This window comes from Elephas maximus, chromosome 8 (assembly GCF_024166365.1).
Source record: "Elephas maximus indicus isolate mEleMax1 chromosome 8, mEleMax1 primary haplotype, whole genome shotgun sequence".
Classification (NCBI taxonomy): Eukaryota; Metazoa; Chordata; class Mammalia; order Proboscidea; family Elephantidae; genus Elephas; species Elephas maximus.
The window spans coordinates 67,173,788-67,317,966 of NC_064826.1; the positions used below are offsets into that span (position 1 = coordinate 67,173,788).

The 144,179-nt window shown below is 38.1% G+C and overlaps 1 protein-coding gene across 1 annotated transcript; it reads left to right on the forward strand.

The window, feature by feature from the left end:
• Window positions 1–11,650: 11,650 nt before the first annotated feature.
• Window positions 11,651–53,523, forward strand: SDHAF3 (succinate dehydrogenase complex assembly factor 3). Its single transcript, XM_049893919.1, has 2 exons — window positions 11,651–11,838; window positions 49,425–53,523. The coding sequence occupies exons 1-2, from the start codon at window positions 11,665–11,667 to the stop codon at window positions 49,626–49,628; spliced, it is 378 nt and encodes a 125-aa protein (XP_049749876.1). The 5' UTR covers window positions 11,651–11,664; the 3' UTR covers window positions 49,629–53,523.
• Window positions 53,524–144,179: the final 90,656 nt, after the last annotated feature.

A 144,179-nucleotide genomic window follows, 5' to 3' on the forward strand; every position in this document is an offset into this window, starting at 1 on the left:
TCTCTGGTTTATGGGGTCCTTTCTGTCTCTTGGGCTCGTAATTACCTTGTGTCTTTGGTGTTCCTCATTCTTCCTTGTTCCAGGTGGGTAGAGACCAATTGATGCATCTTAGACGGCCACTTGCTAGCGTTTAAGACCCCAGATGCCACTCTCCAAAGTGGGATGCAGAATGTTTTCTTAATAGATTTTATTATGCCAATTGACTTAGATGTCCCCTGGAACCATGGTCCCCAAACCCCTGCCCCGCTACACTGGTCTTTGAGCCGTTCAGTTTATTCACGAAACTTCTTTGCTTTTGGTTTAGTCCAGTCGTGTTACCTCTCCTGTATTGTGTCTTTCTCTGCACCTAAAATAAAACTTATCTACTATCTAAGTAGTTGTCCTGTGCCATCTTCGTGAAGTTGTTACACTTGAGTCCATTGCTGTGGCTGTTGTGTCAGTCCATCTCACTGAGGGTGTCCTTCATTTTTGGTGACCCTCTACTAAGGAACATAGTTGAGCCTTATTTTTGTTCCTCTCTGCTCTGGATGATTTTTGCTTCCTTTTCATATGATAATCATATTTTAAAAAAGAGTAATTATTTTTTCCTTTTGCTACTCATACTGCTTCTTTTTGAGAGCAATGAAAATATTTTAAATTGGACTTTAATTCAGAGAGATTTAAAATGTTTACAAGATTCTTTAAAATTTCCACATTTTTACATATTTGAATAAGAAGGTTAAATTTTGAGAAACAAAATGTCACTTTCTGTTAATTTATGATAGGTATTATGTTTAAGGCAGGGTTTCAAACCTGTTTGTTTTGGTTTGAACCCCTGCTGAGAATTTGCATTTCTACCAAGTTCCCAGGTAATACTTATGTTGCTGGTTAGGAACCAATTCTGAGAACCACTAGTAGAGCCCCAAAACCAAACCCACTGCAGTCGAGTCTATTCCGACTGATAACAACCCTATAGGACAGAGGAGAACTGCCCCATATGGTTTCCAAGGAGTGCCTGGTGGATTCGAACTGCTGACCTTTATGGTTAGCAGCCATAGCTCTTAACCACCATCCCACCAGGGTTTCACTAGTAAAGCAGCAGTTCTCAAAATTTATTATACATAAGAATCACCTGGGAATCTTGTGATTCAGTATCTGATTCAGTATATCTGCAGTGGAAATGCAAATTTTCAGCACGGTTGAACCCCAGGGAACCAATTCAAAGCCCTAGTTTTAAGATCTCGCTTCTTAAATTGTGTTCTGTTTTCCAGAAATGTTAGTAACACCTGGCAGCTTCAGAAATACGGAAACTCAGGCTCTCGTTCAGACCAACTGAATTAGCAACTGTATTTTAACAAGACCCCCCCAGGTGAGTCATGTGCACTAAAGTTTAAGAAGTACCAGTTTAGGATAAAGGCCTTCTGAACAAATCTTCCTTCCCTCAGGTCCATCTTCTTGAGACCTACTTTGCAGGTTCTCCAATAGGAGTGATATGTGAAATATTCTGTTTGCTCAGGTTAGGTTTCTTCCTTAGGACTCTGGAGAGGTCCTTTATAATCCGATGGACTCATTTGGAGACTGCAAAGTAGAATGAAAATGAAGAATCACGGCATAAAGTTTTTAAGCCTCCCCTTTAATTATGCCTGAATTTAATTTATGATGGTTCTGGACTGTAGTTAGGTATCTTAAAAAATGGAGTTTATTTTACATTTATGAACATATTTAAATTGGTGGCGTATTAGTTTCCTAAAGCTGCCATAACAAATGAGTGCAAAGTGGGTAGTTTAAAACAATAGGCATTTATTTATTCTCTCACAGTTCTGGAGGTCAGAAGTCTGATACCAAGGTGAAGACAGACCAGGCTCCCTCCGAAGACCCTAGGGAAGAATTCTTCTTTGCCATTTTTAGCTTCTGGTGGTTGCCGACAACCTTTGGCATTTCTTGGCTTGTAGACGTATCACTCTAGTCTCTGCCTCGGTAGTCACATGGCATTCTCTTTCTGTCCCTGTGTCTTCAGGTGATCTTTTTATAAGGACAGCAGTCATTGGAGCTAGGGCCCACTCTAATCCAGTATAACTTCATCTTAACTTGATTATATCTGCAAAGACCCTACTTCCAAATAAGGTCACATTCACAGGTACAAGGGTTACGATATTAACATATTTTCGGGGGGGAAACAATTCAATGCACAGCAAGTACCTATAAATAAAATATTCCTTTAATACCATATACTTACACATGGCAGAACTGATCCTCTGTAGAATATTTATTCTGTCACAATTCTTGAGAAAGGCTATAATTCCATCATATATCCATAAAAAAAGGCTAGACCTATTTTTTAAATATAGACCCTACTTGACCTAACTTTGAAATGTATATTTCATTATTGCATATATTGTGCACATATTGCATATATTGTGACAATCTTACATTTGAAAATAATCTCTCCTGCTTAAAACAGTACTGTACTATCCAAAAGTTCTTTTGGGGTTCAACTTAATAAAAATCATTAATTTTTTTTTTTTTTTTTTACAATCTGTTCTAAAACTTGAGCCTAATTCTCAGACTTTTGTGACATTTGTTGACAGGATTTTAAAGAAATACATTAAGTATTCATTGCCAAAGTCTTATGTTATGAAGAAGGAACAAATGCTTCTTTGTTTAAACACTCTTAATGCACCCTTGAAAATAATTTTAAAGAAGTTGCCAGTTCATAAGAATGTAGTTTCCAGGATTATCCAAGACCCACTTTTTATTCGGTAGATAAATGAGCTTCCTTCTTAGTCATAATAACTGTAGAATAATAAGCAGAAACTAAACACTAATTTTCACTTTATCATTCATATTCATTCTCAGCCAGCATGAGTAGCTAGTAGCAATTCAAATGATTTCACAAACAGAAGTCAAAGACCCGAAAGTTCTGTTGCCATCATTGATGCTGAGATTGTATCAGGTACTGCAGGATTCATCTTGAATCAGTAAACTCAGTTCAGATTTATATATATATATATATATATTTTTATCACTTCAGCACTGCTCTTGTTACCCAATCTCATGTTTGTATATCATAGAGGACTCAGGTAAACTCTGGCTTAAGAATTTAGGTAGTCATAATCTGATTATATTACATCATTATTTCAGTTAATTTAAGTTTCACACATCTAAGAGTCATGTTCTAAAGTGGGAAGAAGTTAAAAAAATAAACTTATTTCTTAAAATAAGGATTAGAGTTTCTACTGGTTTTCAATTTACATTATCATCATCATCATCATCGTTAACACTTACTCAGCACTTCCTACGTGTCAGGAATTAACTAGACTAAGTGCTTTTTACGTATTAAATTAGCACAACAAGCTTTTGAGGTAGGCAACAATATTCTCATTTTAAGAGAAGGAAATGAGGCCCAGATGTCTTAAACAACTAGCCCTCGGTCACACAGTTAATAAATGGTAGAGCTGGGATCTAGCTGAAGATAATTTAGTCACCTTAAATTTGTGAGAATGAAGAACACATACTGTGAATTTACTCTACTTTGTTGGGGCGTGGGGGGGGACTGCTTTCTTTTTCAGACTATTTTTTGTATTTTTTTTATATTTTTGCTTATTTTTCTTTTTGCAGATTAAAAGTATGAGGCATTATGAAGTTGAAATCTTTATCTGAATTTATTATTTAGATTTTTTTCTTCAATATTAAGAGTGCCATGTGCAATATAATGAAAACATGGGTTAGTAATAGTTTAGCCGCAAGTCTTGCTCTTGATTAAAGTCTGACTTTATATCCAATTTTATGTACTACAGGGTACGGACTTTACCCTGAAGACAATGGGAAAGCTTTGGAAAATTTCGAATTATGGAGGATATGTAAGTGAACCCATGTTTCAAAAAGATTCATTCGACCACAGTATGTTCTGTAAATTGGTAGTAGAAGAGACTGAAGAAAGGGAGTCCAATTAGAAGACTACTGCAGTCATTTAAATGAGGAATATGGAGTCCAAGCAGGTGGGACCAATGAAACAAACAAAAAGCAACAGATTGACAAAAGAAGTCCAAATAAGGATTCCTCAATAATAAGATGTGTGAAGGGAAGGATGTCAATGATGTCTCCCAAGTTTTGAGTCTATGAGTCGGAACTGACTCGACGGCACTAGGTTTGGTTTTGGTTTTAAGTGGAAGAATGGGGAAGAAAGGTCTTCGGAGAAAAATGATGAGTTTAGTTTGGAACAGGAATTCTGAAGCAATGACAGATTATCTGGAGTTTACGAGGTGTGCTGAAAATGTAAACAGGTCAAAGGGTGACAAGCAATTTGGAAAAATCTTTCCTGGTGGTTTTCCAGCTAAGGGTCCAATGTGGGCCTCTGAAGTTATTAGAGTGGACTTGGCCAGGTGGGGGCAGCAGAGCATTGCCAATTGCTGGGGACAGCTGCCCATTACAGGGACAATGACAAGAAGATGGTGTTTGGACTAAGCCTTTGAATGTGTTCACATTTGGGGGCTCGAAGAGGAACTATATCCAACTAAGAAGACAAAGGCAATGGGACCGTAGAGGTAGGATCACCCATACAGTACAAATTTATGGAAGCTAAAGGATGGAAATGTTTCTAGAAGGTCTAGAGGGGGCAGAAGCAAGTGATTAATGACTGAAGAAAATGATTTTAGAGGAGTAGTGAAGCTAATACAACATTAAAAGAGATTAAGCGAGGAAGGGGAATGGCAATGGAGAAAGTGGGAATTTATTTAAAAAGTATACTATTTTTCCAGTTTGCCAGTGAAAGGAAGCAAAGTGATAAAATGGCAGTTTGAGGGGGAGATCAAATAGATGAAGTGACAATTTTTTTTTTTAATGTGAACTATTCTTGTGAATGTGAATTGAATGGGACAATCTCCTGAAAAGAATAATGAAAAATACCAGTTGAGAGAAAGAACAAGAGGATAGTTATGTAACCACGTCTCAAAAAATTTTAGATACAATCTAGATTACTGGTGGAAGGCCTGGGTTAGAGAACAGTGGGGTTAGAGAACAGTGGGAAAGACGAAGATGCAGATGATAGAGATTTTGCGCATGTTTATTAAGTGGCCAGTGTCGTATAATGAAACTGTGTCCTGAATGTTTATTTGTTATTGGGAAAGCATGATCATCTCCCAGAGAAACACTGTGGTATTGTGGATACGGCATGTGGAAAGTGGAAAGATTCTGGGGTAAACTCAGACAGCCCTTAAGTTATTAATCATCCCCTGCTTTATAAAAGTGGCTATAACCCAGAATTATATTTTTGTCCTTTTCACTTTACATTCTCTTCCTCAGATTTGAATTTCACTTAAATGGTTTAAAATATTGTTAGTTATATAAAAATCTTTGCCCCCTACTGTTGCAGAGATTCTTTAGTATTGAACCAGTTTTTAAGATAGTGTCTTAACATCTATCTTAATATCTTTTCCCAGAACTGAAGTGTCTCCAGGATGAAAATTTAGACTAGTTGTTCTCAATCCTGGATGCACATTGGAATAACAGAGGGCACGTCTAAGAAACATCAATCCCTTGGCCTCCACCCTAGGGGTTCTGATTCAAACGGTTTGGGGTGAAGCCTGAGAATCAGTATTTTTTTTTTTAAACTAGTTTCCCAGGTGATTATAACATACAACCAAAGTTGAGAACCACTGACTTAGTTTATTGGGGGTTGGACTGATACTACTAAGCAGCTTTTCACTGCCTCATTGAATGTAGGCTGCCCCTTCAAATGCAATGTGGCTAATACGCCTCTCGGAAAGCGGTTTTCCCTCCTGGCTTTTCTGTCTTTGTCAATGGCACACCCATAAAGAAAAACCTGGAAACCGCTTTGATTTAGCCACTTCTTTTTCTATTTCCCCATATCTCATGCATTCTTAAATTCAATGTTGTTCATTATCTCACGCCTGTATTCCCAGAGCCGCAGTCTACCTCCAGGTCATCTTCCTATAGCAATCTCTCTTTTGCTGTGTTCTTTGACTCAAGTGCAGAGAATTGAGTTAATTATATTCTTCAGTGCATGGCATGTTGCTGTCATGAGTTCATGTAAGACCTTTCCTTTGTTTCAGTGAATATATGCAATCGTTTATTCTTTCAATAGTCTGTCTTGCACATGGCTGCCAGATTATTCTTTTTTTAAGCACTGCTCTTATCATGTCCTCCCCGCTCAAAAACTTTTAGTAACTCTTCATTACATTCATTTGCAGTTCACTGGAATCTTCATTCATTCCTCACCATAAAAAACCCAGTGCCATCAAGTGGATTCCGACTCATGGTGACCCTATAGGACAGAGTAGAACTGCCTCATAGAGTTTCCAAGGAGTGCCTGGTGGATTCAAACTGCCAATCTATTGGTTAGCAGCCATAGCACTTAACCACTATGCCACAATGGTTTCCCATTTATTCCCAAACCAAAGAAAACCAAACCCAGTGCCGTCGAGTCAATTCCAACTCATAGTGACCCTATAGGACAGAGTAGAACTGCCCCATAGAGTTTCCAAGGAGCTCCTGGTGGATTAGAACTGCCAACCCTTTGGTTAGCAGCTGTAGCACTTAACCACTATACCACCAGGGTTTCCCATTCATTCCCAGCTCACTATAAAAAATGAACACTTTGTATGTCTCTTAAGGGTCCATAATCCAAACTCACCCAACTTGGGCAGTCACTTTACTTCTCTGGTCTCAATTTCATCATCTGTAAAATCAAACATTAAAAAAAATTGTTAGATTCTTTCTAGCTCCAAACAAAAATTTCTATTTTTTGAAGAACTATTTTCTACTACTGCTTAAAGTAGAGCACTACCTATTCTAATCAGCTTGGTTTCTTCACTTTTAGTGACGGAAATTCAATGTTCCTCCTCATATTTTCTCTTTTGAATAACTTTTATGTCTTCCTTTACTTGTCCACATTGTGTCCATCTTTTAAAGTTCAGCTTTAACCCACTCATCTATAATATCTTCTCAAATGAGCGCCTGAGGATATGTAGCAGGCATATGGTTTCGTGTTGTTCCCAATCCTTTAGTGTCCCCTGAGGAGAACTATCTCAATGTTGCTAAGAGGTACAAAAAGATATAATTATCATAAATCTTTGTGTGTCTAATAATACAGTTTCAAAGTACACAAAACAAAACCAGATACAAGTACCTGGAGAAACCAACAAATCCACAATCACACTGGGACATTCCAATGCTCTATGTTCTGAAACTGAAAGAGCAAACAAAACAAAACAAAATATAGAGAATTTACATAATAGAATTAAGCTTGATCTAAAAAATGAATATAAAGAACTCTGTGCATGTAAAATAGAGACAACGTACTCTCTAAAGCATACTGGGACCCTTCACAAAAGTTGTGTACTAGGCCACAAAGGCAATCTGAAGAAGTCCCCCCTCCCCTACAAGTTGATAATTCACTGACTATAATGCAGTAAAATGAAACAACAATTGCGAAAGCCAAAACCCTGTTTTTTTTACCATGTAAGTAAATTTCGGGTAAAGAGAAAATAACATGTAAATGACAAACTATTTAGAATAAAATCTACAATATGTGACCAAAGCAATAGCCAGAAATAGTTCTTTTGGTTGCTTTTTGATAATAATATGGAAACCCTGGTGGCGTAGTGGTTAAGTTGGAATCGACTCGGCGGCAGGGGGTTTGGTTTTTTTTAATCTTTTATTCTTTTTGATTTAATTTTTCACTGTATAAGACATTTTCACTGCCCAAAAGTCAATGCTTTTGCCAAAAAATGCACACTCAGAAACATCTTACTACCATCCCTGTCCTTTCCACCTTATCCCCAACTCTTACTTACTCCCATAGGTAACTTTTTCAAAAAATCTCTTTTAGGTTTATTCTTCCAGAATTTTTTTTGTATAACTAAGTAAATCTTATGTGTATTCCTATTTCCATTCTGTGTTTACACAAAAGCTTGCCTACTTTGACAGATATTTTTCTATTAACTAAGATACTGGCTTTTATGCTGAGGAATCTATTAAGTCCTATTTTATTATTTTTAAAATCAGAATTGAGTGTTGAATTTGTCTAATGTTTTCTAGCTCCTGTGGCAATGATCTTTGGTTTTTCTCCTTAGACCTACCTATTAGTACATCATTAGTATTTTCAATGTACCAATATATCTAGACTCTTGATTTTCCATCCTCATTAATCAACAATTATAAACATTTTAAAACATTCCTTATAGTTTGACCTATCTCTCCAAATGCATACCCATTTAGTCTTTCCTTGACATTTCTAGAAATTTAACTTGTTTCAGAAATTCAGGAAAATACTAAATAAACACTAATATGTTTTCCACACTAACTTTCAGAGAATAGACTCTGTGAATTGACTGGCTTTCCTCTGCTTAGTCTCATTCCTTGATCCGTATGTTAAGGTTGAAATTTTTGGTTTTCAAGATTATCTTTTATTCTTACCATTACGATAATTAAGAAAGTTTGAGACACTAAGTAAAAATGCTTGCAGAATTCCTTCCTCACATTCTTCACCTCCACTCAGTGATATATCTAACTTTGGGACTTCAAGGAAGGTGGGAAATGAGGAACCATTTCTGGGGCTGTAGGTAGCTAAAAGGGTTAGGGTCAGGCTTGTTCATCACTTCAGGCCTCCAAACTTGTGAAATTTGTTTGGGTCAAAGATGTATCTTGCCCCAGGCCTTTACTTTTTATTATTCTCAGTGATTTAGACTTTGGAATTTCAGTAGCTATTTATTCAAAATTGAGCTACTTGTGCAACAAAATTCAAGCCTACAGGAATGTTATCTGTTTCCATACCTAATGACATAAAGTAGTTCCTAAGTCTCTCCCACCAGCCTCTCCCCTCCCCAACTCTTTCTCACTTCTGCTGCCGAGGAAAATCTTTTTAAAATTATTTGTAAGTAAAACTTATGTTCAACATTTTAATATAACGTCTAGGTCCCTGGGTGGTGCAATGGTTTTTCTCCGTGGTTGGAACCCTCCCCCCGCAGGGGCACCTCAGAAGAAGGGCCTAGCAATCTGCTTCCACAAAGATTATGGCCAAGAAAACCCTATGGGGAAGTACTACTCTGTAGCACGTGGGGCTGCCATGAGAATTAACTGGATAGCCATGGGGAATATAAAGACAATGGTACAATTTGTTGTTGTTGTTAGGTGCCATTGAGTTGGTTCCGACTCACAGCAACCCCGTGTACAATAGAACGAAACACCATCCAGTCCTGGGTCATTCTCACAATCATTGCTATGTTTTAGCCTATTGTTGCAGCCACTGTGTCAAGCCATCTCCTTGAGGGTCTTTGTCTTTTTTGCTGACCCTCTACTTTACCAAGCATGATGTCTCGCCATCCTTGCTTCAGATGAGCACTCTGGCTGTACTTCTTACAACACAGATTTGTTTTTCTGGCAGTGCGTGATATATTCAATATTCTTAACCAACACCATGATTCAAAAGCATCAATTCTTCTTTGGTCTTTCTCATTCATTGTCCAGCTTTCGCATGCAGATGAGGCGACTGGAAATACCATGGTTTGAGTCAGGTGCACCTTGGTCCTCAGAGTGACATCTTTGCTTTTTATACTTTAAGGAGGTCTTTTGCCTAATACAATATGTTCTTTGATTACTGCTGCTTCCATGGGCATTGATTGTGGATTCAAGTACAACACAAAGTAGCAATTCAGCAGACTCCATGCAGGCGTGTACTTTCTCCTATCTTTGCTTTAAGTTTCTTTTCCCTTCTTCATTAACTTCTCTTTATTGCTTTTGACCCCAAGATTCTCTATCTGCTTGTCAAAAAGCTTCTTTAGTTGTCTCTTCCCCTCTCTCTGTGCACGAGGGCATGGCACCACACCAAGTATGCAATTGCTGTGTTGGTATTTACTATGGGTATACTGTGGTTTTTATATTTTGTACTCTGAAGAGCTTAGTGATATTTTTTTGACATACAGTTTTGAGGAGTTTTCCTTTTTTTCTTAAATAAAAACCTTTGCAAAGCAATTACTTCAGAGTGAATATGTGTGCTCTTTCACTTTTACAAAAAATGTTAGAGGAAATCTGGGAGAAGTCAGGACTAGACTATCATCTGCAATGTACAGAGAATTACCTAACCTAGCTCATTTGACACATTTGAAAATTCAGGCAGAGTGGTTGAGTAACTTACTAAACAGCACACAGGACAAAGAAAGACATGAAAGAAGAATAAAGGAAAGGCCTGCATAAAGCATACTGATCTGGACTAGTAGCCAGGAATATAATTTAGTTCTTATTTTCAGTTCATGGCAATTTTGCCCACAAAAGAAATACTGGTCAGCCTAAATTGTAAGGTCAGGGAAACAGAAAAAGTTTTGTCCTCAAAACATAGATCACTGCCCAGCCCATGGTAAAAAATAAAGGTCGTCTATATTTTTTTTTACAATTATTCTGTTATCGCCTAATTCCTCTCCACAAGGCCTAACCGTACCACTATGTCTTGCTTTCTCACCTATCATCTGCCATTTCTAAGCATTGATTGTCCAATGATCTCATCCCTTGCTGCTCCTTTTTGGCTGAATTAATTCTTTCATTATTATTTTTTATTAATTCATTGACAGACTTCCCCCACCCCATTTTTATAAGCGCTTTGGCTCTGAAAGAAGTATTTATTATACATGTATTTTAACCCCAAAGGAAACCAGAAAAAAGTAAACTGGAACAAGAAATTAATTTTTAATTTACAGGGATATTAACAGATGAAATATGGTTAGAAAAATATTTCCTGAAATAAAATAACTACACTGCCGTTCAATCCTTGCCATTAATGTGGTTTTTCACAATACCAAATTAAATCAATTTTTAAGAAATGTTGTGTTCTTTTAAGCAAATATTTTTCCTAAATTTAAGCAAAAGGAAAAATTCCATTCAAGTTAATAAATATTGGAGTGCTTACTATTTGCAAGGCACTGTGGTGGGCCCCACAGAGGATACAAAAACGACTAAGCCCCTGCCTTCGGTAGCTGGATGTGTGTCATCATTACCTTTCAAAAGTCTTTGCACAGAAAAAAAAAGTGTAAGGTCTGTGCGAGAACCGAACAAATGTCCACTCTTGCCCCTTCATTACCAGCAGGTATAGGAGGCACTTGGCACTCTCTATTAACATAAACAGTTAAGTGCTCCACTACTGACCAAAAAAGTTCGCGGTTCTAACCCACCCACAGGCTCCTCAGAAGAAAGGCCTTGCGATCTGCTTCTGAAAGGTCACAGCTTGAAAACTACGAACGGGCTCTACAGTAACTAACGAAAACCCAGGAAGTCTTCCTGGAGGAGCTGATTTTGACGAAGGCTTTCTCAGCTCTTACCAGGAGGAAAGGGACAGAGATAAATGGAAAAGATGATGGGTGATGCTAAGAAGTGACAATCCGCACACCAGGTCTCAGATTTGCGCTCTCTTTCCCACTGAAACAGCAATGAGGGCCGAGTGAAGAAAGCACTCGCAACCCCATGCCCTTTTAGAAAGGTGCGCCTGCGCGGCGCCGCAGCTCAAGTTTCCGGAAGGCTTGATTTTAGAGCGGACCAAACCGGATGGAGGTCGCGCGCCCTCTTCCGCCCGCTTTCCAGTTCTCCAATGCTACGCTTCTAAGTGGGGGCGGGGCCCGCACACGGGAGGAGCGCGCGGCCTCTTAGCGCAGGCGCAGTCGGTGGTTCACTCACAGTGCTATGCCTGCACGGCACGTCTCTCGTGTCAGGGCCCTGTATCGGCGCATATTGCTGTTGCACCGGGTTCTGCCCCCTGACCTCAAATCCCTGGGGGACCAGTACGTGAAGGACGAATTTAAGAGACATAAGACCGTTGGTTCTGACGAGGCTCAGCGCTTCTTGCAGGAGTGGGAGGCAAGTGACGCCCCCTTGTCTTCGACCTACAACTTGGGGGTCCCTCAGTGGTGGCCTGGTTTGTCCCTGTCAGAGATCTCCTGTTCGGGCTTGTCTTCCAGGGCCCCACGTAGGCTCATACGGAGCCGCAGCCTGCTCCGCCTGAATTAAACAGCGTAAAGCTGTTGAAACTGCACTTCCCAAAGTTACATCTTAAGCCCCCAGACTTCTCCAGTGGGTTGCTCACTGGAGCAGATCTCGGAACGTCAGCGTCTCCAATTCAGTCCAACTTTTTAAGTTCCTGCCGATAGGAGGCGCCGGAGGGTAGGGATGGGAGGTCACAAAATGGAGTAAGTCACTGAAGAGTGCTCGAAGTCGTCACACTAGCAGCTTTTTGCCCCCTGCAGTGGAGCCCTGGTGGCTGCTAACCAAAAAGGTCGGCAGTTCGAACCCACCAGCCGCTCCTTAGAAACCCTTTGGGGCATTTCTACTTTGTCCTATAGAATCCACTCGACGGCAGTGTGTTTTTGCGGGGGCTGGGGAAGGGATATTAATAGCTCTTGGTTTTCAGAGTTAGAGACTTATTTCCATAATTTATTATCCTTAGTCTCAGCGCTCTTTCTTGGGTTTTTGTAATTTTCTGACTTTATCAGTACAGAAATCAAATAAGTAAAAAATTAAAGACTGTGGCAAACTACTTGCAGCGAAGTTGAGAAGTACTGGTCAGAATTAAGTCAGGCGAAGGTTGGTTTCTCCGGATTCTCAGGTCAAGTTTTCTTGTTATATCGCTCTGCACTATTGCACTAAATCTTAAGCAGACACATACACTAAATATTTATCCTTAAAAAAAATTTTTTTTTTTGAATGAATGAAGGAAAAAGATATTCAGAGCATTTCGTGGGGCTGGGAGCCCTGCAGGATTGCCGGTAGTTCTGACGGCAAATAATCAAATGAATAGAATTGGAGATTAGAGCAGCTTCTCAAGTATTTGAAGGCATAAAGCAGCTTTGATATGAGAATAGAGGTAAATAATTCTTCAGCCTAAAAAGTTCATGGCTGAAGAGATGACTAAAGTCTGTTTTAAACAACAACAACAACAAAACCCCATAAATGTTACGGTTAGGGTGAACACAGGACTTTTTTCACTAAATTCCAGAATTCTTTATGGTAGAATCACTAAAGCATGAAAGAAAGACATTTAGGGCAATGGTGAAATGTAGAACTTTCTTCAAGTTGGTATGTTAGATGTATTAGCTTGCCTGGAGCCAGGGGAGTTGGATTTTTATTAAATTCAGACCACTTGGTTTTCATATGGTCCCTTGGTCTTGGAGCCAGAAGAACAGCATTCAGATCCAGACTCTGGCATTTATTAAATGTCACTTCACTTAATATTTTGAGTTTTATTTTCTTATCTATAAAATAATGATAACAGTATTTACAGTGTGCACTTCAAAATTAATGTATGTAAATGTGTTTAAAAGGACTTTGTAAATTGTTAATTACAATGAAGCTATAAGGTATTAAGGGTTGTTATGTGACACCTGTTAAGCCAGGCCAGTTTGTGGCAGGACAGGGAGAGTCTAGCTCTGTCTTGGAATGAAATAAGGTACTTTGAGGAATCCTAAAGTATAAGGACTTGGATACATTTTAAGAAAGAAGGGAAGAATAAGAACCCAGAATAAATTGGTAATATGTTGGAGGTCCTGGTGGCACAGCGGATAAGAGCTACGTCCAGCTATGTAGCTATAGGGCTTGGGTTTTTTTTTTTTTTTTTTTTTTTTGTAGTGTTGATGGAGAGGAGAGGGCATAAAAAAAGAACTGGTTATATCAAAAATGTGTTGATCAACCTAGTATCAGGAATTTAGCTTCTTTTTTTTCCAACTCTTTATTTTGAAATAATTTTAGACTTACAGAAGAGTTCAAATGATAGTACAGAGTCCCATATATCCTACACCCAGCTTGCCCATATGTTAACATCTTACATAATCATGATGCAATTATCAAAATTAAGAAATTAACATTGCTAAAATACGAAAAACTACAGACTCGATGCACATTTTACCAGCTGTTCCATTGATGTCTTTATTTTCTTTGAGAATCCCACACTGTATTTAGGCATCATGTCTCGTTAGTCTTCTCTAGTCTGTGATGGTTCCTCAGTTTCTCCTTTCTTTCACGACCTTGACACTTTTGAAAAGTACTGGTCAGTTATTTTGTGAACGTCCCTCAATTTTAGTTAGTTTGATGTTTTCTCGCTGTTAGGTTGATGTGATGAATTATTGCCGCTACTGCAGGGCTGATGTGCACTTCTCAGCTGTTGTGTCAGGGAGTTCACAATAACGACATGACTTGTTTGAACTGGTAATGTTAACCATGATCACTTGGTTAAGGCAGTATCTGCTAGGTTTCTCCTGATATTTAGGGGAAGGTGGAAGGAAGGTATTTCATTTTTATCTTAAGGATAAAAATATAAATACATATTTACAGAGTAAGGAGTGAATTTATATAGTTCTTTATCATAAAAGAAAAAATATTAGTTCAGGAAGAGATGCTAGAAATCTGTGGTCCTAATAGCTCTCAACATTATTTTCTCCTTACAAAACGGGCATTTGAGAGCTTGACATGACTAACACCATAACGATACTGTAAGTAACCTATCCTTTTTTTTTTTTTTTTTTTTTGCTTGATATTTTGTACACTCTCACTTTCAATGCCCTTTTTTATTACACCAGCTGCACTGGTCTCTTTCCAAAGGGGTGCAGGGCCTTCTCAGCTCTTGGAGCGTTGGTTTCCCTCCTCTTCTTTGTTCTCTTGGGAGATAGCCTTCAGCCTGCAAGAGAGCAGCTTTTGGTTTGCAACTTTCTTTCTTCTTCCTTATCTAGGTGAGAGTAAACTTAGCAGGCCAGTTCCACTTGTCAGGAGATTTTTATGTAAGTTTTTTTTTTTTCACCTGTTACAGATATAAAGGTTAGAGTGCAGACGGCCAGCATGCATATCTTTAGTTTAATAGTTTTTTGTAATGTATACTCATTCGATTGTCTGTGGGCTATGTGTTTGAAGACATTATATAATCCTTGCGAAAATGATATATAAACTCTGATGTAGAAATTGCTTTTCATGACTCCATAAAGACAGCCAGTGTTGCTGCTGGACTTCCCGTTGGTGTCACCTTCTAAGAAACTTTCTTTCTGACTTGAAGTACGTTCCATTGGTTCAATTGCTCCAGGGCACTGACCCCAGTCGGGTAACAAATCTGTTAGGGAGATTGTTCAATAACTAGTTGGTAAAATATGGACTGGAACCTCCTAATCTACCAGTAGACAACTATTAGAAATGGAATTTGGCATGGGTAGATCAGGAATCTTATTTATTATGTTGTTGCTAGGTGTCGTCAAGTCAGCTCGGATGGCATGTTAAAAAATTCTAACTATGCTCATTTAGAACAGCTGATTTAGGTAATGCTTTCCATTTTCTCTGTAACTACCCAGTTGTGGAAAGATGAACTTCTTATCACTTATTTTCTGGAAAGCCTGAGGAGAAGTGTTGATGGTTAGATAGCAAATAAATGGTGCTGGTGTGAGGATGTGAGACAAAGGATAAAAAACAGTGTGCTCTCAGGAGCTGCTTTGAAAAGACTCTTGTCTCTTCACACTTTTTTTCTCTTTTCCTGTGCCTGCTTTCTGTTTTCTTTGTGTCAGTTGCCTCCTTGCCTGCTTCCAACTGTTTTTCTTAAGTAGATGCTTTGTTCTGTGTCTGTTGGGGGGATTTTTATAAGTGAAATTCTGTTTCTGGACAAAAGTAAAAAGGCTTAAACATGCTACAGATAGTTATTAGTCACTTACTAATTGCTAGCCAATGTGCTAGGCATTGTAGGGGACAAAAATGAATAATAAATGTATTTTACTTTCACAGTGCACAAAGTTTAGAAGAGTAGAATAGATAATTGTAGTACAAAAAGGTATCTATTAAGTGCTTTGGGGGCAAGGAAGGAATGGGGGAAGTTGAAGGCCATGTAGAATGGCTGAGCTGAGTCTTCAAGAACAAGTCAAAGTTAACCATGTTTACGAAAGAACTTTCTAGGAAGAGATAATAACATGTATAGAGTATCAAGTAAGAAACAGTATAAGCAGTCCTTGGGTTAAGAACTTCTGCTTACTTACAACTCATAGTTATGAACCATCCCCTGTAAAAACCAAAAACCAAACCCAGTGCCGTCGAGTCGATTCCAACTCATAGCGACCCTATAGGACAGAGTAGAACTGCCCCATAGAGTTTCCAAGGAGCACCTGGTGGATTCAAACTGCTGATCCTTTGGTTAGCAGCCATAGCACTTAACCAGTACGCCACCAGCGTTTCACCATCCCCCGTAAAACCTGTTAAAAACTTAACAATGGTTCATAATAACAAATGAGCGCTACTTTGGAACATCAAAACATTATTATTATGATAGTATTATGTTAAAGATGTAGTGTGTCTGGAACTGTTTCTTTAATGATTTTTATGCATAGAAAGTTATACTGTATATACTAAGACAAATGTTTGACTAACTGACATTAGATATGAACTGTACATAACTGTTCCAGCTTATGTACAAATTCGACTTAAGGTTTAGGAATGAAACTCATTTGTAATCCAGGGACTGCCTGTATCACGTTTTTCAAGAAGTGCAGTGATGGGTTTGGAATTTTGTGTCATACATGGGAGATTGGGAAGAGATATAGTTAAGGAGGTAGGCGAGAGACGGGATGTTGTGCTAATGATTTTGACTTTGTATTTTGAATCACTGAAAGATTTTCAGCAATGGTGGAAATGACCTAAATTGTATTCTGGAAATATCACTTTAGCAGCAATATAGTGGAAAGACTGAAGAAAGAGACAGACTAAAGGTAAGGAGAACAGTCTGAAGATTGCCGTAGTAATCTCAAATATGTATGTGCCTGAACCAAAACACGGGAATTAAGAATGGAGAAAGGATAGTATAGATTTATGAGATGTCCTTTCTAAGAGAGGATGGACTTGACTTGGTGATTGATACAGGATTAGTGAGGGAGGAGTGTAAGTAGGATGTATGACTCCCAGGTTTTAGAACATGGTACCACTAAGCAGAATAGGGTATGTAGGAGGAACAGGTGGGGAATTAGTTCAGTTTGGTATATTTTAATTTAAAAATTCTGATGGGACCATCAAGTAGAGATATGCTGAGGCATGTCTTGTTCTGACACTCAGGAGATAGATTGTGGCTAGAGATAGAGATTTAGAATTTGTCATCTGTCGGTGGTGGTCACTTTAGTGGATGTCACTTTGAGGACTAAGATGCGCCTGACCCAAGCCATGGTATTTTCAATTGCCTCATATCCATGCGAAAGCTGAACAATGAATAAGGAAGACTGAAGTAAAATTGATGCCTTTGAATTATGATGTTGGCAAAGAATGCCATGGACTGCCAGAAGAATGAAAAAATATGACTTGGAAGAAGTACAGCCAGAATGCTCCTTAAAAGCAAGGATGGCGAGACTTTGTCTCACGTACTTTGGATGTGTTACTAGGAGGGACCAGTCCCTGGAGAAGGGCATCATGCTTGGTAAAGTAGAGGATCAGTGAAAAAGAGGAAAACCCTAGCGGGATGGATTGACACAGTGACTGCAACAATGAGCTCAAACATAGCAGTGATTGTGAAGATGGTGCAGGACCGGGCAGTTTTCCATCTGTTGTACATAGATTTGCTATGAGTCAGAAATGATTTGATGGCACCTAACAGCAGCAACAACAGGTGGTGGTCCAAAGGTGTGGACGAAATTGCCCAGGTTAGGTATATCATAGGGCAAGGTGGTCAAAGATAGAACACTAACATTTAGAAGTTAAGAGAATAAAGATAGTACTCAATGACTCTTTCTTTTTTTCTTTAATTGTTCCTAGCTATTTCTGCAAAAGAACATACTTTTTTCTGTCTTGATTATGTTTAATTCTTTAGACTTGTGTGATAGGCTAGGTATCGTACTGTAACATTTGCTTTTTGTTTTATTTGTTTTAGAAAAGAGGTAATGCTTCAGATTTCATGAAGCCATCCATTTGTAATTCACATGGGATATCTTTTTCTTATTTCTGACCTTGAAATAGATAATCAGATAAAAATATATGATTAAGTTGCACGTTACCTATATTTAGAGTTTCCTTAACTTAGTATAATTAGGGTTGGATCGGTATTTTGCTGGTTTTTATAATTGCATGCCTCTCTTACTTAATTTGGGGACTGCATTTTGTTGCTTTTGAACACCCTGATTTGTAGTTTGTACTTCAGCTTGTGGAAGAAAAGAAATGAATTACCTCTCTGTTCAGCAGATGAATTATATGTGTATGTGGGGGATTCATCTACCAAGTATGAGTGGGTCATTTGGTTACCTCTCGGTTGTACTGTTTATTCTGCATGTTACTGAATGTAACATTTTTGTGGTGGTTTATTGAATTAAAAAAAATTCGTTGCGGTCGAGTTGATTCCAACTCACAGTGACCCTATGGGACAAAGTAGAACTGCCCCATAGGGTTTCCAAGGAGCAGCTGGTGGATTCAAATTGCCAACCTTTTGGTTAGCAGCAGAGCTCGTAACCCCTGGGACACCAGGGCTCCAGTTTATTGACTGTATGGTTTATTGAAAGGTAATGTGTCACAGATACATGTTTTCTGCATCAGGCCTTATTGATTTTTTTTTTTTTTTTAATGTGTCACAGATACATGTTTTCTGCATCAGGCCTTACCTTTTGAAAAATTGTAGCCATATTGTGGCTCTTAACTAATATAAAAAGGGGTGAAGGAGAAGATATGTAACAGTGTATCCTTGCAACATGAAATGGTCAGTTCTTTCCATGTCTGAAGCTTTGCCTTCTTAGTGAAACTTTAAAGATATTGTTACTATTTAGGAATATCTAACTTTTATTGTCATCATGAGATGTCCTGTAGCAATGCTTGCTTATGTTATAAAGTAACTAATCGTGTCTTAGATTTTGAAATTTGGTTAATATTGCATATATTATTTTTTGACTTTTAGTAGTATGCCACCTGAACATAGAAGTATGTTCCTTTTATTTAAGTTAATTAAAATAATGGTAATAGGATGATAATATGCTCTCGTCATGGTTTGAGAACATCTGTATGTGAATATATGTGTGTGTGTATTCATAATATTCAATCTTAAAACTGTGAAGTAAGTTTTTGCATGAAATTTAAGAAGATAAAGGATTGTATATGTATAATTTATTTTATTTACTATCTTATGAAAGTAAATGTACTTTATGGTTGCTTTTATAAGAACAATAAGTACATGTGAAATTTTACATAGGGAATATTAGAATTGACTGAAAGGGAGTCTCAGACTGCTTCATTAACTCTTTAATTTTTTTCAGAGTTTTTTTTTTTCTTTTCCCTAGTTGATGCACTTAAACTCTTTTTAAACAAAATAATGTACCCAAAAAACCAAAACCAAACCCATTGCTGTCAAGTCGATTCTGACTCATAGTGACTCTATACAACAGAGTAGAACTGCACCATAGAGTTTCCAAGGAGTGCTTAGTGGATTCCAACTGCTGACCTTTTAGTTAGCAGCGATAGCTCTTAACCACTATGCCACCAGGGTTTCTGGGTAGTATATAAAGTGGTGCACATGGTTAAAAAAATTAATTAGTAAAGGAGGGCTTATAATAAAGAGCAGTATATTCTTTTTTGTTCCCTAATTTATCTATTCTCTGAGGACATTTTTCTTTTCATGTTTCAAATGTCTTGTGAATTTTGATTATTGGCCCATATTTAAATAAGGCAGTAAGAAACTGATTGAGAGCTTTGTATACAGATGGGCTGGTTGGTCAGAAAATTACTTTTAGGGTGACAGAGTTTCAATTAATCGCCCCTGTATTCAATTCACACCCCTGCTTTCCTTACCCACCGGTATTTGAGTTCATTTGAGTTCCCTTGGTTCCGGCAGTTTGGCTGTCTCTTCAGCCGTATTTGCCTGTCTGTGTATTCTAAACTGGCTTCTTCTGTTCACCCTGCTTCATTGGTTACACTCTTACATGCTTTTCATCTTCAGAAATTTGTTGATATCTCCAGGCTGCTGATGGGTCCCTTTATATCCTTTAGTCACTGTGGTGTATTCCTCAAAAAAAAAAAAAAAAATTCCTTTATAGCAGTTTAATATTAGGGCTTGGGATGCGAGAGGATATAAGCTTCTGTGATTTCTCTAGTCTGCCACCTTGAACTGAAAACCCTCAGTCTTTTTATAGATGAAGAAACTAGAGGCTAAAATGACTTGTTTGGAATCACATAGCTAGACAGGATAAAAACCTTGTGCTCTTACTTCATGGAAGGCTATTTAAGATTTTGAAAATTAATGTTTTTAAAAAACAAACTTTTTTTGAACATTTTATTGTGCTTTAGCTGACAGTTTACATTCAATAATTCATACACAAATCATTCTGTGACATTGGTTGCAGTCCTCGCAATGTGTTGGTACTCTCCTGATTTCCACCCTGGGTTCCCCGTTTCCATTTATCTGGTTTCCCTGCCTTTCTCTGCCTTCTCATCTTTGCTTTTGGGCAGATGTTGACTATTTGGTCTCATACAGTTGGTTGTTCTAAGGAGCATATTCCTCTTGGGTGCTATTTATTTTATAGGCTAGTCTATTATTTGGCTGAAAGGTGGCCTCCAGGAGTGGAAGAGAATCTAGCTTATAGGTTTGTGCATTCTAGGGTTGTGATTGTAATGTCTGGCAATTGATCTTGTAGCTCTGGAGTTGGACTTTAACATCATAACTCAGAAATGCTGAGATTCTTGACTAGAGACTCACACTAACTAAATTTATGTAATACTGAAGTGTAAACCAGAATGCCAGTTTCTGAGGTTGGGAGACGTGGAGTTGGTGAAGAGGGGCTCCTTTTCCAGGGGTCAGAATATTTACATCCACTTCCAGGGAACCATCTTTCAGCTATGTCTCAAAATTCATAACTGTTTAGACTTTTAGAAAGGTAATAAAGAATATGCACTGAATTTTAAGAAACATTCCAGTGGAATCTGGGGTGGTACCCTGTTATCAAATAGGATAATATTTCTGCAGTAAAACATTTGCTTATTCACATTAAGTGGAGTTGATAAAGTCTTCATATTCTTTTAGGTGAGTATTTGGTACCAGATGAGTTCTGGAAGAGCTTTTGTTTTTCAGAACATCTTTGACTTAAGAATTGCAAAAAAGGCCTTGGGAACCTCTATTAAGCTATCTGGGAAAATAAACTAGTGTTTAGAATATTGCCTAGTAAACATGGAATTAAAATAATGTGAAGTGGGTAGACATGAGACCCTCCCCCCCTTTTTTTTTTACCAGGCCTCACTGTGTCTACAGTAGAAAATATCCCTTTAGTAATCTGTTTGATGAGTCCTACAACTTTACTAAGGAGCCCTGATGGTGCAGCGGTTAAGTGCTGGCCTACTAACTGAAACGTTTGAACCCAGCCCATGGCTCCATGGCTCCGTAGGGGAAAGAAAAGACCTGGTGATCTGCTCCTATAAAGATTACAACCTAGAAAACCCTATGGGGCAGTTTGACTCTGTCACATGGGGTCGCTATGAGTTGGAATCAACTCGAAGGCACCTAACAACAACATAGCTTCACTGCTCTTTCCCCCCCTCCCCCAGATGGTGCTGAACACATATTGGCAAATTCTGTATTTTTATGTTAACCATCTTTTTTTCTGTTGAGGCATAATAATATCATTTAAATAACTGTATTAAGTAAATTTATTATAAATGTGTTAATAGATTAAGCTTTTTAAAGTTAAGCTACCTAATTTATTCTTCTGGGCCTGAGAGATTTCAGGTTCTCCCATTGTGTGTTGATTTAATTAGCATAGTCCCTGAGGTGGGATCACATTTATCTTATTTACAAGTTTTTGTTTTTCTGTATTCTTTAATTACTATAACTTGAAGCATTTCTAAAATAATTGCGTTTTTATTTCTAAGCTCTAAACCACTGAAATATATAGGCTTTATTTGAATAGAGTTAAAAAAAAATCACATAGTTTATTTTCCTTCAAAAACCATTTCATCATTATAAACATAACAAAAAAGAAAGAAAGAAACAAACAGAATATTGCCAATTGTGTTTAAGTACCAAAGATTTCTGAACTTTGAGGCAGTGGCTCTTCACTTGGGTAATGAAGAGGTTTACAGTTTGTTAAAAAAATTACCCCACTTAATTAAAATAGTCCATATACTTCTCATACCAGCTGACCTCCCAACTTTCCAAAAGCTAAGAATAGCAGCATATGTCATCACAAATGCGTGTATACAAAACACCTACAACAACAACCACCTGAGCAAAATGGATGCCTGTTGCAGCATCAGTAGGTCTAGCTTCACAGCACATATCCTGAAGCATATCCTTCCAAAAGGCATCATGTTCACAGCATTACACTTTCAACTGTGGGCCTCAAGAATTCGTCTATGCTGTTTGTTCATTTTATAAGCTATATCGTTGTTAGTTGCTATGATTCCAACTCATAGCAACCCTATGTGTACAGAGTAGAACTGCTCCATAGGGTTTTAGAGGCTGTGACCTTTTGGAAGCAGATCACCAGGCCTGTCTTCCCAGGCACCTCTGGGTGGGTTCAAACTGCCAGCCTTTAGGCTAGTAGTCAAGTACTTAACCATTTGGGCCAAGGATATGTACAATTGATAACTCAGGATTTCTTTCTTAAAAAGATACGTAAATGAAACATACCCTACTTCGTCAATGTCTTCATGTACAATTCAGCAATATTGGTTACATTCTTCAAGTCGTGCCACCTTTCTTGACAACCTTTTCCAGACTGTTTCACCATCATAAATACAAACTCACTGCCCCCCGAAGCTTCTCATCTAACGTTTTGAGTTGCTGCTGTCAGTTTGATCACATACAGATAATTCTTTAAAAGAGCATAATGCTTAATGCTGCAGACATTCTTTTCTAACTAGTCTAGACTCTTATTTGGTTCAAAGATGACTTCAGGAGATAGTTTTGATTCAAGATTTAAAGATTTGCTCAGGGTAATAGTTTTGGGGGTCTTCCAGCCTCAGTGGCTCTAGAAAGTATGAATTCCATGAGAATTTTAAATGCTGTCACATTTTCCCCCCTTTTGATCAGGATTCTTCTACAGAAGTCTTGATCTAAATGTTCAGTAACGGTAGCAGGGCACCGTCCAGTTCATCAGTCTCACGGCAAAGGAGGCAGTTATTCATAGAGGTGATTGGACACATATTCTGTTTCCCCACTGATTTCTGACCCTCCCTCTTCCTTTGGTGCTCACGTGTTGTACCTTGGATGGCCCCTCATAAACTTTTAAGACCTCAGGCACTGCACAACAAACTAGGGATAACTCAGGATTTCAAACCAATAACCGTAGTTAGCACCACTTTTAAAAAATTTCTTGAACATTTTCAGATGCACAGAATGAGAAGAATTTTTTATTTTTAAAATGTTTGGAAATATATACAATTTTAATACAGTTTCATAGTGTTGGCCAGTTCATGTAAATTACTTAAAATTTCTATAGCACTTTTAGAAACTGTAATATGATATTACTCTAATTTTATAATTAAGCCTAATGAGGACAGAACAACTTCTCAAAGGAGAGGTGCATTATGGTGATGTCCCTACTTTGTAAAATTCACATGGAGCAAGATACATAGTTTTATTTCTTCATTATACCCCCTTCCAAGATACCCACTTTCCTCCCCCTCCTTTTCTCAGGCAACTTTGGTTGTCTCCTCTGCACCATCAACTTTTCCTCAGTTGGTTACTGCTTTTCATACTTCTCCTTCCACTTCATTGCCTTATATCATAAGGCTGCCTTTTGCCCTCACTGAGATCACTTCACATTCTCATGTAGCCTTTTGTTCTTCAGTGGAGATGACATTGTTTGTGAATTTGATCTTCAGGAGGAACCCTCAACAGAGCAGGAAGAAGCCACCAGTAGTGGCCTTTTGGGGGCAATAGACTCTTTCTTCTTGCCTCCCTTATGCCTCCCTTAGCTGGTCCAAAACGCTTCATTTCTAGATCCTCAGATTTGGATTTCTTTTTTCCAAACGTTTTCTTCTGCTTCTCAGAGCACTTCTTTGAAAACTGCAGTGTTGATGGAGATCTCTGGATTTTTCTTCTTTTGCACTTCCTGGCTGTCCTGCACAGAGAAGGCAAAGACAACCCTTTGCCCACTGGCTTCTTGGGGTTGCCTTTAGTCATATTGACTCTATCGTTTACTAGTCTCGGAATGTATTTTTAAAGAAGAAATTGGTAGGTTTATGATTATATGGGTAGTTATAAAAGTATATATTTAGGAATTATTTTAATAAACATTTCTATGTCATTTTCTGTTTTATAATCCATTAATTTCACTTGCTAGATTTTTCAGGCTATTGAGACAAAGACTGTGATAAAAAGAGTTTTGAAGCTTGATACTCTTATAGCTAATTTAATACTACGAGCATATTTCTGGAAAGTTGTTTATATATTGATTTTTTTCCCGAAATTTGACTATATTCTAAGTATACGGAACATACTGGGCTAAGTAGCGTTCCCTCAAAATTCATGCCCACCCGGAATGTGACCTTATTTGGAAATAGAGTGTTTGTAGATATAATCAAGATGAGTTTATACTGGTTTAGGATGAGTCCTAATCTAAGGACTGCTGCCCTCACAAGAGAGAAATTTGGACAAACAGAGAGGAGAATGCTATGTGAAGACAGATACACAGGGAGAAGGCCACGTGACAACAGAAGCAGAAATTGTAGTTATGCTGCCACAGGCCAAGGAATACTGAAGATTGTGGGCAACCACCAGGAGCTAGAATTCTCCCTCTGAGCTTCCAAGAAGGAACCAACCCTGCTGACTCTTCTGTGAGACTTCTGGCCTCCAGAACCATAAGAGAATAATTTTCTGTTGTTCTAAGCCACCAGGTTTGTAGTAATTGTTTTTACAGTAGCCCTAGGAAACCAATGCATAGGCAAACTTACTGTTTAACGTCATTCTTTTTGAATCCTTTTGTAAAGTGAATATCAGTCCATAATTTCTTTGTGTAAACCTGAATTTGTATACATCAAATTTGTTTTAAATAGGATATGTCTACAAATATTGATACAGATGTCTAAAAAGAAAATTTATTTTCTGTTTGAGGTGAAGAATAAATTTAGATTTGACACTTTTGCTTATTAGTAAGACATACTAGATTATTTAAGCTTCGTTCTTTTCAAGTAGATGATATCAAAATGTGCTCTACACCCTAAATTAAGAGTTCTTATGTTAAGATTAAACAACAGTATATTTTTAAACTATTTTCTTAAATAGTAACAGGGCTAGTGTGAAGTTATGCAAAGTTTAAAAAGTTCTTTTCTCGTTTTACCTTTTTTAAAAACTAAGTTTTACCTATCTTTGTGTACTTTAAAGATTCTGGGACAGTATTTTACTTACAATATTTGTTTGTTTTTTTTTTTAAAGTGATTTTTGTTCCAGACAAAGACCAAACATGCTAATGTCCACAGCTGGGGAAAAAGTTAACCAGATGTGTGAGTTGTAGTCTTTATAATTATTAATAGGTTAAGCAAATGCTTTCACTTAATTATGGGAATTCTTAAATACCATTTATATATGAGAATTCAGTGTTATATTTCACAGTGTATTAGGCTTATTTTAAGCACTTCATGTCTTTACCTAGATACACTGTTAAGTCACTAGATATATGACTGTATGTATAGCTGGTTGAGTTTTTAACTGTTCTTTTGCTGTGTGGCTCTTAATCAGCTTTTGGTCTTTATACAAATTTTATTAAGCATTTGTGGTTCCTGATTATTTAGGACAAGCTAAGGATAGCTTAATGTCCTTGTTGCTTTTTCTGTATAACATAGTGCTTTAAGTGCCTAAGATAATGGAGAGGTAAGAAGAGAATATTTAAGGAATTTAAGATCATGAACTAAAAGAGACCTAGGATAGCCATAACGGCTAAGAATCTTGGAAACAAAGTAGAAGTTGAGTGTCTGCCGTGTAATTTCCTTACGTACAAATGAACACCATCTTCTCTCAGGGAAAAGAGAGTCACACAGGGAGCAAATGTGCATGGTCTCTTTCACTAAGTTCTTCTAAGAATACTTACCTTTTTTACAACTGGATTCATCCTTTTAAATGTTGGGAGATACTGGCGTAACTGAATCCATTAGTTAGTGATTTTTTTTGTGCAAGTGTAATTTCAAAAATTTCCACATGATGGCAGAAGATCCTTATAGCTGGACTTCGTGAAATTCAGAAACATATTTCAATTTTGTCTGTAATTGTAGTTGTCTTAATATTCTCATTAATAATTTTCATGTTTGTATTGTCAGATATAGATATGTTATTGCCATTTTAAGTATTTTAAAATGTATTCACTAATTTAAAGTGGAATTTTTTTTGTTTCCTATGCATAATTTTAATCCATTTTTGAAGACTGCATGGATTTTTCCTGAATAATGTTTTAAATAATCATTTTTGTGAATGTCTGGTTTTTTTTTTTTTTTGTAAGTCAAGTTAGGAGAAATCGAGTGCAGTTGTTTACTATTTATAGATAAACATATGAAACCCAATATGTTAAAATTTATTTAAAAGTTAAGGAAATAATTCAACAAAAATTCTTTTGTGTTAACTTGCCTAGAATTTGAATGGCTGTTTTGTATTCTGATTCCTTTCTCTTTTCTCAGTCACTGTCAGGTCTCTCTGAAAATTTTCCTGTCAATTTAAGAAACGTATTTTTTTTTTTTATTCATTCAGCGGAGCCCTAGTGGTGTGGTGGTTAAGAGCTCAGCTGCTAACCAAAAGGTCGGTAGTTCAAATCCACCAGTTGCTCCTTGAAAACTCTATGGAGCAGACCTATTCTGTCTTATAGGGTTGAAATGAGTCAGAATTGACTCCACAGTAACGGGTTTGGTTTTGATTTTTTTATTCCCTAAATATTTATAAAATGCCCACCATGTTTAAGAATCAGCCTTAGAGACTGATGTTTCACAGTGGTAAAGAAAAAAAAAAACAAAAACAGATATAATCTTTGTTTTCTGAAGTTCATGACCTTACAAGGTAGATAGCCATCAGACACATAATTGTTTGAATTAATGTTTGTGGCTGTCATTAAACAAAATGATTTTTTTAAGTAAAATTTTGAAGAATATATAGCTTTATACAAGGAGCCCTGGTGGCGCAATCGTTAAGCGGTTGGCTGCTAACCAAAAGGTCGGTAGTTCGAACCTATCAGAGCTCTGTGGGAGAAAAGACCTAGAGGTCTGCTCCTGTAAAGATTTCAGCCTCAGAAACCCTATGGGGCAGTTCTTCTCTGTCCTATTGGGTTGCTATGAGTTGGAATCGACTTAATGGCATACAACAACAGCTTTATACAGTAAATTAACTATAAAATTGTGAAATTATGAATTTCATGAATGATGGCCTGAGAAAAATCAAAATAAATACTTGGAAATTCTGTGAAAAATCCAGCCAGTTTTTTTTTTTTTTTAAACACTGGATGATAGATTATCTGTGTGTGTTGTGTGTGGGGGCGGGGAGGGGGGAACGATAATACATGACATTTGGCCAGTAATATTCTGACCCTTTTCAGTGTGCAGATGTTTTATCTTTTCCATTATTAGTTTGACCATATAATTTGTCAAAACTGGGACACTTTTGGGAGTGAAACAGTAAAATTAATTAAAACCATATACATTTACAGAAACACACATATATATTTGAATTGTGCATTCATTGACTTTTATAAATCGAGTTATATCAATAGAACTATCAAATAGTTCTTTATGAAAACTTTTCAGAAATAAGGTTTCAAAATATAAAAACATGTATCTATGTACTTGAAGGCAAAAAGACTCCTTCGTATTGACTGTATGAGCAGTATAAAAAGAACATAAATGATAATTATTCTTGGGATATATTCATGTACTTTTTTTTTTTTTAGCTGTTAGTAATACTGTGTTACTGATTTTTTTCTTGAAGAATATAGTTTTTGCAATCTTTTTTCCAAGTTGTATTTTATGACTAACAAATTTGAATTGTTGACACTTTCAATTGAACAAAATCATCTTTCTATAGGTTTTGAGATATGAAGGAAGCTCAGAGCACAATCTATTCAGTGGAGATTGTCAAATTACTATGTTTATATTAAAATGTATAAATATGTAAGTGCAAATATTTTAATAGATAGTATCTTTTTATCTCCATTTAGAGTAGCTTTCTTTGACATATATCTTTGTAAGGCAAATGCCTCCCCCCCCGAAGTCTTTTTGGGCACAGTTATGAATTATGTATGTATTACAATGAATTCCAAGTACATTTCTTCTTTAAAGGTCTCTAAATTTAATAAGAACATTGCTTTTTTACTTTGACGCTCTGTCCCACCAAAATTTGTATTATCACATAAAAAGCAATTTTATATTCAGTAATGAACTTTTTTTATAAAGCTGGATTTACAGTAACAGTCACAATAATATCAGATATTTTACCTTAAAGAGAGTGAATAACTTTACTTTGAGTCCATAAATTGGATGAAGAAATAGAGTTATTTGGGAATTAATTTAACAGATTTTCTGTTGGAAGCATTGATACCACTGCTATAAAACTGACGTTTAACTTTTTGCAAAATGGTTCTTTTGCTAATAGTTTAACAGCTATCAATTTTTTATGTGCATAAGATAATCTAGAATAAAAATGAGTGACTTTAATTTAGGCTGTTAGTCATTTGATCTAAGTGAGAAAAATCATGCTTCTCGATGTAATGTATGTTCTGTAGCTATACATGTTAAAGTATCTCCAGGTGCAGACTTACTAAAAAAAAAAATCAAAATGACTTTTAAAGCAAACCCTGATGTTTCATCAGTAGACTTACGTCTTCTGGTTTTCATGTGGCCAGTGATACTGCAGTAGTTTCCATGTTACATGTTTATTGTCAAGCTTTTTGACATACTTAATTTTTCATTCAGTATGCACTTTTTCTTTTAGCTTGTTGGTATCAAATGAATTTATTACCAAATAAAAGTATTACTGAACTAAAACTACATGCTAATATATATATTTATACCATACATTAAATGACAAAACCTTTGTAACCTTTGCAAACTCTCTGTATATTCTGTGGCTCAGCCTCTATTTCTCTTAGATACTTCACATGCACCTAACCTATCATTTTCCATGTTTTCTTCTGAGCCTGCTGAATGGCAGCATCATACATTTTATACGTGAGGCACAGACCAGACCACAGCTAGTTGGTAGGCTAAGTAGCTGGTAGGGACAGTAGAGTCAAATATATATTTGACTTTTCTACTCTAGTCAAGTGTCTGAGTGCAGTTGGTTTGTCATCCAGGCCTTGTATGCTGTCTTTGGAAGGAACCTGTTAGTTACATTGTCTCAGGAAAGGAATGGGACAAGAGACTTGACAGCAACTGGTTTTATGGTTGCAGATGATCAGTCTCTAATTGTGGTAATTTGTATCAGTGTTCATTTTGAGTTAGTTGTTTATGGACAGGGAGATTACAGGGAGGGAGTTTCTGTCATCTTGTCATCCTTGCGGCTGCATTATACTGGTGTGTTGTAATGGTTATAGCTACCACATATTAAAAAAAAAAAAAAGAACGAAATAATCTTAATGAAATTAATGATGTATCCTTTAGCAAATGTTTATTGTACACTTACCAGTTCCAGGCTTTGTTTAATATATGGTTTTGGGCCCAAAGAAACTTCAAGGTATAGAGGAAGAGATAAGAAAACTATAGCTCTGATGCAGGGCACTAATATTTGTTGAGTGTCATGAATGGCTATACGCCTCGTAAATATTTAAAGATTTGAAAATGGAAGTTCAGAGTAATATGTTGAAAAATGTGTATTGTTAGAAAGGTCTTGTATGGGCAATTGCTTGGTGACTTATTTTGAAGATCTTTCACTTTTTGTGAAATACCTTTTTTAGCATTTTCATCATAATTTTTTAACAAAATTTCCATAACTGAAATACCATCCCTGCATCTGAAAATGGTTCTCTTTGTGTGTGTGTACATGTGGAGGAATTCAAGCTGTTTCATAGCTGGCCAAAGTTAAAAGCTCAGACCCTATTAAATGTTATTTAAACATTTTTTTGTTGGACATGTAATGCTGATTTCTGGTAACTAATTTCATTGATTTTAAAAAAAAATTTTATTGTTCTTTAAGTGAAAGTTTACAAATAAGTCAATCTCTCAAACAAAACCTTATATACACCTTGCTGTTTACTCCTAGTTGCTCTCCCCCTAATGAGACAGCACACTCCTTTTCTCCATCCTGTATTTCTCTGTCCATTCAGCCAGCTTCTGTCCCCCTCGGTCTTCATATCTCCCCTCCAGACAGGAGCTACACACATAGTCTCATGTGTCTGCTTGATCCAAGAAGCTCACCCCTCACCAGTATCATTTTCTGTCTTATAGTCCAGTTCAATCCCTGCCTGAAGAGTTGGCTTTGGGAATGGTTCCTGTTTTGGACTAATAGAAGGTCTGGGGACCATGACCTCTGGGGTCCTTCTAGTCCCAGTCAGAACATTAAGTCTGGTCTTTTTATGAAATTTGAGGTATGTGTCCCACTGCTTTCCTGCTTCTTCAGGGATTCTCTGTTGTGTTCCCTGTCATGGCAGTCATCCGTTGTACCTGGGCACCATCTAGTTCTTTTGGTCTCAGGCTGATGTAGTCTCTGATTTATGTGGCCCATTCTGACTCTTGGGCTCATACTTACCTTGTGTCTTTGGTGTTCGTCATTCTCCTTTGCTCCATGTGGGTTAAGACCAATTGATGCATCTTAGATGGCCACTTGCTAGTGTTTTAAGACCCCAGATGCCACTCTCCAAAATGCGATGCAGAATGTTTTCTTAATAGATTTTATTATGCCAGTTGACCTAGATGTCCCCTGAAACCATGGTCCCAAAACTCCCGTCCCTTCTACGCTGGCTTTTGAAGCATTTGGTTTATTCAGGAAACTTCTTTGCTTTTGGTTTAGTCCAGTTGTGCTGACCTCTCCTGTATTGTGTATTGTCCTTCCCTTCACCTAAATTAGTTGTTGTCTACTATCTAATTAGTGAATCCCCCTCTTCCTCCCTCCCTCCGTCCCTCCCTCCCCCCCCATAACCATCAAAGAATATTTTCTTCTCTGTGTAAACTTTCTTGAGTTCTTATAATAGTGGTCTCATACAATATTTGTCCTTTTGCATCATGCCTTCCAGGTTCCTCCATGTTATGAGATGTTTCACAGATTCATCATTGTTCTTTAAGATGCATAGCATTCCGTTGTGTGAATATACCATAATTTATTTATCCATTCATCCATTGATGGGCACCTTGGTTTCATCCATCTTTTTGCTATTGTAAACAGTGCTGCAATGAACATGAGTGTGTATATATCTGTTTGTGTGATGGCAGTTACTTCTCTAGGATATATTCCAAGGAGTGGGATTGCTGGATCGTATGGTGGTTCTATTTCTGGCTTTTTAAGGAAGTGTCAAATCGATTTCCAAAGTGCTTGTACCATTTTACATTCCCACCAGCAGTGTATAAGTGTTCCAGTCTCTCCACAACCTCTCCAACATTTATTATTTTGTGTTTTTTGGATTAATGCCAGCCTTGTTGGAGTGAGATGGTATCTCATTGTAGTTTTGATTTGCATTTCTCTAATGGCTAATGATCGTGAGAATTTCTTCATGTATCTGTTTTTTTTTTTTTTTTATCTGTTAGCTACCTGAATGTCTTCTTTAGTGAAGTGCCTATTCATATCCTTTGTCCATTTTTTAAATTCAGTTATTTGTCTTTTTGTTGTTGAGTTTTTGCAGTGACATGTAGATTTTAGAGATCAGACGCTGATCAGAAATGCCATAGCTAAAACTTTTTCCCAGTCTGTAGGTAATCTTTTTACTCTTTTGGTGAAGTCTTTGGATGAGCATAGGTGTTTGGCTTTTAGGAGCTCCCAGTTATCTAATTTCCCTTTTGCCGTTTGTACAGTTCTAGTAATGTTTTGTATACTGTTTATGCCATATATTAGGGCTTCTAGCATTGTCCCTATTTTTTCTTCCATGATCTTTATCATTTTAGATTTTATATTTAGGTCTTTGATGCATTTGGAGTTGGTTTTTATGCATGGTATGAGGTATGGGTCTTGTTTCATTTTTTTGCGGATGGATATCCAGTTATTTCAGCACCGTTTGTTAAAGAGACTGTGTTTTCCCCATTTAACTGGCTTTGGGGCCTTTGTCATATATCATCTGCTCATATGTGGATTACATCTGTATTCTCAATTCCGTTCCACTGGCCTATGTATCTGTTGTTGTACCAGTATCATTGTTTTTTTTTTCCTGACTTTTGAGAGGAAACTTCTTATCAAATCCTGTTTGCATAAAATATTTCTTAATATAATGTCCACTTTATTATTATTAAAGTACTTTTTACATAACTAAGTACAATCAAGAGAAGGAAACCACAAAGTAATTGGAATAGAGAATTTTAACTTAAAGAATTATTTATATAGTATAGGATTAGAGTAGTAAGATTGTCAAGGAAGAAGTCAAGAAACTCTAAATGTAAGAAAAACAGATGAAAGGAGAAGCCACTACCCTCAAAATGGAATGCACAAAGAAGACACCTCTACAGGTGAGACCCAGACCTTGTTGGAGAGGGCACAGCTGGCTCACTGGATGGCAGAGAATTTTTTGGTCTCATGCTGGCAGAACTTATAAGAAATGTGCCATCTGGAACTTGTCAGAAAAGCTATATCTAGGGAAGTGTCTCACTGTAGGCACTCCGCAACAAAACCATCTGAGAGGGAGTGAATAGTGAAGCTGCTGGCTGCCAGGCACTGGGGAGGGTATGAGTGCTATAGGAGCCAGGTGCTGGAGAAAGTCTTTCCTCCTGCAGTGCCTGTCCTGTGCCTTCTGCTGACAAAGCTTAACATTGTGCCAGCTGGCAAAGGGCCCTTTTAAAATAAAAAAGTTAGTACTATGACCCAAACAAGGAGTCCTGGTGGTGTAGTGGTTAAGCGCTTGGCTGCTAACCAAAAGGTCGGCAGTTTGAACCCACCAGCTGCTCCTTGGCAGAAAGATGTGGCAGTCTGCTTCCATAAGGATTACAGCCTTGGAAACCCTGTGGTACAGTTCTATTCTGTCTTATAAGATTTGTGTGAGTCAGAATTGACTTGGTGGCATACAACAACAACAAATGACCAAAATGGTAAAAAAAAAAAAAGACTGGAAGAAAGTGTCACAAATTTTATGATAAATGGCAATTACAATTTGTTGGAGCAGAGCAAAACAGAATATTATTATGCTAATTAATAATTTATAACCTTTCCATAACCCCTGGCAGCCACTGTTCTGTTCTCCAGCTCTATAATTTTGTTATTTCAGGAAACTTATATAAATGGAATTATATAGTGTGTAACCTTTTGAGCTTTGCATTCTTACTGAGCATAACTCCCTTGAGGTTCATCCACATTGTTTTGTGTATCAACAGTTTGTTAATTTTTATTGCTCAGTAGTGTTCCATGGTATGGCTGTGGCAGTTTAATCATCCATCCATTGAAGGACGTTTGGTAAATTTCCAGTTTTGGGCTTTTATGAATAAGCTGCTGTGAACAGTTATATACAAGTTCTTATGAAAATAAGCCTTCATTTTTCTGGGGTAAATGCCCAAGAGTAAAATTACTGGGCTGTATGATAAGTCCAAAGGAGCCCTGGAGGCTCCATTGAAGAAAAACCTGGCAATCTATTTCCATAAAGATTACACCCAAGAAAACCCTATGGGACAGTTCTACGCTGTCACATGGGGTTGCCACGAGTCAGAATCGACTCAGTGGCACCCAAGAACAATTTTAACAGCATGGTAAGTCCTTTTGAAAGGAACTGTCACACTATATTTCAGAGTGGCTGTACCATTTTACATTTCAGCCTGCATGTATGATTGATCTAACATTTGTTATTGTCACTATTTTTTAGTAATTCGGATAGGTATGTAGTGATATCTCGTTGTAGTTTTAATTTGCATTTCCCTAATGGCTAATGATGGTGAACATTTTTTCATGTGCTTATTTATGATATGTATGTCTTTGGTGAAATGTCTGTTTGTGTCTCTTGCCCATTTTCTAATTGGATTTTTTTTTCCTACTGACTTTTGAGAGCTTTCCAGCCTTCCTTAATTTATGTATAAATTTGTAAATAATTTATTTATAAATTATTCCTTAATTTATTTCTTCCCGCACAGTATTCTTGTTATGATAATCCCCTTCTGTTTTCTAACAAACGAGGCTGAGCATATACTGACTTCTAAATTCTAGGTAGAATCTGGATATTTTTGTGGAAGTCCCAGCCAGTGTTAGATTACCTGTCTTTTAGATGGTAGGTTAACTGGAAGAACACTTCTAGAAGGCTGACATTTATATCCTTTTTTTTTTTTTTTAGGAATATGGAATTTGAGTGCTTTCACTCTTTTACCTTTTTTTATCTTTGTTTTTTTCATCTTACAAACACTTAGTTTCTCCAAGTTTATGAGTAATTCTTTGAAATGAGAAGATAGATGAGGCATAATACTAAAAAAGAAAAAAAAAATTAGAAGATAATATGGACCAGGATGACTGTAAGGAAACCTAGTGTATAGAATATTAACTTAAACTTAGATTAATTAGAGCTAATTATTTTATTTCTAAGGGTATTTTTAATTAAAAAAATTTAGGAATAAACCCTTTTATTCTGTCATTCATTTAAAATAATTCAACTTCTAAAGATTTGATTCTTGTAACTTTTTCAAAGATCAAAGACTACAGCTTTCAGTATTAATTACACCTCAACATAAAAAAAAAAACAAAAATTCTCACAACTGGACCAATAAGCAACATCATGATAAACAGAGGAAAAATTGAAGTTGTCGAGGATTTCACTTACTTGGATCCACAATCAACGGCCAGCAACAGTCAAGAAATCAAAAGATGCATTATGTTGGGTAAATCTGCTGTAAAAGACCTCTTTAAAGTGTTAAAAAGCAAAGATGTTACTTTGAGCACTAAGGTGTTCCTGACCCAATCTATAGTGTTTTCAGTCACCTCATATACTTGCAAAGGCTGGGCAATGACTAAAGAAGAAGAATTGATGCTTTTGAATTAAGGTGTTGGCAAAGAATATTTGAATATACGTACCATAGACTGTCAGAAAAACAAGTTAAGTCTGTCTTGGAAGAAATACAGCCAGAGTGCACCTTGGATGTGAGGACGACAAGACTTCGTCTCACATACTTTGGACATGTTATCAGCAGCGACCAGTCCCTGAAGAAGGACATCATGCTTGGTAGAGGATCAGTGAAAAAGAGGAAAACCCTCAACAAGATGGATTGACACAGTGGCTGCAACAATGGGCTCAAACAGCAGTGATTGTGAGGCTGGTGCAGGGCTGGGCAGTGTTTCGTTCTGTTACATATAGGGTTGCTCTGAGTCAGGGAACTGACTTGATGGCACCAAACAACAACACAGCTTTTTCAAAATTGTTATAAAGTTAGACAAATATCTTCAGGAATTCTTGAGAGATTCCTGTTGTTAAGAGATTTCAGTTAATAGATTTTTTATAAAGCAATACTTCCAAATATTACTACTTTTTGTATATGTAGTGGTCAATGATGTACTTTTTTGGGGGATTACATTGGTATCTATAATGTTTTTAAGGAAAACATGTACTTAACTGACTCGACGGCACTAACAACAGTTTTACATTTACTTATCTTAACATTTATGTGTTATCTATAATAGACAGTTGAATCCACATTAATTAAATAATACTAAATGCCAAATCTCTAAATAAGAGAAGTCAATTGCCCAATGCTGTAACTGCATTTTGATGCTACTGTAAGGTGAAGAGGAGCCCCGGTGGCATAGTTGTTAAGTGCTCTCGGCTCCTAACCAAAAAGTCCGGCGTTCAAATTCACCAGCTCTTCCTTGGAAGCCGTTTGGGGCAGTTCTGCTCTGTCCTGTGGGGTCACTATGAGTTGGAATCGACTTGACAGCAATGGGTTTGGTTTGCATTTGGTAAGGTGAAGAAATACATGATAGTTTTTAGGATAGCATATGGCAACATGCTCAAGGAAGTTAATATTTTATACCTATTTGACATTTTTTGTGATACAGCTTCCTAAATCCAGGTTATTTTTTGCTATATATGTTTTGGAGCATTTTGTGAAGCTATTGTTAATTTATTTGTTTAAAAATATGCATTCGAAGTTCAGGTTTAGGGGGTTTAGGGCTTTGGCTATTCCAGTTCAACTTTAAACTGTTAGCTATGGCATGCTTTTCCGTGTGTTACTTTGCCCTCCCATTATTTCAAATGACTGTTTTTATTATTCAGAGCTATTCTTTTATCGTATATTTCTCATCTGAGGCATTATCATTCAGAAGAATAATCTCATGGATTTGAATATGATTTGAATAGATTTATGTTGACGATGTTGCTCTTCATTTTTAGTTTGAAACTGGTCCATAATTATTTTTTCAGAGTTACTGTTACCAGTGTGAATGCTAGTGTTCTTTGACTCAGGCGAAACTCATAAAATACAGTCTAGGAAAGTTAAATTTGAGTATATGTAATCCCATTTACCTAGTGATTTGTATTATGAATTTAAGACTTGGTGGGGGGTGGCCAGCATATGCTACTCAAAATAATTTGTTAAAAACACACATACACACACGTGCATGTGTGCACACATAAACAGCCTGAGGCTATTTTTATGTTTTTCTTAGTATTTCAGCAATATAAAGAAAATATACTTGCTGAGAGCAAGTATAGAGAACATAGCATAAAGAAAAGTCACTCATTTTTCTTTAGACAATGTTATAGATTGAATTGTGTCCTCCCAAAATGTGTGTCAACTTGGCTAGGCCATGATTCCCAGTATTGTGTGATTGTCCTCCATTTTGTGATCTGATGCAGTTATCCTATGTGTTATAAATCCTAACCTCTATGATGTTAATGAGGCAGGATCAGAGGCAGTTATGTTAATGAAGCAGGGCACAATCTACAGGATTAGGTTGTATTTTGAGTCAGTTCCTTTGGAGATATAAAAGAAGCGAGCAGAGAGGAAAGGGATTTCCTATCACCAAAAAAAGGAGCCGAGAGTGGAGCATATCCTTTGTACCCGGGGTCCCTGTGCTGAAAAACTCCTACAACTCAGGTAACATCAATGCCAGGACCTTCCTCCAGAGCCAACAGAGAGAGAAAGCCTTCCCCTGGAGCTGGCACCCTGAATTTGGACCTCTAGCCTCTTAGACTGTGAGAGAATAAATTTCCGTTTGTTAGAGCCACCCACTTGTGGTATCTCTGTTATAGAAGCACGAGATAACTAAGGCAGACAAGTTCATCATTATTTGCTATGGAAGAACAAGTTCTATTGCAAAAGCATGCATATCTTCTAGGTTCCTTAGATTCCAGGTATGTATTAATCATGGAACTAATGCCAGCCTCTATAACAACCCAAAGTCTTAGTGGCTTAATACAATGAAAATTTACATCTTATTCTTGGAAAGAGTAGTGTAGATGTTCCTGTTCAGGTGGTTCTCCTGGAGGAATCTCCTCTAAACATTGATGCTGAAACCTAAACTCCTTCACTGCTTTAAGCATGTGGCCAACAAGGTGGCCTCAAAAGGGGAAGAAAGAGTATGGGGAGATTGCACTAGCGATCTTATGATCAGGGCTGCAAGTGATGTATATCACTTCCACTCAGTTTTTATTAGCAGAGCTGGGTCACATGGGCCCAATCTGACTGCAAGGGACACTGGGAAATACAGTTTAGCTGTTTTCTCAAGAGGAAAAAGAAACTTTTGTGAGTACTAAACATTTGCCTCTGCTATAATTTCTAGAATTTGAAGAAACTTTTAGAAATAATTTTAATCTAAAACAAAAAGAAATACAGCAAAAATGCAGACTGAACATATATGAGTGCGTTTACTTAAATACTGGTTGAATACACTTGAAAATTCTTGCAGGTTTAGTACTATCTGAGAAGGTGGCTTACTTTTATGATTTGAAGTTGAAATTTCTGTAATTATAAGATAGATACATTCTTGGTATATAAAACATTTTTGCAAGTCTTAAATGAAATTTATCTTACTGTTCTGAAGGTTTTTCATGTCTTGGAAATAGAGTTATACAATAATGCTGCTTTAAAAGGCAATAGTTATACAGCCTCAAAACTGTGGTCAGTGTGTATAGCACCTGTGTACTTTCCCGTTGAGTCTATTTTTACTTTATATGTTATCAGGATGAAGCATAAAATTTATGATTTATACTTTCACTTAATTGTAATTACCTCATTTATAAATACTTAGTCAATGTGTATGTGTGGTTTTTTTTAATTTAAATGAATACATGCTTATGACTGAGAATATGGAAAATGTGGTAGAAAAGAAAATTTAGAGAGGCAACTTGTTAACATTTTCATGTATGCCTTATGTTATTTGTATACACAGATAGCCACGGTCTGCAACTGGGATCCTTCTGAAGTATTGCTTATATCTCATTTTTTCCCTTTAACATTATAGCATGTAGATGTTTTTCATATCGTTAAATATTTGTCTATGTATGTTTTCTAATATTTCATAGTATTTCCTGTGAACTTTCTATGTTTTAACATATTTCTGAACAATTAGGCTGTTGTAGTTTTTGCTTTTAACCCTGTGGCTTTTTCTGTTTTATAAATCTTTTAGAGGTGAATTGATATGGTAAGGCTTTTGATTCATACTGCAAATTCTCTTACAAAATATTGTACCAATTTATAGCCTGCCATCAGTGTGAGAATGTGCTTTTGCCAGCCTTAATTACAGTAAAACAACATATATGTTTTAATATAAATGTATTGCTTTATATTTATAAGGTAAATATAAATTATATATATATTATTAAATATATCAAAAATTCCAATGTACTTGCCAATTTTCAGGGTGAGATACCAGATTATCGGGAAATGTTAAACATTAAATTTCAAAAGTAGTATATTTTATAAATGTAATATAGACTGAATTTTTTCCTCTTGAGAATTTCAAAATAATTTCTCTCTAGTGACTTGAATGTTGTTTCTCTTTTGAAAATCAATCCATAATTAGACTGAAAAAGGAAGAATATAATCATGGAAGCTTTAATTGCTTCCTAAGTGTATCTTGTTGAAGTAATAAGATTCTTTTAAATTGGAAAAGGAGGATGGCACACTATAGAATATGTTATTGAAAGTAGAAACACCAAAAGCCTTTATTTCCCTTAGTGTATTGATTTAGGTAATGTTAACCATTTTTATATTTACTATTGAAGTTTGGAAATTTTAAGGAAATTCTATTTAGAGTTGAATATTCAGTTTTGTGGATATGTATTCTTTAAAATATTCTTGTCCTATTATTGCATGAGGATTAGTATAAAAACTTATCTATGTGCACTGGAGATTATACACATGCCTTGGAACCTGGGCTTGTTAACAGGTCACTACGTTTTCATACTCTCTTTAATATGAGTTTACAAAACTAGAGAATGAGAAAATGAGGATTAATGCATCCTGCAGGTAGAATACTCTTTTACTCAGTAGGACAGACTCTGTCTCAGAATGGCAGGTAAATCCGGCCTACTCAGTCACTGTTTCATTCTTGCAGCCTATGGTGACTAAGATTTTTATAGTAACTGCAGTGGTTCTGTTCTCCACTTTTTTAAAACTGTAGATTAGCAGGTCGCTATGAGTTGGAATCGACTCGACAGCAATGGGTAAAGCAGATCTGACAACTTTGGAATAGATCCTACAGCCCAGTTCAGCTGAATAGATTGTATACTAAATTTAACACTGTGTGACCTGTCTTTTCATTACTATGGTAATTAAGAATTGTTTGTTAGAGAAAGTGATAATTTTTAAATTGTACACAGGAAATTTTATAGTTTTAAACTGTATGTAAGAGCCTTTTAAAGATAGGCTGCTAATGGTGTTTGAGAAGTTATTATATTTAAAAAGAATGAATATTTTGCATTTCTAACAAATTCCCAGATGATGCTGTTGCTGACTCTTTTTTGTCGTAGAGATGTAAGACAGAGATACGAAGGCAACAGGAAAACCAGAAGGAAGGCTTCACTTTAAAAAATAAAAGCAGTTTGGAAATATAAGAGTCATTAGGGAATAGAGCCATGGAAAAATTAGATCTAGTTCAGGAACTCCTGCTCTACCTGCCAGAAAGACATAAACATCAAACATTCTTTTTATGTTTTCCAAATTTTAAGTTTACAAAGTTTCAAAAGCCAGGTAGTTCCAAGCATTTATAATAAAAACATCATTGCCCTAACCCTTCACTCCTTCTTCCTGTATTTTTGCTTCCCAGAGGCAATCAATTTTAATTCCTAAGTCTTAAGTCACATATCAGATATTCATATGGTAAATAAAAAATAAACACACAAAATGCCTTTAGTGTATTCATATTACCTGAAATGAAGCAAAATAGATTTGTGAGCATCTGGTTGAAAGTACAGAAAAGGGTACATAAAGTACAGAAAAGGACGTAAAATTTCTAGCATGCAAATAAGTAGAATAAATTATTATGGTTTAATATATGTCACCTGAGAAGTATACCTATTGGTAACATGACACTAGTGTTACTTTCTATTCTTATTTGTATCCTCCTGTTAATGTGATGAATTTTAAGTTTTCGGGAGCTAAGAAATAGTATGGGTTATTATTTGATGACATTTTATGCTATAAAAATGGACAATTTATCACGAGTGGCTTGAAAATTATAAAGTCTGGTCAAAGAGAGCCAAGAAACCAAATTTATTATCATATTGTCAACATAGATACCTTTTTTCTATAATATAAAATGTTCCATATTAATGATTTGGACAACTCTGCTTTAAATCCCCAAAGTGTTTTTAAATTTAGTTATTGTGATTCAGGTAACTTTCAGTTTTCATGTTGAGGGGTATTTTTGTTCTTGCCCCTTGCAGAGGCAAAGCATTTTTAATCAGTTCTTTGGGGAAAGATAATTCAGAGATGTCAGTTCTCTGGGGAAAGTTTAAAAGCTCGAAACTTAAATCTGTTGGTTCAATGTTGCTAAATAGAATCTTAGAATAATTGAATAATTTGGGGAGAAAGGCAACAGTTTCCTTTTAGACCTAGTAGTTGTTCTTCTCTTTAGGAATTTATATTGAAGGAGTAAAAATAATGTAATTTGTTAAAGCTCTGAAAATTTATTGTCATTTTAGCTTTCTAGGAAATTGTGAGCAGGGCATCAAAATATGTGACTATCTTTGTAAGGGAATTTATAATATGATTTATGTAATTCATAAGAAAGGCTTCTTCAGACTGACTCTTATTACAGTAGGTGAAAAAATTGTCACATTTTTATGATTTAATCTGAAATTTTTTACGCTACCAAGGGAACTCGTTGTAGTTAAAATATAAAATAAATTTCAGGTTTTAATGGGACATATATATAGCTAGGTATTTTCTTGAATTGAACTCTTTATATGGTTAGTTGATGAGAACTTTAAAAAAGGTATGTTCATAAAGTATTTTAAACTATTTGGTGTAACTGTTAAAGGGGGCATATGAGAAATTTTTTCTAATTATGAATATTCTTTAAACAACTAATTATCCTTTTTAATATAGTATGAGAGTTTAGATTTTCATGTTGTGATTTCTTACAATAAAAATGTTTCCCTCTGTATATTTGAGCTTCTTAGTTTTTGTTCTAAAGAACAAAGAAGGGTAAATAGTAGATATGTTATTAAACAAAATAATGAGGACTTGAGTTTTCTTTTGTTAATCTTTATGGCAAATTTAATTCATTTTAATAGGCAAATTAATTTGGTCTCTATTGTGAGGACAGTCATAAAAAAACAGCTATAACATCTCCGATTCCAAAATTTCTCCTATAACTTTTCTCCCGGCCATTAATTAGGTAATATTCATTATAAAAGATCACAACAGTACAAAGCTGAAAGGTGTTTAGAACAAAATGTGAAATATTATATGCCCAAATTTTGTGGGCATCATTTCTATTTACATGTCTAAATATGTAAATATTCTATTACATATATAAATTTATACATATCTTAAAGCCTAAACAAATGTCATGATATTTACATAATTTTCTACGAGTTACTTTTTTCACTTTTTTGGAAGAATTTTTTATGTCAGTATATGATGTTTGACTTTATTTTTTTTTAACTGTTGCTCTGTATTCTGTAGTATAGAAGTATCAGTTACTTTAACCAATCCTTATACCTCTTTCTGTATGCCTGAGTATTTCTTTAAGATATGAGTGGGTCCAGTAGCTTTTCTGCCCTATTATTTCTGTTATTCACACTTAAGAGTCTCAACTCTGAAATCCATAGATTTATTTTCTTGATTCTTAGCTCTCTATGACTCTCCCAGCATCCTATGTTCAAATCCCATTCTGTTTTCTTCATTGCACATTCTTCCTATTGGCATCTTAAAAATTTTGACCCAGATTTATTCACAACAATCAGTCTCAATTTTTACATTACATTTGTAGAGGAATTTTATTCCATTTTGTTTCCAGCCCTCAGGGCAAGTAGCACAAATCCAGTGATTAACATTATGAGTACAAATGCTAATTTAATGGTACACAAAGTGAATTAAAGTCCACCAACAGTGTGCTGAAGTGACAGTTCTGGGAAATCCTATTCTTTTGGTGAGGAAATTGCTCTGAAACCACTTTCGTAAATTATGTTTAGATTTTTAAAAATGTGTGCGGCTTAAGACATTATTGTAATTCCGGAGTCTTTAAGATAAATTTCCAGAAACAGGAAGAAGAAAAACTGCTGCTAAGTCTAGGTTTTCTTCATTAAAGACCCTTAGTGTGTTCTCTAAGGAATACTTACTAGAGAGGAAGGGGAAGCCTAGAAAAACAGCTAATTGGGAGCAGGAGAGAATGAGGATCAAACAAGATTAATTAAGCACTATTTTTTTTTTTTTTTTTTTATGAGGGATAAAAATTTCTTACTCAGGTAATCATAGTGACCTCATTGGAATACAAAAATCTCAAGATTGTGAAAAGACACCCTCATACTAAACTAGTTTTCATTGAACCCTGATCTATAAGAAAAAAAAAAATTGAAGAGTATTTAGAAGCTGAGATGGCAAAGCACAGACAGATGAATCTGAATACAGCTTTTTTTTTCCTTTGCTGATTTGCAAAAGTTAATTTAAATTTAGCAATGAAGATGCTTGGTATTCCCTGATGCATTGAAACAAAAAGAATTGAGAACTATATGATTTTCAGTTTGATAAGTTCAAGCAGTATGAGAAGGATTCTCCCTCTAGAGTTACAGGCTTGTGGTTAGACTAGGCCAAGGTAGCTTTCTAGTACCTGGGAAGCTTTAAATTTAAAACCCATAGTTGAAATTTAGAAGCGATTGAAATAGTTTTAGTTGAATGATATTTAACACCCCCCCCCAAAAAAATGGTTAATTGTGTTTGTTTAAAATTGCTTCTAATTTTTTTTAAGTTACAAGGGGTGTGTGTGTATTTTTTTTTAGTTATGAAAAAAATTTCAGGCATACAAATGTAGAGAGAATACAATGAACCCTCATGTACCCATCATCAGTGTCAACATTTATCAACTCCTGGCCAATCTTGTTTCATTTGTACCTCCACCTACTTCTCCCCTTCCAAAACCAGACCAAACTTGTTGCTGTCAAGTTGATTGCAACTCATAGTGACGCTGTAGAACAGAGCAGAACTGGTCCTTAGGGAGTCCAAGGCTGTAATCTTTATGGAATCTGACTGCCACATCTCCCTCGGAGTGGCTGGTGTGTTTCAGTCGCCGGCCTTTTGATTAGCTACCAAACACTTAACTGCACCATCAGGGTTCCTTCTTCTCCTCCTACCTCAATTATTTTAAAACAAATCACAAATGTATAATTTTATTTACAAATGTTTTAGTGTCTGTAAAAGAGACTTTTTTTCCAGTCATGACCATAATACCAAAAAAATTACAAGCAATTCTTAATATCATCAAATATCCAATCGGTTTTTAGTTTCTTAGTTCTCTCTCTTTTTCTCTCTATTGTGTTAAAATATACATGGAGTTTCTGGGTGGTGAAAACAGTTAACGCACTCACCTGCTAACTGAAATGTTGGAAATTCAAATCTATCCACAAGGGCCACCGAAGAAAGTCCTAATGATCTACTTTTGAAAAAAATCAGCCATTGAAAACCCGATGGAGCACAGTTCTGCTCTGACACACATGTGATTATCATGAGTTGGAGTTAACTTGACAGCACCTTTTTTGTTTGTTTGTTTAAAATACAGCCAACATGAAATTTACCATTTCAACCATTTTCAAGTGTCCAATCGTGTCGTCATTCACACAGTGCTATGCAGCCATCACTATTATTTATTTCCAAAACTTTTGCATCATCCCAAACAAGTTGTGTACTCATTAAGTAATAACTAACCATTCCTTCCTCCTGCCAGCCTATGGTAACCACTGATCTACTTCTGTCTCTGTGTGTTTGTCTTTTCTAGATATTTCATACAAATGGGATCGTATAATATTTGTCCTTTTGTATCTGACTTACTTCATTTAGCATAATGTTTTCAAGGCTCATCCATGTCATAGCATGTATTCGAACTTCATTCGTTTTTATGGCTGAATAATATTCTATTACATGTATATACCAGGAGCCCTGGTAGCACAGTGGTTAAAGCACTTGGCTGCTAACTGAAAGGTTGACAGTTCGAAACCACCAGCAGCTCCACAGGAGAAAGATGTGGCACTCTGCTTCTGTAAAGATTTACAGCCTTGCAACCCCTATGGGGGCAGTTCTACTGTGTCCTGTAGGGTGTCTCTGAGTCAGAATTGACCTGAGGGCAGTGGGTTTTGGGTAGGTATATGCCACATTTTGTTTATCTACTCATCAGTTGATGGGCATTTGGGTGGTTTCCACCTTCTGGCTGTTGTGAATAATGTAACAGTAAATATTGGTATACAAATATGTTTGAGTCCCTACTTTAAATTCTTTGGGGGCTGTTTTAGACATCTAGTGCTGCCATAATAGAAATGACACAAGTGGATGGCTTTAACAAAGAGAAATTTATTTTCTCACAGTCTGGTAGGTTACATGTCCAAATTCAGGGCATCAGCTCCAGGGGGAGGCTTTCTCTCTTTGTTGGCTCTGGAGGAAGGTCCTTGTCCTCAATCTTCCCGGGGTTGAGGAGTTTCTCGGACGCAGGGACCCCGTGTCCAAAGGGTATGCTCTGTTCCTGGTGCTGCTTTTTTGGTGGTATGATGTCCCCAACTCTCTGCTTGCTTCCTTTTCCTTTTTATCTTCTTGAGAGATAAAAGGTGATGCAGGACACAGCCCAGGGAAACTTCCTCCACATTGGATCAGGGAGGTGACCTGAGTAAGGGTGGTGTTACAATCCCACCCTAATCCTTTTGAACATAAAATTACAATCACAAAATAGAGGACAACCACAGAATACTGGGAATCATGACCTAACCAAGTTGATACACACATTCTGGGGAAGACATAATTCAATCCATGACAGGGGCGTATACCCAGGAGTAGAATTGCTGGATGATATGGTAATTCTCTAACTGCCAAACTGTTCTCCATAGTGGCTGCACCTTTTTACATTCCTCCCAGCAATGTATGAGAATTTCAGTTTCTTCACATTGTTGCCAACATTTTTTTTTTTTTTGTATAATAGTCATCCTAAAAAATCCTAAAAAAAAAAAAAAAATCCCAGTGCTGTCAAGTCGTGTGTGAAATGATACGCCATTTTGGTTTTGATTTTTATGAGTCGGAATTGACTGGACAGCAATGGGGTTAATTACTAATGACACTGAGAATCTTTTCATGTGCTTATTGGCTATTTGCATATCTTCTTTGGGAAAATGTCTATTCAAGTCCTTTGTGCATTTTTTAATTAGGTTGTTTGCCTTTTTGTTGAGTTATAGGTGTTCTTTCATATTGTGGATATTAAGCTGTTATCACATATGTGATTTCCAAATATTTTTTCCCATTCTGTAGGTTGTCTTTTCACTTTTTGGGTAATGTCCTTTGATGCAGAAAAGTTTTGTTTTAATTTCATGAAGCCCAATTTATCCCATTAAGGGAATTATCCCTATGTTTTCTTCTAAGAGTTTTATGACTCTGGCTCTTGTAGTTAGGTTGTTGATTAATTTTGAGTTAATTTTTATATATGGTGTGAAGCAGTTGCTTGATTTGTGGAGGAAGCACTGTGCAGCCTCTTTGGTTCAAGAGATCAATTATGAGCGTCTTCTGACTTTAGGAAAATTCTGGGCTAACTTTGTTCGTAGATGCCAGCCTGATCAGAGCCTGAAACCAAAGGATGCTGGAGCTCATGTGCTGTATTTTTCTACTCTGAGTCTCCTTGTCCCCTTTCTCTAGGTAGATTTCTTGGAAGAGTGACCTCGTCAGAAAAATGCATATTTTATTGCTGTTTTTTCCTGTATTTGGGCATCCCCAAGTTACTGTCTTGAAGTTTATATATATATACACACACACACATATGTCTGTATATTTGCCATTCTTCTTGCCAGTTGAAAGTGCAAGAGCAAAGACTAGTAGACAACAGATGGTAGTGGTAGGGGAGGGTTTTTTTTTGTTTCCTTTTTGTGACAGTCTTTTTACCTAAAGTGTTCATTGATAATCCATCACACTATATGTGAAATGTATTTCTAGTTTCCCCAAGAAACATGAGTTATTTAAGATAGGCATTAGTTTGTTGTCTTCGTTTCATAAATTATACCCTAAAGAGAAATGCTCTCTGAGATCATACATATTTAAAACTATAAGACTTTTTAAAATTATGAAAGTTTTCAAAATACAGGAAAGAAGAAAATGGCAGTTATGTACCCACCATCAAGCTTTAACAAATGTTGATATTTTGTGGTGTTTGCTTTATTGCTTTTAAAAATAAGTGACGTATTACCGGTGCAACTGAAGCTCTATCCCAGCCTTTTCCCATTCTTCCTCCTCAGAGGTAATCCCTATCCGGAGTGTCCTTGATGTCTGTTATTTCCATGGTTGCTTTTATGTATTTTGTATACATGTGTGTATTCATAAATAATATGTATGATTTTCTGTTTTTAAAATCTATAAAAATGGTTATAGTATTCATAAACTTTTTCAAAATTTTTGGTTTATTGTTTCTTTTAGCAATTTGACTGTAATGTGCCTAAATGTGGTTTTATTTTGTATTTATCCTGCTTGGAGCTTGCTGAACTTCTCGAATCTGTATGTTTATTTTTCAGATGTTTGTTTTTCAGGTATTTTTTTTTATTCAATTCTCTTCTGGAATTCCAATTAGACATATGTTAGCTCTTTTGATATTGTCCTGTAGATCATTGAGATTTTATTCATTTGTTAATAGTTTTTGTCTTTTTTCAGATTGCCTAATTTTTGTTAACTTATTTTCAAGTTCACATTTTCTTTCTTTATCTCTGATCTACTACTAAGCCTACTCAATGAGTTTTGTTTTTTTTTTTTTTTTAATTCAAATACTGCATTTTTTGAGTTCTAAAGTTTTTACCTGAGTCTTGTAGTTTCTTATTCTCTGCTGAGATTTCTCATCTTTTCATTCGGTATGACCATATTTGCCTTTACATATTTGAGCTTATTTATAATAAACCAACCCACTGCTGTCGAGTCGATTCCTTTATAATAAAAAAATAGCTGCTTTAAAATGCTTTTTTGCTAATTCTAATGTCTGAATCATCTCAGGATTGGTCTCCATCGATTGCCTTTTCTCTTGGCTGTGGGTTACAATTTTCTGTTTCTTCATGTTTCTCATAATTTTGGATTTTTTTTCCCCAGACACTATGAATGATACATTGCAGAGACTCTTTCAGCACCAACTGGGATCTTCCTCAGACAAAAGTTGTAAAAATAGGAGTATCACCCAGTGTCCTCTTCTGTTCTCTTCTTCAAAGTGTCAACTCCTTTAATTTCTTCCTGACTTTGTTTGTCCTCACGTGCCTTTGGATTGTTATTTTTATCACACTTTGTCGAGAGTTTATAATGTTATCTGCAAGAGGGTTGGTCTGATAAAAGCTACTTCACCATTAATGGAAGCTTAACTCTCTGCATAACTTTTTTAAACCTGCTTTTTTGATTCTGTTTTGGAGATTCATCCATGTGGACACAGAGACATTTAGTTCATTTGCTGTTAGTTCTGTATAATCCTAAACCACAATGTATTTGTCCTTTCTCTTATTGAAGCATAATTAGATTGTTTCTAATTTTTTGCTTTAAAAAGCAGTGCAACAATAAACATCCTTGAGTATGCTCCTTGTACACATATTTGAAAGTTTCTCTATAGGACAGTGGTTCTCAAATAGGGGTGAGTTTGCCTTCTAGAGGTCATTTGACAATGTTTAGAAATATTTTGCATTGTCAAGACTGGGATGGGGGGTGCTACCCACATTTAGCATGAAGAGGCCAGGATGCTGCCAAACATCCTACAGTGCAAGTACAAACCCCTACTCCACTCCTACCTCCAATAAAGAATTATACGAATTATCTAAAATGTCAATAGTACCAACATTGATAAAACCTGTTCTGGGACATATACCTAGAAGTAAAGTTAGCTTAAGGTGTGTGTAATGTTTTTGTTTTGTTATTAAAAGAATTTCTATAAAATATGAAGAAAATATTTTCATTAGAAGTAAAAGGGTTGGAATGTCTGAAATTAAAATGGAAGCTTCTCTTTGGTGACACTGGTAATCCAGCAATTATAAGCAATTTAGATAAACCAGATTGAGTAGCAAGATCATTCAGAGTTAACCAAGCCATTCACTTACCCAGAGTGTGCATATAATCTTCCAGTAGATGAACTGAAATAGATTGGTACTTCCTGCCTGGTTAATTTTAGAGAGAGTCTGTTTAAAAAGTTGACACTTATGCAGACAATAATAGTTGGAATATTTTGCTGAAGATGCTGACCGAATGAGAGAAAAATTACAGCATGAAAAAGAGCTTTTCCTTGGCAGAAGTGGTGGTTAAATTTTGAAAGTTTAACGGTTTTAAAAAGTTTCTTTCTCTCTGGTGTGATGTAAATTAGATTTTTAATTGAAGACAGAGTAATGAACTTAATTCTGAGACCCACTTTTAAGCCTATAAGACTTACAGTCTCCTTTGAAAATAGATAAAAGCCATGGCCCCAGACATATGTCCATGCTTGTGTACCTACAGTTTTGCATGTGATTTGGGGTCCTTTATACATTCTCCTGAAACCCATCTGTGGGCCCATCACCAGGATCTCCAGGTTAAAAACTTTGCTAAAAGTCTATTAAAACTCCTAAAGTGCTAAAAATAAGATATATTTGTAATTATCACTAAATAGTAAAGATGCAGCTATATTGTTTATATCCTCTTTACCAAATGCAGAATCATCGGGGATGGAGAAAAATAAGTGACTTGGAATTAGAGTTCTTCAAGCCCTTCAACATTGAATAAATAAAAACAGATCTTATTTGAATTTTTTATCTACAGCCCCAATTTTTCTTTCTTTTTTTTACTAGGTATATGCAGCAGTGCTGTGGCAACAAGCTAATGAAAAGAGACAAAATTCACCTGAACAAGCATGTTTTGGAACTGCCCTCCCAGAAGAAAAACTTAATGACTTTCGAGATGAACAAATTGGACAGTTGCAGGAGCTGATGCAAGAAGCCACTAAACCCAATAGGCAATTTAGTATTACTGAGTCCACAAAACCAAAATTTTAGTCTATATAATAAAGCGTAACAAGGATTTTAAAGATCAGGCCCCCTTATTTAGCTCTCAGTGAATTAAAAAAAAAATTTTTTTCAGCTTTTAGCTTTTGAGAATATCTGCTGTTAGTTGAAATATTCTTTTGGGATGTTGTGAATGCTTTCTGCAATATATGGACAAGATCACTCGTAGACAAAACTTTACATTATTAGGATAATAGTACTTTCTGGATGGGATTTGATTTTTGCACTAAACCAGAAAGAATGGCTCCAAAATGGATAAACTTCCAGAATTTTGCTGAAAAGTGTTTATATGTAAATTTGCTTGTAGTGCCGTCCTTGTTCAGGCATTAGCTTATGACTTGTGTAGCTTCATCAGATAAGCATAGCTTGATAATGATAGATGTGGGGTTCCAGCAGGGTTATGTGTCATTCTGCATTGTCATTCTGCGCGTTACATCATTTCTGCTCTAATACCACATACATGATTATTCTTTTGAAAGTGCCTCCTCCCTGGATCATGTTTATTCACAATGAAAGATAAAGAGAGCTTTACGATTTAGTATTATGCTATCATTTGTGTAATAGATTATACAAGTGTAGTATATTTCTACAGTGCTTGTTCATAACAATTGACGCCTTAAATAATTTGTAGCTGCCCTGAGAATCTCATCTATTGCCTAATGGTTGGGCAGATAAAAACACTTCTGTAGAATTTTCTTATACTGAAGTTGATACTTAAGTTGATTTATAAACTAAAAAAATCAAACGGTAAACCCATTCACATCATAAAACATACATTGTGAATTTTTAAAAAATATAATGAGCTAAAATGATTTGTGTCTTTAGTTCCAGATATTTATGGCTGTTTAGTTATGGAAATGATCATTTTTCAGTTGCAGTTGCATTATGTCAGCTCTTTAAAAAAGGATTCGTGTTTTCTCTTTCTGGTTTCGTCTCATGGGCTTTCTCTTCGTGTATGCCTCCAGGCCCCTTAATTCTTTCTTTCATCCCTCTTTAAGTCAGTCTGTCAGTTGAGCGGTTGGTCGTTTTCTCACTGAAAGACAGGCAGCCTGTCAATTAATAATAGTCTTTGTATTATAACAGTCTCCCGGGATACAGCAGTGAATAAGATAAAGCCCCTGTCCTCAAAAAGTTTAAAATCTAGTTGTGTATTCAGAAACCCTGTTTCATTATGAACAAATACTTTATACTATCAGACTCTTTACAATACTATCTTTTTCATCTTCTTGCCTAACAGAAACCTAACAACTGTGAGGACACTGTATCCCGTGGAAGTGGGAGTTGTGGATTCTTTTACAAATTCAGTGTGGTATAGCACCCCCTTTTGTCCCTTTCAAACTATCACTAGGCAACCCTCACTTAAGATCTCTCTTTCCTTTGTCGTTTTTCTTTTTTGGTTATACTTTCCTATTCTTTCTGTTCTTTGGTACCTGGCTCACACTTCTCATCTCAAGTTAGTCATCATTTTGGTGACCTCAGTATCCATATGGTTGACTTATCCAGTAGGCAAATGATTCTTTGACATTATTCACTTAAACTCATTTAACCACCTACAAAACCCCAAACCAAATCAACTGCTGGGTCAATTCCAACTCAGTGGAACTGCCCCATAGGGTGTCCAAGGCTGTAAATCTTTACAAAAGCAGACTGCCATACCTTTCTCTTGCAGAGCGGCTGGAGGGTTTGAACAGCTGACCTTTCTGTCAGTAGCCGAGTGCTTAACCACTGTACCACCAGAGCACCTTTTAACCTATAATCATGGCTGTATTTAAACCGTCACTTTATTTATAACTATTCATTCCACATCTGAAATTATGAATTAAAATATCCCATGCTTTTGTCACTATCTCTTATTTTAACAATCCAAGTCTTAATCCTATTGTACCTAGTCATCCTTTCAATAAATACCTACTGAGAATCTTCCATATGCCAAGTGTCATTCTGGAGATTGAGGCCACAGCAGTGATCAAAGAAAGTGTACCCTCGTGGAACTCACATGCTGAAGGAAGGAGACAAAGTACATAAAATATGTAGGTATAAGTATTACGGGAAAAAATAAACGAGGAATACGGGGTAGGGCTGAGATACTCTAAAGTGCCACAGAGAATTCATAGGGTTGCTGTAGGATATTTAACAATTTTGAAGAAATCACAGCCATATTTGTTAGACATCACATAAGGAGTGTCAGGGGACAGCCCCAGCAGGGAAAGACCCTCACTGTGCGTCCTGCAGATAATCTGAAGAACAGTCACATAGCCCTTTCCAGATTCATATGTTCAGGGAAACTTACTGACATGGGCAAGCAGCTGTTTTCTCCAGTGGCGGCTGGCTGGAGTATTTTCTGCAACCACCTAGCAAGGGACCCAAGCTTATATACCATTCCAGTTGGGACCAAGGTTCATTGTTTCCTCCCACGTCCTTGGGCAGTCAGTGTTCCCAGGGACTTCACGTCCAGGCCCAGATGTTTTCTTTCTTGTTGCTAAGGCATTCTTTGGCTTTGGCCACTGGCCCCGCCATGCCCCTCTAGCCTTGTACCTTAGCCCGAGTCCATCCCGAATTCATCCCCAGCATGCTTCAGGGAAGAGCAAAGCTGGCTCCATTAGGGAGGGGATGCATATAGCTGAATAGCATTACCCTGCAGGAGCTAGAATACTCCTTAGAAGCAAGGATGGTGAAACTACGTCTCACATACTTTGGACGTGTTATCAGGAGAGATCAGTCCCTGGAGAAGGGACTTCTGCTTGGTATAGTAGAGGGTCAGCAAAAAAAAGGAAGCCCCTCAATGAGATGGATTGATGCAGTGGCGGCAACAACGGGCTCAAGGATAACAATTGTGAAGATGGTGCAGGACCAGGCAGTGTTTTGTTGTACATAGGGTTGCTATGAGTCAGAATCTACTCAATGACACCTAAAAATTACAAGTCTTTTAGGTTATAATTTTCTTCCATCCTTTTTAAAAACAATGTTGTTCTCTGCGATTCTATCCTAAGCACTTTCACTTCACACACCCATTGCTTCAAATGTCAGCTATACTCTTAAATCTGTAATACCACTCTAAATCTTTTAATTTCTGAACTTCAGATCTGTATTTGAAATTTAAGTAGACATTTCCAATTGAATTTAAAATCAAACTTACTTTTCTAAGCCTTCTTAGTGAATAAATGGTATTAATATATACTCAACTCAATTCAGAATTTTATAACTCAGCCTATATTTCACCATCTCTCTAGGGGTTTCCTAGTCATTATTCAGCAATTTTGACAACTCCATGTGGTAGATGGAAAAATGGCTATAGCTCTCCACTGCTTCCAGTACCCGTACCATTTGCAATGTAACTTTGAAACTTCCCATCAAGAATTTCACCTGTTTTCTAATTCCTCAAATCTTGGCTGGCCTTGTGACTTGATTTTCTCAAAAGAATGGCAGAAGTGGCATTATGTAAACTTAGGGTCTAGGCTTCAGAGCCCTGCATACTTCCACTTAACTTTATTAGAAACCTGCTCAGCTGCAGTGTGAACAAGCTCAGGCTGGCCTGCCAGGGGATGAGAGATGATGTGAAACAGAGGTGAACCACTCCAGCTGAAGCTATCCTAGACCAGCCAGCTCTCAGCCAGCCACAGATGCACGAGTGAGCCCAGCTGAGATCAGAAGAACTGCACAGCTGAACCCAACCCAAATTGCCATCACCAATCACAAGCTAAATAAATTATAGTTCTAACCGTTAAGTTTTGGGGTGGTTTGTCATACAGCCAGAGCTGACACACGTTACTGCCTTACTCATCTCAAATTTATTCCCTTTTTGCCACTTAACAGTGTGATATTTTAGGCTTAGCATTTTTTTTTTTCTGTGTAGTAATCTCTATGTGACTTTATCTCCAACCTTCTCCTTAATGTATTATTCTCCGTGCTGCTGCCTGTATAGCTTTACTGATACTCAAATCGGATCACTTCTTTTCCCTGCTTGAAATTTGAGATGGAGGAGGTGTTGAGACTATACTCAATACTAGTGAGAGATGGCACAACTGATATTTTACCACTGGTGGTGGTGAATAAGGGGAATCTGAAACAGCTTTTGGGGAATAAATTGGCAATATGTACTAAGAACTTTAAGAGTGATCTTACCTTTTGAACCTAATATCCCATTTGCAGATTCTATAAGGAAAAAAAATCAGAAATGTGGACAAAATTTTTCATATAAACATGTTATTAGAAATGTTATTTAAGGCAGTGAAAAATTGGGAATTGCAAAAATGCCTCAAACATTAGAAAAGTTAAATGAGTTGTAATAACATGTACAATTAAACAATTTAAATTTAGGTTTACAGAGAATTTTTAATGATGTGGGGAACTTTACTGATACTGATGAACAAGAAAAGGATACTATGAAATATGTAGCATTTACACAAAGATGTTATTTTTCCTTTTTCAGTGATGTGACAGAATATGTTAATCTGAGTAGTTTTCCCACTGAAAACTAAAAATTATGGATAGAATATGAAAACATTTTTGAGAAGCATTAAGGAGCTGGCAATATTCCAAAAGATTAGGTAATTTTAAGGCCAAGATCTAAGTGAAACTGGGAACTGAGGTAAGTAAAGGTTGAAGCTCTTTTGCCCTAGGAGTGAATTTCAGCTTTAGTTTTGATGACCCTTTGGACCACAGTAGGCAGAAGACAAAGCATAGGGCTTACCCGAAGTGGAAAGTCATCAGAGGCACTTTTTCCATAAAGCCAGGACCCTAAGGACTATACCCTCAGGGTAAAGGCAGGCTAGAAGTCATCCTCCACTACTAGTGAAAATTTGCAGGTTCAGTGCAATGGGTTTCTCTTATAAGTGGCCTTCTGGCCCTGGGTTTGTAATTCTGTTAAGATGATTTGCTAGGCCACAATCTTGCAAAGGGATTTATTACTATGTAAATAGGGTGCATAAAACATTTCTGGGGATTGGTTGATTACCATGCAAATTAGATGACTGTGGCCTACTGAGGGGTTTGGTCAGTTCATGATCTTGGTGGGAGAAGTAGGCTTATAAAAGGGCCAGTCCCACAGAGGTTCGGGGAGACCTGACTAACATCAAGAAGAGTTTGGAGCAGAGTGTATCCTTTGGACCTGGGGTCTCTACACCGAGAGCCTTCTAGACCAAGGAGCCAGAGCTATATAACACTAGAGTCGGTATGAGGCAGTGGTAAGCAGGACACCAGTGTGAGATGGCTGTGGTGGGCTTGCTGACCCACGGAGCAAGAGAGCTGAGCACCTTTGGGCAGAAGGCTTTGCTGGCAGAGTAGGGTGCCTCTGGGCATTTGTTGGCAAGGCTAAAAGAGCTGTAACACTTGCCTGAGCAGGGCAAAGACCAGGCTGACATGAGGTCCAGTGGGAGTAGGCCAGGTGGCTATAGGCCCAAGCAAAAGGCCTGCCTGTGGGAATGGCTGAGAAGCAGCTGTGAACTGTCTTGGTTGGAAGCTGTCCTGATTGATGAATTGTATCCTGTCATCTGCAAGTCGACCTTGATCTCAAGTTGTAGCCTGTTATGTAATCATGAGTACGCTCTGTGAGTTCTGTGTGGCCGTTGCAACAAATTATTTAACCCAGCAGAGAAGTAGAGAGTGCTGTGGGGAGAATAGTTAGAATCAGAAAAGGTGAAAAGGTTGGAGAGTGGAGGTGTGTTTGACCTCTACCTCATAGGAATCAGCTTTGTGCTGATGCTGATTCTCATTCCCCCTTCTGAATTTAGGTAGGCACTGATGGTAGATTACAGCCTCCAAACCAAGCCCATTGCCATTGAGTTGATTCTGACTCATACTGAACCTATAGGACGGAGTAAAATTGCCCCCTAGGGTTTCCACAGAGCAGCTGGTGGATTCAAACTGCTGACATTTTGGTTAGCAGCTGAGTTCTTAACCACGGTGCTACCAGGACTCCATAGCAGGCTAGCGCAAATTCAATTTCACTTGGGTGGTAAAACCAACAAAACTTAAGCTATGAATTTAGTGTAAAATGGCCCAAGAATCAGTTTCTGACAGATGTAAACAAATCCTCTTCGGAGGATGTTAGGTCACAATTTTCCTAAGAGAATAAACACCTCAGAAATAAAATCCACAAATGGAAGGAAGGAAATAAAGATTAGAGCAGAAAGTAATGAAAAATCAAAAGTTTATTCTTTGAAAAAGAGCCATAACAGTGATCACCCTCTGGCAGGGTTACTCAGGGAAAAACAGAAAGGCACAAATAAGAGCAACAAGCACGAATAACCGATACAGGAAAGAAAAAGAGGACATAACTGTTTGTGATATAAAATGGCTAAGGTATTGTGAACAAATTAAAGCCAGTAATTTGTAACATGTAGAAGAAATGGATATATTTCTCGAAAAACGTTGCTTACCAAAAATAGACAAGAGAATGGTTTTATAGCCATTACCGTAATTGAGTCAATAGTTTAAAATATTCTCAGAAAGAAAATTCCAGGCCTAAACAACTTCTTTGGTGAATTCTGCCAAATATTCAAGACAAATCCAGCAACATGATCTGTTCAGGTTTATATTAGGAATCCAAAGTTGTTTTTACATTATAAAATCAATTGTTATGATCCACCATATTATCAAATTAAAGGAGAATGATCATCTTATTAGATATAGAAGAAGCCTTTGTTAAATACTCAAAATCCATTCATGATAAAAATGTTCTTAACAAACTAGGTTTAAAGGACACTTCATCAATCTAATTACAGGATTTCTACCAATTATCTCTAGCAAGCATAATGATGAACCATTAAAAGCTTCCATTTTTGAGATTGGGAAAAAGCCAAGGATGTCTGTCACCACTTTAAAAAACAAAAACAAAAAACAAAACACTTATTCTCAGATAATATGATTGTATATTTAGGAAATTTAAAAGGAATCTACAAATTATTAGAATAAGAGAATTTAACAAGTTAGCTAGATACAAAAATTGATATACAAAAATAAATTGCATTTCTATATCCTAGCAACAAACAGAACACGAAAATTTATAAAAGTACCAATAAAGTAGCATCAACAAATATTAAGTACTTGGAAACCACCTTAACAAAAGATGTTAGAACTCTCTTGAGAAAATTATAAAATTTTTCTTAAAGACACTAAAGAAGACCTTAAGTAAAGTTTTATTCCATACCCCAGGTTTGGAAGACTTAATATTGTAAAGATGTTAAGTGTCCCCAGATGGTCTGTAATTTCAATGCAATCTCCACAAAAATTCCAGAGGTTTTTATTTTTAGTTGACAAGTTTATTTAAAAAATTATTCAGAAATGCAAATGTCCAGAAATAGCCAAGGCACTCTTTAAGATGAACAATGTGGTAGGACTTACTCCACCTGATATCAAGACATAGTTATTAAGACAGTTTAGCAGTTTATTATATGGACTCTTGGTTTATGACAATGGTGGTACTGCACTATGGTGGGGAATCGACGGCTTTTCAATAAGTGGTTGAGTATTTTTATAGGAAAAAAAAAAAAAAAAAAAAAAAAACCTCTTTGGCCCATAGAATTAGTTCTAGGTTTCTTAAAGATCTATATGTGAAAGACAAAACTATAACACTTTTAGAAAGTTAGGTAAAGAATATTTTCAAAATATTGGTTAGGAGAAAACTTCTTGAATAAGACAAGCTGTAACCGTAAAGGAGAAAAAAGAACAATTCTGACTACATTACTATATTACTTTTCCTCAAAAGTAGTAAAGGGTGAAAATGCAAGCCTCAGAGTGTAACAAGATAGTTGCAACACATATAATGGCAAAAAGAATCATATGTAGAACATCTAAAGAATTCCTATACATTAATGTGAAAAATGTACAACCTAATAGGAAAATGGGCCAAAAACTGGAACAAGCGATTCACAAATTGAAATAGGCCTGGGCTTCTATAGTTCTTAAAAGCTAAGAAATTCTGATGAGCTTCTGGGATTGAGTCCTACTGCCTTATTAAAAGGAAAAAAAAAATCACAGTAATAAACCTTGAATGAATTAAAGAAACTAAGAAAATAATTGTTTTATTTCAAGTAAGCATCAACCACAGGTTTCCTTTCATTTAGCATAATTTCAGGAGGTAGCATATGATCAATAATCGATAGTCCTGAAGGAAGAAGTCCAAGCTGCACCGAAGGCATTGATGGAAAACAAAGCTTCAGGAATTGATGAAATACCAATTGAGACTTTTCAACAAAAAGATGCAACACTGGAAGTGCTTACTTATCTATGCCAAGAAATTTGGAAGACAGCTACCTAGCCAATCTGCTTGAAGAGATCCAGATTTATGTCTATTTCAAAGCAAGGTGATACAACTGAGTGTGGAAATTATCAGACAATATCTTAATATCGTGCTCAAGTAAAATAGATTCAAAATAGGATGTGGAAAGAGGGATATCAGTGCTGATGTCAGATGGGTATGGTTGAAAGCAGAGAATACCAGAAAAACGTTTACCTGTGTTTTGTTGTCTAGGAAAGGCATTCGACTGTGTGGATCGTAACAAATTATGGGTAACACTGTGAAAAATTGGAATTCCCAAGCACTTAATTGTGCTCATGTCAACCTATACATAGACCAAGAGGCAGTCAGTTCTAACAGAACGGGGGGATACTGCATGGTTTAAAATCAGGAAAGGTGTGCATCAGAGTTTTATCCTTTCACCATACTTATTCAATGTATATGTTAAGCAAATAATCCAAGAAGCTGGACTGTATGAAGGGTGGTGCAGCATCAAGGTTGGAGGAAGAATCATTAATACCCTGCGATATACAGATGACACAACCTTACTTGCTGAAAGCTAAGAGAACTTGAAGTACTTACTGATGAAGATCAAAGGCTGCAGCCTTCAGTACCAATTACACCTCAACATATAGAAAACTAAAATTCTCACAGCTGGACCAATAAACAACATCATGATAAACAGAGAAAATATTGAAGTTGTCAAGGACTTCATTTTACTTAGGTCCACAATCAACAACCATAGAAACAGCAGTCAAGAAATCAAACAATGTATTGCACTGGGCAAATCTTTAAAGTGTTGAAGAGCAAAGATGTCACTTTGAGGTCTAAGGTGCATTTGATGCGAGCCATGGTATTTTCAGTTGCCTCATATGTATGCGAAAGTTGGGCATACATATGGGCAATGAGTAAGGAAGACTGAAGACAAATTGATGCATTTGAATTATGGTGTTGGTGAAGAATATTGAATATATCATGGACTGCCAGAAGAATGTATAAATCTGTCTTGGAAGAAGTACAACCAGAATGCTCCTTAGAAGCGAGGATGGCAAGACTTCGTCTTGCTTGCTTTGGGACCAGTTCCTGAAGAAGGACATCATGCTTGGTAAAGTAGAGGTCAGAGACAGAGGAAGACCCTCGATGAAATGGATTGACATAGTGGCTGCAAAAATGGGCCCAAACATAGTAACAAACGTGAGAATGGTGCAGGACCAGGCAACATATTGTTCTGTTGTACATAGAGTCACTATGAGTTGTAATCAACTCAGTGGCACCTAACAACAATGACTCTCTTAGCATAAATCAACTGTCTCCAATTTTAATTTATTCATAGCGTTTCATGAACTTATTCAATATGTAATGTAAGAACATAGCCTGTTTGAGGGAGAAAATAAGGATAGTGGTTATTTCTGGGTTTGTACTTGTTTTTTTATAAAGCTTTTTACTTTCCAGCAATTGGCACCATTTTCTGTTGATGTGCTTCAAATAAAATTTGTTTTGCAGTGAGGATTGTTTGCATTTTCCGTTTGGTCTCTAATTTATTCTTTTGGTAATGGGCCTGATACAGGACAGGCTACAGAATATAATGTCAATTAGATGCATGCAAAATTATTGAATCTGAAGGATTTGAAGAGGCCCATAAGTTTATCTAGTCTAACCACATTTTTCATATTTTCATATTCACAATTTATTTGATCAAGAAATGCATCTTGCTCTCAAGATTTGAATTTGAAACAAAAATTCACCTATTCCAACTAGTTTTGTGTTTTGGATATCTCTAAGTCTGACATTCAGAAACATGCAGAAGTGCTGGGCTCAGTTGGCAATTATTAAGAGCTTTAAGGAATATAAGTATTATTTTTGTACAAATTGTAAGATTATTTTGTGCTGCTTTAGCAAAGAAATGATAGAGTACAATATACCTGAAATAGTACGCCCTTTTCAGGTTTTCAAAACATCTCAGTGTAAAAGCTGATAGGAACTGAATGCTGAATAATTGTTGCTAAGCAACTTTAAGAATAATTGTTCCTAAGCATGTGAAGAGGATCCCTGGTGGCGCAGTGGTTAAGCATTAGGCTGCTAACTGAGAGGTTGGTGGTTCAAACCACCAGCTGCTCTGTGGAAGAAAGATGTGGCGGTCTGATTCTGTAAAGATTTACAGCCTTGGAAACCCTGTGGGACAGTCCTATTCTGCCCTGTAGGGTCGCTAGGAGTCATAATCAACTTGATGGCAGTGAGTTTGGTTTTTGGTAAGCATGCAAAAGCCAGACAATGATTAAGGAAGACTGAAGAAGAATTGATGCATTTGAATTATGGTGTTGGCAAAAAATATTGAATATACAATGGACTGCCAGAACAAACAAATCTGTCTTGGAAGAAGTACAGCAAGAATGCTCCTTAGAAGTGAGGATGGTGAGACTTCATCTCACATACTTTTGACATGTTATTAGGAGGGATCAGTCCCTAGAGAAGGACTTCATGCTTAGTAAAGTAGAGGGTCAATGAAGAAGAGGAAGACCCTTAATGAGATGGATTGACACAGTGGCTGCAACAATGGGTTCAAAAGTATCAATAATTGTGAGGATGGCGCAGGACCAGACAGTGTGTTATACGTAGGGTTGCTATGAGTTGGAACTGACTTGATGGCACCTAATAACAACAGCAACAACAAGCAACTTTAAGAGAATAGCTATCCAGGTGATAATTTCGTATCTAGTAATGCTGTCACTCACATGTAGATGACTGAAGACAGAACCAACCCAGGATACAAGAATAGTAGAATTTTAAAATTTAAAATGTATATCATAATAAACTTGTAGGACAAGCTCACTCAAAAGTAATTTGAATTTAAAATATGATTAAACAAAAAGATTATGGTAAAAACATTTGAATGAAGGAAATTTAGATTGATATTTTAAACTAACTTGTTTAAAGCAGGGAGGAAGTGTGAGTGCTCCCAGAACTTAGTTTTATGAAACATGTGAAAAATACCTTCTGCCTTCTACAGCCAGGAAACCCTGGTGGCGTAGTGGTTAAGTGCTACAGCTGCTAACCAAGAGGTCAGCAGTTTGAGTCTGCCAGGCACTCCTTGGAAACTCTATAGGGAAGTTCTACTCTGTCCTATAGAGTCGCCATGAGTCAGAATCAACCCGATGGCAGTGGGTTTGGTTTTTTGGTTTTCTAGAGTCAAAGAGACATCTCATATCATTTATGTAACTGTTGCCTCAATCTCAGTCTTATAGAGAACACAGTCCCATGAGGGCAGGAATTTTTTTTTTTTTTTTTACCACTACTTAGAACAGAGACAGCAACTCAGTAGGGACTCAAAAAATATTTGTTGAATGGTGAATAAAATAATAATAATAGCTAAAAATAATGTATTTGAACCCATTCAGGAGACAGAAATCACCATTAATTTGAACATGGAAAGTTTAATATAAAAAAGTATGAAATATAATAGGGTTGTAACTATAAAGAAAGGATCCCGGAGGCTCAGTGGTTTAGTGCTCAGCTACCAATCAAAAGGTTGGCGGTTCGAACCCACCAGCTGCTCCATGGAAGAAAGATGTGGCAGTCTTCTTCCATAAAGATTACAGCCTTGGAAACCTTGTGGGGCAGTCCTACTCTGTCCTATAGGGTCCCTATAAGGCTATGAGGTCACTATGAATTGGAATTGACTCTCCAGCATGTTTTTTTTTTTTTTTTTTGGTTTACCTATAAAGATGTAAGAGAATTGCAAAGTATACCCTAGGGTAGAAGGAGAGTACCAAAACAAGAACAAACTTGGAAAAAAGTACCCTCCCAAAGCTGGGATTCAGACTTCACTGAAGAGGGAGTGGTTGCACCCCATTGTACAGAGAAGTTTCCAGGGCTGCGCCAGCTAGAGCTAGTCTGTATTTGCCTCACACACAGGAAACAACCTTCTGGCAGGTGGGCTGAAGCTGGCAGACAAGCTTGCTGAGGGAGTCTGGTGTTGGGATCCTGCTCGCTGGATGAACATCACAGCCTAGGCTATGCAGTGTGCATGTTGAGAGGGCCTTGGGAAACAAGAGTGCGGAGTACAGGCAGGCTGAGGGTATGGGGCCACAGGGTGCACTCTTCTTGTCTGGAGGTTCACAGGAAACAATCTCTGGGTTGCAGGTGGCCTTAGGCTGGTAAGCAAGCAGGCACACAGAGGGAGTCAGGACAAGGAGAGCCTACTCATCGCCACTATACACCCACATTATGGTTTGGTGGGTCAGATAACACCCAGTTTTTTATAGGCAGCTCAGTTTGCATTGTCACTTGGTGTCTCATGGTTAGGCATTTAGTCTCTCTCAGTGTCTTGTAGGAAGCCAAAAGCTTTTTCTTAAAAAGAGGACAGTTATCTACAGAAGAGGGTGTGTGTTTGCTTCAAAACCTTAGAAGTCTGTGCTATGTGCTCCTCGTGCTTGCCAGCGGTTCCATACATTACCCCCTTTTGCCACGCACATTTTGTGTATTATTGGATCTACTGAGTGATAAGGCCCAACTGGAAGAACAGCTTGCCCCACAGTCTTAACTTGCTGCAGAGCCTTCTATTACTTTGGCTCTCACACTGAAGTGGCAGCTCTTTGGTTAACTTTGGAAATGGGTCAGAGTAGAAGCCTCATCTCATTCCTTCCCCTTTCAAACTTGAACTTCCTGGTGGAGTTACTGAACCTCTTGTAATTCTACTAAAGTGGCATGCTTTCTTTCTCAACCTTAGAATTTGCATAGAATGTTCCATCTCTCTGGAATGCCTAGTTATCTCTCTTCTGGCCCTTACTTTCCATTTTCACCTCAGCTTATCTGTTGCATGCTGAATAGTCTTTCCTGTCCGCCAAAGCCTGGGTTAGGTGTCCCTTTTTGTGCTCCCATGGTCCTCTTGACTTAGCAAAGCATTTATTACTTAATTTATCACTTGTTAAATTTCCTAAATCAGTGTTCCCCACCCCCTCCCTTTTTTTTAGTATTGCTTCCCTAAGGAACCCTTAAAATTTTTTTTTTCTGATTGCCACCCCCCCATAAATTTTAAAACCATATATATACTATTTATCTGCTTCTGTACTTTATGTATATCTGTGTTTTATATGTTAAAAGGGTACGATTTTTTTTCACCCTTCTAAAAAAAAAAACAAAAAGGCGGTAAAAAATCTCTGGCCAAGAAGTCTGGTGATGGGCTTCTAAAACTACTCTGCCCTAAGTTGTGACTTTGGATAAACCACATATCCACTTCTGCTTTCAGAAAAAGAGATTTGGACTGTATTTCTAGGCTGGGTCTGACATTATATAATGCCATAATTTTGGATAAATTTATTCCAGATTCACTGAGTTTCAGCACCATGGAGGACACATGAATAGGCTGTCTGTAATTGATGCCTTTGAATTAAAAATCCATCCCACATAGCTTTTATGCATCTTTGCTATTTCCAGGTTTGTGAAGTATTTTGCCTGTTCTTTTGCAAATGTGACTTAAGTAAAAGTTAGTTGCCTTTAATGCACATCATAATATTCAGTTTCATAAGCTTAAAGTCTCTAAGTATATTTTAAATAGTTTTGGACACATTTAATTTCTGGAAAAAATAATGACTTTTTTAAATTAAGAAAATAGTACCACATACCAAAATAATGTTGTCAGGTAACATTTCACCAACATTTTAGGCAAAAATGAAACTGCCTCAATGGCAAGGATAAAGGCCCAGTGGTGTAAAGAAGTGCCACCTAAGTCAAAATCTCTAACAGACTGTTGTAACAAACAAGCAAAAACAAAAAAACAATGGCTGAATATCAATTATGTACATATAACCATATATTTGCTGTCTTGGAATCTTTCTATCTGGATTAACTTTCCTCACAAATTTGTTTCTTAAGTCCTTTCCATAGGGATGGTAAAACTCTATTCACTTCATTACCTATTTAGAATGATATAAATTTCAGAAAGACATTGAAAGGGCATAATTATTACAATAGCAGAACTAGGAGAGATGTTTTGATTAAATTAATTTACAAATGAAAATCCTTTCACCGACAAGTGATATTCACTTTACTGTAATGTTCATTACAAAAAAATCCAAGTTGGTTAAGCATGTATTTACAACCTTAATGGGGCAAAACCCAATTGTGTCAACTCATTTAGTCCAGAGTCCAGGGATAACTAAAAAGACATTAAAAACATAAATATACAGTGGCACATTCTTTAGAATATTTCTCAGAGTCAGTTTATCTTCTTGCTTTGAGGGTGTGCTTGATTTTGGAAAAAAGTCTGCCAAATACATTGGGTGATTAAGCTGAACAGTATATATCTCTTGTTACAAAAAATGTTCCTAGTAAAGAGTGATTTCTTGTGGAGTTGAAAACCAGTTCTGCTGAGGAAGAGAACACATGGTTGGCAAACCTTGTACTCAGAATTTTGTGCTCCAATTCCGGTTTCCACAGATCTTCATGTGTCACCATAATTTCCAACTCTCTGTTTGAAAACTAGTAACCTAGGTTATAGATCTTGAATTATTTAGTTCTCGAAATGACCTCTAGCTCTTCTGGCCTTTTCCTCTTAGTTTTTCAGCAATGCTATAATAAAAAAAAAAGACCAGAGTATGCTTTACCTGAAAAGGTCTGAGAGCCTTTATTGACTGAGGAATGGAGAGATCATGGGGAAGCCAGAGGAGCCAGGGCTCAGAAGAACCATTTGAAACCTTATCAACCTCTAGGAAAAATCATTACAAAATGAGTCCCTTTATTTATTGATCTAAGTGGAATGAAAATAAATCACCAAGTCTTCCTGAGGTCACAGTTCTGCTCACTCCGTGCTTAGAAAGTGCTCAGAGATTCAGTTGTGATGGCTTCATAAAGTCTGTGACTGAGCAAATATTTCATGTTTTATGACTTTGGCTCTAGAAATGTTTTATCACAAAAATATGATCCTAATATACTAAAAAAGGCATGTTAATAATTGCATAGAATTTTGTCCCTAATGCATTAAAATAAGGACTGAAAGGGGTGTTTCAGGATTGGGTATAATAAAAAGAGTAGACTGAGTAGCAGGAAATAAGACCCATTGCCGTCGAGTCAATTCCAACTCATAGCGACCCTATAGGACAGAGTAGAACTGCACCATAGGGTTTCCAAGGAGCACGTGGTGGATTTGAACTGCCAGCCTTTTGGTTACTAGCCAAGCTTTTAACCACTGCGCCACTAGGGCTGACAAAGTTAAGTTGAGGAAAGACTAAAATGTTCAGCCTAAAAACTTGAGGGAGTAGCTTGGAAGATGATGGTGCTGAGGAGGGATCCATGGGAAGAACATTCGTTTGCCAACTTATTTCTGTGTAAGGACCGTTTAAGGTTTGCCTTGCTGACTGACAAAAAGGATGGAAAATAGGAGAGAGACCTTTAATTATTATTATGTTAGAAAAAAACTCCTTAAGGTCTCTTCTTGGAGAATAGGCTGACCTCAGAATAAAAGTCTGATTTACTTACATCACTCTTTTCTTTCGTCTCTATAAAAGTAAAATACTTTTGCCTAACTCTTGAGATGCTTGCTAACCTTATTGTACTCAGAGCATTCTCCCTATTGCAATAGACTCCTCCCCCTCTTCTTTCTGAATAATCTTTTTTTTTTATCTAGGTCCAGATTTGTTATTATTATTTATTTATTTATTTGTTTTTTAATTTTATTGTACTTTAGCTGAAAGTTTATAGTGCAAATTAATTTCTTATTCAAAAATTCATACACAAATTGTTTTGTGATGTTGTTTGCAACTTTACAATGTGTCAGCACTCTCCTTGTTTCCACCTCAGTTTCCCCACATCCATTTGTCCAGTTTTTCTCTCCCTTCTTGCCTTTTCCTCTTGCCTTTGGGCAGGAGTTGCCCATTTGGTCTGGTATACTTGATTGAATTAAGAAGAACATTAAAATTATATATTAAATATCTTCTGAAAAAGGATTTTGGCTACTAAAAGAAGTTTAATTCATTGAGCTTTTTAAATTTAATTTTAGGTGGGAATGGCAACTCTCTGGATATTTTAAATTGAGCAGGAAATTTCACCATTCATTTTGTTTTTACAATTCAGAAACCTGGGACTCTCAATTTCCTGCAAGAATAGATCACAATGCCCATAAATAGCCTAGCCTTATTACTCAGAAAGTGGTCTGCTGGCCAGCATCATCAGCATCACCTGGAGCTGATTAGAAACGCAGAAATTCAGGCTTCTACTCAGACTTCCAGAATGAGAATCTGGACTACACAAGATATTTAAGTAGTTTCTATGCACATTAAAGTTAAAAAGTACTAATATAGCAGTTAGGAACATGGGTTATGATGTTGGAGGGACTTGGTTTTGACTCCTTCCTCTCATACTCCTCCTAATGGTGGCACTAATCTCATTAAGTCTCCCCTTTCTTATTTGTAACACAAGGAGAGTGAGAATACCTATCTCAAAGGGTTGTTATGAGGATGAAATGAGATAAACTTGTAAAGCTCTTAGCGTGTGGCTTGGCAATAAAAAGAAATCAATAAATGCTAAGTACTATTTTTGGGTAATACCACTTGTAATATCAATGGTAGCAAAGGCCTAGGAAGAATTTTAACTTATATTAGAGTTTTGCCTTTTTTACTTCCAAAGCCCTTTTCTTCTTCTTTGAAGCAAAGAAGGAAGGAGGGAAGGTGAGAGGGAAAAAGGAAGGAAGAAATAAAAGTCTTTTGATGGTAAATGGATAAGTATGCTAAAGGTTCAGATAGTTGGATTGTTCCTTTCTATTTGTGGAAATAATTGGCATTGTTCTTTTGGAGCTCTGCATAAAAGCCAAATGAATCAATCTGCTACAGATTGACACCACAAAAACGAACTCATTTAGTTCTCATTTAGGTCAAATGACTTGTTAGTCAGCCACTCCATTTGATTTTCCTTTCACACAGAAAGAAATACAAAGATCCTCTTCCGTTCCTATTAGCAGAAGTGCCAGTGTGTCTCAGCATTGGAACCTGTTACCTGGCACTGGTGTCTGTTTTGTATCTTATTATTTCTAGAAGACATTGAATGCTAAAATAATTTCTTTAAGGTGGGAAGTTTAGGAAGTAGAATTACACCTTATCTAAATTGGACTCAATTATAAGAACAGTGTTTTTGAAGAACTCTTACCTGACAGCATAATAATCTGTTCTGAGCCATCAAACAACGTGGATACTCCAAGGTAACTCCCTGTGATATCAGAAGTCAGAGGCTATATGGTTCGTTTTTTACCATGCCCATGTAAGAGTGCATTCCTGTCGATTTTAATTTGGATGATGAATCAATTGGCCATGAAAGTAAAATATTATGGTGAGTTCCTTTCCTAATGTTTTTCCCTCTGTCTTGAAAGCTCTCATTCCTTCCATTTCTTTAGAATTCCTAATTTTTCCTCAGATCCAGCCTAAATGTCACCTTTCTGTGAAGTCTTCCGCAGTTACCTTAGGTAAAATTTATGTGCTTTTTCTCATAGCATTTGGTATTCCCTCTGTCTTATTTATGTGGAGTTTCTGGGCAGTGCAAATGGTTAACGTGTGTAGCTACTAACCAAGAAGTTGCAGATTCAAAGGTACCTTGAAAGAAAGACTTGATGACCTGCTTCCTCCATTAAAAACCCTATGGAGCCACAGTTCTACTCTGACACATGCAGGGTTATTGTGAGTCAAATGTTAACTCGTTGGCAACTTCTTTTTCTGGCTTATGCCATGTATCTCTCTGGTTATTATAGGTTGCTGGCGTGTCTGCCTTCCTCCACCCTGCTGTCCCAGTGTTGTGAGTCACTGGGAAGTGGAGATTATGCCATTCATCTTTGTATTGCTGGCACTGAACCTAGAGAGACAGCTAGTGGACACTGAGTGGTTGTTGACTAAGTGAATTAGTGGCCAAGTTATTACTTGGATGGTAAGGGCCTTAGGGGAAATCCTACAGTGAGCATAGTTTGTGCCTTGTACTCTAGTTTTGTACAAATGAATTCTGATTTAGAATGAACAACACAGGCAGCTTTAAAAAATGACAACCCAAAATTAAACATTAAGGACAACAGGTAAAAGAAATGCAGCAGGAAACACATTAATCTCTCAAGTGGTATAAAATTATTTCTCACCAGAGCTCTCTCTCTAAAATATCTTAAATAAATGAAAATTAATCAAACAAAGTTCTTTATAATTGTCAATGGAATGTGTTATGGGTTGAACTGTGTTCCCCAAAAATGTGTGTCAACTTGGCTAGGCCATGATTCCCAGTGTTGAGTGATTGTCTATCATTTTGTCATGTAATGTGATTTTCCTATGTGTTGTAGATCCTACCTCTATGATGTTAATGAGGCAGGATTAGAGGCAGTTAAGTTAATGAGGCAGGACTCAATCTACAAGATTAGGTTTTATCTTAAGTCAATCTCTTTTGAGATATAAAAGAAAGAAGCGAGCAGAGAGACGGGGGACCTCATGCCACCAAGAAAAAGAGCAAGGGGAACAGTGCATCCTTTGGACCCAAGGCCCCTGTGCTGAAAAGCTCCTAGACCACGGGAAGATTGATGACAATCTTTCTTTCAGAACCAACAGAGAGAGAAAGCCTTCCCCTGGAACCGGCACCCTGAATTTTGTCTTCTAGCCTCCTAGACTGTGAGAGAATAATTTTCTCTTTGTTAAAGCCATTCACTTATGGAATTTCTGTTACAGCAGTGCTATATAACTAAGAACTAAATACCATATACTCTTTATATAAGTCTGACAAAGATATTAAAATTATAAATATTCAGTATTATACCAAGTTAACCAAAATTTATTTGACAATTTACCAAACTGTTGGCAGATTACATTCTAATAATTTTAGTAAATAGCAAGAGAAAAGTAGGTGAATTAATTCTTGAAGAAAGCCAAACCAAACCAAAACCAAACCCATTGTTGTCGAGTAGATTCCGACTCATAGCAACCTAACAGAGTGGAACTGCCCCTTAGGGTTTCCAAGGAGTGGCTGGTGAATTCAAACTGGCGATGTTTTGGTTAGCAGCTGAGCTCTTGAAGATAGCAGGTTAATTAATTCTTCAGGATAGCATGGGAATATACTGAAAAGGGCACTGAGATGTTGAAAGCCTAAGATGTTAGTAGCATGGGTGCCAGTATTAGAGACAAAAGGTGAAAGAACTGGAATGTGAGTTCCTGGAAAGTGGGGATCATGTCAGGTGGCACCCCTGGGCAGACATCAGCACCACTGACATTGGCCATTGGGAGTCTTGCCCTGGGTAGGAGCAATGGTGGGAATATCTTACAGACCCCTGCAGCGTATCTGCCATAGGGCTCCTAGCAATGGTAGAAAACAGCACCATGGTAATCTAGGACAGCTAAGAAGAAAATGGCAGACACTAATAGGTAGCAAAAAGGCCTTGACATGACACACATCAGATGCCCTTTTCCAGCTCTAGCACCATTTGGGAGTAATTAGATGAAATGGGCATTCAGGAGTTTTGGCAGAACACTGTGAGGTTGAGCCAGGTAACTCCTGAGTGGTGACATTCACGGTGACCAGGTTTTACTTCCAGACTTGCCTGGCTTTAAGTTCATGAATCCATGTAGAAAACAAGTAACAAAGATCAACCAGGAGCCTGAGGGGGCATAAAAGGGAACAACAAGAAGGCAAGAGAAAGCTGATGTGAAGGGAAGAAGAAGACAGAATGAGAAAAGGGAAGATAAGTTCCCAAGTAAATCAGAAGGCCTAGTGATTAATCAGGAAGATCCAAAAAAGAGAGGTGTACAAATGTAATTGGAATGGTCTTGAGAAAAGGGTTGGGAAGATGGCTTAAGGCCCTCTGTCTCTAAGAAGTATGCCAGCGAGAGGGTGAAGATTGGTGAATACAGTTTTTGTCTAGGAGATGGGAAGAGTGTGGGGGAATATATAAAGCATTCTGTATCACTACAATTCCCAGTGTGGCTAGAGATGGTGGGGGAGCTGGGAAAAGGGTTGGGGGTCTGGGGCAGGTGGTGTGTGGGGGAGGGGAAGGGGGCGGTTAGGGAAGATTGGTGTTGGGAAACCTAATTAAACACAAAATCTCCTGCCAACCCAGAAAACCTCTCCACGAAGATAGAAGAGAAAGAAAACAGTTGTATTACTGAATAAACATTAAACCAGAAAGTGATGTACATCACAGGAAATCTGCTAAAGAGGTTGCAAGGACAGAAAGAAATCTGATCTTTTTATATAGCCAAGTAGATACAATCCATTTTATACATGTTCTCAAGATAAACGATAACTAGTCCTCAAGTAAGAGTACTGTCAACAGTACCAGCTGTCTCATACATTTCCTCCTGAATTCACCTGGTAATTGGGGTAGCCCCCTGTGTTTGTTAATTGCCTTTATCCAAAGGAAAAATAATTTCTCATATCTTTATGACAGGAGGTAAGTTTGCAACTTAGATGCAGGTGCCAGCTGAAGTTAGGATCCTACCCTCTTACAGAAACTGGTAGATAGGGACACTCTTCCTTGATGATTATATTTCAAAGAGATGGCTCTCAGGTCCTTGAGAAAAATACTCTTGGGTTGTAAAACTGGCAAGAGGCTTATTTAGTTTTTAAAAATATTTACATACATCCCTGGGGCAAAGAAAGAATTCATAATCGCAAGTTTTCCAAAATAAATGCTTTTTGTACTAGGGAGAATTGTTTCCTTTTTCAATTTGTATTTATCCTTAGAGTGGCAGGAGGGAGGCTGACATGCTGACCAGAATGTCTGCCTGTGCCAGAGACAGGGCTGCTGTACATAGTTGTGTAAGTTGTGCCCTGCACAGGGGCTCCTGGCTGAGGGTGTGTGGGGCTGGAATCCAGTGTGTAAACCCACACTAAGCTGTGGGCCCTATCTCAAGAGGATATTCTCTTGGAGGAAGGAGGGAGCTTTTTTAAATTCACAAAGCACTGTGTGGGCTAGTGGTTGCCTTGGCCAGTAGCCCTTTCTCTGGTCATTTTTGGCACCTGAGTAACTAAAACTGTTCCTTCTTTCCCTCTATATTTGGTGTCATGGATTGAATTGTGTCCTCCCAAATTATCTGTCCAGTTGGCTAGGTCGTGATTCCCTTGTATGATTGTATAATTGTCTACCATTTTATCGTCTGATGTGATTTCCCTATGTGTTGTAAATCCTATCACTGTGATGTAATAAGATGGATTTGCAGCAGTTACATTGATGAGGTCTACAAGATTAGGTAGTGTCCTAAACAAATCTCTTTTGAGATATAAAAGAGAGAAGCAAGCAGAGAGACATGGGGACCTCATACCACCAAGAAAGCAGCGCCAGGAGCAGAGCGCATCCTTTGGACCTGAGGTTTCTGTGCTGTTATGCTTCCAGACAAAGGGAAGATTGATGACAAGGACATTCCTTCAGAGTCAAGAGAGAGAGAAAGTCTTCCCCTAGAGCTGATGAGCTGAATTTGGACTTGTAGCCTACTTGACTGTGAGAAAATAAATTTCTCTTTGTTAAAGCCATTCACTTATGGTATTTCTGTTATAGCAGCACCAGATGACTAAGACATTTGGAAACATCTCCCTTTCACCACACCCATTCTGTGAAGCCAGGATCCTCTGCTGATATCCCCAGCCAACTCTGACGGAGGTATTTGACACAAGCTTGAGAAAAGCTCTTACACTGTATCTCTAGCTCAAGCTCCCCTATCAGTGGCTGAATACTTTTTCTGCTTTAACATCTTTAGGAGATGGCCTTGACTTCTCCACAGACTTGAATCTTCACAGTCCAGGCCTCAGTCACTTTTAGTTCTCAACAAGCTCTGTGCAACATTAACCCCCAGGTGGCTTACGGGCTGCCTTGAGAGGGTGGTATTTTTGCATTTCTTAGGCTAAAGTTTTCTCTTTTGGGTCTTGGATCCTTTTGAATACTTGAAAAGCTATGGACTCTCTACAAAAGTCCACACAATTACATATACACTTTCAATGATTTCCAGACCCTGTAAGACTCATTTCGTGCCAAATACAAAACAAAGACTTGTGTAACCAGATGTCTACAGTACCCATAGGCATTTGTGTTTGCTGCTACTGCTATGAAAATACAGTATTATGATTTCTCTCAAATCTATTTCTTGGTATACAATCCCATTGTCTGAATTCAGGCCTTAATTATTACTGACCTGGCTTATTACAAATGTCCTCCGAGCTTATTATCCTGATTCTTATCCTCCTTTATTTCATGTTTTACTCTGGCTTCCAGAGTGATCTTTGAATAATAAAATTCAGATGCCATTCCCTTGCCATTATGGGTTGAATTGTGTCTTCCCAAAATATGTGCTATAAATCCTAACTTCTATGTCCATGGTTATAATCCCATTTGGGAATGAGTTGTCTTTGTTATGTTAATGAGGCAGAATTAGTGTAGAGTGTATCTTGAGTCAATCTCTTTTGAGATATAAAAGAGATTAAACAAAGGAACAGAGTGGGAGATGAGGTAAGATAGATGTCAAGACACATGGAGATCTCCAAGGAACGGGGAAACAAAAGCTGAAGAGGAAAGGACCTTCCTTCAGAGCCAAAAGAGACAGAAAGCCCTCCCCTAGAGCCAGTGTTCTGAATTTGGACTTCTAACCTCCTGAGCTGTGAGGAAATAAATTTTTGCTTGTTAAAGCCACCCACTTGTGATATTTCTCTTATAGCAGCATTAGATAATTAAGACACTAAAAAACCATTCAAGGACTCCTCATTGATAATAACTGGCACGTATTGGTACCCTTGTGACCACTAATCCTTCATACATCAATGCATAAAACTTTGATCAATGTGTAAAATCTCTTTTTGCTACAATTGAGACTACAAAATGGGATCCATTTTCAATCATCTCATATGCTTATGAAAGCTGGACAATGAATAAGGAAGACTGAAGAAGAATCGATGCCTTTCTTTTAATTATGGTGTTGGTGAAGAATATTGAATATCCCATGGACTGCCAGAAGAATGAACAAATCTCTCTTGGAAGAAGTACAACCAGAATGCTCATTAAAAACAAGGATGGGGAGACCTCGTCTCACATACTTTGGACATATTATCAGAAGGGACCAGTCCCTGGAGAAGGACTTCATGCTTGATAAAGTAGAGGGTCAGCAGAAAAGAGGAAGACCCACAACAAGATGAATTGACATAGTGGCTGCAACAATGGGTTCAAGCATAACAAGGATTGTGAGGAAGGCACTAAACTCAGCTGTGCTTCGTTCTGTTGTACATAGGGTTGCTATGAGTTGGAACTGACTCCATGGCACCTAACGACAACAAAAATGGGGTGTATCCGAGAGAATGTGGAGCTGAGAAGGTCAGGTAATTCAGTGTAGATTGGGGGAGAGCTTGCTGTGACAATAGCATCAAGACAGCATAAAAGAAAGATCATGAGTTTCCTGAAAGTGCAATACTTTGGGAGTGTGGAAGTAAGTTCTGTGAGAGCAGTAAACAATTGTACCTAAAGAACAATAAGGTGTTGGTGGATGAGAAACATATGCTTTGATAATTCTACTGCAGTTTTCTACTCATATGTGAATAAAAAACCAAAACCCACTGCCGTCGAGTCGATTCCGGCTCATAGCGACCCTATAGAACAGAGTAGAACTGCCCCATAGAGTTTCGAAGGAGCACCTATTCACATATGGAAATATATACTTCCATTTTATTTATATGTGAATAGGGATTCTTAACTCTTATACTCTTCTGTAATCTTATGATGTGTGAAAAGGGAAAAATATAGCTCCTTTGAATATGAAATGAGGCTTATAGGTTTTTCCCCTTAATATTGCTTAAAAACACCCAAAATAGATTAAGTTCTTAGACACTGAGAAAAGGATTTGGGCTTAAGAGTTTATTTTGGAAATGATCTTAGGAAGCATGATAAGGGGGTTTGGAAGTGAGGCAGGAAAGGGAGGAGAGGAGAGCCGCTAAAAGGTGCATTAATGAGAGGTTAAGGAAGTCCGTAGGAATACTCCAAATTGAGGCACCTGGCTGGAAACAGGATAGGTAACCCCCACTGGAACCAAACTCCATACTGTTAACTAAACTCCATTTTAAATTAGGCTTTAGCTTGACCAAAGCCTCTGCCTCCACATTCCTGAGAATGTAGCCATCGACTTCCCAAAGTTTTAATCACTCTTAGTAAATAAAGGTAGGGGTGAGAATGTGGTCATTCCAGGAAGGATTTCCTGATGATAAAGGAGATTACTCGATGGCACTGGGTTAAAGGAGATTATGATGTTGGTGGTCTCTCACTGTTCCTCTCCATCTTACTTAGTCATGTGCTATCACATGTTTACCTTCCCCATTTTACCATATAAAAGGCTCACCTCTCCCTTGGAAGGTGGGAGCACTTGGTAGTTTCCTCTCTGCCCTGAGTTTCACCAATTCATGAATTGTATTATTCTCAATAAATCTCTTTGCTTTTACTTTAATGGAGGGACCGTTATTACTGTTTGGCATTTCTTGATGTCCAAAGTGGTATTTCAACAATGCATTGCTTTCAGTGATCCCCAGGACATTGAGGACTTGGTCTTCTGCTACCAAGCAGAGCCTCTTGGGCATACCATCTCCCTGGATTCCTGTGATTCATCTCAGGTAAAAAGCATCTCGAATCCGAGCCCCACTCTCTGTGTGACACTCTTCAAGACTTATTGTTGAACTTCTTCTTTTACTTTCATTTTCAGTTTATGTTCTAAATGTTTTGACAAATTCATTGCCAAATTAAGTTTTGTGAGGCTGTCAGAGTTCTCCGAGGTTAAATAAGTCACAAAAACCCAAGGGCACGGGTTGACCTTAAAAGCCGATAGGGCAGTTGACTGCCACTGAACGGTTCTCCTACGAGGTGGTTAAAGTCTCCCATGACAGAATAAGCCGAGTCATGAGATAGGCCAGAGTGGTAGGCTGCCTGCTGGCCACAAGCAAATTCTTGCTCAGCAGAAGGCACACATTGGTTTAAGCAAAAGCCAGTCCTAACCCTACAGCAAGAACCCCTGATAGGACTTTAGCTGGCTTTGTGAGAATCAAGGTTTTAGTCTATTAAATTTGAACCCATCTTTTTTTTTTTTTTCTTTTTAAGGCACACATCCAGGTCTCAGTGCACCATTAGGTTTTGGAATGCACATTAAGTCTTACAGCACATGCTGGTTACTGTTTTAGCAGAACAGGGAACGTCAGTACCAGGGACTTGGTAGGGCCACCTTTGGGCACCCAGGCTGCTTATAGGAACAAACATTTGGTCTTCATACTTGCTTGTTTTTAGATCACTGGCATGCTTTTACTAAAGGTAGTTTAGAAAATCAGTGGCTACTGTGGGGCTCTTTTTGACCTGGGTAAGCTAGTTTTTCTGTGCAATAAATTAGAAAAGAAAGGCTCCCAAATTTGGCACTTAAAATGGGATGCCTAGTTTGATTGGTACTTGAAGCCTCCAAAAGATATGGGGGGCTCCTTCCATACAAGACAGTTTCTCTAAACTGACCAGGCAACAAAAGGAGATGCAATGTCATGTGTCTGCCCCCGTTCCCTTTGCTCCTTCGTCGGCTAGTTCCTCTTTGTATCCCTCTCTGCCCCTTATTCCACTACTAACATCCACGCCAAACTCCATTTCTACCCTACAAAACCTACTATAGAAAAATTAGAGAAACCAGTTTCTGTTACAGTCCCTGATATGCTTTTTAAGATAAGGTATTCAGTAGAAGCAAATAAACATCCCCAGGTTACCTTTGCCCCATGGTATAAAGCAGAACTTCACACAATTGTAAAGGACTTTCCTAATCCTCATGCAGAGCATGAAAAAGTCACCCAGTAATTCAGGATTTTAGTAGAAACTTATGAACCTGGCCTATCCAATCTGTATCAATTAATAAATATGTTCGTAGGATAAGAGGAAGCTCAAAGGTGGACGGACAAAACCAAATGGAAAAATCCAGAAAGACCTTTAACTATAAGACCCAATCTTCCTGATACAGAATTATTAGGCCAAACCAAAACCATCGTTAAATTACTCACTCTATTCTGAAAGTTTTCCCCAGGAAAATAGACTGGGAAAAAGTTCAAGGTAGTAAACAAGAAAAGGATAATTATAGGGACCACTTGAAAAAACTTTTTGCTGAACACTTGAGCTTAAATCTAACAGAAAAACAAGATGGAGCTAAAATAGCTTTCAACCCCATATTCCTAAGTGGACTTCACCCTGAGTTATCTGAGATAGTCAAACATCACAGACTGGACTGGGAAGCTGTTCCCAGCCTTATTAGGAATTTTATTTGACTCTGGGAGAACAAAGTTTCAACTTATTCTTACATCCTTGATAAACGAGCCTGGGTATTCCCCCTACTGGTTTAGGGTTCATGTTCCAAAACACTATAAACTGAAGATTTTTGGAATTCCAATGATCACTTTGGGAACCTGAGTTCCCTTCTGCTCTTTTTTTCCTTCCACTTTGGGAAAAGGGGCTACCATTTGTGTTGTCTTTCTTTCCTCTTTGTGAAATTTTTGTTTGGTGCTCAGGGTTGTTGGAGGACCTGAGATCCCTCCATCTGAGACTCTGGCAAGTTAATAAGTTTTATCTAGAACCTATTTTCTGTTGAATTGGGTCAATCTTACCAAAGAATTTCTGCATACATTTTAAGAAACTGGGTTGTTTATGTTATGTGGTATTGTGTTTGAGCTGGCTTCACAGATCAGTGAGTTTATGTGGTTTTCTGTCTCTTTTTATTCTGAGAGTTCACCTTCAGTCTAGAGAGTAGTGTCTGAGTTTCTGTCTTCTATCAGCTTGAAGACCATGGCTGGTGTTTTTCAAAAAGTTTTCTAAAATCTCAATTCTTTACTCTTCCAAGAAAAATTGCTTCTTATACCTGGGCTCATGGTAGCTACTCTGAGAAACTTTGATACAAATCAGTTCATGGAAAAGTGCACTAAAAATAAAAGAGGGTGGATTGCTTATTTTGATTGGCATAATGAGGCCTCAAAAAAAAAAATTATTCTAAATTTCTTCTCTAAAGGATCCTATGAAGCATGCAAGAAATAGAGTTATGAAAATTCAATAATTTCCTACCTCTGGATGACACTATTAAATTAGAATCAATTTAATGATAAATAAGGATTTATATAAACTTAATAGTCTAAATATTTCCAGGATTTAGAGTGAATTTGTTCTGACAAAGATTTTTATGTTCTGTTAGTATGTCAATCTTAAAAGCAAAATCTTTCTAAGTAACTTAAGCTAGATATTATATGAAATGTGTTTTATTTAAGGAAAAAGTATAATTTTGACTTAAAATAAAACTAGTAATTCCAGAATGGGAAAAAGGAGGCATACAACAAGCCTAGAAAAAAAAAATGTCTAGCCAAGAATTGATGGATTCCTTTGCAAAAGTGCTAAAGAGTTTTGGTATTTATTGGATAGGTAAAAAGTTGTGATAAAGAGCTCAAAATGGATCAGAGACCTAAATATAAAATATAAAATGATAAAGATATTGGAAGAAAAAATAGGGACAATGCTAGGAGCCCTAATACATGGCATAAACAGTATACAAAACATTACTAACAATACAGAAGAAAAACTAGATAACTGGGAGCTCCTAAAAATCAAACACCTATGCTCATCCAAAGACTTCACCAAAAGAGTAAAAAGATTACCTACAGACTAGGAAAAAGTTTTTAGCTATGACATTTCCAATCAGCACCTGATCCCTAAAATCTACATGATACTGCAAAAACTCAACTACAAAAAGACAACCCAGTTAAAAAATGGGCAAAGGATATGAACAGGCACTTCACTAAAGAAGACATTCGGGTAGCTAACAGATGTATGAGGAAATGCTCGCGATCATTAGCCATTAGAGAAATGCAAATCAAAACTAAATGAGATTCCATCTCCATCCAACAAGGCTGGCATTAATCCAAAAAACACAAAATAATAAATGTTGGAGAGGCTGTGGAGAGATTTGAACACTTCTACACTGCTGGTGGGAATGTCAAATGGTACAACCACTTTGGAAGTCGATTTGGTGCATCCTTTAAAAGCTAGAAATAAAATTACCATATGGTCTAGCAATCCCACTCCTTGGAATATATCCTAGAGAAATGAGAGTCTTTACACAAACAGATATATGCACACTCATGTTCATTGCATCACTGTTTACAATAGCAAAGAGATGGAAGCAACCAAGGTGCCCATCAACGGGTGAATGGATAAATAAATTATGGTATATTCACACAATGGAATACTACGCATCAATAAAGAACAGTGATGAACCTGTGAAACATTTCATAATGTGGAGGAATCTGGAAGGCATCACGCTGAGTGAAATTAGTCAGTTGCAAAAGGACAAATATTGTAGAAGACCACTATTATAAGAACTCAAGAAATAGTTTAAACAGAGAAGAAAATATTCTTTGATGGTTACAAGAGGGTAAAGAACTCAAGAAATAGTTTAAACAGAGAAGAAAATATTCTTTGATGGTTACAAGAGGGTAGGAGAGGGATATTCACTAATTAGATAGTAGATAAGAACTACTTTCCAAAAAACAAAAAGCCAAACCCAGTGCTGTCAAGTCGATTCCGACTCATAGCAACCCCATACGACAGGGTAGAACTGCTCCATAGAGTTTCCAAGGAGCACCTGGTGGATTCGGACTGCTGACCCTTTGGTTAACAGCCATAGCACTTAGCCACTGCACCACCAGGGTTTTGGTGATGAGAAAGACAACAAACAATACAGGTTAGGTCAGCACAATTGGACTAAACCAAAAGCAAAGAAGTTTCTGGAATAAACTGAATGCTTCAAAGGCCAGCACAGCAGGGGTGGGGGTTTGGGGAACATGGTTTCAGGGGATATCTAAGTCAATTGGCATAATAAAATCTATTAAGAAAACATTCTGCATCCTACCTTGGAGAGAGGCATCTGGGATCTTAAACGCTAGCAAGCAGCCATCGAAGATGCATCAATTGGTCTCAGCCCACCTGGATCAAAGGAGAATGAAGAACACCAAGGACACAAAGTAATTACGAGCCCAAAAGACAGAAAGGGTCACATAAACCAGAGACTGCATTGACCTGAGGCCAGGAGAGCTAGATGGTGCCCGGTTACAACGGATGACTGCCCTGACAGGGAATACACAAAGAACCCCCGAGGAAGTAGAAAAGCAGTGGGCTGCAGACCCCAAATTCTCATAAAAAGACCAGACTTAAAATGGTCTGACTGAGACTAGAAGGGCCCTGGTGGTCATGGTCCCCAGACCTTCTCTTGGCCCAGGACAGGAACCATTCCCAAAGCCAACTCTTCAGACAGGGATTGGACTGGACAATGGGTTGGAGAGGGATGCTGGTGAGGAGCAAGCTTCTTGGATCAGGCAGACACTTGAGAGTATGTTGACATCTCCTGCCCGGAGGGGAGATGAGAGGGCGGAGGGGGTTAGAAGCTGGTGAAATGGACATGAAAAGAGAGAGTGGAAGGAGGGAGCATGTTGTCTCATTAGGGGGATAGCAATTGGGACTATGTAGCAAGGTGTGCATAAGTTGTTGTGAGAGAGACTGATCTGATTTGTATACTTTCACTTAAAGCACAATAAAAAAATTTTTTTTAAAGTGATAAAGAGAAGGCAAAACTGATTATCAAGACAATAGTAAAAGGCAATGATTTTTTTTGTTGCAAAACTTGGCAAATTTACTAAGAATCATTGGATTGTACACTTAAAACGGGTAAATGTCAAGGTATCCAAATTATAGTTCAATAAAGGTGTTTAAAAAAAAATTCACAAGGGAAGTGTTTCCTGAATCAGTAGGCCAGTGGAGGCACAGATGGTGGAAGGCATTCTGCACATTTAGAGGACACTGGAACAAAGGTCTTGGATGAGAAAGTATGAAGTGAATTCCAAGGAGCGGTTTGCCTCAGCTCTGGAGAGTGTGAGTGTTCTGGAGAGAAGGCTGAAGCAGCAGGCTGGAGCCAGAACGGTCTGGACACAACACTGCAGAAAGAAGGCAACCAAAGGAGTACATAAAAAAGGGAAAGATTTTGGTTATCTTTTTTGTCTTTCAAAATATGTAGGCCAACTGAAACATATGTAAATTGATTGTGATGACTAATCCTTGTCTTTGACCAGGAGCCACAAGATAGGGAGGGCAGGGCAAGCTCTAAGGTCTTGCAGCTCTAGGGAAGCTTTTGAGGGGCCCCTCCTAACTAGAAAAAGACCTTTTAAGACAAAAGAAAATAAGAAAAATATTGTGCTACTATAGTTATCAGAAACTGGGTGGATTCCTCTTATAAAACAAGTTTTCTCTACTGTAGAGGAATTCCAAGAAGCCAAAAGACATAGATCACACTTGAAATGAACTGGGAAAATGTTTCCACCCCTAGCTGAAGACATAAGATTATATCCACATCAATGAATTGGTCAGGTTGAGTAGAGACATTGTGATTTCCAAAACCTGTTGATAAAATCTTAAGGGGCTAAATTTAGACTGAGGAATAAAAGTATGAATGGAAACAAAATTTATTTCAACAGTAATTATGTTTTATAATATATAGGCTTAAAATAAATGTCCAAGATCTTTAGGATATTGAATAGAATTAGTAGATATTTGTTTTGCTTTTTATGTCACAGAGAAAAGATATGTATATACATGTTTGAGTCTGCTAATGGGTATGTTAATTTTTGCTACTTAAAGGATTATACTACAAAAAATATGCAACAAAGATAATGTTTAACAGGTTTATTAAAAGGGAATTTAGTTGATATGTTCAAAGTTTTTATGTCTGGCTAAAGTTTGATGGATTAATTTAGGAGGTTTTTAAGAACTTTTAATATCAAATAACATAAAGCAGAGGATTGTTTCTTACTGTTAAAATAACAAAATTTTCTTTTATTACTGGGTTGAAGAGTTAATTTATTCTTTGTGTAATCTTCCTCAAAGACAAGTGTTTGGCCTCCCATTAGAATAAGATTCCTGAATCAAAAACTAAGCCGTGTGGCTTTGAAAAGAACTAAGTTTTTTTTTTTGTACCTTTAAGGTCCTCGGTTATCAGCAGGGATCAATCCCTGGAGAAGGGCATCATGCATAGTAAAGTACAGAGTCAGCAAAAAAGAGGAAGACTTCAACAAGATGGACTGACACAGTGGCTGTAACAATGGGCTCAAGCATAGCAACTATTGCGAAGATGTGCAGGACTGGGCAGTGTTTGGTTCTGTTGTACATAGGGTTGCTATGAGTTGGAACTGACTCGATGACACTTAACAGCAACAAAATATTTGGTGAAATAACTCAAGTATTGTTTCTCAGTGATCTATGATAAACTCCTGACAACTTTGAGACTTCATAGAAAGACACAAAAGATTTCTGTTTTATAAAGGAAAATGCTAAAAAGATTTATTTAATATATTATGAATTACATAAAATATGCTGTCAAATCAGAAGTACCAAATTTTCTTTGAATTAAAATTTATGTGTCAGTAATATTTGCCTGATACTATGCAACCCACACACAATATTAGGTCATAATTTTATTATTGCAGCTTGATTTCTTTTGAATTTAGCATTATCAAAGCCAATGGTTTCGACTGGGGAATTCACAGTGTTTACCCATTGAGTTTTTTATTACTATTCAGATGTTTAGAGACTAAATAATCTTAGTATATTCCTGATATGGCCTGATTATATGGTACTATGTCTCAAGATTACTATGTATCATATCTGAAAATAAGGTTAATCATGTTTAGAGATATTTTTGCCTATTTTTTTTTACTTTTGATTTTATTTGGCTTTGCTTTTATAATTACTTTTGTAGCTAATTCCCATCAGGTCTTCCACTTTTAAGAATTTTATTGTAAGTTAACTATAGTTGTTTTTAAGTTTGTCATCTGCAGACTGACTTACTGAAAATGCTTTAACAAAATATTTCATCAAAAATGGACTATGAAGAGTACTGTAATATTTCAAACTTGGATGTTATTGGACTAAATCAAGATTTCCGGTTGTCTTATGTAGAAGCAGAATTGCATCAAAGCAAAATTAACTATATAGGGCTGAGTAAACTCCTCACTAATCCGTGTGTAGCCAAACTGGAAGGTGTTAAACGTTGGAAACATTGTCACAGCTTAAAAAAGCCAAAGCATTTGTTTGGAACTGCCAATCATCTGGAGACTTAAAATTGAAGCTGAAATGCCCCAGTGGCCAGAAGCAGATGAGCTCAGAAGTGGACAGCTAATCCCAAAATCACAGAACAAGATTCCATGCAAGCTGTTGAAATTTTTTACTTTATCTTATATCTATTCTTATGTTGCTAACTGCTCTTCACAAAGTTGGTCTTATTACTTGTTAAAATCGTTGAACTTTGTTTAACGCTTACTACCGTTGAAATAGCCTTATTCTGCCAATTTAGGTTTATTTCTTGGTAGCTTTTATTTTTTATGTCTGATATTTGTGAAAACTCTCCTGCTATGCAAAGAATTATGTATTTTTCAGAAACAAAATCTTTAGATGAGACTGATTTCTTGCCATAGGCTAGTTCTCCTAGTTCTTGCCAAGTTGTTCCTCTTAATGTGGCCTTTTCCCACATGAACCCCTGTCAACAGCTCAAGGAAGCAGAGTGTCTAAGCTATGGCATAGTGAAGAAATCCACTTAACTGGATGGTGCCCAGCTGCTACTTGTAAAGATAAGCAGTGTCTTGGGTCTTAAAAGCTTTATAAGCAACCATCCAAAAGTTTCCAGTGAGAAGTCTATGCAGAGGAACAGAGCACTCCTACTATAATGATCAAGGAATCTCTACAGAGATTCACGATCATAAGGAGGGAATGTGTATGAATACTCCAAATTGAGATGCCTGGCCGGAACAGGATAGCTAACCCCAGTTGAATTCAAACTCCGTATTGTTAAACTTCGTTTGGAATCAGGCTTTAGCTTGACCAAAGCCTCTGCCTCTGCATTCCTGAGAATGTAGCTCTCTACTTCTCTTTGATCACTCTTAGGAAACAAATGTGGGAGTGAAACTGTGGTTGTTCTGGGAAGGGTTTGCTGATGATAAGAGAGATTATGATGTTGGTGGTCTCTCACTGCTTCTCTCCATCTTACTATTAGTCATGTGCTATCACATGTTTACCTTCCCATCTTACCATATAAAAGGCTCACTCTCCCTTGGAAGGTAGGAGCATTTGGTAGATTCCTCTTTGCCCTGTATTTCCCCAATTCACGAATTGTATTATCCTCAACAAATCCCTTTGCTTGTACTTTAACTTTTAATTGTAATCTGCTGTAAATAGGTTCAAGCACCACTTTAAAATATAAGTTAATCTATAGTTATGGCTTGGAGTAATTTTGGTAATATGTCTTATTACTCCCAGTAAAAAAAAGTTTATTATGTATACACACACATACACACATGATATTATAGATCTTCATATATTTTCTAAACCTGATGTGTTGTCATATTGTTTCCTATTCAGATCTCTGCCATAGACTCAAAAATCATTGAAAATCATTAGATGAAGACAGCAACCAACCCCCTAGCATGACATTCAAGTCCCTCACGATCCATAATGAGCTTTGTCTCTCCCCTCAGTTCCCCGGTCCCCCATGTACTTTATGGCTCAAGATGACATAATTCTTACAGTTTATACATGGGCCATGTTGTTTTATTCTCCTGGGCCTTTTAACATGCCTGTTTTGTTGACTTCCTCCTTCAAAGTCCAATTCAGCCACCATGTCTTCTATGTAGTCTTCCCTGGCTATCTCCTTCCTCACACATATTCTACACTTCCTACCATCTCTCCATCCTGAATGCAGTCTTGTTACATGCATCTCATTGTTCTGTAACTATTTATTTACACACATCTCCTCCTCCAGACTCATGATTGTCCATGTTTCATTTAAATCTTTATTCTCATTATCTACCACGAGCTTGACACCTGATAGGTATTTAATAAATATTATTTATAAATAATTGGACCTTAGTAAACAAGCTATATTGCTGCAGATTTGGGCAAATAAATTTATTTAGGCTTATAAAGACAAGGTCAAAATAAATAAAAAAGGCAAGGAAAAAAAATTTTTTTCCTTTTTGTCGTTGTGATGAGGAGTTCGGATTTTATTGTAAAAGCTATGGAAAGCCATTAAAGAGACTTCAGTAGAGAAGTCACATGGTCAATTTGCATGTTAAACATATCACTCTGGTATATTTTCATTCTGATATTAAAGAAAGCATTGTTCATGGGTACTGAACCATTTATACTACACATATTATGCAGAAATAAATCCACATCATTGAAATCTTTGAAGATAATTTTTTTTTTATTAACTTTTATTGAGCTTCAAATGAACGTTTACAAATCAAGTCGGACTGTCACATATAAGTTTATATACACCTTACTCCGTACTCCCACTTGCTCTCCCCCTAATGAGTCAGCCCTTCCAGTCTCTCCTTTCGTGACAATTTTGCCAGCTTCCAACTCTCTCTATCCTCCCATCCCCCCTCCAGACAGGAGATGCCAACACAGTCTCAAGTGTCCACCTGATATAATTAGCTCGCTCTTCATCAGCATTTCTCTCCTACCCACTGTCCAGCCCCTTTCATTTCTGATGAGTTGTCTTCAGGAATGGTTCCTGTCCTGGGCCAACACAAGGTTTGGGGACCATGACCGCCGGGATTCCTATAGTCTCAGTCAGACCATTAAGTATGGTCTTTTTGTGAGAATTTGGGGTCTGCATCCCACTGATCTCCTGCTCCCTCAGGGGTTCTCTGTTGTGCTCCCTGTCAGGGCAGTCATCAATTTTGGCCAGGCTCCAACTAGTTCTTCTGGTCTCAGGATGATGTAGGTCTCTGGTTCATGTGGCCCTTTCCGTCTCTTGGGCTCTTAGTTATTGTGTGACCTTGGTGTTCTTCATTCTCCTTTGATCCAGGTGGGTTGAGACCAATTGATGCATCTTAGATGGCCGCTTGTTAGCATTTAAGACCCCAGACACCACATTTCAAAGTGGGATGCAGAATGTTTTCATAATAGAATTATTTTGCCAATTGACTTAGAAGTCCCCTTAAACCATGGTCCCCAAACCCCCGCCCTTGCTCCACTGACCTTTGAAGCATTCAGTTTATCCCGGAAACTTCTTTGCTTTTTGTCCAGTCCAGTTGAGCTGACCTTCCCTGTATTGAGTATTGTCCTTCCCTTCACCTAAAGCAGTTCTTATCTACTAATTAATCAGTAAAAAACCCTCTCCCTCCCTCCTTTCCTCCCCGCCTCGTAACCACAAAAGTATGTGCTCTTCTCAGTTTATACTATTTCTCAAGATCTTATAATAGTGGTCTTATAAAATATTTGTCCTTTTGCCTCTGACTAATTTCACTCAGCATAATGCCTTCCAGGTTCCTCCATGTTATGAAATGTTTCACAGATTCGTCACTGTTCTTTATCGATGCGTAGTATTCCATTGTGTGAATATACCACAATTTATTTAACCATTCATCTGTTGATGGACACCTTGGTTGTTTCCAGCTTTTTGCTATTGTAAACAGAGCTGCAATAAACATGGGTGTGCATATATCTGTTTGTGTGAAGGCTCTTATTTCTCTAGGGTATATTCCGAGGAGTGGGATTTCTGGGTTGTATGGTATTTCTATTTCTAACTGTTTAAGATAACGCCAGATAGATTTCCAAAGTGGTTGTACCCTTTTACATTTCCACCAGCAGTGTAAAAGAGTTCCAATCTCTCCGCAGCCTCTCCAACATTTATTATTTTGTGTTTTTTGGATTAATGCCAGCCTTGTTGGAGTGAGATGGAATCTCTTCGTAGTTTTAATTTGTATTTCTCTAATGGCTAATGATCGAGAACATTTTCTCATGTATCTGTTAGCTGCCTGAATATCTTCTTTAGTGAAGTGTGTGTTCATATCCTTTGCCCACTTCTTGATTGGGTTGTTTGTCTTTTTGTGGTTGAGTTTTGACAGAATCATATAGATTTTAGAGATCAGGCGCTGGTCGGAGATGTCATAGCTGAAAATTCTTTCCCAGTCTGTAGGTGGTCTTTTTACTCTTTTGGTGAAGTCTTTAGATGAGTATAGGTGTTTGATTTTTAGGAGCTCCCAGTTATCTGGTTTCTCTTCGTCATTTTTGGTAATGTTTTGTGTTCTGTTTATGCCTTGTATTAGGGCTCCTAAGGTTGTCCCTATTTTTTCTTCCATGATCTTTATCGTTTTAGTCTTTATGTTTAGGTCTTTGATCCACTTGGAGTTAGTTTTTGTGCATGGTGTGAGGTATGGGTCCTGTTTCATTTTTTTGCAAATGGATATCCAGTTATGCCAGCACCATTTGTTAAAAAGACTATCTTTTCCCCAATTAACTGACACTGGGCCTTTGTCAAATATCAGCTGCTCATATGTGGATGGATTTATATCTGGGTTCTCAATTCTGTTCCACTGGTCTATGTGTCTGTTGTTGTACCAGTACCAGGTTGTTTTGAGTATTGTGGCTGTATAATAGGTTCTGAAATCAGGTAGAGTGAGGCCTCCCACTCTCTTCTTCTTTTTCAGTAACGCTTTGCTTATCTGAGGCTTCTTTCCCTTCCATATGAAGTTGGTGATTTGTTTCTCTATCACATTAAAAAATGACATTGGAAATTGGGTGGGACGTGCATTGTATGTATAGATGGCTTTTGGTAGAATAGACATTTTTACTATGTTAAGTCTTCCTATCCATGAGCAAGGTATGTTTTTCCACTTAAGTATGTTCTTTTTAATTTCTTGTGGTAGTGCTTTGTAATTTTCTTTGTATAGGTCTTTTACATCTTTGGTAAGATTTATTCCTAAGTATTTTATCTTCTTGGGGGCTACTGTGAATGGTATTGATTTGGTGATTTCCTCTTCGATGTTCTTTTTGTTGATGTAGAGGAATCCAAGTGATCTTTGTATGTTTATCTTATAACCTGAGACTCTGCCAAACTCTTCTATTAGTTTCCGTAGTTTTCTGGAGGATGCCTTAGGGTTTTCTGTGTATAAGATCATGTCATCTGCAAATAGAGATAATTTTACTTCCTCTTTGCCAATCGGATGCCCTTTATTTCTTTGTCTAGCCTAATTGCCCTGGCTAGGACTTCAAGTACGATGTTGAATAAGAGCGGTGATAAAGGGCATCCTTGTCTGGTTCCCGTTCTCAAGGGAAATGCTTTCAGGCTCTCTCCATTTAGAGCGATGTTGGCTGTTGGCTGTTGGCTTTGCATAAAAAAAAGCATAGATGCCCTTTATTATGTTGAGGAATTTTCCTTCAATTCCTATTTTTGTGAGAGTTTTCATCATAAATGGGTGTTGGACTTTGTCAAATGCCTTTTCTGCATCAATTGATAAGATCATGTGGCTTTTGTCTTTTGTTTTATTTATATGGTGGATTACATTAATGGTTTTTCTAATATTAAACCAGCCTTGCATACCTGGTATAAATCCCACTTGGTCGTGGTGGATTATTTTTTTGATATGTTGTTGAATTCTATTGGCTAGAATTTTGTTGAGGACTTTTGCATCTATGTTCATGAGACATATAGGTCTGTAATTTTCTTTTTTTGTGATGTCTTTACCTGGTTTTGGTGGCTTCATAGAATGTGTTAGGTAGTATTCCATCATTTTCTATGCTTTGAAATACCTTTAGTAGTTGTGTTAACTCTTCTCTGAAAGTTTGGTAGAACTCTGCAGTGTAGCCATCCGGGCCAGGGCTTTTTTTTGTTGGGAGTTTTTTGATTACCGTTTCAATCTCTTTTTTTGTTATGGGTCTATTTAGTTGTTCTACTTCTGAATGTGTTAGTTTAGGTAGGTAGTGTTTTTCCAGGAATTCATCCATTTCTTTTAGGTTTGCAAATTTGTTAGAGTAGAATTTTTCGTAATAATCTGATATGATTCTTTTAATTTCAGTTGGGTCTGTTGTGATGTGGCCCTTCTCGTTTCTTATTCAGGTTATTTGTTTCCTTTCCTGTATTTCTTTAGTCAGTCTAGCCAGTGGTTTATCAATTTTGTTAATTTTTTCAAAGAACCAGCTTTTGGCTTTGTTAATTCTTTCAATTGTTTTTCTGTTCTCTAATTCATTTAGTTCAGCTCTAATTTTTATTATTTGTTTTCTTCTGGTGCCTGATGGATTCTTTTGTTGCTCACTTTCTATTTGTTCAAGTTGTAGGGACAGTTCTCTGATTTTGGCTCTTTCTTCTTCTTGTATGTGTGCATTTATCGATATAAATTGGCCTCTGAGCACTGCTTTTGCTGTGTCCCAGAGGTTTTGATAGGAAGTATTTTCATTCTCGTTGCATTCTATGAATTTCCTTATTCCCTCTTTAATGTCTTCTATAACCCAGTCTTTTTTCAGGAGGGTATTGTTCAGTTTCCAAGTATTTGATTTCTTTTCCCTAATTTTTCTGTTATTGATTTCCACTTTTATGGCCTTGTGGTCTGAGAAGATGCTTGGTAATATTTCGATGTTTTGGATTCAGCAAAGGTTTGTTTTATGACCTAATAAGTGGTCTATTCTAGAGAATGTTCCATGTGTGCTAGAAAAAAAAGTATACTTTGCAGCAGTTGGGAGGAGAGTTCTATATCAGTCAATGAGGTCAAATTGATTGATTGTTGTAATTAGGTCTTCCGTGTGTCTATTGAGCTTCTTACTGGATGTCCTGTCCTTCTCCGAAAGTGGTGTGTTGAAGTCTCCTACTATAATTGTGGAGGTATCTATCTCACTTTTCAGTTCTGTTAAAATCTGATTTATGTATCTTGTAGCCCTGTCATTGGGTGCATAAATATTTCATATGGTTATATCTTCCTGGTCAATTGTCCCTTTTATCATTATGTAGTGTCCTTCTTTATCCTTTGTGGTGGATTTAAGTTTAAAGTCTATTTTTCAGAAATTAATATTGCTACTCCTCTTCTTTTTTGCTTATTGTTTGCTTGATATATTTTTTTCCATCCTTTGAGTTTTAGTTTGTTTGTGTCTCTAAGTCTAAGGTGTGTCTCTTGTAGGCAGCATATAGATGGATCGTGTTTCTTTATCCAGTCTGAGACTCTCTGTCTGTTTATTGGTGCATTTAGTCCATTTACATTCAGCGTAATTAGAGATAAGTGTTTAGTGTTGTCATTTTGATGTCTTTTTATGTGTGTTGTTCACAATTTCATTTTTCCACTTACTTTTTTGTGCTGAGATGTTTTTCTTTGTAAATTGTGAGATCCTCATTTTCATAGTATTTGACTTTATGTTTGCTGAGTCGTTACGTTTTTCTCAGTTTTTATTTTGAGTTATGGAGTTGTTATACCTCTTTGTGGTTACCTTATTATTTACCCCTATTTTTCTAAGTAAAAACCTAACTTGTATAGTCCTATATCGCCTTGTATCCCTCTCCATATGGTAGTTCTATGCCACCTGCATTTAGTCCCTCTTTTTGATTATTGTGATCTTTTACATATTGACTTCTATGATTCCCTTTTTTGAGCTTTTTTTTTTTTAATTAATCTTAATTTGTTTTTGTGATTTCCCTATTTGAGTTGATATCAGGATGTTCTGTTCTGTGACCTTGTGTTGTGCTGGTATCTGATATTATTGGTTCTCTGACCAAACAATATCCTTTAGTATTTCTTGTAGCTTTGGTTTGGTTTTTGCAAATTCTCTAAGCTTGTGTTTATCTGTAAATATCTTAAGTTTACCTTCAGATTTGAGAGAGAGTTTTGCTGGATATATGATCCTTGGCTGGCAGTTTTTCTCCTTCAGTGCTCTGTATATGTCATCCCATTTCCTTCTTGCCTGCATGGTTTCGGCTGAGTAGTCTGAACTTATTTTTATTGATTCCCCCTTGAAGGAGAGCTTTCTTTTATCCCTGGCTGCTTTTAAAATTTTCTGTTTATCTTTGGTTTTGGCAAGTTTGATGATAATATGTCTTGGTGTTTTTCTTTTTGGATCAGTCTTAAATGGGGTTCGATGAGCATCTTGGATAGATATCCTTTCATCTTTCATGATGTCAGGGAAGTTTTCTGTCAGCAGATCTTCAACTATTCTCTCTGTGTTTTCTGTCCTCCCTCCTTGTTCTGGGACTCCAATCACACGCAAGTTATTTTTCTTAATAGGGTCCCACATGATTCTTAGGGTTTCTTCATTTTTTAAAATTCTTTTATCTAATTTTTTTTCAGCTATGTTGGTGTTGATTCCCTGGTCCTCCAGATGTCCCAGTCTGCATTCTAATTGCTCAAGTCTGCTCCTCTGACTTCCTATTGCGTTGTCTAATTCTGTAATTTTATTGTTAATCTTTTGGATTTCTGCATGCTGTCTCTCTATGGATTCTTGCAACTTATTAATTTTTCCACTATGTTCTTGAATAATCTTTTTGAGTTCTTCAACTGTTTTATCAGTGTGTTCCTTGGCTTTTTCTGCAGTTTGCCTTATTTCATTTCTAAGTTCATCCCTGATGTCTTGAAGCATTCTGTAAATTAATATTTTATATTCTGTATCTGATAATTCCAGGATCGTATCTTCATTTGGGAAAGATTTTGATTCTTTAGTTTGGGGGTTGTAGAAGCTGTCATGGTCTGCTTCTTTATGTGGTTTGATATCGACTGCTGTCTCCGAGCCATCACTAAGATATTGTAGTGATTCATTCTATATTTGCTCACTGAGTCTTATCTTGTTTTGTTTTCTTTCCATATACGTGGATGGGCTACTAGATTGTGCTATCTTGATTGTTGTAGCCCTTGACTTACTTATGACCTATTACCAGCTGGTTTGGGCTGTTGCCAAATATATATGCCTGAGTCTATTCACTATTCTTGAGTAGAATCTGATTTTAGGTCATCAAGTGTGTGCTGCACCCTAACACCTATCCACCTCGAGAAATATTGGTGATAGTTGTTATTCTATTAGCAGCTGGGGTTCACACTCCAGGGGGCGCAGGATGCTGACAGGCTTCCCCCAAGTGTCAGTGAGGTAGGTGTGTCTCTATTCCTAAAGCACCTTGGTGGGAGGGCTCTGCAGCTGTACCTTAGGCCCCCAATGCAAGTACCTCTACAGATTGATAGTGTGACCCTCCTGAGACCCCTAAGGCAAGAGGCTAGGTGGTCTGGGGGGAGCTTCAGCCCTCAGTTCCCAGTTGTGGATCAGTTAGGGCTCTGTTGAATAAGCAGAGATATCAGACCTGGGAAACTTGTTTTTCCAGTAAATCTGCTAAAGAAAAATGCAGTCAGATCCCTATCCGAAATGCCTTTGCATTATAATAGCCACCTTGTTCCCTGTAGGGATGAAAGCCCGAGATATGGATCATATATGCTTGGCTGGAGCTGGTTCTGTGGTTTTAGTCCAATTAGGAAAGATTTTTTGTCCCTGGGTTTTTTGTGGTTGCTTCTCTCAGGCCAGAAGAATGGGTTAGGAAAAGACCAAAAAAAAAAAAAAAAAAGGGAAAAGAAAAGCTGCGGAGCCGGAGCCGTTCTCCTTCTGGCTCAGGAAATTCCAATGTTAATGAAGCCGCCTGGGAAGGGGAGGGGAGGGTTCAGAAAAACAGGAGAGAGTAGCACCCTGGAATATAGCCAAAGTTGCTTATCTTGCTTGGGATGACTATTTTATCTGAGATTCCCGAGGGGCGTGTCGCCTATGTGTGCTGGCTGTGTAGAGATTGCCCCCGAGGGTCTGGCCCGCAGAAGCCACGGTCAGTTCCTCCGCTGCCAGTCCAAATTCCAACGTCAAGGTTCCCCGGCTGGGACGCTGCACTCCCGGCTCCAAAGCCAGTCGCTGCCTCCCGGGGACTTCTCCTCCCACCAGCTGCATCGCGGCGCCGCCTGCACGGACTGGCTGGGCCCCCTCCCGGGGTCAGTTCAGGGGGGTAGGGCTGCGCCCCATGTTTGTGCAGTGACAGGATGCCGTGCTCAGCTCCCCTGTGTCCAGTCCAAAGCCCGGCGCCAAGGTTCCCTGGCTGGGATGCTGTACTCCCAGCTCCAAAACCAGTCACTGCCTCCCAGGGACTTCTCCTCCCAGCAGCTGCGTCGCCATGCCACCCACGCGGACTGGCTGGGCCCCCTCCTGGGGTCAGTTCAGGGGGGTAGGGCTGTGCCCCGTGTTTGCGCCGTCACAGGATTCCATGCTCAGCTCCCCTGCGCCCAATCCTAAGCCCGGCACCAAGGTTACCCGACTGGGACGCTGGCTCCAGGCTCGGAAAACAGTCACTACTTCCTCGTAGTTGTTCGTTCTCCGTCTCTGTCACTCAGGTCAACTCTTTAAATCTGTGTTTGTTGTTCAGGGTTCGTAGATTGTCATGTATGTGATCGATTCACTTGTTTTTTCGAGTCTTTGTTGCAAGAGGGATCCAAGGTAGCGTCTACCTAGTCAGCCATCTTGGCCTATGTTCTTTGAAGATAATTTAAAAAAAGGAATTTAAGTGTGGAAAATCAGACAAAGGAATTATCTCTCCACCTTCATATTTCCATATATAAGACTTTGCTGTTGGGAATGTTTATAGCTTTCCCCAAATAATATTGCAGACAAAACACCGAAATATATCTTTTAAGACTTTGGCAGATATGCTAATAGTGGTTCATAAGGTAAAAAATATATAATGTCCTGATGATAAGCTTGTTGAAAGTTTAAAAAATGCAGCATTATTTTATTGTGTGTTACCAGCAGAGCCTTCCTTACAGAAGAGGAGCCAAGGTGGGATGATGGCCTGACTCAGTCCCCCCACCACCCTGAGGAAGATGAGCCTCCATAGTGTTACTGAGGTCAGAGCAGACCTGTTGATCCTCTATGTCTAAAGTCACATGTACAACATTCCTCACTCTGTGGACACCTTTGAGTGGACACCTTTCTTGACCTCTTGTTCATTAGCATTTAGGTGGACTCAGATATTTTTACAACAACAATGCAAGAAATATGTGTCAATGACTAGGATTTTAGAATCGAAACAATTGTTCAAGGAAAACTGAGAGTAAAGAGTTAAACTTTAAATACATTCTACTACATTATTCACATAAAAATGTTTCCCTAACTTCAGGTGCTCTCTCTTGGTGGCTTTTAGGGATTGAATTGTGTCCCTGCAAAATATGTGTTGTGAATCCTAACTCCTATACATGTGGATTTAATCTCATTTAGGAATAGGGTTTTCTGTGTTATGTTAATGGGATCCTATCATTGTACGGTCTGTCTTAAGATAATCATTCACTTTTGAGATACAAAAAGAGCAGATTAGACACAAAAGCAAGCAAGCACAAATGGGGGGAGATAGATGCTATGTGGAGATCTCCAGCATGTAGAAGCTGAGACAAGGATTTTTCCCCAGAGAGGACAGAGAGAGCTTCCCCTAGAACTGGTGCCCTGAATTTGGATTTCTAGCCTATTAAACTGTGGGAACATAAACTTCTGTTTGTTAAAACCACCCAGTCTTGATGTTACAGCAGTACTAAGAAAACTAAGACAACGGCACTCTGAAAGAAGCAGCATGGAGAGAGAGGGTAAGGAGTCAGGCAGACCTGCGAGCTGTGATATTCATCATGTTTAACTTCTCAGAGGCCAGTTTTGTCATTTATAACATGGGGATTATAATACCTGACACGCAGGGTTTTTATGACATTTAGAGACAGTGTATGTGTAGTTCTTGATACATCATAAATGCTAAACTAATGGTAGATTTTATTATGTTTTACATCTGCCAGTTCTGCCTCTTCATAGAGTCAATAACGTCTTTCTAAAACACAGCTGAAATGTTCCTTAGAAGTGAGGATGGCGAGATTTTGACTCACTTACTTTGGACTTGATTGGGCAGGAAAGAGCAATTGCTAGAAAAGGAATCACATTTGGTAAAGTAGTGGGCCAATGAAAATGAGAGAAACCCTTAATCAGATGGATTGACACAGTAACTGTAACAAAGGACTCAAACATACCAACAGTCATGAAGATGGCACAGAGCCAGGCAACGTTTTGTTCTGTTATACGTAAGGTCACCACGAGTTGGAGCCGACTTGATGACAACTAATATCACCAACAATCATAAATGAATAAGTTAGAGTGGCAATCCCTTTTTTTCTCTTTGGTATATTTATCATATTGTCCTTTGGGCACACTTTTTTCCTCTTCCCACAAAATGAGTCATTCCTCCCTGAGGGAGATGTCAGAACTCAAATTCCAAACTTTCCTTGCAGCTAAGGTATGTTTGATTAAGGTGCTGTAAATGGAACATCTATTTTTGCTGGTGCAGGTGGCAGCAGCAGCAGTGGTGGTAATTTTTCAGCGTTTGCAAGACTGAGTTTCTGAGGCAGCAGTAGCAAAAACGGTAATGGTGCTACCAGTGGTTGCAATAAAGTCAAGTTCCTAGTGTGGAGTTTGGTGGTGTGGCTTGGGGCTTTGCTCCTTAGCTTTGATTATCCATCATCACCTAATATCTTATATTAAGCTCCCCTTTCTGCTTTATCTAGCCAGATTATATTCACATGACTTTTGGGTTTTTTGTTTGTTTGTTTGGCTTGGTTTTTAGATACATTTTTTACTGGGAATAATTTTAGATTTACAGAAAAGTTGCAAATCAAATCTAAATAAAAGTTTAAATATACTTCTTACGAATCCTGACACATGATCCATTGATTATAATAGCTACCACTTAAGTATTTTATATGTTCAGGGCCCTTTGCTAGCATTATCACTAATCATCACAACTATATATATATATACTTTTTTTTTTTGCAATGCTATTTTAAGGTCATTTGGAGCCCTGGTGGCACAGTGCTTAAGAGCTCTGCTGGTAACCAAAAGGTTGGCAGTTGGAATCTACCAGCTGCTCCTTGGAAACCCCATGAGACAATTCTACTCTGGCCTATAGTGTCGCTATGGGTCAGAATTGACTCGACAGTAATGGGTTTGGTATTGGTTTTTATTATGACATTTTATAGATAAGGAAACTGAGGCCCAGAGGAGAATTGTAAACATACCTAAAGTCATAAAGATAGTAAGTGATAGTCAAATTTGAGAGCCAGCCCTGACTCCAAAGCCTGCCTGCCCTCTATCCATTTAGCCACATCCCTGCAAGGCAGCTTGTGTCACTTTGTGAAGCATTTACCCTGAGCTCTGCAAAGCATGGACAGGACTGATGACTAGTGCCCACTCCAATACACCTGGCTGAACATGTGCCTTCCTGGAATCAGTGTGCAAATTTGTATTAGCCACAATCACATGAGCAGCTTTTTTTTAATTGTTTTTTAAATTAAATTGGCAAAACATATGCCAATTCAACAATTTCTGCATGTACAATTCAGTGACATTGATTACATTCTTCAAGTTGTGCAACTATTCTCATCCTCCTTTTCTGAATTGTTCCTCCCCCATTGACATTCCTATCGAACCTTTCAAGCTGCTGTTTTCAATTGGATCCCACACAGATACTTCATTAAAAGAGCATAATGCTCAAGGCAGACATTCTTTACTAATTAAGCTAAACTGTTGCTTGGTTTAAAGATTTCAGGGGATATTTCTGGTTTAAGGCTTAAAGATTATCTCAGGGCAATAGTTTTGGGGTTCATCCAGCCTCAGTGGCTCAAGAAAGTCTGGAATCCATGAGAATTTGAAATTCTGTTCCACATTTTCTCCCTTTTTAATCATAATTCTTCTATAGAATCCTTGATCAAAATGTGCAGTAGTGTTTAGCAGGGCACCATTCAGTTCTTCCGGTCTCGTAGCAAAAGAAGCAGTTGTTTATGAACATACGAGCAATTTTTTAAAGAAAAAACTATTTGATATGTTAATACAAATAGCATCAGTATATTTCAAAGTTCCTAACCCCCTAACTCTTGCTATAGCTTTTCTTAGGCTTATTTGAATCTCCACTTTCTCCCTTCACAAATTTCAACTAAGTGCTTGCTGTTAGTATTTAAAATGTTTTAGGTCCATCTCTTGTCGATAATTTAATCTGATTTTCAACTTTTGGGGAAATCCATCAACTTTCAGAGGTGCCTGTTTGGGATTTGTAGAAATTCAGAGTTCACTTTTAGTTCTCATTTTGCTTTGGAGAAAACAAAAGAATGATAGCTTCAGCACCTCCCTCTACCTTGGGAACCAGAAGCGTAGTGCAAGCCCTTCACTCACAGGTATAGCAGACTACTGACTTGGTGAAAGCAGAGCTGGAGGAGTGATAGTCTCAGTATTAGCTGGGCTATCATAATTACTAAGTGTTAAGCAACAAGAGCTGCAGGGGCTGATAATGGGAGGAAACGCATACCAGGTCGGACAATAAAGGCTATACATTCTCAACAATTAAAACAGATTTAATTAAGCCAGGGAGATTGGCAGAGAAAATCTGCATGTGCACATATCCAAGGAGATAGCAATTAAATTAATTCCCACCCACTGCATTTTAAGATGAGAAAACTGGCGCATGATGATGTTAGGTAGCAATATTAACAATAGCAACAACAACAGCTACCACTTTGTAAGAGGTTCCTGGGTGGCAGCACCTGTACTAAGCACAAACACATTATATCATTTACTACTCACAATAACCCCAAGAGTTAGGAATGATTATAGCCTTCCTCTATAAATTGAGTACTAAAGTTTATAGAGGTTAAGTAACTTGCCCAAGATTACACAGTTGCTAAATGATGGAACCAGGATTTGAATCAATGAAGTCCATGTCCATGCTCATGCTCTTAGATACTATGTACTATTTCAGAGCAAGGACCCATTGTGAATGATGGTATAAGAAGAACTTATCTTTCCACTGTGACAAATTGATAGAAGCCAGCGTGTCTTTGTTGTCCATTATTAGTTGCCCTAATATTGCACTAGAACAGCTATGTTGTCAAGAAACAGAATGAAAGAGTTGGGGCAATCAGTAATCCCCTCCACAGAAGCCTTCATGTGAGGGACCAGATGGAGAGAAAATATTCTGCCAAACCTTTCATCTGCTGCTATTTGTCTTCTACCAATCCTGTGCCAAGGAGCCCTGGTGCTGCAGTGGTTAAAGCACTTGGCTGCCAACTGAAAGGTTGATGGTTCGAACCCACCAGCCAATCCACTGGAGAAAGATGTGGCAGTCTGCTTCTGTAAAGATCTATAGCCTTGGAAACCCTGTGGAGCAGTTCTGTTCTGTCCTATGGGGTTGTTATGTGTTGGAATTGACTTGACAGCAGTGGGTAATCCTGTGCCCCAGGAATATTCAAGTACAGAGATCTTTAACTTTTCTAAGAAAAGAAATGCCTCAGACGAATTTTCCTCCTCCTCCTCCTCCCTACCTTTTCTGCCCTTGAAGACCTAATAGGAAATGATCAAGTGTTATAAACACACAATACACAGATGAACAAACTCAATAGTCAATAAACATATAAGAAGTGTTTCACTCTACTAGCAAACAGGAGATGCAAATTAAGTAATATTGAGGCATCGCTCCTTGCTTATCAAAATTAGTAAAAATTAACAAGTGTAAGAATCTGCTTCTTGCATTATTTCTTTATTCACAATTCATTTCTTTAACAATTTTTTTTTTTTTAATTCTAACATGTGCCAGGTATTGTTCTAAGTGCTGACGATACAGCAGGGAACAAAAGAGACAAAAATCTCTGCCCTCAGGGAGCTTGCATTTGATTAGGGAAAGTGGGAGAAAGGGTACTCACTTACATTGTTAGTGAAAACGGCCTTATGGAAAACAATTTAATAATATTTATTAAAATAAAGATATACATAACCAGCTCAAGTTATATTAGTAGTCTTGAAGATATTTCTATGATTCATAGCTAAGTGACCAAAACAAGATACTGGAAAGTATATGATTAAAACGTGGGTGTGCCTATTATATATACACATATTTTTGGTGTGTAAACCTCTACCCAAGGTTTGAAAGCATATGCACAAAGTTGTTAACGTTGACTGAGGAGAAGCAGGTGGGTAGAAAGACTCTAAACATCTACTCTAAAATTTCATGTGTGATACCCAATTTATCTACAAATTTCTATATGCCCATGAGTTTTTATACATAAAGAAAGATGTATGAGAAAGTAGTTATCAAATTGTTAGTGGTTAATGTCTCAGGTGGTGAGGTTTCAGGGTATATTTTTTTCTTTATTGTTTTTACTTTTAAAGTGGGTTTTTTTTGGGAAACTTAAAAAAAATCATGATCATGAATTATTTGTATACTCGAGGAGAAGCAATTTTCATCATAAAAATTATACAATAACCCATATAATGATCTATTAGAAGAAGAATTGGAAATAATAATATAACTATTAAAAACTGGGGAGGAGATTGGGAGGTTTTGGTGGTAATATAAGTGACCTAAATTCTCATCTTCCATAGTTGGGAGTCAATAGATAATATCTAAATTTCTTAAATAAAAATAAATGACATTTATTGCCCAGTGTTTCCTCATTGTCATCAGCTCTCACAGAGGTAAGAGCTCTACTTCAGGAAGTTTTTTCACTACCATCATCAAAGTCAGAGGACTTGTATAATTGAAAATGTGAACCATGAATAAGTGGATTTCTGGCAGGGAGTCCTTCATTCATACTACCTGGAGACATATTCTGTCTCCTTCTAGCAACATGAGGACTCCTCTCTTACCTTTGGAAGGAAGGCTGAGAGTATGTGGTAGGTCAAAAGACATGAAGATTGACTTGGAAAGTTATTCACTATGTTACGTGAAAAAGTAATCTGTAGAACAATATCTATTGCTTGAGTTCATTTTTAAAATAAAAAATAGAAATATAAAAACTTTTACATATATATTTACATATATATCTCTGTGTGTGTGTGTATATATTACATATAAACACAGAGAAAGGAATTAAAGTCAAGTGAGAGGAAGAGACTTTTTATGCCATACACCTCTGAACAGTTAAATTACAAGGAGTGAATAACACTTTTATTATTAGAAAGAAAACACAACAGTCCACAGAACTCTTTTGAAAGGAAAAGCACAGACAGATGAGTGGATTTGGGCATGCGTGTTGGAGGAGGAGGCATGGATCAGGGGCTAGTAGGTAAGGAGCTCAAAAACTTATTTCCCATGAAATATCGTTTTGGTAAAAATTACATACTAATAAAAAGTAATCAGTGAAAAGGAACTATTGTGATGTTCATTTTCAAGACTAAGTATTTTGCTTCTGTACTTGTACTTGATAATTTACCTGTTTGATAAATTCATCGAATAAAAGAAAGGCATTTCCTACTGGAACTATTAACATGCATGTTGCCAATGAAAAGTAAGTTGAGACATTCATCATCATCTGAAATGCCACTGCAGGGCCCCGTAAGAACACTGCTGCTTGAATTTATGGAAAACTTTATTCCAGACTTCAAAGGGATTTATAGCTGTATTTCTACACATAGTCCCCAGAGCTTCTGAGTAGCTTCAGGCAAGTATGAGATGATGTTTAAAAAAAGAGAACGGGGAGAGAAAGGAATAAGACATCAAAGGAAATTCGGAGAGCCAGAGTCCAGAGCCTGAGAGACCACAGCGGCACATCTACAAATACAACAGCCCTGGTCGTGAATCCGGAGGGTAGGCATGTTGTAATGTAAGGGGGCCACATGAGGGAAGGAATCTAAGAAGTCGTGGCATTTATTCTTTCCTCTCAATAACTTGGAGCCTACTTCTGGCAACGAAGATGTCAAATGGAGATGCTGCACTGTAAATCTGGTAGCTTTCAATAAATTTTCTGTAAACTTTGGAAGGTGGGAACCATCAGTTGACATAGAGTTGATTCTAACTGATGGTTCCAATTAACACTGGAATGCCACCTCAGCTCTGGGTCATAGAGTCCAGGGTCACAGAGTCCTAGAAAAGTGTTGGTGTAGCATAGGGTGGCCATTGATGGCTCTTGTCCCAAGTGGCACGTAGCTTGACCTTTGGCATTCTGTTTAGTCCTTGTGAAAGTGTGTCCTCTGTGTTTCTTCAAACCCCTGTTACGGCTAATGATTCTTTATATTAAACTTGTCTCTTCAAATTGAAGCCCTGGTAATGCAGTGGTTAAAAGCTATGGCTGCTAACCAAAAGGCTGGCAGTTCAAATCTACCAGCAGCTCCTTGGAATCCCTATGGCGCAGTTCTACTCTTTCCTGTAGGGTCACTATGAGTCAGAATTTATTCCACGGCAATGGGTTTGGTTTTGTTTTTTTCAAATTACTGCTGTGGTTTGCCTCTCGGTGGGAATCAGACTGATATAGCCATTAAATAGTAATATTAGCACTGTTATGGATTGAATTGTGTACCCCAAAAATGCATGTCAATTGACTGGGCTGTGAGTCCCAGTATTGTATGATTGTCCGCCATTTTGTCATCTGATGTGATTTTTCTATGTATTATAAATCCTATCTTATGATGTTGATGAGATGGGCTTAGAGGCAGTTATGTTAATGAGGCAGGACTCAAATCTACGAGATTAGGTTGCTTCTTAAGTCTATCTCTTTTGAGATATAAGAGAGAAGTGAGCAGGAAGACATGGGACCTCATAACCACCAAGCAAGAAGAGCCAGAAGCACATGTCCTTTGGACCTGAGGTCCCTGCCCAGCAAAACTCCTAGACTAGGGGAAGACTGATGACAAGGACCTTTCCTCAGAGCTGACAGAGAGAGAAAGCCTTCCCCTGGAGCTGGCACCCTGAATTCGGACTTCTAGCCTCCTGGACTGTAAGAGAATAAATTTCTCTTTGTTAAAGCCATCTACCTGTAGTATTTCGGTTATGGTAGCACTAGCTAACTAAGATAAGCACTGTGCTCCAGAACATGATAATTATGAAGAAAAAGACTACCTTTTAATATTGGACAAGCAAGTAATTTTTCACACTTGTTTTTGAACTCTGAGAAAGATAATTCAAAGGCATCTTTTCCATATGCATCACGTTAAGCCATTGACTCTATAATAGTTAAGCATTTCTCTAAACATTCAAAGAGTTTTGGGGATAAGATGGAAATATGATTTGATAGTATCACCAATTTGCAAGTCCTTCAATAAAAGAGTTTGTAAATATATGTTATTAAAACCAGTGGGAGGGATTCAATTTTAATCTGCTTGAAAAATTGCCTCAACAACTAAAAATGGTTTATCTCAAACTTTTGTTTTTACTTTGCGGATCTTTGTCTACCTCAATGGAAGCAGTCTTAAGTACCGGTGGTAACTGACACCTTCCAGAACATTCAAATATTATTGGGATAAATACTCTGAGAGGTGCATGAGGAATTTTTCTGTGGCTGATGGTCTCTGAAATTCAGTTTCATTCCCAGTAATTTGGTTCTAAGAAAACTTACAGTTATTATCTATGAATTTCTGGATCTCATGGGTATGTATTCAAATACCACTTTAGATTCCAAGAAACTACACACATTTGAACACTATTTTTATTGAGGCAAAACATGCCAAGACCATACTCAAAAAAAATCTAATTCTTGTGCATGGTTACAAGTCCAGAGGTCTGGATTCTAATCTTGACTCTGCCACAAAATAACTTTGCTCGTTATTTGAACCTCACCAGACCTCTCTTACATATAAGATTTTTATCAGTGTTAAAGTTCTACGATTATGTGAACATAGAGCTTTCTTCACATGTTTCCAATTTAGACTGTATTCTTTATACTCATATTTTCTCATCATTCTTTGACTCTCCCACACCTAATTTCTAAACACATTGTTGACACTGTACCCTCAAAGGTCGAGAATTGATTGTTGGCCTAAAGTGGGTGGCCTGGCCATACTTCCCCTGATTCTCGTAACTTTTCTCCCTGACCATAGCAATCATTCCGCTCCCATGTCTGACCATCCATCAGCCTTACTGTTTGCCCCACTGATTTGGCAAACATGGTTGTACCAACTCACATTCTCATCAATCTCATAAAAGAATCCTGTCTCACCACACTCTTACCAATTCAGGGTATTTTCAATGTTTTGTCAAAATATTCACCAACGTGATAGGTAAAAAAAATCTTAATTTTTGCAGTTGAATTTCTGTAATTTCATGAATTTATTAGCTATCTGCATTCTAAATCTTTGAACTACCCGTCAGTGCCTCTCATCAGTTTTTTCTACTGTGCTGTTCATTTATTATTGAAACCAATTTTATGTCAGGGGTAATCTTTTATTCTCTTTTGCTCCTGACATTATTTCTTTTTTTCTCCTTGACATTTTTTATCTTCCTGGAAATTATTTTGGAGAAAGATGTGAGGTAGCAATCCCATTTCATTTATTTTTCTTGATTAGCAGCTAGTTTTTGTCTTAACATTTAAAAAAGAATCCGTCTTTTTGCCACCAAATTGAAACAGATGCTTTCACTTGCAGTTTCTTGCTAATGAGTGCATTATTTATTTCTACAAGTTCACATACCAGTCCGTAGCAGAACAACTTTCTCCTCACCACCATCTCCTGGATCCTCTGCGGACTGAGCTCTCTGCCTCAGGAAGTATCCTCTAAGCCTGAGGAGAGTTGATAGACTCAGTCTTCTGTAAGCCAAGTTCTTTTGGGAACCCTGAGCTGTCTATGAAAGTGACAGAGATACTGAGTATCAGAAGCTTTGGAAATCCGGAAGGTAATAAAATTTGAGGCCAGCAATATTATCAGAAAAAATTAAGTTTATACGTTAGGCAAGTTAGAAATGTGATCTTACTAAGATACTAAGAGAAAATATTCCTGTGTGATCATTTCACTAAAACTTGTATATCCTCACTGATCAGAGAGTTATTCTCATTTTGAAATATTAAGAGTGCCAAGTGGGATAATCACTTATTAAATTTGCAAGAACAGTATTCTGGTGGCTGTCATTTTAATTACTTAGTCATGGAAACACAAAAAGTTCTTAAAAACCATTGTTTGTGAAATGAAAATGAGGGTGTAGTGTAGGTCACTCAGCCTAAGAAGTTGCAGTCATATTCTCTAGAATATTATTTTCTGAATAATATTTTGGTCTGGAATATTGGGATTTTAAGGAAAATCTTTTTTTTTTTTTTTAATTTGTATCTTATGTTTATCTTATCTCTGTCCTTCTGAAACATCATAGCAACCATACAGGACAAAGTAGAAGTGTCCCGTAGGGTTTCCATGGCTGTAAATCTTTACAAAGCTGACTGCTACACCTTTCTGCCACAGAATGGCTGTTGGTTTCAAACTGCTTTTAGTTACCAGCGGAGCATTTTCATAAGTGCTGTAAGTTTGAAATTCTGATAACTACCTAAGCAAATCTAAGGTTTAGCATAAAGAAGCTGGAAGAGTTTGGAAGGATAATATGTAAAAACAAGCCAAGCCAAGCCCAGTGCTGTCAAGTCGATTCCGACTCATAGCGACCCTACAGGACAGAATAGAACTGCCCCATAGAGTTTCCAACGAGCGCCTGGCGGATTTGAACTGCCCACCCTTTCGTTAGCAGCCGTAGCACTTAACCACTATGCCACCAGGGTTTCCATGTAAAAACAGGATGGTAAGAAATAGAGTTATTCTTTTGGCTGGAAAAAAATCCTCACCTCCACGGTTATCTCACTGAAAAATAGATATCTCTTATTGAAACACTCTAGTATCTTCTTGAAGTTCCACATATGGAGAACCCTTCCCTTATCTTTCATTTTTAAGTTTGCTACCACCATTCATTCAACCCCTCTAATCCAGCCTTGGAAGATCCAGTCCAGATCTTTCTAATTGTATTGTTCAGAATCTTTCCTGTTCATCCATTTTCTCCCCTCTACCTTGACTCCAGCTTCACTGATACCATCTGATTTCAGCAGTAGCTTCTCAACTTCCCTTTACCTCTTGTCTTGCCTCCCTCCAGTCCTCACCTTTTCTGTGAAGTCTCTTTTCTTGCTGTCCTTTCCCTCCAATCTGTGCTTCTGACATTGTGGACATTTGAAGTTCCCTGAACACCATGTTCTTTGATGAGTCCATCAAGGCTTTGCAGCCGTTCTTCAAAACTCATTTTATACATCATTTCCTCCAGAAAGTATCCTGAGTTTACTCCCTGCTCCAACATCCTTCCCCAACTTCTGGATTAGGTAAGTGATAAACATTTAAAAACCTTTAAGGCTTATATTATTATTGTTTACTTGTCCATTATACCCACAGATCCTGAGAGCAGGAACCATGTCCAATTCATCTTTGAACTCCTATCATGTGAGTACTGTTTGTATAAATCAGGTGCTCATTATATATTGATTGATTGAAAGAACACCTTGAACTTGCTTACAGAATTACTCAATACGTAAATCTCATCTCCAAGCTTTGAATCATTTACCCTGTTCATAAATCATAATGCAACTGGATATCTGAGTGCTTCAGTAAGAGGCAGTTTCTATTTTTCAGTGAGATAATAGTGGGAGTAAGGGTTATTTTAAAATCACAAGAAACATATATAAAGCATATGTAAAAGTTTTATTTCAAAAACCCAGAGTATACTTTATATTTTCTACAACAAGCACATTTTGTGTTATGGCAATGTTAAGAAAAGGCATTTGTGTTTAAGATTGTAAACTCTAGAGCTGGGCATCTCTGAGTTTCACTCTCTCATATCTGACATTCACTGGGTGTATGAACTTGGGCAAGTTTTTAATTTCTTCAAACCTCATGTATAAAGCTCTCATATGATTGCTGTGAAAATGCAGAAATAATACATAAAAAAAGAGGGCATTAATCCAATAATTGGCATATAATCTTGGCTTAATAAATATTGGCTATCAATACTCATATGAAAGCTTTTGAGATACACTAGTTATCCAGAATTATAAAGCCGATTCTCATTCAATATTTAGGAAACTGGAAAAAACAGTCCTGGAAACCCTTGCCTTAGCTATATCTTCAGCAACAGTCAGTAGCTAATTAAATCTGAAGCTATTAAAAGAAAATTGAAAGATAGAGGAAAGCAGTGAAAAGCTAGTCACAAGAATACAAGATGCAGCAGAAAGGTAGATTTACAAAATAGTCTGGAAGGAGACAAAGATTGAAGATACGATGATATTTACTAACAACTTTTGATAAAACATTACATCTAATTCTCTTAAAACTCAATATTTTGGATGTTAATACTTTTGCTATTTATCATTTTTGTTTTTCAGCTGTTTGTCCTGTAATGTTCACAATTATTTGATCTCTTCCAGTCTCCCTTTGTGTACCCACTTCCAACATAAATACACATCAGAGGAGACAGACTATAATTATGTTGTTACACATTTACAGCCCTTGGATGCTGCTTTATTTTGCTCTTCATGTAAATGGACAATTATTCGATTGCAGTAGCAGAAAGCATGTGGCAGTGCTTTGTGAGTATTGAGGATGATGAGGATGTTTAAAAGAAACTGAGGCAGATTCTGAATGTAATTTATAAAGAAGGATTCCAAGTGTATGTTGAATAAGGGCAGCATTATTGAGCTAAGTATATTTCAAAGTGACTCCTTTGTAAGAAACAACACTCATTGGATGGATGAACCATGGTTCAATGTATTTTCTCCAGCTCCTGGGTCTGCAATGCCCTCAGGCCCATTGATGATTTCTTGAGTTGTAGTGACACGGTGGTGTGGAGAGGGAGGTTTAGAACCACACTATGCTATTTATCACAGGCTAGAATTAGAATGAGTAAAATAAGACCCACAAGTCTAACTCTGATTTTCACAAATGTGCTTTCTTTAACGTCTTTTGCACGTATTATTACATCTTTCAAGCTCAGGTCAAATACCACCTCTTTACTTATTTTTCACCTCCATAGTGCCAGGGAATCTTCCAGGTGCAGAAGATCCAACAGAAAGTGGATGGAAGTGGTCTCTATCCTCACGGAGCTTATTTTCCTTTATCTGTATTTCCCTGGTGATACTGCATTTTTGCCATTTGTGCACATTTCATCCTCCTACTTGACAGTGAATGCTTTAATGTTGCCCATATTTTACAATTTACTAGTGTTTCCCTCATGGCACTTATCACAGTGCTTCATAGCTATAGATGGTCAATCAATGTGTGTTGAATAAATGAACGAATGGTTTTTCCCAGCATGCTTTGTTGATGGTGATCCAACATTGCTTCTTTCCTACTGAACTGGTAAAAAACAAGCTTAATTATTATGCCTTGGAGTCATATTAAGAAACCGACACCAAGGAAACCATTAAAATGGAATAATAATACAAAAACCATCCTTAAATTTTTTTCCCTGGAATTGTAAAATATATTTTATAGCCTAATTTTTTAATATTAGTGAATCCTGTTTGTGAGAAAATATTATAAATGCAGAATGATGTATTTATCTAATGGGCTTAGTATCTGTTTATAAGTGACCACTATCATGTGTTAGGAAAGAATATAATTTTACAACATTGCTGTAGAGAAAATTCTTTAAATTCTGTAAATATATTTTTATGTTTGATAATGCCTAGATCGGGCAAAGCTTTGACATTATTGCTATACTTTGATTTGCTTTATAAAATCAAATCTTTGTGTGGAAAAATTCCAACGGTAAATATTTTGAAGAATTTCAGGTTATACCCTCAAGCTTAGGGCACTAAGTACAGAAAATCTTCTACCCAAGTACATCTTCTCCTGAGGAGACACCAATCTAGAAGGGGTCATTCCTCTCTTCAACTTTTTTTTTCTTTTCTAGATATCTTACCTCAAAAACATATTGTCATCTTCCCTTTCTCCCAAAGCTATATTATTTTTATATAAACTTTTAGTTAATGTATCATGAACGAAATCTTGAAAATAAATTTTAAGTCACTCAGATATTAGTTCTTGTTAGCTGCTTTTGCGTTGGCCTCTGGCTCATGGTGATCCCATGTACAACTGAATGAAAAGCTGCCCGGTCCTGTACCATTCCCATGATTGGTTGCAGATTGGACCATTGTGATCCATAGGATTTTAGTTGACTGATTTTCTGAAGTAGATTGCCAGGCCTTTCTTTTTAGTCTGTCTTAGTCTGGAAGCTCCGCTAAAACCTGTTGAGTATTAAAGCAACATGCAAACCTCTAATGACAGAAACGTGGTAGTTGTACATGAGGCGCTTTGTTTGGGAATCAACCTGGGTGTCTCCTAAGGAAGGTGAGAATTCTACCCTGAACCACCACTGCCCCCTAAGTCACTCAAAAGGCCTAGTTAAATTGTTTCCTATAGAGAGTATTTCATAAACTCTTCACTTTGCTAGGTGTTATTCAGTTTCTAGGGATGAGATCAGGAGAAGAGGCATTATTACAGTGTTGTGATTTGCTAGAATTTGGGGGAATCGACTCAATAGCAATTTTTTTTTTTTTATCAGCCTGTTTGTTACCCATGAAGCAGATACAAGCACCGCATTCTTTCTTTCTGGAATTGGAGTTTTTATGTAAGAATAAGACAAATATTGGTCATAGATGCCACTTAAATGTCAATCTCCCAGCTGGTTTGATATCTTAAAAGAAAGCTAAGGATGGTGGAGTTACAAGAGGCTTCATCTTAAATCGATAACTTTAAAATGATTTTTCTATTGCAAAATGTACCAAATATAGAAAGACTATTTAAAGAATGTAAACTACTACCTAAAATAAGAAATAGAACATTATCAGAGCATTAGAAACTCCTTCCTGCCCTTCTCCAAATTCATCTATTTTCCTCCCACCACTCTAAGTAATAATTATCTTGACTTTTGTTAATTAGTCTGCTTTTATTCATATTTTATCACTTATGTATGTACTGCTAAACAGTAGGTTGTTTTGTTTTGTAAAATTGAGTAGTAAGTTCAAATGTAGCTGGGAAAGGAAAGGGAATTATTGACCTATTAGATAAAAGCTCCAAGGAGAGAAAGCCATGACATCCCTGAGAATCTGCAGGAGCCTCTCCTAAGTTCCACCACCTGTCTGTCAGTTTGTCTTATTGTGGCGGCTTATGTGGCTTGTTGTGACACTGGAAGCTATGCTACTCGTATTTCAAATATCAGCTGGGTCACCCATGGTGGGCAGGATTCAGTAGAGCTTCCAGACTGAGATAATCTTGGAAGAAAGGCCTGGCTATCTACTTTTGAAAATTAGCCAATGAAAGCCTTATGGTTCACAACAGAACATTGACCAGCTTGCTTGCTTTGGACACATCATCAAGAGGTATCAATTGCTAGAGGAGAACATTGCGTTTGGTGACGTAGAAGATCTATGAGTATGAGAGAGACCCTTGGTAAGATGGCTTGGCATGGTGACCACAACAATGGACTTGAGCATGCCAGTGATAGGCATGGGGCTAGGCAGCGTTTTGTTCTGTTGTAAATAGAGTCACCATGAGTTGGAATTGACCTGATTGTAGCTATCTATCTCTTCATAAGTTAGTGGGCAAAGTGAGTCCTGGGAAAAATAGAACTTACTAGGTCACTACTGGCTGTAGTGAAGCAGTTATTGGACATCTACTCAAAATACGGGGAAGTAAGCCGGTCTGTATTTTCTGCTTTTGAACTCAGCATGGGCCACTTATTGCTCTCAGGGGAAGATCAAAGCAGGAGAAAGGAATTCCCATTCAAGAATGAAGGCCTGAGATTTTACCCTACTTGCAAACTAACAAGTTAGCCTGATAGATTTTCATGAGTGCTTGCAGAAGGTCTGAGACTTCTGTGTCAGAGACAAAGGACTGTTTATCACTCACAACAAAAGCAGTAGCCAAACTATCAACATTTTTTGTGCGGTTTTCCCAAGATTCAATTCCCACAGAAGTGATGCAAAGAGGAACAGGTGGCACCTTCACAAGTAGTGGGTTGTGTTACAGCAGAGGATCCCTGAGGTTAGGGGACACAAACCTTTTATAATGGGCAGTAAACATGCCTGCCCTTTGTTCCAGAGGAAGACATTGTCTTTAACTTTAAAGGAAGTTTGATACAGAAACATTCTTGAATAGATAGTATGGAAATGCAAGACAGCCACATAGAACTGTCTCTAAACATTCTCTTAGCTGATTTAGGCAGGCCTAATTTAAATGTTACTTTTTTCCCAATTGCATCAAGTTCTTATTTCACGGGTTCAGAAATTGTCTTTTATCTCTCCGAGGAGGTTTTCTTCTTCCTATATAGTTTTTGCTTCCTTCAAGTTGGTTTACTTTTATTTTATTATTTTGTATTACTTTTGGCCTCCGTCTTCTTGTTAGAACTTTTTCTCAGATGCTTGATAATCTTGACTGTATATTTGTGTTAAGGACAGGGTACTAAACAGCTTATTGGAAGCACTGAACATATAGGTAGGGCTTGTTGATCATGGACTTAACTCTTGGGTGATCTCTTTTTGAGCCATCTGCGGGAATACTTGATGTCAATATGTTCAGTTTTCCTAGGTAAGTGTCTTCTAATCGTATGCTCAGATGGTAAATAACTGGCTTCCAGGGTTGTGGGAACTCATTCCTTATGTATGTATGGAAACCCTGCTGGTGTAGTGGTTAAGTGCTACGGCTGCTAACCAAGAGGTCGGCAGTTCAAATCCACCAGATGCTCCTTGGAAACTCTATGGTGCAGGTTCTACTCTGTCCTATAGGGTCACTATGAGTCAGAATCGACTCTATGGCAGTGGGTTTGGTTTTTTGGTTTACGTATGTGTGGAGCTCTGGTGGTACAGTGGTTAAAAGCTAGGGCTGCTAACCAGCTTTCCTGTCCCTTCCTGCCTTCTAGTCCTTGCCCCTGGTTTGGTGTGCCCTTTTATTCTTGTTTTGTTTTATGGGCCTATCTAATCTTTGGATGAAGGGTGGACCTCAGGAGTGACTTCATTACTGAGATAAAAGGGTGTCTGGGCACCATACTCTTGGGGTTTCTCCAGTCTCTGTCAGGCCAGCAAGTCTGGTCTTTTTTTGTGAGTTAGAATTTTGTTCTACATATTTCTCCAGCTCTGTCTAGGACCCTCTATTGTGATCCCTGTCAGAGCAGTCAATGGTGGTAGCTGGGCACCATCTAGTTGTACTGAACTCAGTCTGGTGCAGGCCGTGGTAGTTGTGGTCCATTAGTCTTTTGGACTAATTTTTCCCTTGTATCTTTAGTTTTCTTCATTCGCCCTTACTCCCGAAGGGGTGAGACCAGTGGAGTATCTTAGATGGCCGCTCACAGGCTTTTAAGATCCCAGACACTACTCACCAAAGTAGAATGTAGAACATTTTCTTTATAAACTATGTTATGCCAATGGAGCTAGATGTTAAAGGCTATTTTAATAGGTCAAATGCCTGTCAGGAAGACTTTAAGGAAGAGGTGGGTCCTAAAGAGTAACTTGGGTTTTTATATCTGGAAAGGAGAGATGAGTCTTTCACATAAAAAGACTATCATGAGCCAGGGCCTGAAGGTGGAAATAAGCTCCATGAGAAGGGGCAGTGGGGAGAGATTGTCCTGACCAGACAGAGACATCATGGTGAACTGCACTGAGAAACCTAAAAAGGCCAGTGTCCAATAAACACTTGTTGGATGGAAATGCTGGCTTCTGGATAAAGTTTCTAGTCAGTGCGTAGAGACGACTTGATGGGGGAAGGCAATTTTTCCTGATGACTTTATTCCTGGGAACTCATCATCTGTAGATTCGGAGCATTAGTGAAAAAATTTTTTTTCATCCTCTATTAAAAGCCAAAATCCGTGTGTCTGTCTCTATGCCTCTTTTACCAAATTTTGTACTACCTATTTTATAGTAGTTCATAGGTTCATCTTTATTAAACTCCAGACTTTTTGAGGGCAGGTCCTTAACTGTTCATCTTTGTGTTTTTTAATAGTGCATCACATAATACTATGTGCAAAGATGGTGCTCAAAACATTTGTTTAAAGAAGCAATTTATGACATGATCACTTCATTGATGAATATGTGTCATGTCAGGTACTATGCTAGGTACTTTGTGTGTAACATCTCACTTAGTTTTCATAAATCTACTACAAGTTAAACATTGCTATTCACATATTGCAGCCAAGGAAACTGAAGCTTGGAAATGTTAAACACTTGTCTATTGTCACACACTACTAAAAGGCAGAGGCAGAAATAGATGTAGACTGGAACTCTAACTATCTGACTCAAAGAGGTGCTCTTTCTGCTGCTAGAAGGAATGAAGAAATGAATGAATGGCTGAGAGAATAGAGAATATAAAGGAAAGCCATTAATCTTGAGTGGAGATAAATGAGATTTTAATCATGTATGAATTGCAATCTGCTTATTCTAAAGGAGGAAAAAAAGTTGGCAGGAATCTTCTCCCTAGTTCTGAGCTCTTTTGAAGAAGACATGGTCAGTGGGCAGGGGCGCCAATGTGCACAGAATGTACAGTCAGGAAGTGCCTCAAGCGCAGGATGTGGCCCAAAGGATATTCTATGCTTAATAGGGAGGGAGACCCAGTGGTTGACACAATGGTGTTGTGTGACAAAGCAGGAAGAGGAAGAGAGCAAATTCTTTGCTGGAAGTTAGTCTTGGGTGGCAATCACTCAGGGAATTTATAAAAAATACCAGTGCCCATGTTCTGTCTCCAGAGATTCTGATTACATTGGTCTGAGATGGGTTCCAGACACTTAAAAAAAAAAAAAAAAAAAGGTATAGCTAGTGTTGAAAACTCACTGTCCTAGGATTTCACTTCATTTTCTAAACATTGGGATTTAGGTCACTGATTTCACAGCTCAACCCTCCGCAAGTATCCTTCATGAGGAACAAATCACCACCCTGAGGTTGCTGTTCTCCTATGTGATTATTGAATACAACAGTTTGATTATTACTAGGAAACTATTTTGTTCTCATTAGAGGGAATCCATCTTTTTCTGAGCAAGCCCTGTATTCCAAGTGATTTTGCTTCTGGGACCAACTTATGCAGCCATTGACATCAGCCTGCCTTAGCAAAATTAATGAAAACATAATTAAGCAAGTTGCCCTCATCCGTGCCATTTGAATGGTCCTTATAATTTTTTTTTTAATACTGAATTAGTAAGATAAGAACAAATTAAGAAAATGATTGTTTAAATTCCAAGTTAGGCTTTTCAATTAAACTCAAATTATACCTCTAATGAAGTAGATTATTAGTGATGATTTCAAACGATAAAGTCAGGAGTAGAGGACAGAACATGGCTTTGAAGTTGTAGACCTAGCTTTAAACCCTGACTTTACAATGGTAGATGGGTAACTCTAGGAGGTCACCTAACTTGCCTGAGCCTGAGTTTCTTCTTTTATAACATGAGGATGGTAATACCTACATGCAGTGGTGTGCTGATAAATGTATAACAACAACAACTGGCTCTCGGGGTGGGGGGGGAGCTGATTTGTGGCGTTTGTCAATTTCTGAGGTGTAAATAGTTCCAACATGACAGATTCCAAGTTACAAACAGGCCGAGTTACAAAAATCATGAAAATTAAAAAAAATTGGCTTTTGTGAACATGTCTAATGAACTGGCTCCTGCATACCACTGCTTACTGAGATATTATACTGATAAAATGAGGTAACATGTAAAACACATTTTAAGCATATTACCTCACTTCGTATATAAGATACGTGAAGTGAGGTAATATGCTTGGCCCAGAATTGCTCAAAACTGGGAGAGTTCGTTATTTCTACAGTTTTCAAGAATTTCAAACATTACTGTACTGGAGATATAATTGCTAATCATTTGATAAATGAGATATTTTACTCATGACATGAAGAGCAGTATTATCTTGTTTACCTGCACCTGAAATGGGCTTTGTTCTTCCAATCTATGTTTACATGTTTAAGAATTATTATGTCTGTGTGGAGATTTGATTCGTAAGCATTTCTTAAGCACATTGTGAATTCTCAGCACTATGTTAGGCACTGTGGGGTATGCTGGTAACGTCTTTGAAAGGCAAGATTTGCATGAGTGGAAGTCTTCTATTGTTTTTGTGACATTTCTTTCTGCTTTACTTTTCAATGACCTTCTCTCTGCTCTTGGCACCCATTGCCTCTCTTTGCATGTTCTTTGCTATCCATATGGTCACCCAGACTAGGCATTTGTCTTTTATTAAGGGATACATCTTAAAGATAATGGTTAAATTTGAGATAAGACGATGGGAATAAGGGAGCTTTTTTGTATTCAGTTATAAAATAATGGGAGCCAGATAGCTTTTATAATTAATAAAAATCTCTTAAATTGCAAATTTTTGTGTTCTAACTCCTACTCGGATACCTCCTAGGCTTATTTTGCAAACTGTGAGAAAAATATGCTATTGGAATTGCGTTAATACAACAGATGGTTCTTTTAGAATTGCTCCCAAGTGGCTCCTCAAAAAAGTAAACCAGGTGTGCTGCCCAGACCACAGCGGTATTGGTTGCTGATGAGCTGTTTTTCTTTACCATTGGCAAATTTTATGTCAAAACCCCTGTGATATCTGGAATTAAGCTCAACTGCCTCAAAAGATGGATAGGGCTCCCCCCACTTTGATAAGTTACACCTCGTTGCCAGAGTAATGTTTCTGTTGAGCAAATCTGGTCTTCTTTCTGCTCAAAACACTTCATTGACTTCCCATTGTCTATGCTTGCAAAACCCTCCTTAGCTGAGCTTTTTCTGGATGGTGGAAGTGGTTAAGGAACTTGGCTGCTAACTGGAAGGTTGGAGATTTGAGTCCACCAGAGGTGTCTCAGAAGAAAGGCCTGGCAATGTACTTCTGAAAAAAAGTCAGCTATTGAAAACCGTACGGAGCATAGCCCTGCTCTGACACACATGCGATTGTCATGAGTCCGGATTGCCATGAGTCAGATTTGACTCAACAGCAACAGGTAAACTGTGCTTACCAGCGCTGGGGGTGCTGCTTCCTGTCTGCCTCTATGGTCTCTCCCTTCACTGATGTCTGATATGCACCCCATGCTTGCACCCCAGTCACACGCAACTGCACTGAGTTCACCAAAGATGCCCTCTTGTTTCATGCTTACATGCATTTGTACATGGTACTCCTTCCACCTGGAATCCTCCCTCTGCTGGTGGGCATCTGCCTGGAGAACTGTTAACTTACCTTTCAAGATCCAACTCTAGCTTCTCCTCTCTGAAGTCTTCTCTGACCATCCAACAGAGTTGATTCCCCCTCAACCCCCTTTGAAAGTGCTCATGCCATACTGGGAGTTAAATGTTTTAACTGTCACTCTAGCTCTGCACCCCCTGAATATGGCAACTGTTCCTAATGATCAATGCTGGCATGAGAGAGTAACAGCCTATAGCCTTGTGCAGCTCTCTGACTTTATGAGTAGCTAGAGAATGTCAGACTTGGAAGGCATATTGACGGCTCATTGCCTCTGCTCCCTAAAAAAGAAGCTAAGTCCCAGAGAGGTTGAATTTCCTGACCCAAATCATGGCAGAGCTAGGAAGAAAGCTCAGATCTTTGGGTCCCTAGGCCGGTGGGTTTTTCATTAAGCCTCTCCCATTTCTTTTTAAATTTGTTGTTGGCAGTAAATAGAAGAAGAGAAAGATGAAGGTTAAATAGCAAGAAAGGAGGCAGATGGACAGTAGACCATAGAGTGACAACTGCATTTCCAGCGGGGTGCGGAGAGCTGAGTGGGGAGAGGATGTGCTGCTGATGAAGTGTGGCTGAGGATCTGCTCAGACAGAGTTCTAGCACGCTCTGATGTGGCATTACGCCATGTGGAGCCAAACCTGTATACTAGCCAGACTTTGGCAAGAAGTTTGGCACCAACAGGTTATATCAGTGAAGGCCATTCAAATCTCCTCCCTCTCAAAGCACCAAATTTACTCCCTATTTCCTTAGTGTGAAAATCATGGGGAGGCAGAGCTAATAACAGTCATCACATTTGCTTTCTTCCTTGTATAGGTCTGTCATCCAGGACTATTCTCACTGTTCTTGCCATATGCTCTGAGTAAAATCCAAACTTAGCAGGCATGCAAAGCCCTACATGATCTAGCCCTTTCCCATTGCCCCAATACTGATGCCGACTTGCATTTATTGAATGCTTACTATGAGCCAGGGGTTGCCCTATGTGCCAACATGAATTAAGTAGTGTAATTCTCAAAATAAACCTTTAAGGTATTAATCCCGCTTTAAGATGAGGACAATGAGGCCTTAAATCCTTTGTCTGAGATCACACAAGTCAAAGTGGCAGGGATAGGATTCAAACGGAGGCAATCTAGTCAGAATTTCTTTCTTAGAGGACATGCTGTAAGGATAGCAAAAATTTTGAACAGGGCCAAATATAGTCCTCCTGAGTGTGTGTGTGTGTAAGCTGGGGCAGGGGAAGGTACCAGGGAAGCGACAGCACAGATGGGCAGAGGACATTTCAAACAAATGATACAGAAGATGGCAGAAGAGCACTGAGAGAGGAAGATAAAGATGAACTTTGTCTATGTCACAGTTAGAGAAAGTAAGTTCAAACAGTGAATGAAACCACATGGAGTTGTCTGTCTCACCATTGCTCCCACTTTAAAATTAACTTCTTCAAACTGCTCAAGTCTTTTGTGTACCCCTCAATGCACTTTTGCAAAGGGAACCAACCATGATCAAAAAAATGAACTATTTCCAGCCTCCTAGAAGCCCTCCTCTGCCCCTTCTTATTCACTTACACCCCTCCTCCCCAAAGGTAACCACCATCCTGACTTCTATCACCATAGGTAATGTTTTTCCTGTTTATGAACTTTATATGAATGGGATTATAAATAGTTACTATTTTGCTCAACATTTTGTTTCTTAGATCCATCTATGCTTTTGTGTATAGCAATAATTTAGTCATCTATCATATTCCATTGCTTAAATATACCAGGATTTATTTACCTGTTCTACACTGGTGGCATTGTCGTTAAGTGCTATGGCTGCTAACCAAAGGGTTGGCAGTTCAAATTCACCAGGAGCTCCTTGGAAACTCTATGGGGCAGTTCTACTCTGTCCTATGAGTTAGAATTGACTCGATGCAACGGGTACGGCTGATCGGCATTTGGGTTGTTTCTGTTTTTTTTGTGGCTATGAACTGTGCTGCCATGAACATTCTTGTACATGCCTTTTGGTGCCTATAAATAGGCATTTGCTGGTTACATATGTAGGAGTAGGATTGCTAGGACATGTTGTCGTTAGGTGCCACCGAGTCAGTTCTGACTCATAGCAACCTATATACAACAGAATGAAACACTACCTCGTCCTGTACCATCCTCACAATTGTTGTTATACTTGAGCCCATTGTTGCCACCAGTGTGTTAATCCAGCTCATTGAGGGTCTTCCTCTTTTTCCCACACCTTCTACTTTACCAAGCATGATACCCTTCTCTGGGGACTGGTCCCTCCTGATAACATGTTCAAAGTATGTGAGATGAAGTTTTGCCATCCTTGCTTCTAAGGAGCATTCTGGCTGTCCAAGACAGATTTGCTCATTTTTCTGGCAGTCCATCTTATATTCTTCACCAACACTATAATTCAAAGACATCTTTCTTCTTTGGTCCAGCTTTCACATGCATATGAGGTGATTGAAAACACCACGGCTTAGGTCAGGTGCACCTTAGTCCTTAAAGTGACATCTTTGCTTTTTAACACTGTAAAGAGTTCTTTTGCTCCTTATTTGCTTAATACAAAGTGTCATTTGATTTCTTGACTTCTGCCTCCATGAGCACTGATTGTGGATCCAAGTAAAATGAAATCCTTTAAAACTTCAATATTTTCTCCACTTATCATGATGTTGCTTGTTGGTCCAGTTGTGAAGTTTTTTTTTTTTTTTCTTTATGTTGAGGTGCAATCCATATTGAAGGCTGTAGTCTTTGATCTTTATCAGTAAGTGCTTCAAGTCCTCTTCACTTTCGGAGAGCAAGGTTGTGCCATCTGCATATTGCAGCTTTTAATGCTTCTTCCTCCAATCCTGATGTCCCGTTCTTCTTCATATAGTCCATGTTCTTGGATTATTATCTCAGCATACAGATTGAATAAGTATGGTGAAAGGATACAACCCTTTTTAAACTTTAAACCATGCAATATCCCCTTGCTCTGTTTGAATGACTACTTGTTGGTCTAAATACAAGTTCCTCATGAGCACAATTAAGTATTCTGGAATTCCCATTCTTTGCAATGTTATCCATAATTTGTTATGATCCACACAGTTGAGTGCCTTTGCATAGTAAATAAAACACAAATATCTTTCTGGTATTTTCTGCTTTAAACCATGATCCATCTGACATCAGCAATGATATCCCTTGTTCCACGTCCTGTTCTGAATCTGGCTTGAATTTCTGGCAGTTCCCTGTCGATGTACTGCTGCAACCACATTTGAATGATCTTCAGCAAAATTTTACTTGTGTGTGACATGATATTAATGATATTATTCAACAATTTCCACATTCTGTTGCATCATCTTTCTTTGGAATGGGTACAGATACAGATCTCTTCCAGTCAGTTGGCCAGGTAGCTGTCTTCCAAATTTCTTGGCATAGAAGAGTGAGCACTTCCAGCGCTGCATCTGTTTGTTGAAACATCTCAATTGGTATTCCGCCAGCTCCTGGAGCCTTGTTTTTCCCCAATGCCTTTAGTGCAGCTTGGATCTCTTCTTTCAGCACCATTGGTTCTTGATCATATGCTACCTCCTGCAATGGTTGAATGTCGACCAATTATTTTTGGTGCAGTGACTCTGTGTATTCCTTCCATTTTCTTCTGATGCTATCTGTGTCGTTTAATATTTTCCCCATTGAACCCTTCACTCTTTCAACCCAAGACTTGAATTTTGTCTTCAGTTATTTCAGCTTGAGAATTGCTGAGTGTGTTCTTCATTTTTGGTTTTCTATCTCCAAGTCTTTGCACATTTCATTATAATACTTTACTTTGCCTTCTCAAGCCACTCTTTGAAATCTTCTGTTCAGCTCTTTTACTTCATCGTTTCTTCTTGTCTCTGTAGCTACTCTGTGTTCAAGGGCAACTTTCAGAGCCTCTTTTGACATCCATTTTAGTCCTTTCTTTCTTTCCCGTCTTTTTAATGCTGGGACATAAGGTATGTTTATGTTCAGTTGAGTAGAAAAAGCAATTTTCAAAAGTGGTTGCTCTAGGTTACATTTCCACCAGCAGTGTTTGAGAGTCTCAGTTGGCGCATAGCCTTGCCCTCTCTTGGTGTTCTCACTCTTCATTCTGCCGGGTGTGCTTTGGTATTTCCTGTGGTTTTAATTTGCATTTCCCTCATAAGTAATGATGTTGAGCACTGTTGTTTATTAGCCATTTGGCTATCCATTTTTGTGAAGGAACATTTTTAATTGGATTGTCTCTCTTTTTCCTATGAATTCATAGGAGTTTAAAAAAATTATCTCAGCAGTATATTTTATGAGGAGTTTTTAATCTACCCTGGTATATATAATTACCCAGATATGGTTTCTTCATATCTAAAGTTAAGGATACTATCTAATACCTTGTTAATTATTGGGAAAAAAAAAAAAAGATAAACAGCTAGTTCTTTCTAAATTGATGTTTTGTTTTTTCCAGTAGTTTGGTTACAAGATATGCCTCTTTTACATATGGGCACTCCTGTACTCAACAACCGTTGATTCACCAAACTGCTTATTGATTGAATACCTGCTGGTGATAGTCTTGGTCACCTCTGTAGAGGAGCACATCACCTTCCCCCCTCCATTTTTCTATCTCTGCTCTCTGGCAGTTCACTTTCAGTCCACCAATCTGCTCTACTCCAGGGAAGGCCTCAAAAGGAAAGGAAATTAGCCTCCAGAGTTCTTCCTACAGAATTCTTAGGGTAGAGCATGGCTGGAACACTGGGAAAATGCTGTGTTCTACACTCTGACAAAGCAAGAAGAGGGAAAGCTGTGCCCTTCTCATGGTGCTGTGGGCTCCTAGCTTTGTGGATCGAGGGCTGCTGCTCCAAGGCAGAGACACAGCTAACAGTAGGAATTACCACTTTTGGGGGCACTTCATACGTACCAGGGTCTGATCCTCAACCAATCATGCAGATGGAGCAGGGCTGAACGGTGTTTCATTCCATTGTGGGCCGCCATAAGTCGAGGTCCAACTTGATGGTAGCTAACAACAACTATGTGCCAGACACTTCGGTAGGCAATTCAAATACTTAATCACATTCAATAGTGCCAACAATGCTATGTTGTTAGCTGCCATGGAGTGGACTCTGACTCATGGGGATCCCTTCTTTGTCAGAGTAGAACTGCACCCCATAAAGTTTCCAATAATTTATTTTTTGGGAAGTAAATCACTAGGCTTTTCTCCTGAGGTGCCTCTGGGTGCACTCGATCCTCCAACCTCTCAGTTAGCAGCAGAGCACATTAACTGTTTGAATCACCCAGACAGTTTGGTGGGCCACTAAAATACTTTGTCACATTCAATAGTGCCAACAATACTATGAGGGAGGTACAATTGTTATGTCTATTTTACAGTTGTGCAAACTGTGTCATAGAGAGTCTAAGTAATTAGCCCAAGACATTGCAGGGGTAGGACTCACTATACCATACTGAAGTGTCCCATATGCTAAAGATAAAAGTGCAAATGAATCCCCCAGTGCTAACTCATCTACTCCTTCAACATGTGCTGAGCATGTCCTCTATGGCCCTGTGTAAGGCAGCCCCTCCTCTGTCCACTGGACCCGTCTCCTCTCATCACTCAAGGACACCACACCAGCTGGGGGCTCCTCTCTCTTCCACATCATCCACTTTTCCCTCTCTACTAGACTATTCCCACCAGCTCAGAAACATGCTGTTATTTCTTCCATTTTAAAACAATCACTTCCTGACTCTACACCCATCTCCACCTACCACCCCATTTCTGTGTTTCCCTTTAGAGCAAAACTCATCAAATGAACCATGTATTCTCACTGGCATTCAGTAATTCCGAGTAATTTGGTATTTCTTCTATATTCTCTATAAGAACCTGAGCTTGAAAATTACGCAGCCGCCTTCAGCACTGTCTACCCCAGACTATTTCTTTGGCGGATTGAGCATGAGGTTACAGTTTTCACTTCAGATGCGACCTGTTTCATTAAGTTAGAACTTAGCAATAATGAGACATGGATTCAGCCTTGGAAGGGAACGAAGGATCTTGTTGATTCCTTGGCCATCCTCTGCCACTTGACCAACATTGCAGGTCATCTCCAGGGACACTGGAGTTGGGGGTGTGAAGGGACTAGTAATTGCCACAACTTGAAGTAAAAAAGCACTTCAAGAAAATTCCCTCTTAGTGATGCCTGAGAAGTGTTCTTTTTCTACAGAAAGAGCCTATTTGGTGCAATGTTTTCCAATGAGGTTTATGTAGAAATCATTTTCCGTAAATAAAATTATGTTTTAAGCATAGCTGGGGAGATTACTATGTTAAAAGGCAGATGAAACAGAATGAGCAAAAAGAACAGAGAGGCACAAAAAAACATTATGTGAATTATTGCAGATTCCTTTGTAATCCAGAGAATGCTTTTGTTATGAAAAGCATTTATCATTTTGTGTAGCTCTGAATTTTCGTGTATCAGGGGCGCACACCTGCATAGGAAGGACAGCATTAGTTGTTGCTCTGTATTTTATCGATGCTCTTTACAGGGTTCATTTGTGAAATTCTACAATGAGCATATACTTGGGGGGTCTCTCTCAAAATTAATTTTAAAAAAGAAGTTTTAAATGACTCTTGTGAAAGATAGGATTCAGAAAGTAACATCATAAAATAACTCTGATATGGTTACTTACATAATCTTGAGTTCCCAGTTGTCATATAATTGTATTCTCAGAAAAGAGGTTGGGAACTGTGGATTGAGGACAAACTCTCTAAAAGAAATGCAATATGTTTTTACATAAATGTAAACTGTTATGGGAAGGAAGGAAAGGAAGAAAAGAAGAGGGGAGGAAGGGAGGACCAACCCTTTCCTAGAATAACTATTTTGATATTATTGAGTACAGAAATGCCCTATCTGTAGAAGAAACATATGGTGGAACCAAGCTACTGAGAAAAACAAACAAAACAAACACCAGAACTAGCTACTTTTATTCAACAATTAGCAAGGTATCAGATACTATCCCTAACATTGGATACAAAGAAACTATATTTAGGTAATTATATATACCAGGGTAGATTAAAGATTCCCAGGAACCTGAAAGCCCGTGCAAAGGATGGTGTAAAACTTAAAATTAATCAACAATATCAACAAAGATGGACTAGGTTTTAGCTGCTTAGTTCAATTGAATAATTATTTACAATTTGCCTAAGTGTGTTTCCTAGTTGTCAATCAAGATTCTTCATCAATGAATGTTAAAGACTTTATTTTGACAGACTGCACAGTAACATCCCAAACACTGATTTAGCTGTGACTAACACTTCATGGCTGATAATTTTGGTTGCTTTGGGGGTAATTTAGGGAAAAACAATGGTATTTCTGAATACATCTTGAGCAAGTTTATTAAGTGTAGGGGCCACATTCTATGTAAATATGGATGAGAAAAGGGATCCTGGGGATAACAAGAAGAAAGAGAAGATTATGGCCTTTCTCAATTAAAAATATTAGCATAATTACGAGTCATTGACAATAAAATGGCTTTATGAAATTTCCATAACAATATCCCAAGGGCTAATATCCAGTGATATAACTAATTAAAAGTACGTTATACTTACATTGCCAGCTATAATCATATTAAATTCATAATTTCTGGTTTTTGTATTGACAGTAGTGCCTGCCAACCAATGATAATGTTCCTCAAACCAGTAATTGTGAATAGTACCTTGCACATTATAGATATTGAGCAATATTTCATTTGTTAAATTTTGCGTGTCTTAAATTTGCCAGTGAGGGCTCATTTTCAATCAATACCTTCACAGTCACTGTCATAATCAAGTCATAGAATCCATTTTAAATGAATTAAAATTCTGTTTTTGACTTACAATTATCATGAATTTGTTGTTATTCTTCTCTGGGTTTGGTTGTTAGCTATGATATAATTGTCTTGATTCTTTTCTATACCTCTTTGGTTTTATATTATATCATAACAACATGGAAAGACAATGTCTAAAGATAATTTTTGAGGCTAAGGATCTTTTACTCATTACTAAGTCTTACAAGTGTTGATGCATGTGGTCAAATTGCTATCACAAATCTCTTATTATCTATCACATCTGGCAGTTCTGTTCTCTGCTTGAGCCCTGACTGATACATTGTGGTAGAGGGAGATGAGTTAAGTTTGGTCCATACTGAATCTGAAGGGCCTGTGAGACAGCCAGTTGTAGATGTCAAAGAGGGAGGCAGATATTCATGTCCGGAGATCAGAGATGAGATAAATTCAGGAATCATTAGCATGTAGATAATGATAAAGGTCATGAGAATGGCTGTATGAGGAAACATTCAGGAAGACTTTAAATCCAAATGAATTGACAACCTTCTATAAAAAGCCATGGTCGCCTTTTGCTGACTCTGACGCTTACCAGAAAGGGCTGGGGTAGCAGGAGGAGAAGGTGCTATGGGTGGTGATGGTGGTGCTGCTGTGGTGAACTTTTCCCAAACTGTTGGCTTTCTGTGTTGTAACTAGGGCTAAGAACTGGTTTGAACAAGTTAAAAGACCGATGAAGCAAAATCGGAACAGACTTGAATTTTTGCAGTTTGGATGATCTGGAATCATAACCAGAATGGGAAAAATTATGGGTCAAAGCCCTGGAATAAGAGACTCAGAAGTGGCACAGTGAGCCCGTTCAGGAGCCTGATACAGAAAACTGAATTATTGCCAGGCCTGTGGAAAGCACACACATTCAAAACAGTGCTGTGGGCCACCATCTTTGAGCAGGACACGGGTCAAGAGATTTAAGTTTTTAGCAGGGCTTCCACCCGTAATTTTTCCCATTCCAATTGTTGTTTCAGTTCACCCACATTTTAAAAATTTGGATCTGCTTGGGTTTTGCTTCATTGGCCATGACTGAACCAGGGCAGAACCTTTTTAAATCCCTGGTTGTAACAAGCACTGGGCTCCCTTCTGTCCTGGCATCTCAGGTGCTCCAGTTCTATGATATGATGATGCACAAGCTACAGTTGATTTACTTTTTGTTTGTTCTTCCTGCATCCAGCCTGCTCCTGGCATTGATTACCCTGCACTGGTGCAGCCAAAGGGTGGGTGTGGGAGGGTGGTGGTGGGAGGGTAGTGGATGACAGAACAGTTAGCAGGGACAGTGGATTCTATCATCATATTTTTATGCAAATAACATGTGCATTATATGCTTTTTGCCAACCATACAACCCTCTCACATATTATTTTCCTAGGTTTTATGCACATTATATGTGAGGGGGTGTGTTATTTACGTGGGCACATTATTTGTGGAAAAATATGGTACCTGCTGAACTTCTGCCTCACAAAATAGCTCTTCTAAGCAAACGTAGAAAGCATTTCCTCAGACAGTTAATTAAGCCAAAGGCACAGTGAACAACTTGTGAGCTTTCCTGGAGTCATCTGGGGCTTGCACCCCGCCTTTGAATCTGGGGAAGTTACCCATGAATAATTTAGTATTGTGGAATGTTACCTGAGAACTAAGACCCTGGGCTACTAATTAGCCACCTGAGCTAAGAAACTTTTTGTGTCATCCTTGCTATTTTATTTTCATAAAAGCATCATCATGCAAGATGATTTCCCTCAGGAACAAACACCTTGAGCAATATTTTATGATATTTTGTGTGGGCTTTTGCATGTAAGCGGCTGAGAGGCAAAGGGTATTCAGATGTGGAATTGACTACAAAATGGATAGCTTAGAGAAGGAATGTCCACATGTGGGCTGTTATGCATTCAAAAGATTGTGCAGTCAGAAGAGAAACTAATCATGTAGGTTAAAGGACAGCCAAATGGATGAGTTGTAGGTTCTTACTTGTCCACATAAGCACCCTCAAAGACTGAAGAGTATGACTGAGTCCTTCCAGCCCTAATCAGGCCAGTGCCCTCTGTCCCTGAATTTCTGCCTTCTCTGCCTGGTGATCCTGAGGAGTTTAGGCATCTTGAGACTAAATACTGGCTGGCAGCAGGTAGAGAAGGCATCCTAGCTTGTCATGAGCTCTGCGTCCATAAGAAAGTTATCCACTGCTCACTCAAGTTCCTCTAACTTTGACACTGGCCTCCCACACAACCACCGCGGTTGCAGCTCTAGCTTTTTGATGTGATTGGGGAGTAAATAGGTGGCCTACAGACACATCTAGATTCAAATCCTCGCTGTTATTCACTGTCTGTGTGACTCTAGCAGCACACACAGCCTCCCTAAGCTTTGAGCGTCTCTCCTCCTTAAAAGCAGATAAAAATGGCCTTGTAGATTTACAACAATGTGTGCAAAGCTCTTAGGACAGGGCCTGACGCATACTAACAAAAAACCAAACCTATTGCCATCAAGCCAGTTCTGACTCATGGCAATCCCGTGTGTGACACACAGAGCAGAACTGCACTTCATGGGGTTTCAATGGCTGTAATTTTATGGAAGTAGATCGCCAAGCCCTTCTTCTGCAGCACTGCTGGGTAGATTCCAACTGCCAACCTTTCAGTTAGTAGCTGAGCTCAAACCATTTTGCCACCTAGGGACCTTTGACACATACTAAGTTAATAATCTTGTTATTTATATCATATTTATGAATGGCCATTAGTAAACAATTTTACCCAGAAAGCTGCATGGTTCATGAAAAAGATAATTTATTATTTTTTTTATTATATTTTCACAGTATTTATGAGGACAAGAAAGATTGGGTTCCCTTTTTTTCTGTCTCATGGCCATAGACTTCTTTTTCTGGCCAGACATTAGGACAGGCACTGTGTGAACAAGAATCGATGGCTCATGGAAACCTCGCACTTCTTCTAGAAAAATTGTGCCTAACTTACAGTTCATTGATTAGTGAGGCAAGTTTTCAAGATAAATTTTTCTTTTTTTTTCTTGGAGTATTTTTCGATTATAAATTGGAACTAGGTCTCAGTTAGTACTCTTTCCTAGCCTCTGTGGAGGCACTTTTAGTTGCCAGGAGCCAGGAGCCAACTCATTCAGGTTATCTCAAGCAAGGATTCCTAAGACAATAAGGAGAGGAATATGATAGCAGGGACTGAAACATTGCAGGCCCCAAGGAGGCTGACCTGCAGGCTCAGCGAGATTCGCAGCAGCTCTGCACACAGTTGGACTCCCCCCGCCCCCACAACCCCAACTCTGCCGCTCTTCCCATCTCTTTTCTTCTGTTGTTGTTGCCACTAGTCTCAATCTTTCTGATTTCCCAGTATGAATTCCCAAAGAGAAAACCCACTGGCTCTAGGGATCATTATCCCTGTTTGGGCAAAGCTTCATATGGCTGGATACAGCACAGGCATTGAACTAAAAATTCTGAGACCTAGATTCTTTGATTCAGCCTTGAATAGAGTTAGAACTGGTGATGGAGGTAACAAGTCTTAATCAGCAGTTGAATGAAAAACCTTAAGAGAACAGAGAGACTCATGGTATACGTATTCTGTATTCTTGAAGAGCTAGCTTTTTTTTTTTTTTAATCTCCTTAAATTTAGGGAAGAAGTCCAGAGTCTATGAATCAGGCACCTGAAAGATGCTCAGAATGTACACATTTGTGAAATTGGAATGAAGATGCTTTCTTGTTAGATTTATATCTTTTCTGTACCTTGTCATTATAAGATGAATGCTGGCTAGTTTATTTGCAAGAAATTTCCTGACTCTACTTTAACCACAATGGTTTATTGTTATATAGCCTGTAGCCTTGAGTCTATGATGCTTGTTTGCTTATTAAATGTGGGAAGTTACAGCTACTCCTTGTGTGTTTATTATAGGAAATTATATTTAAATTTACTCACCAACCTGCAGTAGTTCACCCTTGACTATTGCTTTACTGCAGTGCAATGGATCACTTTTATACAGCCTTTCTCACCATGGACTTATAGAAAAAAATTGTAACTCCCATCAAATGACTGGATGAGACTATGCAAATGAGGCACTTGTGGCCCACCAAGGGGATTGGGTAGCTTGCTAATGATGCAAATAAGGTGCAGGGCACCCTTGTGGGGGTAAAAAAAAAAAAAAAGTGGGACCATGCAAATAAGGCATATGGAACCTCAACAAGGGGATTGGTCAGTTTTGCCATCCCACTAGGCTTAAAATGAGCTTTCCCAAGGAAGAAAGGGGAGACCTCACTACCACCAAGAAGAAGAGACAGGAAGCAGAATGTGTTCTTTGGACCTGGGGTCCCTGCACTGAGAACCTTCTAGACCCAGGAGACAGAGATTTAGAACTATAACACTGGAGATAGCAGAAAACATTGAGAAGTGGCAACAGGGAAATGGGGGCAGCAGAACCAAGAGACCTGCGTGAGATGGCTCAGTAGGCTTCCTGGCACACAGAGCAAAGCGATTACAATGGGAGTGCTGACCCATGGAGTGAGAGAGCTGAGAGCCTTCAGGAAGGAGGCTTCTTGGTGAAGTGGGGTGCCATTGAGCTAGACTTGCTGACACATGGAGTGAGAGAGTTGAGTGCCTTCAGGCTGAGGCTTATTGGCAGAGTGAGGGTACCCTCAGGCACTTATTGGTGGAGCTGAAGAACTTTGTAACGCTTGCCTAAGCAGAGCAGAGGCTGGACCAAGGGGCTGAAGGCCAGAAAGAGGCCTGCCTGTGGGCATGACTGAGAAGAAGCTGCCCTGATCAAGAACTGTATCCTGAATTGTTGCTTTTACTTCTGAGTCATTCCTGATCCCGAGTTGTACCCTATTAAACCATAATTAGTTGTACCCTAATAAACTACTTTACTGTAAGTATAGTTACTGAGTTCTGTGAGACGTTGCGGTGAATTATGGAACCCAAAGGTGGGAGGGAGAGTACTGAGAGGAGGGGGAGTAGTTCATGTTATAGATGGTGGGTGGAATAGCAGTTTGGAAAAGCGGGACATCTTTAGCCCCCATTTCATAAGAACTAGCTTTGTGCTGATCCTTAGAAATTATTCATTTATTACTAATCATGTTACAATTAATTCAGTCAGTATAAAAGTCTGTTCAGATTCTCTTGGAGTTGGGGATGGGGGTGGGGAACACATGTTTGTTTTTTTCTGTGTAGTTATGGTATAATTAAAAATAAATGTATGTTTAGTCGAGCAGTTTTAGAACTTCTTACCAGTACCATCCTGGCCCAAGGCAGTATCATCTTTTAATACTGATGCTGTTAAAATAAGTTTGCTCTGATTCCTTGATTGGCTTTCCATGCCTCTCAGAGGAAAACCTAAATCCCTGCATGGCTAGTGTGGCCTCTACCCCTTGACTTCTCTAACCTTGTCTCTGACTTCTCTCCCTGGCTCTCTCCTTCTAGCCACTCTAGCCTGCTTGTAGCTCTTCACTTCATCAGAGCCCTTGCAATCCTTGTGTTTAGAATATACCCTGCAGGACTCCCACCCTCACCTCCCCAGGGCCTTACTTCAAAGGTTACCTCAGTGAGTTCTCAGTGAGGCTCCTCCCACCCTCATAAATGTCTTCACCGCCCCCCTCCCCCTGCTTTATTTTTTTCAAAGCAATTAGCACCAACTGACATATACATAAGGAGCCCTGGTGGCACAGAGGTTAAATTTCTCAGCTGCTAACCGAAAGGTCTATTGTTCTACCAAGCAGCCACTCCAGGGGAGAAAAATGCGGTAGTCTGCTTCTGTAAAGATTTACAGCCTTGGAAACCCTATGGGGCTGTTCTACTCTGTCCTATAGGGTTACAACGAGTCGAAACTGACTTGACAGCAATTTTTTAAAACATATATATGTGTGTATATATATATATACATGCTATGAGTATGTTGTTGTATGAGTATATATATATGCTGCAAGTATATATATATATGTGTGTGTATATATATATATGCTATGAGTCGGAATCAACTATATACAACTTATTTATTTATTATCTGTATCCTCCTCCTTAGATGCAGATTCCACTAAAGCAGGGATATTTTTCTCATCAGTCCCCTCCCTGTACTGCTGAATTCCTAGCACCTAGAACAACTCCAGACAAATACAAATTACTCATAAATATTAGTTGAATGAACAAATAGATGAAAAATACAAATCTCAACTTTTTCCTTAATGGAAGTTACCAGGTATCCTATTAATTGGATGATTTTATATTGGGTGCCCTACAAGGGCTGTGATAGATCAGTTTATATTAGAAAGGAACAAAGGATGTGGCAGTATCGTGATCGATCTAATTGTCCAAACTCCTTTGGTTTACAATGTGATTAAGTCAAAGTTATGGGAAGACTATACTTCTTACAGAGATAGATGATGTTGGAGTTTCCTTTGAAAATGTAGGAGTATCCAGAGTCGCTCAAGGAGATGGAACTGTGTGCACTCTTTTGGCCTTACAGATCTGTGACTAATCACCAGCTGGACCACCAAGACAGCAGGTCTGTTAACTCAAACTCATTCCCACCTCTGGAAAAACAGCTCTAGGTGCTTCTAAGTCTGTGGCAGAGTCCTGGCTTGCTGGCAGATCAGGAAGTTTCTTGAGTGGAATACTTTGAGCAAATACAGGAGGACCTCTCACTCAAAAATACACTCCTTCCATCTCAACTTTCATTGCATCTACATTTCCATCATTGGGATCTATCCCCATTAGACTTGCAGATTTATTGTTGTTGTTGTTCTAAAGCCTATCTTCTTAAGATGTTCCTATGCCCAGAGCAGATAATATGTAAACTAATACATATGGGAAATGTCCATCCTTAACAACTAGCTTTTAGAAAGGTCGCAGAAATTGATTATTGACTAAGTTCCCAGAAGGAGGAAAGGAAGAGGAGGAGAAAATTAGGAAGCAAATTGTCTTGAAATAATAGGAACAAAGACATATTCACCTGACATTAATTCATAGGTTCACATACAATCCAAGCTGCCCTACTGGGGAGGCAGGTCCTTTCTGCTGGAATTATTTTTGATAAACAAACGCCAGAGTAACCTTTTTATGAATTTTGTTCTGGGAGGTATATTGTTTTGGTTTACAGAAAGGCACTGAAAGAGGACAAAGTAGCTCTCAGTAAACTAGGAAGGTGGCATAAAGCAGTTCACCGTATATGGGAGTTTTTCCCTTTACATAATAACTATTTACCTCTAAGAGGCACAAGTAACTCCCAGAGGCTTCTGAGTGTTTTTGTTTTTGCTTTTTTTTTTTCTGAAGATACATATCTTAGTCTTTGAAATAAAGAGGCTATTCCCCATGGGATCTGAAACTAAGGAGATGCAGTAGGAAATTGGGCCCTTGGGGGATGGATAGGGGTAACTATGTAATAAGTTCTTTGGAAGGGAGATCTATCAGGCAGGGAGGGACAGGGAAAGGGAACCCACTAGGGGATAGGAAGAAAATTCTCTCTACAATGATGAATTTTGCATAAAGAAAGAAGGAAAATTATTTTGTGGTCTGACTCACCATACCTCAACCAATTGCTGCTCCCATTTTTTTCTGAGTCAAATGTGAGATTCAAAAGCAATAATTTTTTTTTTAACTTTATTGGTACATGCAATTTCAACTACTTGAGTTAGAGATAGAGTCCCTAGTTCTCCCTCTACCTTCTGTAATTTTCTTTGAATGTCAGGAGAATTCTGCCCAAAAAAAGTCATAATGATCAGAGGACCATTCTGGGGCACTTCAGGATCGATGTTTATATACTTATGGAATCCCATCATGAACTGTTCCAGAAAGGCTGATTTTTTTTTTTTCTTTTAACCCCTGAATGATGTCTTTGATATTATTAAAGTTCATCTGTCTAGGTGCCCCATACTTTAGTCCATAAAGGAGGAACCCTCAGTAAGCTATGAGACTCTCTCCGCCTGCCGTTGCATTCAGGTCCCACATTGGCTCCTCAGCCAGCACTGCTTCATCTGCTGGTACTCTGTCTATAACCCCTTCTTCATTGTATTTCTCTTGTCTTTTTTTGGCTTTTGTTAAGACCATTCATCTTTCTTTGGCAGTGAGGAGTGCATCTAATAAAGTCTGGCACTCAGCCCATGTAGGATGGTGGGTAGAAAAAATGTGGGAAAAATGTTCAGTCATAGCATGTGGGTCTGACTGATAGTCTAGAAGGTTTTGCTTCCAATTTTACAAATCAGAAGCAGGGAACAGATTTTGGACCCTCATCATCTGAGGTGGCCCTCTGCAGCAGGGACTGGCACCTCCCAGGGGAGCTAGGCTGAATTGTACCCCACTCCTAGTATGGGATGGGGAGACCGTATCTGTCCCACCTCCTCCATCCCCCTTTAACACCTTTCCATCTTCATCTTCTGATATCACTGGGGAGCGGTCAAGAATAGGTGCCAAGGGGGGTTTTCGAGGTGGGGACATGAGAACATTCAATGGTTCTTCATCCCTTTCTACATCTTCATTTTTGGTCTGCATAAGAGGGGTCAAAACAGAAGCTTTATCTTTTTTTCATATCATAATGTAAAACATTCTACATACAGCTTTTCATCCCACTTGTTAGTTCGCATACAAAACAGATCAAGCTGCAGAAGAGTGTCAAAAATCTCAGGAACCATTAATAAGCCATCTGACCCCATCAGGGAGTTGGTATTGAGGCTACACTTAATTACACAAAATTTTAAGATGTCTTTTGGTTAGGGGATCTCCTCTGAAATAAGTCCAGTTAGAAAGAATAAGGCCTAGTGTGCTCTCAGCCAGAATCTTACTTCTCTGGGTACCCACTGGCAACCAGAGCCTCACCAGCCTCTCATCCAACCTCATGGGACCTAGTCACCCCTTTTTGCTTGAAGTCTATGAGAGCTGATGCCCCTACAGCTTTTGCAGAGGATCTTATACCCAGAGCCCAAACACCTACTGTAACACAGTTGAACTTTCTCCCTCTGTTCGGAGCTTGCTACTGTGGAATCCTCTCCCTTTGCCAGACTTCAGGGCCACAACAGGTTGAGAGACCTCCACAACCTGAGGAGAGGTGCAACTTTTCTCAACCTAGGTGCTTCCCTGGGGGCTTGGTCCTTCGGGAGGTGAACCAGGGCCACAGTAATTCAAGCCCCACATTGGTACCAATGTTTTTAGCCGGATTGGGGTCTGTGACCTGGAGAAGTCGAACCAATGAAATGTACTCCAAGTCATAAAGAGAGGGAAAATTTATTAGGAAGTGAAACCAATGGGAGTCTGACAGCAACATCGGCTGTCTTCACGGACTCCCGAAAGGCAATTTCTATATCAGACCTTATATATCATTTTTGCATTAGTGTCTTCAGGCACGTAGCCCACAGATGGTCTTTGGATGACTATACATTACGATACAGTTACAAGAAACTATCAGACTAAATATATGCATGCTAGACATCTGGACCCTAATCTTTATGTTTGTATGCCAGCAGTTACAGATGGCTGGACTGTACAAATCAGCCAAAACAATAACAAAAAAATACCTCTCAGCTAGTAGAACTGGCCTGCCAAGTTTACTGTAACTGAGATAAGGAGCAAAAAAGAAAGTTGCAGATCGAAAGTGCCAGACGGCCTTCTTAGCTGCCATCTTGCAGGCTGAAGGCCATCCCCCAAGTGAACAAATTAAAGGAGGGAGATCAAGGCCACAAGAGCAGAAAATGCCTCACGCCCTTTGGAAAGAGACCAGTGCAGCTAGTGTAATGAAAAAGGACACTGAAAGTGAGAGAGTAAAAAATACCAAACAAAAAAACTTAGAGTTTTCTTAGAGTATTATTACGGCTTTAGTTATGTCAAGTTGTCAATCGCCCATTGTGAAAAGGAGAAAACATGTTGTGGAGTATTAGGGTCACAAGTAGGCCACAAGAAAGCTTTTCCCTCTATTTTTTAAAAGCAATTTGGATCTTTGTAATTATTTTAAAAATAACCTGTATTTGTGCTTGAAAATTTGGAGAATGAACAAAGGTATAAAGAAGAAAATAAAAATCACTCAAAATCCCATCGCAGTATTTTGATGTTTATCTTCTCAATCTTTTTTATTAATGTGCATACTTTTTCAAAAAATAAAAATGCAATTATATTACATATACTGTTTTGTGATTTGCTTCTTTCACTTAATTTACCCTGTACCATCCGCTTTCCGACATCATTAAATGTTTTTCTAAATAATTTTTAACATCCACACCGTATTTTAACATATGCATGTGTCAATATTTAACTATTCCCCTATCGTTGAACATGGATCCTCTTTTTATTTCAATGTGAACATTTGCTTTAATTTTAAATAGGAATAAAAAACTGCCAGAGTATTTTTAAACAAAGATTTTATTCCTTCTTCACTAATTATTCAAAATGTCTCTTGGCTGTTGCCTGAAAGCGGGAAATTTTCTTGGCTGTTTTGATAATTGGAGTGGGCTTTGGTAAACAGCTTTCAGGAGGGAGACAGTAGGGGTGTAGTGATGGAGTGAGGTGAGGATTGGGAGTGCTTCTCAAAGTACTTAGTCATGGAATTAAATTCTAATACTTGAAATACTTAGAAGAAGTCATGGTTATAAGTGAAGGGGCTCCGAGCTGTGTGTTTGATAAATGGGATAGGGTTGTTGTTGTTATTGTCATCGAGTGACTCTTCTACCCATAGTGACCCAATGTGACAGAGTAGAACTGCCCCATATGGTATCCTATGCTGTAATCTTTTCAGGAGCAGATAGCCAGATCTTTTCTCCAGCAGAGCTGCTGGTGCGTTTGAACCACAGACCTTTCAGATAGTAGCCGAGTGCTTAATCATTGATACACCAGCGCTCCTTGGGATGGTGTTCCCAAACCCACCAAACCCGTTGCCATCTAGTCAATTCTGACTCATAGGACAGAGCATAACTGCCCCATAAGGTTTCCAAGGCTATAGTCTTTACAGAAGCAGACTGCCACATCTTTCTCCTCTGGAGTGGCTGTGTGTGTTCAAACCACCAACATTTCGGTTAGCAGCTGAGCACATTAACCACTGTGCCACTGGGGCTCTTTTGGGGAGGTGTTGCCAAAACCTACTGCCGTTGATTGGAAGGTGTTAGGTAGTGGTAAATATGAGTTATTAAAAACAGAACTAATGTGCTGAGCTTAAAGGTGAGTTGGGCAAATCCTATTCTTAATTGACAATGTACAAATGCAAACAGGTTATTTTGCTTTCTCCCCCTCTCCTCTCACACTCTCTAGCCAAAGGCACCGAACATTACAGCCCCACGGCAGAGGGAAGTATCGAAGCAACTGCTTTTCTGTTGCGACCTAGATCAGTTTGTCACACTAAGTTCTGATTTTCTTTCCTCTGGTTCAAGGCCCAAGTGAAGTCTCCTCTGAAATATTGGTGCTGCTGGACTAAATACCAAATTTGTTAAACTTTCCCAGGCCTCCCATCAGAATTAATTATTCTTGCATGGGCATACCCACTTACTTGCAATTATTTAGAATTCATTTACTTTTTTTAAAAAATAATTTTTATTGCGCTTTAAGTGAAAGTTTACAAATCAAGTCAGTCTCTCACACAAAAACCCATATACACCTTGATAAAAAACACTCCCAATTTCTCTCCGCCTAATGAGACAGCCTGCTCTCTCCCTCCACTCTCTCTTTTCGTGTTCTTTTCGCCAGCTTCTAACCCCCTCCACCCTCTCATCTCCCCTCCAGGCAGGAGATGCCAACATAGTCTCAAGTGTCCACCTGATCCAAGAAGCTCACTCCTCACCAGCATCCCCCTCCAACCCATTGTCCAGTCCAATCCATGTCTGAAGAGTTGGCTTTAGGAATGGTTCCTGTCCTGGGCCAACAGAAGGTCTGGGGGCCATGACCACTGGGGTCCTTCTAGTCTCAGTCAGACCATCAAGTCTGGTCTTATGAGAATTTGGGGTCTGCATCCCACTGCTCTCCTGATCCCTCAGGGGTTCTCTGTTGTGTTACCTGTCAGGGCAGTCATTGGTTGTAGCCAGGCACCATCTAGTTCTTCTGGTCTCAGGATGATGTAGTCGCTGGTTCATGTGGCCCTTTCTGTCTCTTGGGCTCGTAATCACCTTGTGTCCTTGGTGTTCTTCATTCTCCTTTGATCCAGGTGGGTTGAGACCAATTGATGCATTTTAGATGGCCACTTGCTAGCATTTAAGACCCCAGATGCCACTCTTCAAAGTGGGATGCAGAATGTTTTCTTAATAGATTTTATTATGCCAATTGACTTAGATGTCCCCTGAAACCATGGTCCCCAGACCCCTGCCCCTGCTACGCTGGCCTTCGAAGCATTCGGTTTATTCAGGAAACTTCTTTGGTTTTGGTTTAGTCCAATTGTGCTGACCTCCCCTGTATTGTGTGCTGTCTTTCCCTTCACCTAAAGTAGTTCTTATCTACTATCTAATTAGTGAGTACCTCTCTCCCACCCTCCCTCCCTCCCTCCCCTCTCTCGTAACCACAAAGGAATGTTTTCTTCTCAGTTTAAACTATTTCTCAAGTTCTTATAATAGTGGTCTTATACAATATTTGTCCTTTTGCAACTGACTAATTTCACTCAGCATAATGCCTTCCAGGTTCCTCCATGTTATGAAATGTTTCACAGATTCCTCACTTTTCTTTATCAATGGGTAGTATTCCACTGTGTGAATATACCATAATTTATTTATCCTTTCATCCGTCGATGGGCACCTTGATTGCTTCCATCTTTTTGCTATTGTAAACAGTGCTGCAATAAACATGGGTGTGCATATATCTGTTCCTGTAAAGGCTCTTATTTCTCTAGGATATATTTCAAGGAGTGGGATTGCTGGATTGTATGGTAGTCCTTAGTCCTATGTCTAGCTTTTTAAGGAAGCGCCAAATCGATTTCCAAAGTGGTTGTACCATTTGACATTCCCACCAGCAGTGTAGAAGTGTTCCAATCTCTCCACAGCCTCTCCAACATTTATTATTTTGTGTTTTTTTGGATTAATGCCAGCCTTGTTGGATGGAGATGGAATCTCATTGTAGTTTTGATCTACATTTCTCTAATGGCTAATGATTCTGAGCATTTCCCCATATATCTGTTAGCTACCTGAATGTCTTTTTTAGTGAAGTGTCTATTCATATCTTTTGCCCATTTTTTAATTGGGTTAGTTGTCTTTTTGCAGTTGAGATTTTGCAATATTATATAGATTTTAGAGATCAGGCGCTGATCAGAAATGTCATAGCTAAAAACTTTTTCCCAGTCTGTAGGTAGTCTTTTTACTCTTTTGGTGAAGTCTTTGGATGAGCATAAGTGTTTGATTTTTAGGAGCTCCCAGTCATCTAGTTTTTCTTGTGCGTTCTTTATAATGTTTTCTATACTGTTTATGCCATGTATTAGGGCTCCTAACATTGTCCCTATTTTTTTTTCCATGATCTTTATCATTTTAGATTTTATATTTAGGTCTTTGATCCATTTTGAGTTAGTTTTTGTGCATGGAGTGAGGTATGGGTCTTGTTTCATTTTTTTGTAGATGGATATCCAGTTAGGCCAGCACCATTTGTTAAAAAGACTGTCTTTTCCCCATTTAACTGTTTTGGGGCCTTTGTCAAATATCAGCTGCTCATATGTGGATTGATTTATGTCTGGATTCTCAATTCTGTTCCATTGGTCCATGTGTCTGTTGTTGTACCAGTACCAGGCTGTTTTGACTGCTGTGGCGGTATAATAGGTTCTAAAATGAGGTAAAGTAAGGCCTCCTACTTTGTTTTTCTTTTTCAGTAATGCCTTATTTATCCAAGGCCTCTTTCCCTTCCATATGAAATTGGTGATTTGTTTCTCCATCTCATTGAAGAATGTCGTTGGGATTTGGATTGGAATTGCATTAAATGTATAGATCGCTTTTGGTAGAATAGACATTTTTATAATGTTAAGTCTTCCTATCCATGAGAAAGGTATGTTCTTCCACTTATATAAGTCTTTTGGTTTCTTGCAGAAGTGTACTGTAGTTTTCTTTGTATAAGTCGTTTACATCTCTGGTAAGATTTATTCCTAAGTATTTTATCTTCTTGGGGGCTACTGTAAATGGCATTGATTTGGTGACTTCTTTTTCAGTGTTCTTTTTGTTGGTGTAGAGGAATCCAACTGATTTTTGTATGTTTATCTTGTATCCCGATACTCTGCTGAACTCTTCTATTAGTTTCAGTAGTTTTCTGGAGGATTCCTTAGGGTTTTCTGTGTATAAGATCATGTCATCTGCAAGTAGAGATACTTTTACTTCTCCCTTGCCAATCTGGATGCCCTTTATTTCTTTATCTAGCCTAATTGCTCTGGCTAGGACTTCCAGCACAATGTTGAATAAGAGTGTTAATAAAGGGCATCCTTGTCTGGTTCCCAGTCTCAGTGGGAATGTTTTCAGGTTCTCTCCATTTAGGGTGATGTTGGCTGTTGGCTTTGTATAAATGCCCTTTATTATGTTGAGAAATTTTCCTTCTGTCCCTATTTTACTGAGAGTTTTTATCATGAATGAGTGTTGAACTTTGTCAAATGCCTTTTCCGCATCAGTTGATAAAACCATGTGATTCTTGTCTTTTGTTTGATTTACGTGGTGGATTACATTAATTGTTTTTCTAATCTTGAACCATTCCTGCATACCTGGTATGAATCCCACTTGGTTATGGTAAATTATTGTTTTGATATGTTGTTGAATTCTATTGGCTAGAATTTTGTTGAGGATTTTTGCATCTACATTCATGAGGGATATAGGTCTATAATTTTCTTTTCTAGTGGTGTCTTTACCTGGACTTCATTTACTTTTGATTTATGTTATAAAAGGTTGTTTCTATCCCCAATTTGTTGAGGGCGGGAACCTTTTCTTATTCATGGTTGTACTTCTTATGCCTGGCACAGAGCTTGATATAGGTGTTCAGCAAATATTTGCAGTAAAATCAAACAGAATAAATAAAAGACCAGGAGATAAGATAAAGGACTTGAACTACATATACTTTCTTCCCCTTTAATTTCCCGTTATCTCTTTCTGGCTCACCTGTGTGTTGTTTCTGTTCTCCTTATCAATTACTTAGGGTTAGCATATTTAATTTACAGTTTATTCAGAGTCCTAGGAGGAAAGAAACTACAAGAACAAAAACTAACTAAATATATAACATTAGGTAGATGTAGCATGTTAAACATCAATTAAAACCAACAGTAACATAAAAATACATGAGCAAATACCTCTTGATTTAAATCTTAGTAGATCAAAGGCTGGCCATTCACTATGGGTTATTCTTTGTTCTGGACTCATAGCAACCCCATAGGACAGAGTAGAACTGCCATACTGTATTCATGGAGCTCGAACTGCTGACCTTTTAGTTAGCAGCCATAGCTCTTAACCACTATGCCACCAGTGCTTCTGGACATGTCCACATGTCCATGTTTACAAAAGACTTGAAGGGTGATCTAGCACATGTGGGGTTAATTCCTACGTTAGGTGAAAAGAATTCCCTCGTGGGTATGAATGTGCTTTTTCATCTATGGGGAATTTTGCTGCTAGATTTAATTAAATTTGTTATTTTGTACAGTACGTGAACCCCAAGGGAAGTTTTGCTTGTTTGATAAATCATAGAAACAGGATTTTATATAAACCCCAGATGACCTGATAAACACACAGTATAAAATCTATCTAATTCTTATGCTTATTTTAATTCACGAAACTGGTATAGGGTGCTTACCATGTGTGAGGCACTCTGAGAGACAGTGTGGGGCATGAAAGGAGGAAGATGACTCCTGCCCTCGAGAAACTAACGATTTAGTAGACGTAAATTCATAGTGACCCCATGTGACAGAGTAGAACTGCCCCATTGGGTTTTCTAGGCTGTTTTTTTTTTTTTTTTAAATCTTTACAGGAACAGATCTTTACTAGGTCATCCCACCACAGAGCCTGTGGGTGGGTTTGAATCACTGACCTTATGGTTAACAGCCTAGCTCTTAAGCATTGTGCCACCACGGCTCTTCTTCATAAACACCTTTGAAGCAGAAATTGTGTCTTACGTAAAAATACCACACACACAGGTATGGGCTCGACATGGAGTTGCTATGAGTCGATATTGACTCCACAGCACCTAATTGCTACCCAAAATACAAAATCTTGATGAAATCAGGGATAAGGCAGTGATTTCTTGCCCAAAATACACACTTTACAAAGGGCAGGCCTGAGGCACTGAGTGGAGAGATGCCTCACAGTGAGCTCAGGGGTGCCGCCCCTCCTGCTTATACCACTTCCACCCCTTTACTTCCACAGCCAACAATCTCTTTCCTCCCAGCCTCCACCACACCTCCTGCAGGTGGAGAAAGGTACTACTTCCTTAGCAGTGCAGCGATATCACCCAGGGGTTAGAGAAGAAAGAGAGACCATAGTTTTAAACCTCTTTAGGTTGCAGATACCTTTGAGAATTTAATGGAAACTTCTGGAGTCATTTCTCAGAAAGTTGCAATACGCTCATATAGACAAATTCACCAGCAATTTCTAGACCCCTGAGGCTCACCAAGGATAAGTGCTAAGTCCATCTCTTTCCTAGCACTGACTGCCTCTCCTCCTTTTGTGCCAACTACAGAAATGAATGAGACAGCTCATGAAAACAAGTAAAGGGACTCAGGAAATACAAACTTGCGCTCATGTTCGTCCAGTCAGGAAAGTAACAAAATAAGACATTACAAGTAATGGTTCCCTAATCCTAGTTTGATGTAGGAATAAGTGATTTCTTTTTTACAATGAAATCTGGAACAATTTTAATTATTACTACATTTTAAATTAGAGGTAGCAAAACCTCTAAGAATACATTAGTATAAAATATCTATTTCTGATGTTGACAGGCAGCTTTTGTTTGAAATGTAATAGCCTTTCATATGGTAGACACATTCAGGGAATTTGTAGGGGTAATGTAAAGCAGAGCAAAAGAAAGGATATTTACTGTGAAAACAGAGACTTGTTTGTGATAAAGGAGAGGAGACTCGATAGTTCCATTATCTCTTATGTTATTCTCCTTACCTTTCTCAATCATCCTTCCTTTTCTTTCCTATATTTGAGCTAAAGCTATTGATATAGTGAACACTAAAGATTTGTTAAACTATCAAAAGGAAATAATTTTTCAAATGCAAGGTGAAGTGTGTGTGGGGGAAAAAAACCCTCCAAGCTAAAAAGTAGTTTAGAAATGTGATCTTTTAGAAAGTACCAGAGACCTTTAAGAAAATAATCTGATTGTTTTATTTCAAATCTGATTTGTTGTTAAGTGCATGTAGCTACAAACCAAGCTCAACCATCCCCTGTGTACTTCCCTTCCATAGCCCAAGCCAAGCTGGTGGAAATAGCCTTTATCACAAATGTGTTATTTAATGCAGAAGTTTATTTTGTTTTTTAAATGATGATTTTTGAGCTCAAGTTGATTTTCTAATTTCCCATTTCTTAGCTTCCTAAACCAAGGTCCTGAATACAGAGGATCAGAGAGGGACAAGTTTGATATTCAAAACCCTGTAGAGAGCTGTCTGGAGTTCCTGGGTAGGGCAAATGGTTAACATGCTCAGGTGTTAACTGAAAGATTGGCAGTTTGAGTCCACCCAGAAGCACCTTGGAAGAAAGGCCTGGGAACCTACTTCTGAAAAATCAGCCATTGAAAACTCAGTGGAGGACTGTTCTGACACACATGGGGCCACCATGAGGCAGAATTGACTCCACAGCAGCTGGCATAGAGAACTTTCTGACGATAGTCACTATGGACACTGACCATCACATAGACTCAGTATCCTGGCAGAATTGCATCCCTTAGCAGTACTTTCAAATGGGCTCCAATCTCTACATAACAATTTTAACCAGAAAGACCCAATGTATACTCAGGCCACACCCTGAACATATATGTGTGCAGGGCTCCTATAGTAGTTAGAAAAGGGTACTGGAACCACAAAGAGCTGCTAAAAAATAAGTTTGAGGAGAATCAGCTAGTGGCCTGACTCACCATAGTCAGTGTGGATGTGGCAGAGACTAATTCCCTTTAGTGCTCTTTCTTATCTTCGTTCCTTTTAAAATTAGAATCTACCCATATTTTAGTTGGGCACCTGACTATAAGTGGGGACTGTATTTTCCAGGTTTCCTAGCACTGGGCGTGGCCATAAGATATGAATGAAAGTATTGTGTGCCAGTAATCAAATCTACTAAATTTGTAAATGCAGGTTAAAATATCTAAAGGATCTAATTAGTTTGTAATTAGGACCCAACATTAAAGTCCTTTTCAAATTATTTTTAAACCCTACCATATAACATTGTAAGGTTTATAAGGAATTTAAAATGTTAATGTAAACTAAATTTTGAGTTTTTAACTTTAATAAATCTAGTATTAAATTATTGATTAAAATGTAATTTGTGTTAAGGTTGCAAGACCGTTCTGAGTATCCTACACTGTTAACACTTCACATTTTCAACTAGGTGTGAAAAATGAGATGTGACCTTCCACTAGGTCTGAGTCACTGGAATTCACTGATGCCCACACTTTTATATAGTCTATTCATCAAATCCCCAGGCAGATGACAGCTACCTGAGACAAGAGATAATAATAAGTTGTTCTCCACAAAAACAATTGAAGCTGTGTACAGCATCAACTGACTCTTCTTTTCTTTGTTCCTGAAGAACAAGTAGAAGCTTTTCAGTTCAGAGATCATAGTTGCATATCTCTGAGGCCATTGATAATTTCACACTGATCATGGATACCACATTCTTTGATTAACTCTGACCTTTAGAGAAAGAACAAATGGATGAAAATGAATATGCTTGGCAGTTAAAAGAACTGCCTTAGGCACTGGTTTTCTCATACACGTGAGACAAAATATTGATCAAGATATACATACTAAATCATGAAAGAATGAAGGAAATCCTTAAGGTCTTAATACTCAGCATCCAACTAGATAATACAGTTTCCATTTTCCCTAACATCTCACCATTTAGGTAGAATTTCCTTCAGCCTTTCAGAATATAGATGCAGAGTTATAAAATTAGATTCATGGTACTGACTAGACAGAGTTTGCTGGAGCCCAGTAACCACTTGGTAAAAAGTGATGGCTTAGGAGTTACCGTACCCTGCATAGCTGGACAGTTAGCATCCTTGCCCCCCCCCGACTGTTATTTGTCAGTAACTGTCACCTCCATGCATTTCCAAATATCTGTCCCCTGAAAGATGGGGCAGGACCATCCCTGATTTTACTGAGTCCTGGCTACATCTCCTGCCTTGTCTTCCGATTCTCACCATCTCTTCCCACTTCTTTTGAACACAACTGAACTACGTACAGTTTTAGGTATGGTGCCCATGCCACCGCTTCTGCTTGAATGCCCATCTCCGCTTTTCCATCTGGTCACCTAGTGTTCACTTCTCTTTGGAGCTTTTTCTAATACCCCCTTTCTCAGTCAGTATTTATTAGTTACTCATTCCACCTTGTCACTTCTGAACTTTGCACAATTCTTTAGTAAAACACATGCATTCTGAATTGTATTTACATTTACTGTCTGTGAAAGATTCTCTACATAAGCTCTAGTTTAATACAACCAAACTGCAAATTATAAATTAATATCTACATTTTGTAAGGATTGACTATGGCTAGCTTAAGCAAGGTTGTCCTGCAGTAATAGTGACTCAACAGTTACGTGAGATTGGGTGTATCAGGAGCTGCAGTTTGTTTTTTTTGTTTCTTTAAACAAATCACTGACGAGAGCCTGCCTGACACAAAATCACCTGGGCATTGTGAGTAGTCATTGATGGACCAAACAAAAAGAGTAAGCTGACTTACATTTTATGTACAATAATGGCTTTGGAAATTCCAGAAAGGAAACAGCCTTTCTTTGTGCTTTGATAACACACAAAAGGTTAATAATTCCATTTGTTTGGGAGAACAATTTATAGTGCCTACAAATGACACTGAGCTATGGTAGAGAAATAGATAAAAATGATTTTTTTTCCCCCTTTCTCATAGTAGAAATCTTTTCAATTTGAAGGTAATGGAAAAAGACACCCACACTTAAGAGAAGAGAACTGAAATTTGGTGCAGGTGCAAGCAGCAGTCTTGTGCAGAGCATTGGAGAGCTGTAAAGTTTTGCTTCCTGAGCGCAATGGCAAAAGCAACTTTATTAAGTTTACTCAGAAGAAACTTAGATGAGATGAGAACTGAGACTTTGTGGAGTCCTGGATTGGGTTTTCCCCAAAACACTGCTTAAGAGACGTACAGCAAAGGAAAACCTCTCATTTAGGCCAGGCAGAGCCTAGAGCTCCATGAGAAAAATGCCAGCATAGATAACAGCACGGATTTGGAAACCTGGCAATTTTGCCAGGCCGCATAAAGCCTTTCTGTCTCTGTGAATAAAACTTTGTTATTTTGCCTCATCTTAACTTTAAAAAACTGTGTATTCATTCCTTGTAGAAGAGCACCCAACTTTGTTTTCCTCACCACAATGTGCTATTTTTCCCATTGGATTAGCAGAAGCGTATATGCCCCATCTGTTCCAGAAGTAAACTACTTTACTTTTATTTGCATTACATCTAATGTTAATATGTAAGACAAATATCCATCTCCCTTAGACTAATAATTCAATTTTTTAATTGTGTTTTAGATGAAAGTTTGCAGAGCAAAGTAGTTTCTAATTAAACAATTAATACACATATTGTTTTGTGACATTGGTTGCCAACCCCACGACATGTCAACACTCTCCCCTTCTTGACCTTGACTTATAGCGACCCTATGCACAGCAGAATAAAACACTGCCTGGTCCTGTGCCATCCTTACCATCATTGCTATGCTTGAGCTCATTGTTGCACCCACTGTATCAATCCACCTTGTTGAGGGTCTTCCTCTTTTCCACTGACCCTGTACTCTGCCAAGCATGATGTCCTTCTCCAGGGACTGATCCCTCCTGACAACATGTCCAAAGTATGTAAGACGCAGTCTCGCCATCCTTGCTTCTACATAAGCTCTAGTTTAATACAACCAAACTGCAAATTATAAATTAATATCTACATTTTGTAAGGATTGACTACGGCTAGCTTAAGCAAGGTTGTCCTGCAGTAATAATGACTCAACAGTTACGTGGGATTGGATGTATCAGGAGCTGCAGTTTGTTTTTTTTGTTTCTTTAAACAAATCACTAACGAGAGCCTGCCTGACACAAAATCACCTGGGCATTGTGAATAGTCACTGATGGACCAAACAAAAAGAGTAAGCTGACTTACAATTATATACAATAATGGCTTTGGAAATTCCAGAAAGGAAACAGCCTTTCTTTGTGCTTTGATAACATTACCACCTTTCCTCTCTCCTTCTGCCTTCTCGTCCTTGCCCCTGGGCTGGTGTGCCCATTTAGTCTCATTTTGTTTTATGGGCCTCTCTAATCTTTGGCTGAGAGAGAGAGAGAATGACATCAAGGACATCATCCATGAAGAAAGCAAGAGGTCACTGAAAAGTCAGGAAAGAAAGAAAAGACCAAGATGGATATCAGAGGAGGCTCTGAAACTTGCTCTTGAGGGTCGAGCAGCTAAGGCAAAAGGAAGAGATGATGAAGTAAAAGAACTGAACAGAACATCAAAGGGCCTCTCGAGAAGACAAAGTATTATAATGACACGTGCAAAAAGCTGGAGATGGAAAACCAAAAGGGAAGAACATGCTCAGTGTTTCTCAAACTGAAAGAACTGAAGAAAGAATTCAAGCCTCAAGTTGCAATAGTGAAGGATTCCATGGGGAAAATATTAAACGACGCAAGAAGCATCAAAAGAAGATGGAAGGAATACATAGAGTCATTATACCAAAAAGAATGAGTCGATGTTCAACCATTTCAAGAGGTGACATATGATCAGGAACCGATGGTACTGAAGGAAGAAGTCCAAGCTGCTCTGAAGGCATTGGCAAAAAACAAGGCTCCAGGAATTGATGGAATATCAATTGAGATGTTTCAACAAACAGATGCAGCGCTGGAGGTGCTCACTCGTCTGTGCCAAGAAATATGGAAGACAGCTTCCTGGCCAACTGACTGGAAGAGATCCATATTTATGCCTATTCCCAAGAAAGGTGATCCAACCAAATGTGGACATTATAGAACAATATCATTAATATCACACGCAAGTAAAATTTTTCTGAAGATCATTCAAAAACGGCTGCAGCAGTATATCAACAGGGAACTGCCAGAAACTCAGGCCGGTTTCAGAAGAGGACATGGAACCAGGGATATCATTGCTGATGTCAGATGGATCCTGGCTGAAAGCAGAGAATGCCAGAAGGATCTTTACGTGTGTTTTATTGACTATGCAAAGGCATTCAACTGTGTGGATCATAACAAACTATGGATAACACTGCGAAGAATGGGAATTCCAGAACAGTTAATTGTGCTCGTGAGGAACCTTTACATAGATCAAGAAGCAGTTGTTTGGACAAAGCAAGGGGATGCTGATTGGTTTAAAGTCAGGAAAGGTGTGCACCAGGGTTGTATTCTTTCACCATGCCTATTTAATTTGTATGCTGAACGAATAATCTGAGAAGCTGGACTATATGAAGAAGAACATGGCATCAGGATTGGAGGAAGACTCATTAACAACCTGCATTATGCAGATAATACAACCTTACTTGCCGAAAGTGAAGAGGACTTGAAGCACTTACTATTGAAGATCAAAGACCACAGCCTTCAGTATGGATTACACCTCAATGTAAAG

Excerpts from the sequence above, each read along its gene's own strand:
- SDHAF3 (XM_049893919.1), top strand. The coding sequence starts at position 11,665 with ATGCCTGCACGGCACGTCTCTCGTGTCAGGGCCCTGTATCGGCGCATA. Across the intron at positions 11,839-49,424 it reads GCTTCTTGCAGGAGTGGGAG|GTATATGCAGCAGTGCTGTG; the intron begins GCAAGTGACGCC and ends TTTTTTTACTAG.